This window comes from Sabethes cyaneus, chromosome 2, assembly GCF_943734655.1.
Source record: "Sabethes cyaneus chromosome 2, idSabCyanKW18_F2, whole genome shotgun sequence".
NCBI classification, from domain to species: Eukaryota; Metazoa; Arthropoda; class Insecta; order Diptera; family Culicidae; genus Sabethes; species Sabethes cyaneus.
This window is the reverse complement of record NC_071354.1, coordinates 101710710-101841071: the sequence shown is the minus strand read 5'-3', so window position 1 is coordinate 101841071 and position 130362 is coordinate 101710710. Positions and strand designations below refer to the sequence as shown.

Here is a 130362-nt window from a genome sequence, read left to right as displayed (position 1 = left end):
GGAATACGTCAATAAGTTATTGTTTCCGAATTTTGATTTCTTTTGTATTCTGTAGTTCTATGCTTGGTTTTGTTTGTACACGAATTTAAATTTTTAAAATCAAATGCAAAACATGATTTTGATCGCATAAACTGTGGCGTATTCGGGAACTGTTGTTCGGCAAACGAAGTTATTCTTAAAATAATATGTGCAGGCAACAGTGGTGCAGAGTGTACAAAGAATATTCAATCGGGATGGCGGTCATAATGAAAAGAAGAGTAAGAAGCCAGATGACACGTCCTGTCCTACTGTGTTACCTGACTCATAACGAACCCCTATTTCTGAAATTCTAAAATCTCTCATGCTTTAATTTTTGGAGTAAACATGTAATTTCTTATGTTATATAGTTGATATTTGTATGCACTACTCGAACTTATGATCAATTAAACGAAAATCCACAAATTTTGTGAGTTACGAGACCCTCCCCCGTATATACGTTATGAGTCAGGTAACACAGTAGGTTCGACTGAGTATCTTTACAGAGTTTTATTTATCGGCTTTACAGTCAAATTGCTGTTAAAAACGAACGTTTTTCTTCTTGTTATATACCAGAGCAACGATGAAAAGGATCGGCTGTATGCTATATATAGTACTGCTGACCCGACAAACTTCGTATTGCCACAAATTAACCTGTGTTGTACATATATCATGAATCTCGGATGATCTTTGTCACAATCTCGAGTTTTGCAAGCCCCCCAGTGGGCGGCGCTTCCGACGGCGGGTCATCGGCAACACTCGCGACCGTCTCGTCCTGAATGATCTAGTGTTACTATAGATAGTTTTTGTGGTCTTGTATTGACTAATGTTTTATGGAAGAGTCTCGAATTTCTCGAGTTCGATTAGTTTTTGAGTTTCGCAAAAATTTCTGTTTTATTTGTATGAGAGTCCATATCCCCCTACCACAGGGGTGAGAGGTCTCTAACTATCGTAAAATAAATTCAAGACTCCAAAATCTCCCACATGCCAAATTTGGTTCCATTTGATTGATTAGTTCTCGAGATAAGAGGAAATTTGCATTTCATTTGTATGGAAGCCCACCCTCTTAAAGAGGAGATGGGCCATAACTCGCTTTCTAAAGAAGAGAGGGGTCTCAATTCACCATAGAAAAAAATCTTGCGTCCAAAACCACTTACATGTCAAATTTGGTTCCATTTGCTTGATTAGTTCTCGAGTTATGAGGAAATTTGTTTTTCATTTGTATAGGAGCCCCCCCCCCCTCTTAAAGTGGGGAAATCCATAGAAAATATACCATAGAAAATATTCTTGCCTACAAAAACACCCACATGATAAATTTGGTTCCATTTGCTTGATTAGTTCTCGAGTTATGAGGAAATTTGTATTTCGTTTGTATAGGAGCCCCCCTCTTAAAGTGGGGAGGGGTCCTTATTCACCATAGAAAATATTCTTGCCCTCAAAAACTTTCACATGCCAAATTTTGTTCCATTTGCTTGATTAGTTCTTCAGTTATGAGGAAATTTGTATTTCATTTGTATAGGATCCCCCCCTCCTAAAACGGGGAGGGGTCCCAATTCATCACAAAAAAAATTTTTGTCTCCAAAAACACCCACATGCCAAATTTGGTTCCATTTGCTTAATTACTTCTCGAGTTATGAGGAAAATTGTGTTTCTTTGGTACAGAAGCCCCCCCTCTTAAAGTGAGGAGGGGTCCTAATGTACTATAGACAATATTCTTGCCCTAGAAAACTTTTACCTGCCAAATTTGGTTTCATTTGCTTGATTAGTTCTCGAGTTATGAGGAAATTTGTATGGAAGCCCCCCCTTTTAAAGAGGAGAGGAATTATAATTCCCCTTATAAAGAGGGGAGGGGTCTCAATTTACCATAGAATAAATTCTTGTCACCGAAAACACCCACATGTCAAATTTGGTTCTATTTGCTTGATTAGTTGTCGAGTTATACAGTAATTTGTGTTTCATTTGTATGGGAGCCCCCCCTCTTAGTGGGGGGAGGGGTTTCTAACCATCACTAAAACCTTTCCTGGCCCCAAAAAACCTCTACATGGATATTTTCATGCCGATTGGTTCAGTAGTTTTCGATTCTATAAGGAACATACAGACAGACAGACAGACAGAAATCCTTCTTTATAGGTATAGATTCTCAGAGTTTTGTTTATCGGCTTTGCAGTCAAATTGCTGATAAAACCGAACGTTTTTAGAAGAAGAAAAACGTTCGTTTTTACCAACAATTTGACTGTAAAGCCGATAAACAAAACTCTGAGATGTAGCATACAGCCGATCCTTTTCATCGTTGCTCTGGTATATAACAAGAAGCAAGTCGATGAACGGAGAACTTAAAAGTCATTCCACCATAAGATGAAAGGTTACAATACATTCCAAAACCAAAATACCCATTTTTACAGAAAATGAACAACGATATAATGTCCCAGCTCATCAACCTTTTTCGAACCAGTTTCGCTTTGGGACATATCCGGGAGAATTAGCAGAAAGTCGTGTTCATACCGTGGTTCATACCTAAGAAAGATAAAAAAGAGAAAACCATGCATAAGACTTTCACACGAATAAATCTGACCTATGTCTGTAACTGTAACAAGTTTTTTAAAGAGCTCTCCGTTGCATGGAAATCAACATACATACCAGAACGGCCAATCTACGGAAATCGCACGTTAATCGCCAATCTACGGAAAGTGACGCTAATTGAGAAACCACTCAAATATCAGGGGACGGGACTTTATGCTTTCCCTGATATTGAAGAAGCTGCCGATTACACGTCCTTCGTTTCAGGCTCATTATGGCTCTCTTTCAAAACAGAATCGACCACACTACAAGCAATGCTTTTGCGCAGAGAAATCATAGCAAAAAAGCAAACAGTTATCGAAACTTGACCTTCTGTTTTTATACGACCAACCAACTGTTAGAGTACAGGAAAATTGCAAGGCCAGTGCAACGATCCTGTTGACTCTAATTGCCTCTCCCAGCTGGAATTCGAACATACAACGACTGGTTTACTAGACCCGCATCGTACCTCGAGGCCAGCTGGGAGGCACACCGGGATCACCATTTGGAAATACAGCGGATTTCGGTGATCAAAGGATATCCACAAAAAGTTCTGCTCCCCTTGCTTTGGACACTGGTGGCCGACTGGAGGTCCTTCACAAGATACCACAGTTTGGTTATTAGACTATTGCTTAGGCCGTCGATGTAGAACTTATGATGCGCCAAATGTTGACAATCTCATACCCCTGAACAGCTCGGAAGTTGAGCAGACGATAATGACTCTGCTTTTCTCTTTATGTCATTTCAATAGTCTTAAGAAGGCGGGGCTACGTAAACGTCGTAAGTTTCTTTTTCTTGAAGCAGCAGCAGTCATACGCTTGATGCATGAAACAGTCAACCGTGTCTGGCAAGCAGGACTATCACGCGGTCACACGGAAAGTGTTTTATTAACCCTAGTAGAACAGTTGTTACAAATCAGTGGCAACCGATTTATGACTAATTTCAGTCATAAATAAGTTTAAGCAACCATAAGTGCGAAAAGTGTGCTGCTTGGGAAGTATATTTTGTAAATTGAAACCATCAAGTTGGTTTTTACTTTGCATGAAACATGATTAAACTGATTAAAACTTCGCTCAACTGCACACCATTTGGGAGCTCCGGCTAAAATTACCTTTGTCAACATCCAAAGTTCAGGATCTTCAAATCTCTTACAATGCTGATTGCACTCACCATCGATGACAGTCCAACTTTACATTGATCAAATATTTGTTCTTCTTCTTCTAACAGCATAGAGCTGGACCTCTTGTCGTATCATTAATTTCTGTCTACTGAGGCTCCATAGTCCTATGGGCTACTTGTCGCCAATTCGTTGAGCGTCTCGACACAAGCAAGTCGCAACTGGAATCGTGCAATATAGCACGTTGGGCCCTTCTATTGCTGATACCAGTGGGCAGTGGGGTGCCTGAACTCTCCGCTTTCCGTTTGTTTTCCACGAAAAATGATCCGCAACACCTTTTGTTCATATACGGCAAGTGCACCTATCGATAAACGCGGCAATTCGCAGCTGCGGGGTAATTATTGCAACAACGCTATCTCGGTAGAATTTATTGTATTTAATGATCCGTTACTTCAACGTTTGGCTGGTACCGTCGGTGCCTTACGCACCTGTAGCCATAAAATAGACCCTACAGTGATTCACAGCTTATTCAGCTACTCCTATCCCTACCTCCTCGTGGTACCAGTCGAGAACGAGCAACCTTGGCGGAAATCGATTAACCATACCCGGTGCTGGCAGGAAAGTAGGGCTCTTTCGAGCTTCGTTAGTCCATCAGGGAAACAGGCTTTGCAAACCGCCACCATAAAAAACTGTTATGCAATGAACAAAGAACAAGGAAATTCGAACTGGAACAATCGGAATAGGCCCACATGACGTAAAAAAAGACTATGAATTAGAAAGTCGGGGAGTGCAACTGCCGATCTCTTAACTTCCAAGGGAGCACTCGAGTGTTCTCCGACGTATTGAATAGCCGCAAGTTCGAAGTCGCACGCTATGTCTGAAGGGTGCGATTATGCAACTTTAATGTACATAAAATTTTCTTTCACAACGTGTTAGTACACGTCTTCACGATTCAGAATATGCTAATTTTAAAAAAATCCATCGGGAAAAAATTGAAAAAAGTCAATTTGAATATTTTAGCAGTGATCAACCGGGTACAGGTGTACGGACTTAGTAATTCCATAATAAAAGGTGCTCCGATTTTGCTCAAACTTTGTAAATTTGTTCTTTTTATGAAAATTTTAGACCCGTATTTTTAATTTGGCGCTTAGGGTACCCCCTCTTGAATTGGGTTGGTCCCAAAAATCAGCATCATAGTCTTGACACCTTCTTTTGAATACTTAACTTTTGAATGCCACTACTGCCACGAAATCTTTAAATATCTAAATTTTTGTGCTTGATGAATGAAAATTGTTAAATATGGAGAATTTCACTTAAAATAACTCGAAACAGTGGACCCCTCGTTCGCCAAGTGACCAGAACAGTATTAAAAAGAGTTGATTTTTGGCTAACTTCAACATTTTTATCGTGTGATATTCCCTAAATTTGCTATATAAACAAATAACAAATGACATGGTTTTGTAAAAAGAAAGGATGAGGCTTTCAAATTAGGTGGAAAAATTTTTGTAGCGACAATTCCAAGTGTCCCCATATTAGATTATGACAAGAAATCTACTTTTTGCCACATCACTCGGTTTTGTTTAAGATCTAAGATGGCCGCAACATAATTTGTAAGCACTATCTTTCTTCTTTACAAAACTATTTTTTGGGAATGGTTAGGAAAGAGTGGAAAGGTAAGGGGGAGGGGGGTAATTGGTAGCTACGTATAACAAGTTGTCGTTGTGACTCCTACCTTTTGTCCAAAGCTGGAAGGTGAATGGCCCAGCTAGCATTTTCATATGTATAAAAAAGGTAAAAATCAGCATTACCTGCAGATATACATGCTAAATAAATCGTATTTCATGCGCAAAATTGGCATATCCGTACTATTTTGGAGGCGATATACGTAATGTAATGTATTCAGCTGTGCGATTCAAAAGTTTTTGGGTGGTTTTGACGTAGGACTACGTCTTACGGCAAGTTTTGAGATAGGGTGTCATTCCAAAAAATCGAAAAATGCGAGCGTCACGAAAAATGAAAGGTTTTGAGCGCTAATAGGTTTTCCGATCGATTTTCAATATTCTTACACCAATCGATCGGAAAATCTTTTAAGAATTAACCCAAATAAAGAGAAGTATGGATGCTTGATGTTGAACTATTGAAAAATTGAAAATAATGAACCTATGTTTTACCAGAATTCTCGCTTCGTGATTGGTTGGAAGACTCTTTGCGATGATCTGAACCTATACCAATTTGATATCTGTGCTTGGGAAGTAAGCCAAAACAAGTGACAGTCCTCTCATTTCAACAATATTTCTTAACACCGCGGTTAAACCTAGACCATTTTGATGTCCTTGCTTGGGAAGTACGCCAGAAAGAGTGACAAAGCCCCCTCATGCCGACTGATTTCTTACGAACGCGATTAAACTTAGTCCAATTTGATGTCTGTGTTAGGGAAGTATGCCAGAAAAAATACACAAGTTCGTTGTCCCAACAGATCGCAAATTCTTTACTGTGAGACGATTAAACCTCGGTGAATTTGATATCTGTGTTGGAAAAATGTGCTACAGCTGTAGTGTTCGGTTATAATACGACTCTGCATGAATACGCATGCTTGCCGTTTCATTAGAAGTGTAGTGAAAAGATGTGCTGTTGATAAAATAGGATTGAATTGGTAAAATCCCTTCAACGTGGGAAACCATGGATAATAAAAACAATCTTTAATTTCAGTAAGGTAGCAGGAAAGCAATAGTTTGTGTTCTTGATTTTGTTAAATTGTTTTCAAATGCACAATCTTTTGAGAATTGAACATATGCAATGTTACTACTTTGATAAATGTTACATACAACGCATGTAGCATGTATATATGTTGTATGTAGCATGTATACATGAAGAATCAAATGATTACAAGTATGAATACATGCTACTATCACTACAAAGAGACTTACGTAGTCCTGCGTCACATATATATGCGGTCGTGTCTTGTACACAACCCCTCTGATTTTTTTCATTTCGACGTATCTGACAATGAGAGATTTTCTTCGTGTCTCCTCTCTTCCGTTTTATACGGCGAAATTAAAGCATTGAAAAGAAAATGTTCAAAACATTTAGTTAGCCAGTGATTCCGGCAACCGATTCGTGCAAAGCGGATGCTAAAATGCATTAGTATCGCCGTAAAAAGCGGAAGAGAGGGGACACGAAGAAAATCTCTCATTGTCAGATTCGTTGAAATGAAAAAGTATCCGAGAGTTAAGTATTTAAGAGAAGAGACACAGATGATGATTTTAGCATCACCCTAAGTGGTCTAAAATTTTCATAAAAAGAACAAATCCACAAAGTTTGAGCAAAATCGGAGCACCTTTTATTATGGAATTACTAGTGCGTACACCTGTACCCGGTTGATTACAGCTAAAATATTCAAATTGACTTTTTTCAATTTTTTCCCGACGGATTTTTTTAAAATTAGCATATTCTGAATCGTGGAAACCTGTACTAACACGTTGTGAAAGAAAATTTTATGTACATCAAAGTTGCATAATCGCACTCTTCAGACATAGCGTGAGTCGTAGCGCTGTAGGCGATGTGCTGAAAGATTTCAACGGTACGCACGTTCAGAGATGGATATACCATCTACCAAAGCTGCGGCAATTTACACGAGCTGAGTACAGCTTTAATAGTGATGAGCGAGATGCGGAAACGTGTGATCGAGTGGTGGCCAATCAATTTTCGAATATGCAGGTTGAGAACCAAGGGCCGGTTCTTCAACATAAGCATCATCAACGTGCACAGCCTTCACCTCAGAAGTACCGATGACGACAAAGATGAATTCTACGCGCAATTAGAAAGTGAATATCACCGCTGCCCAAAACATGATATCAAGATCGTCATCGGGGATTTCAATGCTCAGTTCGGCCAGGAGGACGAACACAACCCGGTCGTGATTGGAGGGTAATGGACGAGCAGAACGCTGTGCGAGTGGCCAAGATGCGCAGTGCCACACGTCAAAACGTGGAAAGACACAAACAGAAGATGCAGCGAAACCAAATCTTCCGGGACAAAAGCGATACCTGGAAGAGCAGGAAAATGCAAAGTTTGAGCGGCTGCATCGTTTTCAGGAAACGTGAAAGTTCTACCAGAAACTCCCGCAAAGGCTTTGTACCGCGAACCGAAAAGCGTCGAGATAAAAATGGCAGTATTTTGAAGGACGATCGTGAGGTGACCCATAGGTGAAAGCAGCACTTCGATGAACACCTGAATGGCGTCCAGGCAGAGCATCATTGGCGGGGAAAGCGATATCCACGGTACAGCAAACGAAGAAGCGGTGCCAACCCCAACGATAGACGAAGTTAAGGAGGGCATCATATGCAGCTAAAGAACAATATTAAAATGAGACCAGAAAAGCTGGTCGCTGGTATGCACCGGCTACTACTTGTTAAAATTTGGAAAACAACAGCTACCGGAGGAGTGGAAAGATGGGGTTATCTTCCCGATCTATCTAAAAGCGACAAATTGGACTATGAGAACTATCGAGCGATCACTGTTCTCAATGCCGCGTACAAAGTGCTGTCCCAAACCAATTTCTGCCAACTATCATAAATCAAGCTGGTTTCGTCGAATGTCGATCTATAACGTATCAAATATTTACACTGCGGCATTGGTCGTGAATACAGAGTTCCCACGCACCATTTGTTCGTTAACTTCAAAGCTGCATATGATACCATCGACCGGAAAGAACTATGGAAAATCATGGACGAGAACAGCTTCCCCAAGAACCTGTGCTGTGTTCGCGAACCAAACCGTTGACACGTTTTTTAGAACGACTAGCCCTCCGCTGGAAAGTCGATAACGCTTGAATGCTGCGGCCGGTTTCTATCCTCTCTTGTCTAATCAGCTTTTTCCAATTCTAGTGTAAAACAACAAATTCTTGATTTATCTTATAAAACATGCTCAAGTCTGTAATACTCAAAGACTATAATATCCAGATTGATCAGGAAGAGGAATCCAAACCGCGGCACTGATGGTTCAGTGCACACTAGCAAACGAACGAAAATTGCCCAACACTTGTAGATGGGGGTGCTAATAATACCCAGTAATAGTTAAAATATACACCAAAAAATACAGCCTGTTGAAGCAAAGCCATGGGTATAAACGTTCTTCAGAACTTGAACCCTTCTTTATCGACAGACTTCGCAGCCGGTTGTTAGAGTACGGGAAAACTACGGGGCTAATGCAAAGATCCTGTTAACTCTGTAGCGGCACCACCCAGTCAAGATTCGAACATACGACGACTGGCTTGTTAGGGCAACATCGTACCCCGGTGCTAGCTGGTTGGGCCAACCTATTGAAAACGAATGCAAATCTAACTTTTTCTGGAGAAGAAGCGAAGCCAGGAGAAGAAGTGCAAAGCCGAGCAGCCGTACTGTCTTCATGACACACGGAAACTATCAATAGCAGAACGTATCTCGGCTGTAGGCCGTGAGTCGAAATGTACAGAGATCAGAGGAGGGTGATATTTTGACAGACTGACTGTTAGTGTTCACTTGAATGGCGTGCTGTCATTTGACAAACGACCATTTGGCATAATTCCTCAAACATCATTTTATGACCATATAGTTGTTTTTCTAGGTGATTCCGGGTTGAGATGGCCGCAAGCTGCAAGTATTTGCCGGTTAGCCGCCGTCGGCAACGCTGTTCACGCCGCAGAAATCACCTCTGGCTAGTTTTACCGACTACAAGTTAGTTTTCCTTAGTCCTCACGTGGATTAGTCTCTGGTAAATAACAATGCACATAAACCACAAAATCTGACTGAATTATCAATTTGCCAAAAAGTCGTTATGTCAAATGGCCGTTATGCCAAATAACCATTGGGTACACGGTACACGGGTGGCCCCGTGGACCAATATAGACCAAAGGAAGCGACTGAAAAATATTTTTGTCTTTTGTTTTATACTGAGCAGCAATTCGGGCAATGAGTTAGGATAGGTACGATAGTAAATCGTCTGAATCTGGAGATAACCGCGCGATTGATCGAATTCTTTGTACTCTTTAAACATCACTTATTTAGTCGAATAGTCTTCGAAAGCCATCGTAAAAGTTGATTTGGATTCTCTGGTAACGGTAATCATCCAAACGATTATTTATTATCTCTCTCATTCACCTTTCTCATATTTCATTTTGATTTTAATTCACCCAGACGGCGCGTGTTTTACGAATTTCAAAACATACAGTTCTGGTGTTTGCTGCTCACTGCCTTGTAGGACATTTTTCTAAATGTCATCTTCATAAAAAGGAACTGCCAAAAACCAACATTTCAATTTTAATTATTTTATATTTTATTCACTTAATGCTTAGTTTTGCATATCGTGTTAATATATACTTTTTTAGAAAAATAAGGATAATAATTACAAACTAAAAAGAGGCTTAACACAAAGTTTTACATAATATTAATCATTGATTCTCTCTCTTTCTCTTATGCCATAAGACGCCCTAATTTTTTCTGTCTACCTAACTAAATTTATATGTTCAGTAATCAATTAATCGTTAGTTTTCCTCCTTCATTCTTCTTTTAAGTTGTAACTTAGAAATTGAGAACTATCTTTAATGAACTTGACAATAATATAATTACATGCATGTTTTTCTTTTTGTAGAGAACATAAATCGATAAACCACCTTTTCATTTTTTTTAATTTTTTTTATTTCTAACCTTTTTTGTTGCTTGCTACACTATGCGATTTTATCTCTTCTCTTGCTCGGTGTTATGCTTATACAGCGCGCAGTAATCTCAGCAGTTTGGACTTATTAACGGGTCATATACATTATTCCACTTGTTAGCTTACTTTCTTCTTTACACAAGTTCTTCTGCACAGTTGTTCTGCACTACAATAAACATACTTGTAGTTTCGTTACTTTTTAGTAACTGCAATATATTTTCTCTTTGCATTTGAAACCGAACGTAACAAACGCAAAATTCGAACACGAAAACTGAAGTTCCCGTTTTTTTTCTCTAATTGTGAAACAGGACAGACTTAGGCGATGCGCTTTTAAGTTTCCCCTGGTTTTCTCTCAGAACGGTTGGCATGGTTGCACTAAAGTTGTTGGTTTTGTATATTTTATCTTAAGTTATTTCTGTTTCTGAGAAGCTTGACAAGCTCGAATAATTCTTTCTTAAATCTCTGCCTTGCTTCATTATTGATTAAGCAGCTATTTTCTTTTACGTTATACCTAACGCACTAGTTGCTCCTGTCATCCGAATGTGGGCCATTAAACAAATTAAAAGTGTTCTTTGAAGTTTTCCTTCTCGTATGATCCAAACACACACGCACACACATCTGTATTCGCACAGGATTAACAATTCTAAACAACAACACCATTTTCATTCCTGTGCCTTGCCTCTGTCTCTTTCACTAAGTCTAGTTTTCATTTTCTCACGAGACCGGTACTCTAAACCACCTATGTTTTTGCCTCCTATCGAACGCAGCCCATATGCTGCATGCATGTGGTTAAATGTGCTTCTCTCTAGCCGGGAATAATTCTTAGAAGGGTTAAGCGCAATAACTGTTTTTTTTTTGTTTCTTTCGACGTCTGAATAAGTTTATTCTGCTGATGATTTTACAGGATAGATTTTATTTTCTTGTTTTCTGCTGTAGTAGTAGTAGTCGATAGGGTTTTGCTTTCCTCTGCTTTTATGTTTTTTTAATAATAATTCTCGTTGTATATCTCTAGCGGTTTCTGCATTTTATCAGATTTCAAAGTGTTCTAGTTTTTTTCATTTGAATACATTTTTCGCATAGATAATTATTCTTCATATTTTTTTAGTATTTACCATCATACTTCTGCGTTATAATGAATATTTATATTTAATTACATTTCTGCGTGAGATAGCTTCCATACTGAATGTATCTTACGTGTATGTGTCTGTTGTGTGTTTAATTCAGTCCACATCCTCGACGACGAAAGCAAAAGACAGCGATCAGTGTAATTCTGGCTGTCTTTAGTCCTCATCGCTAAGTGCCTCGTACTGAGACGAAAGCAGTGGCTTTGGCTCAATCGTTGCGGACGAGGACGAGGACTGACGGTCGTCATTCATTGTCATTCCGCTTCCTCCACCTAGCGTCGGTACAATTAGAGTTGTTTTCGGCGGAGGAACTGGAGGTCCGAGTCCTCCGACAACCGGGCCACCGGAAACTGTCAACGCACTGTACGGGTAGTAGGTCTGGGGTGCAAAGGTTGTTACAGGAGGTGGACCAGGCTGGCTACCCATGTAAGGAGACGAATGGATTGAATTGTGCATTCCACCTTGCTGCGATTGCGAATGCGGCGGCAACTGCTGTTGAGAAGAGGAAGGCGGTCGATGGGGATTGCCCACGGATGCGGGTCGCCCAGTTTCTTCATCGATCATCATATCAGCGGGAGTCGAGCTGCGATCGTGATCTTTGTTGTGGTGTGCTGGTGGAGGAGGTCCATGTTGTGCGGGTGAAGGATTTCGGGGAGATTGTAAATCCCGTCCATCATCAATACGTTTATCGTCTTCGGTCCGCATTGCTTCCACTATTCGGTTTTTCACGTAACAATCAAGTGCAAAATCGCGAGGTCCTCTACTGAGCGGTGCTCCAGGATGGAAGAAGTGCGAATCGGGGGACACAGAATCGTGAAATTTGTTCCTGGGACCTGGCGATTGAGCCATACGAATAATGTGCCTGTCATCAGGTGTCGAACGTCCCGGTCCTTTACTTGACTGCTGCTGTGGGTGCACGTACTGGGGATGCCCGGGTATTCCTTGCTGTTGTACTTGCATTTGCACTTGTTGTTGCTGTTGCGGTAGAGGCTGACCGTGGGATAGTTGTTCCTCCTTCCCGGAAGGTATCCGACGATACTTCCAGGCATCCGAAGCGCTCATTATCGAACTTTCCAGTGACATTGGTATCATTGAGGTACGCATCTGCAGAAATGGGTTCGGATTAGGTGAATAATCCTTAGCAATGATACTCTCCGCCAGCTCGCCGATGGTAATGTTTTTCGTCCGAACCGGTTCCGAATCAACGTCTATATTTATCACATTGGGCGAGTGAGATTTTCCGTTGTTTTCACTAATCGGTGAGGGACGATGATCTCGAGATGGGAACTGGAAATTAATTGAATGAATGAGAACATATGACAACGAAAAAATTCATAGGTTAAGCTAAAAAATACTCACGTATGGAGGACGGTGCATATCACGGTTTGGCGGCAACGGTGGTTCCGAAGCGGTCTGATTAATTTGATGCGTTATGATCGCATCAATTAGATTCGCTGCGGTCAACGAGCCGTCCGAGGATTGACGCATTCCAAGCGTTTCCATTGGTCTGCAAAAATATCATTCAAAACGGGGTTAGAAAAAAGTCGTCACTTTCGCGAGTGTCAGCTTTTAAAGTCACCTGTCTATCCTTTCACTGGTTATATCGTAGTGTTTTCTTCTACGCTCCTCTTCCTCGTGATGAGCTATCCGTTCCCGGTCTCGTTCTCGCTGTTGTCGCTCGCGCTGCTCACGCTGTTCGCGTTGTTCTCGTTCACGTTCGCGCTCACGTTCTCGTTCCCTTTCCCGCTCGGCCAGATTGCGTTCACGCTCGATTCGTTCCCGATAGTTTATCTCACGATCACGCTCCATTTGCTGTTGCTCCCGATAGGCCACTACGGACGGATGCTGCAACGAAGGATGCAACTGCGTTTGTTGCCGTCGTTGAAGATCCATCTGTTCGAAAATAGTAAATGGCTTTATGAAGCGAAGAGATATTCAAAGTAATTATTACTAACCTGTTGTTGTCTTTGGAAAGCCTGTTGCTGATGTTGGGCAGCAGCTGCTGCGGCTGCATGCTGCTGCTGTACTGCAACGGCCGCTGCATGTTGTTGCTGTTGCTGTTGCTGATGCTGCGCCACTGCGGCCGCAGCAGCCGCTGCTGCAGCCTGTTGCTGTTGTTGTTGCTGCTGATGGTGAATCTGAATCATCGTTGCCTGATGATAGCGGATATCGTGAGAAGTCGGCGGTGGAGGCGGCCCTTGCTGCTGCTCGATAAGCGACTGCCGTTTATCGTCTTTGTGGGGAACCGTCATCGGTTGTTGCTGAACCGCTAAGTCCACCAGCGACGTAAAAGCGTCGTGCCCTGAGATTACAAACAAAGATTGTCATTTCATTTCTTAATTTTTCATAACGTTTGCATGTTTACCTTGCATGTAATGATGCGGTGGTGGTACCGGATGCAACCGATTGGGCGCAGGACTTGGAGGTTTCGATCCTGCATTCCCCGTATTGCTACCACTTGCTCCGCTAGTGTTGTGTCGTTGTATTACTCCTTGACGTTGCGGCGGTGGAGGCGTTCGATGCGGACTGGGAGTACTGAAAACGGGTGAACCCCTAGAAGAAATTTTTCAGTTTAATACGATCAAAATACAATTATAGTTTTATAGAACAATACCTATTAACGTGATCAGCAGGAGACGCTCGGCTCATGTATTCTGGCCTGGAGTTACGTTCACGTTCAGCAGCGTACAGGAGAGCCGCCGGCGAATTCGCTATGTTGGGGACGTTTCGTGGCGAGGGAGATTCCTTTTCCGGACGGCTTACAGCACCGCCGGCTGTGTTTCGTCCTTGCGATTGACCGTGCATTTGCTGGGATGTTATGTAGTCGTTCATGATAATTTGACGCGAACTCAGCTGCTGTGATTCGAACGTGAAGGTAGGTGCTGTTCTTGTGTAGGTGAATTGAGGAGCCTGTGGACTTCCTTGCGTCGGCGGTTGGGAAACCTGTGCTGGGCTTTGCCGATTATTGTAGGATTTGTACTCGTAAGCTGCACGTTTATCTGGCAGTGCGTGAGCGGACATATGAACAGGTGTTCCTTGAGTAATGGAGCCATGTTTGTCGTTGGATGACGGCGGCGTTTGACGAAGTATGTTGTCATATCGCGGGCTTAGTGTCGTTTGACCTGGTATGATAATTTGTTGGCCAGCAGAGTTCACTGGTGTGCCGTGGGTAATCGAACCTTTGGGTCCGAGTGACTGCGGCGGTGGTTGCTGCATGGCCGATTGCACTTGATGCTGCATTTTAGGGCTAAGTTTCGGAACATTTTGCTGCTTCTTGATAGGAGGAGGAGTAAGTGAAATTGTTTGCTGTGGCATCTGACCACCACGACCAACTACCGAAGGTGGCTGACTCGGCGGACCTCCCGGACCTTGGTTGAGAGAAATTGGTGGCCCTCCCGGGGCAGTTGTTATATATCCCGATGGTGACTTTGTCGGTCGTCCCATCGAATCATGGTAGCTCAACCCGTAAGGCGCGCCGTGCGATGGAATGTTTTGCTGTTGATGACTGGGCGGTGGAAAGTTATCCGAACGATAAACCGTTACCGTGCTGCTACTGCTGGCAGAGTGCGGCGGTGGTGGAACTGACTGAGTGGGTGCATTGCTAGGCAGCTTGCTATTGTGCGCGGGAGGTGGAAAGTTATCTCGCTGATGCTTCTTGATGCTGAGATCTAAAGTCTGCGGTTCTTCACGTAAATAAACGACAGAAATATCCTTATCGTGCCCACTAGAACTAATTGGTTGCTGCTGCTGCTGCTGCTGTTGCTGTTGCTGTTGCGGGGGTTGTTGGTGTTGTTGCGGCTGCTGTTGTGACGGATGTACCCCTTGTGATTGCGATTGCATCGATTGTTGTTGCTGCTGCATCGATGATTGCATTTGCTGACTTTGTGCCATGGGTTGTGGTGGTTGCTGCGGAACAGGCGTAATGGTTGCCTGTATCTGTGAGCCTATCGGATGAGGGTGATGAGAAATTATGGGGGACTGAGCATGGCCATGAGAATTAACCACCGATAGTGTTGCCATCCCTTCCGACGGTGGTCGCTGAAAGGAGGCACCTTTAGACATGTCTCGATAATCTCGAGGGCCAAAAGACAAATCGTTCATGGACTTCATCGGCGGTGGTTTTGTAGAACTTGGCATCATACTAGATTTTAGAGATCGTTCTATCACATTCAGTACCACATCCCGAACATTTTGCGGCGAACTGACATCGTTACCACGGGGGCCATTCTGCAGCGATGTGTGGTGTACAGAAATGACGGGATTCACACTGCCTAGCGGCGGATAGTGAACTTTCGGACTTTGCCTATTTGCTGGAGATGTTTCATTTTCTTCATCTGCGGTTTCTGTGGCCGAACTGTCATACTCCTCCGTCAATCTCTGCTTACGCGGTGGTTGACCAGGCGGTAATAACCGATCATCCTCGAAATTTTTCGTTAACGGAGGAGGTGCTAACGTTTCAGGAACGGTAATAATTTCCTCCTTCGCAGCGTTACATGGTACAGAGTTGTTGGGACTTTCAGCGGATGCGGTAGTGTCACTGCTTCCATCTCGTTCATCCGAAGATGAGGTGCTCATATCCGATTCATCACCGTCCGTCATCGCTGGTCGCCTATCCTCACCTGGGTGCTGCTTGTAGTATTCCGTTACAGCCAAATCAAAACCATATTTCTTTTTGTAGTGGAAATAGAAACTTTTAAGTGCGACAGGAGTCTTGTTCAATGCTTCGGAGAGGTGATTCCATTTCGGACCAACATCCTGCAGAAGTTTCTTCATTCGTGTGATTTCCTCCTCGGTGAGGTTCGTTGCTAGCAAATGCGGACCCATTTTACGGCGAATACGAGTAAGACATGCCGAACAACACTTCGTCACGTTCGGTGGAATCTGCAGCTCCTGAATAATAGGATCGCGGATATCCACCGACAGCTCGAACAAGCGTGGTGGTAAATTTCGGAATCGTTTTACCCTATCTTTCGGATTGGGACAGGTCGGTAGAGGACAATGCGTGTATCTAAAATGGACGGATTGATCGTTCAGAATTAAACCCTGCGGTGTAGCGGAAGGTGAATAGTATTGCGAGTCGTACCTCGATTTCACCGATTTGCACTGGCACGTATTGCAAACACGTGCCCCCGGCGGTATCGCCTCTTCCGGTATGCCGTACTGTGCCCCTCGTCCACGCTCCAGTGGTCGCGTACGGGGACACATCTCCGCCTTGCACACGAAGCACGAATGTAATGTGCTGCCTTTGTCTGTAACGAAAGAGAAGATGAAATGTTGTTAATTATTTTGTTTTATGTTTCTGGCGGTAATCTGCAGATTTTGTCACAAAATAACAGCTTTCAATTATTGCCACCGAGAGACCCACGGTCGGATGTTCCAATTTTCATTTGATAGACCTCAAAAATCACCCGCTTTAGTGTCTTCGTGCAATGGGATCGAAAGACATGCAAATAAAGCAGGCAGCCAAATTATGATATTTAACGAGAAATTTGTGAATGCCAACGAAGAAGTTTGACTTGCCAGGAAGTTTGCCGCACTCATTTAATTACATCACTCAATTTAATTAGCACGCGATAAACTGACGTCGGACGTCGATGACGTGTGAGGGAAACCCGCCGTCTTCGGTAAATGCTGTGTGAAAAGATACGGTTTATCTTTTGCTAAGGTCTCAGCGGCTAAATGCTGATAGTCAGTTTTCCCGAATCACAGCCAGCCAGTGCAATGCGGCTATATCAGGATGGCACATTTAGCATCGACAGTGTGCTCAATGTCAATAAATTATGATTATTAAATGTGTATGGCTGCTCGCATTCATAATTTAATTTGCATATCGTAATAACGCACAACAAGAAGTTGAGCATTACGATTGGTTGAGTTTTTCATTTTTGATTAAACAAATCGCCCTCGTGGGGTAGAAGTCGGCACCTGTGCACGTTCGAATGTTCCCAGCGACATCCCGTTCGAGCAGGCCCACCCTGGTAACATTTTGCCAGAATGTTAACGGTTGGTTTGGCTCTGTTTGATTTTCGATTTCAGTCTAAATTAACTCTGTTTGTCTTTTGCGCTGTTTAATTCTTACTTCGTAGCAATCGAGCACATCTACTAACAGAACATATTACGGTAAGAGGAAACATTTTGGATACGCCGAAAGTACGGAAAGTGCGGATGCTCCGGTCGTCTTTCGGAATCTTGTGGGCATCGACAGCAGGACGGTGAAATTATGTTGAGCTAGACACTTTCCCATACGGAATAACATGGAGAATATATAAATCTTTTTTTTTATAGATTTGACCAATTGATTTGATTGGACACAATAGTTGCAAGCGACCGTGTTTACATAGTGCCAAAGGTACGTACAACGAGTTTCAGTTTCATAACGCACTAATTTGTTTGCATTGAACGTAAAGTTTAATGCTGTATATGCACTCAGTTTGACTCGGACGTCCCTGATGCAACTGTTACGTTGATGGCTAGCATAATAAAACCATCGTTTTATGTATAAACTAGTAATCAGCAGAAAAGTTGGATTACGTTTATATACCAATGAAAAGTACATTCGAAATTGTTTGAAAAGTAATTGATTAGGAGAAATAGCTATATGCAAAAGAAAAAGATTTTATTTATATACATTGGGTACGAGACTCCTGCTTAACTATAGTTTCATAAAAAAAATCGGCGAAGTAAAGTCTCAAAAAATAATTCATTCAACATATGAAATGCACAGAACATAACAATTAAATTTAATTATAAGTTGTTGATTCACTGGTTATACACTGCATTAATTTTAAGTTCCAAAATCACTAACGACAGGAAAATTAAAGACTTCCCGTTTCTTTTTGTGATAAAAAGAAGAAACGACGCGTTTCTCTACGCTATGGATCATCCAGTTGACTTCACACCACTCGGCAAATCGATACAGACGGGGTTAAAGATGCGGGTGTAACAGTCAGCAAGATTTTCCAGGACTAAATTACAAAATCATCGGCGTAAGCCAGTTTACATTTACCGTTGTATAAATTCGCTGCATCGGCGAAGAAGCATAAGCATAAGCATAAGCATAGGATACCGCCCGTGTGCTGCTACTCCGTTATTGACCAGAACCGATGAAAATTGCAAAATGATGGCTGGAAAGAGCATACTTGGGACAGCACGCTATTCCTCATTGTGCAACCTTATCAGGTCCCTGCATGCTGATCAATACCGACGCCGGCCACGTCCGAATGCGGGTCCTGGAGGGATGGGAAGGAATGTTAGTCCAATACTTGTTGCTACTAAAGACCAGGGAATCCTCTGCATCTTCACAAGTATTTCGGGAAAGGAATTGTTGTTAGTAGATGGGGGAGTTATATGAGACTAACCTGACTATTCAAAAATTTTCTGGTAAAGCCAGTAATTAAGAAAATTAAGATACCTTTAAAAAATACCTTTTAATAAATTTAATATAATGCCATTGGTGCTCATATACAACCATAATTTGATAATTTATATCTAAAAATATTATGCACATGCGAGATTTAAAGTGACTCGAAAACCTCGTGACAAATTTGAATTTATTATACCTGAAAACAAAAATCAGGCATAATGAAACAAGCCCATATAGTTCCTAAGTTGATAAGCATTTCCTCCTATCAACGCTAATATGCAGAGATATAGCGCCCTACACGCTTGCCACAGATGTACTGCATAAACTGAGCATAAATTCAGTGACGTATTTGACATGTTTGGACACGTATTTGTAAAGATAAAGACATCAAATATTTGAACGAGCTCGAAAAAACTCGAACTCGAGAAAAACTCGAATAACTCAGCTCTGGCACGGATTTTTGAAGCGAAATTTTCACAGGATGATAGCCACAGATACGCTGCACAAACTGAGCATAAATTCAGTGACGTATTTGACATGTTTGGACACGTATTTGTAAAGATAAAGACATCAAATATTTGAACGAGATCGATTTTTTTAGAAAAACTCGAATAACTCAGCTCTGGCACGGGTTTTTGAAGCGAAATTTTCGCAGGATGATGGCCACAGATGTGCTGCACAAACTGAGCATAACTTCAGTGACGTATTTGACATGTTTGGACACGTAATTGTAAAGATAAAGACATCAAATATTTGAATTCGCTGCTTCGGCGAAGAACAGGAAAAACAAAATAGGCCCAAGGTTACTGCATTTTGGAACTCCACAGCAGTTGAACAATTCTGTTTTTAAGATTCCAATCGTGCACAAAGCTGGCAGAAAAAAATTAAATGAAGGTTCCTAATAACAATGTCGTGATCAATGCGACCGAACGCTACTTTTAAGCCCGTGTAGATCGCATTTACCTGAGGACCGGTACCGATCCCAAGTAAAGCAATGAGTAGTTAACACCAAAGTTTTTATTCACTGAACGATTGGGCGTGAATCCATGTACTGTTCGCCATAGAACAGTGCGGGTTCATGGTTCATCCTCCGCTTCCATACTTCCCCACCGAAGATCGCTTTTACTGCTGGTCTTTCAAAAACTCCGTTTACTGGCATGACCTTCTCGAGCATTGTCCACGTTTCGTGCCCGTAGAGAACTCCCGATCTAATAAGCGTCTAGTACAGAGCACACTTTGTACGAGGGCTTAATCTGTTCGACCGCAATTGCTTGTGAAGCCCATAGTAAGCACGACTTTCGCTGACAATACGCCTCCAACTCTCACGGCTGGTGTCACTGTCCGCCGTTACCAGTGAGCCAAGATAGACAAATTCGCACTAGCTCAACTTCATCAGAAGCAGGAAACACTCTGACGAAACCCTCTGTATGATTTGAATAAACTCGACAATTCACCCGAAAACCGAACATAGCATAGCGTTACGTTCATCGTAGTTTGAATCAGTTTAGTCAACTTCGTGGGGAAGCCGTTCTCGTCCTTGATTTCCATAGCTCTTTTCGGTCGATGGTTTCATATGCAACTTTGAAGCCAACGAACAAATGGTGTCGTATCCGAAACTAAAACACGTCTTTCGCTCTCAAAATAAGCACACAAAATGACGTTTCTGACTTCTCTATCATTACTCGACCTTACGGGATACGTTGCTCACACGCAAAAGAATTATATACTCGGTTGCCAGACTTCATTAGCGCCCGAGCAATGCTAACATTTAAAAGCGTCATTTTTATTTTATGTTTATAAACGTTATTGACTTGTCCACATTCTATATTTCCAATGCTATGCACTACAATATTTTTGATTTGTAAATATTTGATCGGTTGTTGATCGTCGTTGAACGAAGCTGGGTTGATAAATTTCCATTAATCTGTTCGCAATTGGTGATAGTCGGTCGAAAATGATTTGAGACAGCACTTTATACGCGCCACTAAGAACTGTGGTCACTGGTGCAGATACCAGTGTTTCTGGTCTTAAAGCTTGCTTCATTTATAATTGAAACAAACTTTTGCTCATATTGTGGTTCTTTTGGTGGGCGGATTTGGAAGTTCTTAGCGCCCACGTGTCGGAAATTTTGTTAGCTTCACCTATTTATTTTTGACTTTCTGAAACACGACTGTATTTTACAAACAAACAATATGGAAGCCGAAAGAAGGGAAAAATGTGCACAATTATTTGGAAAATCCATTGTGGTCTGCATCTAGGCTAGCTAAACAGCTGAAATTGCCGAGAAATACCGTATGGCGCGTTATCAAACGGTATAAGGAAACATTGACGACGATTCGGAAGCCTCAAGCTAATCATCGGAGTGGAACTGTCGACCGCAAACTGCGTGATAAGATGTTGAAGACCATCAAGAGCAATCCCAATTTGTCGGACCGTGATTTGGCCAGAAAATTCGGTTCGGCAAACAGTCAAACTGAACCATAAAACAGAATAGTGTGGCCCAAATCCGTGCTTGAAAGCTATACGACCGGGTGCTAACCAAGTTCGACGGGTGTCTTCTGAAGGACGGTGAAACCTATGTCAAGGCTGACTTCGGGCAAATGCCAGGTCAAAAATGTTACTTGACAGCGGCCTGGGTGGATGTTCCAAGCAAATTTAAATTTGTTTTTGCAGACAAATTTGCAAGAAAATTTATGATTGGGCAGGGCATTTGCAGCTGTAGCAGAAAAACGAAAGTTTTCGGTACAAATAGGACAATGACGTCGGAACTGTACCAAAAGGAGTGTCTCGAAAAACGAATTTTGCCGTTCATTCGATCCCACCACCATCCCGTGATATTTTGGCCAGATTTGGCAAGCTGTCATTACAGCGAAGTCGCTCAACAATGGTATGCAGAGAAAGGGGTCCAGTTTGTTCCGAAAGACCTTAACCCACCCAATTGCCCTCAGTTCCGCCCTATTGAGAAATACTGGGCAATCATGAAGAGGAGACTCAAGGCAAAGGGAAAAGTTGTCAAAGATATCAATCAGATGAAGACCTGGTGGAATAAGATAGCCAAAACGACGGACGAAGAAAATGTGCGCCGCCTAATGAGCCATATTACAGGAAAAGTTCGAGAATTCCTTCGCAACCGTCACGAATAATTTTATCCGTATTTTTTCTTAAAAGTATGTAGAAAATGCTACAATTGTGTAAGAAAAGATCTTGAATTCAATATAACTGGAATACACGCAATTGTTTTTGTTCCAATACTATCTGAAGCAAGCTTTATTTTAATAAACTCCGCCAACTTTTCCAACCTTTTCATTAGCTGCATGATGGCCTCCTAAATTTCTCCTATCGTTGGGGATGGCATCTCTTCTCCGTTTGACGCAGAGTCGAAATAGCTCTCCCCCGCCGCCATTGTACTCCGCATGGGCGCCATTCAGGTATTCATCGAAGTGTTGCTTCCACCCCTTTCGGTCACCTGACGATCGTCTGTCAAATACTGCCATTTTTATCCCGACACCTTTCGGCTCGCAACACAATGTCTTTGCAGGTTCTTTTCAGTTTCTAGTCGATTTTTCGTTTTTCTGCAACCGCTCCAACTCCGCATACCCTTGCTTTTTCAGACAAACTGATACGTTAGTTCTCCTAACTCCTCCTGTGTTTGGACGATTTGTACGTATACATCGATACTGAACTCCAAACCAGGATTATATTCGTCAACTGGAACTAGAGAATCAATGGCACGAGATAGGCCAAAATAGTTTGCTAATTCAGTGATGAATACGAGGTCGAGATAAAGCCATTAATCTATAACAGGTTGCATCTTGCTACACCATTAAGTAGCATTTCGTCCTCTGGAAAGATTATTAGCACCATCAACATACATATAATAGCCATGCTGCGAAAATCTCCGCGTCAAATTGGGCTACTTATTGCCACCGGCTAGAATTATTGTATCATTTACATTTGAAATTTGGCGAAACTTTTCGGCACAATTCGTATATGGAGTCCAGAAGCAGGCTGGGAGCCCTCTACCCCACTCTTGATTGCAAAACAAGAATGACTCGGCTGGCGAAGGCTGGACTTTAGTGGCGACAGTACGTTATCGATTCTACGTCGTACGAATTATGGTCTTCCAGTACTGTCGGTCCTGGGTTGCTGTTCACAAATCCACACAAACTTCAGCTGAACGTGCATTGTTCTAGGCAGCACACATCCATCGGCGGCTTCTGCCTGGTTCTCTGCTGAAAAAAGTTTTGGCTACTCTTTCGTCGGCCGTGGGCCCAGCCCATCGCCGTAACTTACGATTAGATGCAAAAGCGTACAATAATTCCAATTCCGCGAAAGATACGTCCCGCGTAAATCAAAACCGCTTAAATTCCGAAAATCGCGTAAAAAACCGCGTAAATTCCGAAGATCGCGTAAATTCCAAAATTCGCGTAAAAAAACCGCGTAAATTCCGAAATTTGCGTAAAAATAGTCGCGTAAAAAAACGCGTAAAAACCGCGCAAAAAGCGACTTCAGTGTAGTTGAATATTGAATTTAAATAAATAAAGCTTAAATCGTTTAGAAATGGGGTAATTTATTTTGGTGATTGTAAATGTTGTTTGTAAACAGTTCTGCTTGGTTTATATTTTTGGTAGTCTAAAACTAATGTGCTTTCGAAATATTTATCATCCAAGAGGATAAAATAAAAATGATTTACACAGTCAACTACAAAATCAATCATCGTCAACTCGGGAGCAGACAAAACTGTTGGAATATCCCGAGGATAATGTGGCGTAAGTTATCAAAAAATGCAAGAAAATTCTCACAACTGCTCGTGCACAAAGTGCAAACCAAGCGCCGGAGTGAAACCCTTGATCGATAACTTCGGAGGCTAATCCCAATATCTCAGATTTATTTGGAGAAAAAACTGAATGTTGACTGGTATACTGAGCTTACCGAGCAAATAACCAAAATTCGTGCATGTAAGTTGTACGACCAGGTGCTGACAAAGCGCGATGGATGCGAATTTCGATTACAAACAGGAAACAAGTTTTTTTAGCAGATTTAGTTGCATGATTTGGCAACGGATCGGTTCCTGTGGCAAGAAAACCAACATTTTACAGTTCAGTAAGACCCATCATGGTCCAAATACATTTTGGCAAGAACTGCATAGCTTGTTGCCATTGCAATAAAGATGTACTACAAATACGTAAACCCAAGCAGAGGTCTAAAAATTAGCGCTGGATAGGAATTCGGCAACAGAGGTTAGGCCAGGAGCTCGTGGGTGACAGATTCAAATCTTAGTACGATAAAGATCATTTGATGTGAAGTGACTTGGTATGGTTTAATTCTTAGGTTCCTCATCATTCACAATTTTTGATTATCCCGATGATGCCTCTTAGCAGTGTAAGTCACCCTTATAGTTAATAGCTGTCTCGAGGAACGTAATGAGGACTCACCAGGACCAACTATAATTAGAGATGACTGAGTTTAAGAAGGATAATCCTATGGCACGCAAAAGTAAAGCAACGCCCAGATGCTATATTCGAACTTCACCTTCTGTTTTCTTATACGATATCCTATCGTATCGTACATCGAGCCCAACTGGCCGTACGCCAAAAATTACAGCAAAATAGAATTTTCAGATGATAGATTCAAATTACATAAGCATTTATGTTGAGACGATATCCAAACAAGGTGGGACAACTAAAACAGAAAGCTTTTCAACCGAAAATTAACTATATCAGGGATAAAAATCAAACATTATGGAGCAAAATCACCATTTGAATCTTTGCCGAAAACTCTTCGAGCCCAATTTCTAATCTTCAATATCCAGAATTAGTAATATCGGCGTTAGCGCAATTGCTCCACCTCAACAAAGAGTACACACCGGAAAAATTTACCAGTGCCAAGTGCTACACAAATCCGGACGCGAGGTGCATCCGGACGTGTTCAGAATATTTACAACTACAATAGGATGCAGACGTCGAACCGAATGGTATGAAACCGAATATATGCTGCTGCCAGAGCCGTTGCTGTACTGTTGCTGATGTCAATGACGATGTTGCCGATTCGCTTTCCCTCACTCAATAAACAAAATTGAAACCACCACCGTTTTTCGGAGCCGAAAATTGCATTATCATCAATTGTTCGAGGTTTCCGACCGGACGTTGCATTGTTGCACATCCGTATTCTGCGCATTAGAATGAGCAGCCTCCTCCTCGTCGTCGCTATATCCCGTACGGATTTGCACAATTTGTTTGTGTTGATTTCGAAACCGCACTGATAATGATGATAACTCAATAAAACTCGAGGCTAACACATTCATTATTTATTTTCATTTCAATGCATTTTACATCGATGATGCTGCAGGAAAAGTTTTGCCCAAAATCAACCCGTAGCCAATCGATCTATATCAGAAGCTTATTTTCAAAAAGTGAATTTATGTTTAGTACCAACATTGTTTTGATGAAGAAAGAAGTTTCCGTTTCAGAGCGCAAACAAGCGGAATTATTTGAAGCAACTTTGTTGAAAGAGTTTGTAAAAGAAAAGAAAAGCTCTACAATTTTTTGGTCTGAAATGATTGAGATGATTGTCCAATATGTTTTAATCTGTTGATTCGTTGTGCCTGAAAGGTTTATGTTTTTAGTTTTACGATTTCCAAATTTATCAAAGCTGAATTTTTAGACATTATATACAATTATAGAAACTGAACAGTTTCAACAATAGTCAAAGTATTTCTTCTGACGCAAAACGACGATGCAGAATGGTAAATTTTAATGTATTATTTAAATATAATCATAATAATTCCGAGCGATCGTCAAACAATAAATAATAAATGAAGATTGGCTTTTCCGAATGTACAGTATGAACGTGGTACGGCCAAGCGCCTACCTTGGCGTGAACTTTTATCGAATTTGAATCACTCTAAATTGTTTTGGTACTCCATAATTGTATCTCAAATCCCGAGGTGCTTTTTTTACATTTTTTTTGTTCAGTAGCGCAAGTTAAAAAAGTTGAATTTGTTAACCGTTTCATAACCAATCATTCAGAAAATTGCACAAAAATCGTTCTCAGACGCAGCGCCTGCGTTAGACTGCTATCATTTCCACATAATTACCGCAAGAGGCACAGGAACGTAGGTATGGAAGGAAGGCTATGAAATACGGAATGCAAAGGACTCACGGTTTTTCACGGAGAGTCCGTAGAAACTTAGTTGAACTATAATGAAATTAAACGACCGGCTTCCTGCACCTGCCTGCCGAAAGAATTCATGTGCATGAACATTAAGTAATTATAATTTTCATTGTTGCTCACAGACAACAGCAGGCAGCGTCGTTGTGAATTAATTAGCCTGGTTTGCGCCCACCTGACAATAACTACGTAAAATTACTGATTCCGATTGCGATACGATGGAAATTGTAATTTGATTAGATGTGGCTGCTTCATGTCAAGATAGGAATCCCCGTTTCGATATGATGATTTCATACGTTATAATACCATTTAAAAACGAAGTGGACTAAGCCCTAATTTTCTAAAATCATATTACAGAAAAAATCCAATTTACAATCATGTTAAAAATCACATTTTTCCTAATAAATTTGATCCAGCACACACATCGGATAGTATTTAACGAAACTTTTAATTGAATTCCTTGATTGGCGCCATTTACGAACCGACAAAATGGTTCGACGTACCAATTTCAATCACGATAGAAATGTGTTACCTCAACAACACAAATCGTTTGTCCTCTTCCTCTATGGCCAATCAAAATACTGGGCTCTGTCTGAAATCTCGCTTTTGATCTTCCGCTATGTCGAACCGTGCCGTACCCGTTGTTACACAATCCACATCGTTTATCTCCCCAGAGTGGCTTTGCGAATTGGATTGCACGGCTGGCGAAATCGAGCGTGTCAAAATCTCTGAGGATCTTCCTTTCGGTCCGGCAACTGGAAGCATTTTTACAATCACCGTTCGAGCTTAAGGATTATTACAACGAGGGGCCAATCAAGGAGCGACAGCGAGAGAGACGGTGCGGTGGAACGAGCAGAGCAAAAAGTAAATCAAAAACATCGTCCGCACGGTCACCGGGGATACAAATGCGACAAGTCTGCCGAGAGAGGCGAGCCGGTTCGCGCACAGTTGTCTTCCCTTGGTCGCTGAATTTACCCGAGTTCCCGAACTCAACCAAAAAAACGAAACCTTGTATGCAACACCAACCGAGAGCAGCCCCACCAGGCAGGCAAGACAAACTCTGCGCAGTTTTCTCTGATATTTGAATATATGAAAATTTAATGCAATTACACTAATTTGTAGATTTTACTTGTACGCAGAAAAAAGGTTAAAATGGATTTGTGTGATTGAATTGCACGTAAATTTAATGGATACAATGAAGCCAAAGTGGAACGAGGCGAGGTCGCGGAGTCATATTTTCCGGTCATTCCGAATTCGCTGCCCAGAAAAAGCGCGCAAGGGAAAAAGCATACGGTGCATATTATACTTTTTAGTGTGTACAATGCACACGCTGCTGCTGCTGCTGCTGGTGCTGGTACTGCACGCATGGGGAATGTGGAAAGATGCCGAAAATTGCATACACTGCAGTGAACCATTTCGTCGTACCGATCAGATAAACTTTGTCCCAGGCACAAAAGTCAATTTCCTGTAAAATATTCATCATATTCTCTCTCGGCAAACAATTCCCGTTGCGAAGGCAGGCGGGGACACTCGTATGTTAACCAAGCACGAGGGCAGGAGTCTGATCAGGCCAATTGATGTACTTCGTGATGTACCTACCATCCATAGGTACGTGTTAATCAATTTGTCCAGTTCAGTGACAGGTGGCACATTGATTTGTTTGCAATGTGATATTTTATGATTCAATTTGTGGATTGCCTTCCTTGTCCCGAAAGCAGCCAGAGCGAAGCACTGATTTATTTGGGGTAAACAACATTTCAACGCAAGTGTCAGTCACATTTTCAGTGATGAAGGTTGGAATGGGCTACAGGAGAAAGGTAATATGTATCCTTATTAAATGACACGACATCACGATACCGATTTAGATCGACCGGCTCAGAGCTGTCCTTGTAACGCAATTGTAGACCATAGCCACTAATAATGTACCTACAACAAAACAAACCAGTGGAAAATATGTTCCATTTCAATTGGATTTATTTACAGTGAACCCGGAGGCAAACAAAGCATATAAAAAGGATAACACGCGCTCGTTCATAGAGCATCAAGGGGTTGAAAAATCACTACAAACGCAGCGCGCGGGTTTTCCCTTAATAAATAAAAATTGAATTTTAATTAAAAGCAAACATTAATTACTCAACGAAATAAATTTGGACCATGTCGATCGTGCTCAAAGACTTGACATATGTACATGATTAAAAACGTTCGGTTTTATCGCAAAAATCCAAAACATAAAATGTTAATAGTTTTGTCTGCACATATATGTTACTTAAAACAGAAAACATAGCTAGTTCTTACAACCTTTCGGTAAGCAGCTTAATCGGAGATAACAGTTTCCCTATGGGAAGACAGGAAAAGAGTCAGAACAACCATCAAATATTTGTGCACAGCCGTATATCTTGAAAGACTCTTTTCCGACTGTCGTCAGCTCTTTTTGTCTCGCTCAATTTTCCATATTTTTCCCGCTTTCAGCTCGCCTTTTGTTTGCAAACCATTAAACGAATCTGCGCAAATTTCTCCACGGATTTTGATTTATTTCCCAGGTGCTGCTGCCAGTGCTGCTTACGGGTACATAAAGTAGAACGGGAGCAGTGAGGGAGTGGGTAGAATGACATAGCAAATTTTATGATGCTGGAAATTCAGTACGTTGCCCACATCATCAAAAACGACAAACATTGATTCAAATTGCAAAACCATTTTGCATTATTGCACTCTCAACAGTTAAATCACAATCTGTTTGTATTGGAAAAATTACAAGCTTTTATGTTTTTGTAACCATTCTCAATTTTATAACTGTATGAATCAGTTAACATTGGCTGTTTGTTTACGAGTGCCATCTTCACATTAGAAAACGAACTGAATTTGCGGTTTACAGCAGACAGCAAAAAGAGAATTCTGTACTTTTCGTATACACCATACCCAGCAATCCACGGGAAAAAATGATGAATTAAATTGCAAAACAAATACTTTCAACGTAATTCGATTTTTTCGGTGCTCCCTTGACGGTCCCCCCTGGTTTTGCCGATTTCGGCAGAGCTCTCTTTTTCTGTGTTTATCTAAATCACAGAACACAAATGTACACAACTGAACATTCAATCGAAAGCCCGCCTCGCGGTTTTGGTTAACGATGGAGAGAGCCTGCAACAGATCTTGAACCATTTTCGACCGAGCACGATTTGCCGCGGTCTAACTTTCCCCCGCGGTGCATGTACCAGCTTCTTCAGACGGTACCACCGGTGAGAGTAGGGTTTTTCCTCTATTTCCTACCTCTGTTTGTTTGCCTCCGCTTTGTTCGGCTGCAGCCAGTGTCGTACTTTTTTCTTCACGAAAACAGCGACGGATACGAAGGGTGTTACTAAGTTTGGACTAAAAAAATGCCACAAATATTAAAACAAACTTTTCAAAACAAGGGGCACGAATAAGTTTTTTTTTAATTTAGTAGTCTGTAAGTATGTTGGTTCAAAATGATAAAAAAAAATATGAAAAAGTCAATTTTCTACGCAGGAAGTGTTGCTGATCAAAGTCCGCCGTCGGAATGTTAGCATAACATAAGCATAACATTAAAAAAATCATGTTATTTATACTAATTATTGCTCTTGTAAGAGTTACAGGAAACCCTCATCTAACTTTCCGCTTGCCTCCCCTGAGGTACTATAAAAACCTTTGTTTCATTATTCTCTCCTATTGTCCTTTCCAGCGATTGTAAAAAACTAACGTTATAAAAAATTAATTATATGCCTCACATTATTGAAGGTTAAGCCAAAACAGGAAGTTGATCTACTAAATATCAATTCAAATATCAAACCAAACAACAATATAATTAGTAGGGACTTGCAGACTCATCATTTGTTTGTGGATTTTAAGCTGGCGTTAGATTCAGTCAAACGAAATGCGCTGTGGCAGATAATGGTGAAAAATAGTTTTCCGACGAAACTAGTTAATCTGATTCGTGCAACGCTAGAGATGGATCAAAATTCGTGACGTTGGATGCAAGCAAGGGGATGCACTCTCTAACCTGCTATTCAACGTTGCCTTGGAGGCTGAAATACGAAGTCATAGAGCAAACGTGGAAAGAAACGGGAATATCATCACATCTATATTAAGAACTGTCTGTTCGACATAGTCGAAGACCAGCATGTAAATAAATAAATATTTTAACAAGCTTACAAGCAGTGGAAGAGACCTTTGATTCTTTTAATTGGGAAGAGGCGAGATATGGATTAACCATTAACACCGCCAAAACAAAGTCATGGTTGCCAGCAGGGATGGTTTGATTACTTTGACTCAATTTTGATTCATTTGACAGTACCGTCTCAGACGAGCCAAATATGACAATGTTATGTATGGAAAATGTGTAGAACTAGTTCTAATCTACAATTTTTCTGAATATGACAAAGTTATATATGGGACATTTGTAGAACAGGTTTTTATCTACAATTTTGCTGAATGAAATTTTGCTATATCTTTTGTAGTTACGGTGCTACAACGCTAGTAACTCATCAGTGACTAAATGAACGTTCATTTAGTCACTAATAAGATACTAGCATTGTAGCGCCGTAACTACAAAAGATATAGCAAAATTTCATTCAGCAAAATTGTAGATAAAAACCTGTTCTACAAATGTCCCATATATAACTTTGTCATATTCGGCCCCGTTAAGACGGTACTGTCAAATGAATCAAAATTGAGTCAAAGTGATCGAACCATCCCTGGTTGCCAGCAGGGAACTTGGGAGTCCAAATGGTGTGTACCGAGGTGGAGCTGGATGGAGAACGATATGAAGTAGTGTATAAAACGACGATTGCAGTAGTGAATCGGGCTTTCTTTCTTTCGGGTAAATTCGCACAAAACTGGCGCTCCTCCCGGTGGTCATTTACGAACATGAATTATAGACGCGTAAGGAAGCTGATCGACGAATGCTTGGGGTTTTGACCATAAAGGTGTTAGATGCTTCGATTCTTGAAGGCGGATGGAGCAGGATACGCTCGACCGTCAATGAGGCCTAGGTGAACAAACCTCGAACGCACGAAATGATTGGGTTGACGGAGAACACCGGGGGAAAGCGATAGAGAGGAATAAGGAGTTTGGAAAAACTATCTAAGCATTGCCACGAGGGAGAATTTGGCCAAGTATCGATGAGTGCGGAATCACATGACTACGATCCTGAGGAGGAAAAAGCGCCAGAAGGAGGATAGAGATGGTGAAGAGCTAGAACAACTATTCCGGGCATTAGCCGGTAAGTTATAAAAGAAGGTGAACCAATCTGGTAAAGGATACACTCCAAAACTTGATACGTTTAGGGACGAGGGAAGCCTGGTCGCAAACGAACGCAAGGTGGTCGATAAGTGGAAGCAGTTCTTCGATGCGCATCTCAATGATGATATAACAGAAGTAGACGGAACGGAAGTTAATCTAGGAATGCCTACAAACGATAACAGCATGCTCGAACAGATTCGACAAGAAATCGATCAGTTGAAGAATAATAGTCGGAAAAAACCAACTTTCTGTCGAACCCTACACAAATTGCCGTAATTACCGCGGTATTACACAGATCAACGCCACCTACAAGATTCTTTCCCAGATTTTGTAACGTTGCATTGTTATATTTTCGTGGATTTTAAGGCAGCACACGATACAGTCGAGCGCGAACAACTTTGGCGTACACGAGTACGGGTTTCCGGACAAAATGACGCGACTGGAGCGAATAATGTGTTACATGCGGGTTTCGGGGGCACTCTCAAGTTCTTGCGAAACACGCAGAGGGTTGTGGCCAGCGGATGGACTGTCCTATAGGTTATTCAACATCGCAATTGAATGGGTGATCCGACGAGTGTGCATCGAAAAGAAAGTAATGATCCTCAGCAAGAGTAGCCAACTTCTTGTTTTCGCAGATGACCTCGACATCATTACTAGAAACCTTGGAACAGCGAAGGCAATCTACACCAGGGTAAAAAAGGAGGCTAGAAGGATTGGGTTACAAATCAATGCATCGAAAGTTAAATATATTGTAAGAAACAGTTTCGCAGATCACGAATTGCAGCCACTACTTGGAGATTGCCATAGTATACCAATACCTGGTGAAAGTTGGGAAACTACGGTGGGCCGGCCATGTCGCAAGGATGCCGAACGACTATGCAGTAAACTCCGTGCTCTTTAAACCAGGAATAATGGATTTCAGGTTGAAGCCGACTTGCGTGTGTCGAGACGCTCAACGTATTGGCGACGAATAGCTCAAGTCCGAGTACGGTGGAGAGGAATTCTTGATACAGCAAGAGCCAACCCAGCTGTATGCTGTTAGAAGAAGCGCCAAATATCAGTTTTTTTCTGCAGTGTAATTTAACGATTGCAGCATCGAAAGAAAGTAGATTAAACTTTCAGAAGCCGCCAATCCATCAGCGTTGTGGAAATGCAGTTTATGGACAGTATTCAGTATTCAATTTAATAAAGAGATTAAAATGAATAACCTTTCAAAAGGTTTATCTGCAGCAATCTTTAAATTGATTTATACAAAAGTAAGAACTGCTCTAATTCGATTTAAAAAAATATGTTTGTGACAATCTATGAAAATCACACTAAAAATACATATATGAATGTAGTTAAATATTTCCTTTTTTTTCGGGTTATCCAACTGGTCGCTTAATAGCGTATAAAACTCTGCGCTGAGCCCTTTTGTGTTGTCAACAAAGTGTCAGGGAGACCTCAAACATCAGTTCTACCTGACGAGACAGGCACTGGCGCCCACTAAAACACAGGTAGAGCCCCAAGCATAGCCGTCACGCCTATACCCACAGGCGGAGGCGTTTCGGCCCTGCGCGGACTCCACGAACTGACTCTAAGATCTCTCTGCCAAAGGCCGCAATGTCATATTTTGAATATAATGATGATGATGACGATGATGATGATAATGATGATGATGAGAAGAAAAATAATAGATCGAATTTGTAAATGTGCTTTGGACTTTTTGTACCACTCGAGTTGCAATATGTGGTATAGTGAAGAAGTGGAGAATTCGTCAGCCCCGCCTGACACCGGTCTTCAATCGCGCGCCCGCTTTCAGTTTTCCAACACAAACAACCACAAATGAACCAATAGGTAAAACAAATTTCGGAGCATTAGTGGTTATCAACTTATCAGGGCAAATTTAATCTTTCATCCCCTTAGTATTCACAGTGCATTCCCACGATACAAAGTAAATTGAGCGCAGCACAAGCTGGACGTTCGCGGTAGTCGACAGAAGCTTCAAAATATAGATACTCGCCCGCCTTCCAACCCTCGAGACCAAAGCGCTGTAAAGCTCTGGGCTTAAACGTCTCTTTAAGACTCGACCCCTTCCCATCGACAGAGCCAGCGGACGGCCATCAGAGCTCAGGACAGCCACGGGGCCAGTGCAGAAATCCTACTCTATCTAGCAGCACCGCCTAGCCGAAACTCGAACACGCGACACGAATTGACCTAATTTTCCCATCTGCTACCTAAGAAGTGCTATTACCCGTAATCATTACAGAGTGGTCCTTCGGCATCCAATCGGATCTGGTATCCCGCTTACATCCCCCTACTAACCCTAAGCCCCCGACCAACTCAATCAATCCGACATTTTTCGGAGATATTTGTGACAGTTGTGATAAATAAGGATGAATCCCAGAAAACTTCATCCATTGTCAGAGATCCCCATACTGGCCTTATTCTTAAACGGAATAAAAGCACTTTCTGAACAACGCAACAATCACATTTGGTAAATTTTTACCCCGAGTCCCACTTGAAATCACAAAAGTATTTTGATATATACCCACATTCAGAAGTAAACGTGACCGCTGTTCATTTACTGATTAGTTAAAAAGCCCTACACCACGACAAGGTTCAGTTTTATCGTAGGGACATATATGAATGTAGTTAAATATATATTAATAATTTTAACCGACGATAAATCATAGAACGCAGCCTAACAGGAACCCCTTACTATCGGTGGAAGGATTTCCTTTACCCTGCCAAAGGCGATTTAGACCGGATCATCCGTCTGTTTGCGATTAATTAAGGCTAATTGTATTAATTTTGATTTATCCTTTTTTCCAACATTTCTAATTATTTACTTTTCTACAAAATCGTGATAATGTAATTTGAACCGAAATAAGCTTTTATTCGATCAGCTCAAATAAACGCATACATTCTCTTGCAAATATCCTCTCGTTTAAAAAGCCGCATAATCAAATCTGCTCTTTCTTTGCTGCACGTTAATTATCCCCGATTGCATCAAATCTCTCGGCCATCTCTCCATTCGCAAATTACCTTTCAATACCGTTGCGGTCGTACCATTCATCACAGACTTGAATCAATCAACGATTCAATTGATTCCATTTTTGAAAGCGAGAATAAATCCAAACCGCCAACCACTCGCACAGTAGCAGCAAAAAAGATAAACAAGCGAAACATAAGTGCTTTCTCCGGTGAGCGAGCTCTCGAGAGCAGTTTGAGGAAGCCTCTCTTTGAATAAAAAAGGATACGAGCTCTGTCTGTAGGGACTACTGCAGCGCGGGAAAACGGGACGGATCGTAACGACAGTCGTCGTTTTTCCCCACGCGCGCGTGCCGCCTGGAAAACTCTGCAGAAATGCGAACCAACTAACCAGTGAGATATGAAATATGATCTCGTTCATTTGCGTAGATGTCGTTACACGATTCACACGGTTTCGGTCAACTGCTGCTGATATCGAAGTATTTAACTACATAGCGGACTGTCGGTGCTCAGGTGGTTCGGGAATGTCATAATTAAAAAGCAGATTTAGAACATCGAGAATTATAGTTTAACTATTCCTGGATCCTAGTATATGGACCGGTCAAAACCTAATCGGATTAGTGTCAAATAATTAGATTATGATGGATAATAGATAAGTCATCATTTACAGCACCTGACAGGTCGTACAGTGGAATGGATTTTAAACGGATTAATTTTCATCGATGGAAAACTAGTTGCAATTGATTGAAAAGTAGCATTATACTGCACCATTGTGTATTAGTTTTGAGTAGTGCAAAAAATAAAACATAAACGTTATTGATTGGTCAGTGAGAAATAGGCAGTGGATGGAACCAGTGCAGTGAGGCAATGAAATTTAATTCAATTAAGCTGCCCAACCAGCAAACAATTGTGGCTCGGTTTCGATTTTGGTGGCCTCGGGGAATTCAAACAAGCAAAAAACCAAATCGCGGTATTCATGGTTTATATTTGCAAACCGAAATTTTGTTACCATGAACAATTGGCCGTGTCGCACATATGGTCATGCAAGTGTAATGCTTGTCCCTGGATGGCAGTGTAGCTCTGCAGGAAAAAAACACTGGGATAAAATCAAATTAGCAATATAAATAGAAAAAAAAGTCGCAAAAGTTGGATTATTCAACAATAAAGAACATCACCTGTGCAGGGATTTGTGAAGGTGTACACTAGTAAAAATTTACTAAAACCGTCAAGCGAACGTAAAAAATGTTCACCAATTGGTTAGCGCCACCACCGACAACAACCCTGCCGCCGGATACAATCATAGAGGTCGGTCCACCTCCTTTCACCCGCTATGCCGCTCACAGTGCACTAGTTTCTGCTCACAGTGGTTACTTGCGAGCCGCTCTTCGTTCCGACAGGTCATCGGCGACCGGCACTGACACTATTCCAATATACGTTCCCAATGTGACAACAGATCAGTTCACCCCGCTTCTCACCTACATGTACACTGGATTTCTAGATTTGAACATAGAAAATATTTTCGGCGTTTTGCTTGCTACGCACATTTTGCATATGCCTCGAGCGTTGGAACTGTGTCGTGCTTTTCTCTCCGCTACTCAACAAACGGAAAACTATTTCGGCGCATTGGGCAGTATGTCCGGCAGTGCCGGAACTAACAGCCACAGTCTATCAAAAGTTAAACCGGAATCGGAAACCTGCAGCAGTGGCAGTAAGGTGGTACGGCCTATCGCTAGCAAGGCAACCGGAATTGGGCTTAATTTTATAGCACCACCAACGTCTCACATATCACTACCGAGTACTCATACGCCATTCAAAAGCTTGCTAACAGTCAGTCAGCCAACAGCAGCAATAGTTGAAAATGTTGAAAATTCGACGCCTCCTCCGGGGAATACGCTAGCTCCGTCATCATCGGAAACAACAGTTACAACTAACAACGAAAAACCCCTACTGCGTTCCGAGACAGAGGAATCGAAAAGTAATTCAAAAGAATCAAATCAAAAACGACAATCAAAATCAGTAAAACGTAATTCATCCAAATCTGAATCCGTAGTAACGACAGTAGTAAAGGACGCTAATGGCACCGATAAAGGTGTAATCATTGACATCGCCAGCTGCGACGGTCCGGTCCGTTTCCGTCGGGTTCTCAACGACAGTTATGGTACTAACAGTACGAACAACATTGTCTGCATATCGGATGAACCGAAAGGACATTCGCGCTACATGAGTTCATCTTTTCATCAACAGGTAAGATCACCCAATGCAAGCAGCAGAAAGTTTCAATCCTGATCTGTTTTTCTTGATTTCCAATAGATGGTGCGGAACATCAACGAGCGGAAGCAGCATCAAACAGCGAATGAAAGCTATAGTTGCGGCAGTAGCAAGGACGAAAACAGCCAGGACAACAACCAATCCCAGGGAGCAATTAGCGGCGTTGGTGCTACTGGTGTGACAGCATCCGGTGGTGAAATGTACAACTGCGTGTATTGCAAGCACACATTCAAATCGCAATACTGCTATCAAAAGCATGCAAAGCGTCATCTGATTCCACTTAGCATGGAACCAGGCGGTAGTGGCAACAGTAGCAGCAACAGCATATTGGCACCGCCGGATGATGGTATCAGTGATAAGGGAGCTCACCCGACAAGACACCGAAAACCAATGCTGCACTGTGGCAGCGGCAACGCTAAACGTGAAGTTAAACCACTGGATATGAACGTTCAGTACTATCCGTGCAAAACATGCGGGAGCAAATTCCCCAGTTATTACTTTGTACACAAGCATAGAAAAATGTGCCATATCGACGAGGAAATGCTTTAAACTGTACTCAACAGTAGCCACTGGCTGGGAGAAACATTCCACAAGAACAGGGTAATGCGTTGAATCAAAATTTTATCACATATTGTTGTATCGACTACATATCAAAACTAAATAAAACTCTAGCTCCGGTTCTGCACTATCTGGTGTTCTTGTTCTTGAATTCATCCTCCGAATGACTAAACTAAACGCAAAATACGCTAGTAAGAAATAACGTGAATTATCAGCATGAATAAAATAAACATTAAACTGCATAAAAATAGAGGAACAGTTAGTAAGAATGAATAATAGAGGCAATTTTGTTTTCTATATACCATTTTTTTAATCTATCTAGTTTGCTCCGCTGTACGTCTTTTACAAATCAGTTTGATCCGACCAGACCAGAGATCAGACGAACGACAAACTATAGTACGGGAGTGAGCCTTTGTCGACGTAGCAAAAACAGTCATTCTTGGCAATATAAAATAACTTGCTTGCGCTATACCTATTAGCTTTTTTTACGCTATACCTATTAGCTGTTGTACATGGGTTGAAGTTGAGTACCACGCGACAACAAGATCGTCATCAGGAATATGAACACCCACGTCGACATGGAAGTGATGTATATACCCGAGATAGGGCCCATTAGCCTGCATTCCGACACGAACGATAACAGCTATCGATGGTGGTATAAACTTCACAACTTCCAATACCTTTGTTCCTCCCAAAGATCACAAAGTTACCTGGAAATCAATAGACCAACGTTCAATGGCACCACATTTACCATTTACCACATTCTCATAGATGGCCAATGTTTCTCGAACATCACCAACATTCGCTTGCTATGGGGTGCGGACAATGATCAGACACCCTGCAATCCGCCGAGAATTACGCGCGAATACTGAAGAGTCACTTTCTTCCGTTGAATCATCGCTCGAAGGTGGTGGGGGCCGGAAAACGATCGGCCTTTTTTGAGAGGCCACCGGTTAGAAAACTCCGCAGTGTACGAAATGATTGGTTTATTCATTTGTTTATACTAACAGACATAACGTTGTGCTAATGGTAATTTAGTCTAACGTCCGAAAAATTACGAGTTAGGTGAGACCCAGCTGACACTTGGCTAAAAACTCGTTGTAAGCCGATGATGGCCCCGTATGCTGCATCCTTCGAAACGGTACTTGGAGGAACATTCTGCTACGAAGAGGTCGTGGTTCAGCCCGTAGACTAATAAGCCATGGACAATCGGCCCTCACCATCAGGATATCAGCTTCAAGTATTGCGAGCGGCTTGTTCCATGGCAGAGGGCGACGGAGGGCGAATCGAATGAATTTGCATTGTATTTTCTTTAACCGATCAACGCCGTTGAGATAATGAAGATTCCAGACTGCCGAGCAATATTCCAGCGTCAAACGGACAAGCGTGTAGTACAAATTCTTCAAGCAATGAAGCTTTTCGCAGCTCTCATGATTACGCCAAGACTGCGGGATGCCTTAGCAACGATGTAGTTGATGTGATGCTTGTAGGTGAGCTGTGAGTCAAGGAGGACTCCCAGGTCTATGATGCAGTACTCTCGTGTAATCAGCTCACCGCCTAGAACCTAGATGATAGTTGAAAAGGATTGGCCGTTTTTCCTGGAGAATGACACAACTGAACACTTGCTGATGTTGAGCACCATTCTATTTTCGTTACACCATTTAGAAAACGAATTCTAGGACTCTTTTCTGCTAGAGTTCGTTGACTTCGAAAAGGCGTTCAGCAGTCTCAACCACGAAAATATCTGGGGCGCACTTTGGCGTAGAGGACTGTCAAATAAGCTAGTCCATCTCATCAAGCTTCAGTACGAGGCGTTCTCGTGCAAGATTTTACACAACGGCGTCTTGTCCGACCCTATAAGGGTTACTGCTGGCGTGAGATAAGGCTGCATTTTATCGCCGCTTCTGTTTCTCATCGTTATGGCTGAGATATTAGTTGAAGCAATTGACAGTCAACCAAATCGATGATTGCCCTGGAATCCTCTAACGATGGATCAGCTAAATGAGCTCGACCTAGCCGACGACATTAGGCCGAATGAATAAAAAAGTTGTAGCAAACGCTCTCATAAGAATTCCACGGGAAAAGCAAAGCAAACCGTTTTATTCATACGGCCTATTGTCTTGCTCGCGTAACTCCGAAACGATATGCAGAGCAAGTTAGATGACCTCTCCGAGAGCTCTCAGGCAGCAGGTCTGCCAATCAATGTAGCAAAAACTAAGTCTATGGTAGTGAACACTGATGAAATCCCACCGACTTTACAGTAGCGGGACAACAAGTTGTGCAAGTAGACGCCTTTCAATATTTTGGTAGCCAGACTACGCCCGATGGTGGTACCAAGACTGATATAGCCACACGAATCAGGAAGGCCAGGGATGCCTTTGCAGGTCTGCGAAACATTTGGCGCTCAAAACAGATCACTCTACATACGAAAACCTGACTTTTCAATTCAAACGTTAAATCCGTACTGCTGTATGCCTGTATGATGCATCTCCGCGAAGACAACGCTAAAGCTGCAGGTATTTATTAACCGGTGCCTGCGATATATCATCCGTGCCTGGTGGCCTGACAACTGGATATCCGCTGAGGAACTCCATCGTCGATGTCATCAACGACCGATAACAGCAGAAATTCGTGAACGTAGGTGGAAGTGGATCGGTCACACCTTAAGGAAAAGAGCGAACGAGATCTGCAGAGAAGCACTCGACTGGAATCCGCAAGGACAGCGTAGAAGTGGCAGACCCCGAAGCTCATGGCGACGCAGCTTAGTCAACGGCATCCAGGCTGTAGACAAGAACCTGTCCTGGCGCCAGGTAAAAGCCATAACGGGTAACCGTCAACAGTGGAAATCTTTGATTTTATTCCTTTGTTTTGCCGGACCGGCGGACATGGACACATAAGAAAGTAAATTTGGAAAAGCTCTCCAATTGCTGTTGCAGGAAAATGGCGTCTTCTACTTTTTTAGCTTCGAGATAGATCTTAAGATCATTAGCAAAGGAAAGCCTGGGTCCACGTAGCTAAGAGTTTACATTGTTAAAGTCTTGTGGAATATCGCAATTTCATGATTTAACTCATCAAAAGCAGCAGGGCGGTCGGTATATATATATTGTATCCGTTTGGCAACGTCTCGACATGGTCTTCGTAACATAAGTAGTAAATAAAAGAAGATTTGTCGTGGTTGATCGACGTGGCATGAATGCATGTTGAGAATCGTCGATGAATTGCTTACAATGTTAGAACATTGGTCCCAAAATTACTTTTTCGAATAGCTTGGATGTTGCACACAAAGCGGCGATACCTCAATAATTATCAATGTCCTTTTTATCACTTTTCTTATGAACCGGAAATGCAAATGCCGTTTGCCATAACGTCGGAAAAATGCCGATTGTACAGATGACAAAACAAAAGCAAGCAAACTTGTGGTACATTTCTTGAGAAGATTAGCGGATAGCGCATCCGCTCCAACGATGGATCATGGCATTACTCACATTGATAACATTCAACGAAAGCCCAAAAAAAGAACATTATTTGCAACCAAGGAGATTTGATCAGCTGATAACGAAAAGCTCACACGAAAATACACTGGAAAACTGCTCGTAGAAAAGCTTACAATTTTCATCTGCATTTGTTCCTGTTTTGTCTCTGAACTTCACTGCTGAAGGTAGACCGAATTCTTTCCTTTGCTCGTTGCAGTATCTTTAAAACGAGTGTGGCGCTGTTTTCAGTTTATTATGTATATTACGCAAGTAATCCGCGTAACAGCGTTGGCTCGTACGCTTGTGCGCATTTTTTATCTGCTGTGTATTGCAGCAATAGACCACCTTTTTTGAGAGTCTTCTAAGTGCTGCTCTTTTCGATGTCTTCAAGCGACGCAACTCTGTTGTCTGCCAAGGTGCATGTTTGACAGATGAAAGTGTGCGTTTAGGAACATGTCGAATAATTGCGTAATAGCCAATCAATAGCATCAATAGCATCAATATCATTGCCAAATGTCAACGAGCACGGAACCTGCTGATCATGCTGATCAGCTCATCATGATCCTGGGGAGGAAAAGCGCCAGAAGGAGGACAGGATCCTAAAGAACTAGAATAACTACGATTAAGAACAACAGGAAGCTGACAGAGTCTCAACACCTGGGCTCCAAGCGATTAAACGAGAAAGCAGATTACTAAACACTAACAAAAACGCTTTTATTAAGGACCGGTTTTGCTAGCCGCTAGCAGAGATTTACACACACAGTCGAGAAACGCTGACAACGGTTCTACATTGGGTTATTTCCAATATCAGGGAAGAGCAAAAACTATAGGAGGAGTGTGTGGAAGGAGTTGCTTGTCTCCTTATCTACAAAAAGGGTGACCGGCTGAACTACTGCAGCTTTCGTGATATAACGCTGAAAACACTATTAAGCGCCGCCTAATAAGTACCCTTCCGGTTCCACTTACGCCGGCTGCCACCGATAACACAATGTTGAAGAGGGAATTAACCATTTTCACCATCTTGCAAAAATGTCGAGAATACAACGTGCCCATGCATAACATGATGGTTGATTTTAAAGTAGCATATGATACAGTTGATCGAGACAGCAATGGCAGGTAATGGACGAAAACAGACTTCCGGACAAACTGACGCCACTGATAAGAGCAACACTCTTGATTTAGATCCAAATGATCCAGAGAGCTCTTGATCCAGATTTATAGAATCGAAACAAGATCCACCATTTTCATTATTAATAGCCAGCCTGCAGGATTTGCAAATAACTTTGATATTATAGCCAGAAACTTTACGATGGTGGAGGTAATCTACGGTAAATTGAAAGCAGGAGCTAGAAGGGCTACAAATCAATGCTTCAAAGACCAAATACGTGAAAGATAGATGCTTAAACAAAATGAACGCACGCATCCCACGGACGGTAATTGTTGACGGCGACGAACTAGAGGCAGATGAGTTAGTATATTTGGGATCGCTGGTGACCACGGATAAAGACATAGGTAACGAGCTTGAGTGGCGTATTCAAGTAAGGAATCGAGCCTATATTGCTCGTCGCAAAAAAACTACGTTCAAGAAGCATATGACGATATATGAAGCTGCCAATGTACAATACTCTTGACGATGTGACGCATTATAAATAAACAAAATCCGCTCTGGCCGATTGTCCACGGATGGCTTACAGCTTTTGATCAGTTTTAAAAGGTTTATTTATTCTACTTGCTCAATGGGGTTTTCTATAAAATTACCATCAGAACCATTGGTACTTTCTGGATGAAAAACATTTTTTAGAATGTTTATCCCATTATGTCCTAGTGTATGAAATTTAATACGTAATTTCAATGGAGACCGGGTCATAATGGGTTAAGGACGACCATTGGGCTGTTTACTGAATATCAAAGAGAAACCTAACTTTTCCATTTAATGGTCTGCAGACAAAGTTTAATTCAAGGGCAATAAATAAATATTTACCTTTACCATCCTGGGCGACTCCGTCATCTTTGACTCCATCCATTTCTATTCGTCGCTTCTTCGATTCACTGTAAATAGAAAATAGATAGATCTTATGTAATAACTGTCCAGCAATCAACTCCACCCGCCAAAAAAGTTACCTTGGCTCCAAATCTTCCTTGAGCAAGTTATCCTTCACACCCAATTTGCTATTAACCACACTGGCCACGACCGAACCCAACGTGATGTCCTTGATGATAATGTCCATGGACGATGCCCCGGTCATATTCGGCAGGGCGGTTGTGCCTTTAAACATGACAGCATTCGGATGCGCTTGCAGTGGTTGTAAATGCACTTGCGGCTGGTAGCTGGGAGACATCGCTGTGGAAAGGTTTATTTTACCCGGTGCAGCCGCCGCAAGCGTCACTGGTACCGATCCACTGTGAGTCATAGCCATTCCACTACTGACTGACACGGAACTAGCCATCGAAGAATTTACACTATTTACACTGGCATTGACGACGTTGTTACTAGTACAGTAGCTGTTGTTCAGTGATGTAACCGTCGTTGTTACCGTTGCCGTAGTCGAATTCAGTACTTCCGTTTTCACACCATTCAACGGAATCGTAGAAATACTAGAACTAATATTAGGTACAAAGGACGTTTCCACAGTAGTCACTCCCGACAAGATACCGTTGTTGTTATTGTTGTTACTGCTGCTGTTACTGTTTATAACACTACCGATGCTGTTGCTGCTAGATACGGAAACACCGACTCCCGTGGCTAAGGTACTGCTACTGCTGATGATACTGGATGAAAGTGACAATGGTGTTGCGGCGTTCGATGACGTAGACAGTGTTGTCTGTGCAGTGCTACAACTTAGCGGCACTGTTGATGCGCTGGTTGCTGCTGATGGTGCTGGTGAAGACGACGACGTGACAGATGCCGTTAACACAGATGAGGGCGTAGAACTTCGCGGTGAACATACAGTTGCTAGAGGCGAATTTGTGGACGCAGTGGCAGTCGTCGGAGTAGTTGTCAACATAGTAGTACTATCATCCGACGTTGGACTAGTAGTAGTCGCAGTAGTAGTAGAAGTATTAGCAGAAGCTGACAGTGACGTTGCAGGGGAGTCAGAACTAGGCAGCTGTTTTTCTTTGCAGGTCTCATCCTTGACAACATTTTCTGGCGTCTCGCCGCTCGGTGCCGCGGGACTGCTATTGGCAACACTGCTGTTTGCATTGGTGATACTACTGCTTGTACTACTGCTGTTGCTAATAACAGTGCTGGTACTACTACTAATGCTAGTCGCAGTTGTTGACGTAGTCGTTACAGGCGGAGGAGATGCCGTACTGGATACTGGTGCAGTCGCTACAGAGTTTGCGGTAGCTATCGTCGTTGACGTTGATGCTGCACTAGATATAGACGTACTCGCGCTAATACTACTTGCACTACTGCTACTATTATTACTGCTACTGTTATTGTTAATAGTATTATTTGAAGATGAATTTGTTGTGACATTAGATGCCGAACTATTTCCTATTGAACTATTTGTTGAATTCGCGGCACGATCACGGCCTACAGTCTTTTGTTGTTGTTCACGTTGTAGTCTGGAAGAGAATTTGGAAACAAAAAACCTACATAAGTTGAATGAAATTATAATATATTTTTCTAGCCATACCTTGTTGTAACACCAGTTGTTAATGCATCTACTATGCACTGTGTCTGATTTTGATTGGATTTCTGTATATTTCTCGAACTTCTCGTCCGCTGCCTAGACTTTCGTAACAACTGTTTATAGTTTTCCGCCTTTTTACTGAGGTAGTAATATCGCACACAGTCCTGAATTTTAAAACAAAAATGGACGAATACAGATTATTATTGGATTGTTGAATGGACATTTTCTGAACACATACCTGCGCACTTTTTCGATCTAAACTGGCTGCAATCATGCCGAAATTTTTCGGATGCTGCAAGAATTTTTCTCGAAAAATCTCTTTTTCGCCAGCAGTCCACACATTCAAATTTAATCGTTCCTGAAATTAGAAAACAGTTCGTTGCATTTACGCCATATTTTGGAAAGTTTGCAAATTTTATGAAAAATGACTTCATCGAAGAAAACTCGCCCGTGTAGCACGTGTATAATTCAACATTCAGTCGTCGCATGAATCTTATGCAATCGAACTTTTCATTAGCTTCGAAATACACTTATGATTTCATGTTAACCTTACTTACTTCATCAAACTTGCTGCTTGCAGACTGTAAATCCTGTGCATTTTATATATAACTCAGCTTGATGCATATCGAAACCTTTGGAGAATACAAATGAGCTATACAGAAGCGAAGTGAAACTGCAGGATGCCCGAATTAGCAATTCAGCTACTGTAGACAGTAACAATATTTTTTTTTTTGTTAATGAGCTAGTCGGCATTATTCAAACTTTGAAAACACTAGTTTGTTTTATGCCTATTCCTCAGTTGCATCCCGTTACAGGCCATTCTGCTTGTTTAAGTATGCAACATGGGTTACAACATGCCAATCAACTTGTATGACCCATTCTGGTATACAAATACCTTCGCTGATTAGCAGCTGTAATCAGTACAAGTTAAAAAAGAACCTGTTTCTATTTTCACTACGCAGTGTATATACGTCTTTAAGCTTATCATCAGTTTTTTATATTATCAGCTACGTAACGGAAAAAACAGCAATTCTACAATATTTCATTCAAACATGCCGATTACAACGTGAATAACCAACGTTACATATTTTAAGCATTCGTTTGTTTATACAATTGGGACTTCGGCATTTTTTCAAAATAATCATACAGGTTTGAGTCGACATTTTGTACGACATTTTATACACGTGCATAGTTTATGGACTTTTAAAATTTCGACGCCAAAAATTTTTGAATGAAAATGTAAGCCAATTTTCTCAGCAAATTGATACAAATATTGTTTGGTAAAAGCTACTCATGAAGTTTTCCACAGTGGCGGCAAATTTTAAAGAAAAGCCGGAACTCCAATTTATGAAAAATGTTTAAAATATTTTTGCAGCAAAGCAAAACCTAGGTGCTATATTTCGTTTTCAACTCTTAAGTTTCTGTTTTTGCTCAGCAGATTTTGCAGCCAGCAATTAGAGTACAGAACAATTGCGGGGCTAGTGCTACGACCCCACTGACTCTAACAGACTCTAACAGCCTCTCCCAGCCAAGATTCGAAAAAACGACAGGTTTAACATGCTGATAAATCGCCTTTAACTTTGGTGTCAACTTTTAAAAGTAATTTCCAGGGAGTTGCAACAATGCAAGAAAAAATAATTTAATAAAACAAAAGGTTGATCGACCAATTTCCATTCGAGTACATTCAATAACCGATATAACTGGTTATATGTAAAACAACCACAAAAGTATATTACTCAAAAGCAAAACTATTTGTGAGAACCAGCTCTTTGAAACTACTTGAGTGATGATGTTCTGTCTGCACCAAATAACCTAAATTAGATTTACTACTAGGCTCAATTTACCTTGAATTCTGTTTCCATATCTATTAGCGCTCCATTTTCATTATTAAACACTAGCCTTCTTTGTCTGGAGTCTAACATTAAAGGTGGAATCACAGCATATGAACGCATTTTTTTATCCTCCATCGCCTGAAATTTAGATAAAGTTAAAACATGTTTTTTTTTCTTGTCGAATCAGCAATCGATATTACGCACCTGCTCCTGAAGACCATCCATGATCTCTTCAAGATCGGCTTCGGATTTTATCCTAGAACCTACACGATTAAATCGCTCTTTATCCTCCCTCTGCTTTCGAAGCTCGGGGAACACCTTCTCGAAAAACTCGCGGTTTTTCGCATCCTTCGCTTTCCGCTTTGCACTAGCTTCCATCTTATCTACACGTTTAGACCAGTCTTGCGATAACTGCGCATATCTTTCAGTCAGTTCGATCTGTTTAGCCGCCCGTTCGGATTTGATCCTCTTGAAATGCAGCAGCAAATGCTGTTTGAACGTTTTGTGGCGTTCCTGAATTTCTCGACAGATTTCCGCATCGGACGGCTGATTGTACAGTGGCAGATCGGTGGCAGTGCCAAGTGCGCTTAACACAGCATGTGTCGTTGCCGCTCGTTTTCGATTATCGGCATAGATCTGTTGTGCCAAGTTACGGTGCTTGGGCTGCGTCTCGGCGGCACTCTCCTCGACGGCTGGTTTCGCTGAAGCCTCTTCGAGCGTTTCCTGCTTTTTCTTCAGCATAGCGATAGTCTTCTCCGCCTTGTCGATCTCTATGTCCACCTTAGCTATCTGCTGCAGCAGATCATCCTTGGTGGCCCGCAGCTCCTCAGTCGGATCACTTGGCAGCGTTGGTGAGATCGCCTCCACCTGGGGATGATACGCACCGGACGACGCCGGTGGATCACGTGTATCAACATTCAGGAGGGATTGCGCAGGCTGACTGTTTTCGTTTAAGCGAATTTTTTTAAATGCAGGCGGGCCGGTGTCCGATTGTTGCTGCTGCTGCATAGATCGCTGCTGCAGATAATCGGGATTGTGGGGTAACAGGGATATTCGGGGTCGGGTTGATTGTTGTTGTACTGGCTCCATGGAATTTGCTATACTAATGGGTGCAGGTATACTACTAGATACCGAAACAACCGGTACCTGCCGATGGTATTCTGGCATCTGTGGTACCTAAAACAAATGTGAAAATAAATACAATTAGATTGTTTAATGATTGATGTATGTTGTGTTATAATCGAGTCCTACTTGCGATACACGGGTATAGGGATTTTCCCGATAGTACGAGTTGTTTTGCACATATCTGAGCGGTGCTTCACGCGCCGGTGCCCCTGCGAACGGTGGGTAGTTCGCCGCACCTGCTCCTGGTCCAGGTCTTGGAGGTGAAAGAGGACTAGCTGCCGATCGGGAAGCAGTTTGGGACTGCGGAGGGCCTCCCTTGTTATAAACTTGCACCGTATCAACAGATCTGTAAATACAATAAAATAAAATGTACAAATTAGTAAACATTAAGTAACTGTTCATACGGATTGTTGTATTTTTTTCTCATCCATTCTTTAAATCCCAATAAAAATAATAGCGATATTTTTATTTCTGTTCGTTCTCGATAAAAGGGTTTCCAATTTTATAACCGATAAAACAATCTCTGCTGTGAATGATTGACTTGCATAATAATTTATCTAATTTTGATTGAATTTTAACCGTAAATGCTCAATAATGAATAAGCAGTAAAAAACCCGTGACAAAACAAAATTCCACACGATGTACATTGCCAATTATAGATTACAGATATATAAAAAAACATGATGCATCACCTGCGAAAACAAATGAAACAGACGGATGGAAGATTGAAACGATGAGTCACATGAGTCGCGTATATTTCACGTTGAATATTGACATTGACTTTTATCATGCGCGCCCAACGATCATTTACTGAACGTGGTGTGGTAGTTAGTAGTAGTAGTAGTAGGCAGTTAGAGGACAGAAAAAAACTGCCATGGGAATAAAACGAAACAATAATTGAATTAAAATAGTTACGGGGTATTATTTACAAACAACAACCGGGTCGAATGGAGCATACAATTACACGAACCGGGCGGAAACGGCCGTGGAAGTCGTCAAAAGGTGGCTCCATGTATATATTTTCCATAAATTTACGTCACTCGCTCGTCGTGAACGATAAGGAGAAAATATTTACAACAAACCAGCTGCAACCAGCGAGTTATGTATATAAAGTTGGAAGTCGTCGGAAGGCATGTCATGAAACTGTTTTCCACTAACGATTTCACCTCCCACCCTCATTTGTCATGAGGTTTTAAAAGTGTCGCGAATCACCTGAATGAGCGTGGTGGGGTGGCGACTATTTGCATTTCCATAGTCACACAAAGTGGCGGCATAAGTATTGTTTTTTTTTCTAGCGTATTTGCAACGGTATTTCGATAATTTATGAACTACCAAGAGCACAATTCTAAGGGGCAGCGATTTGTATAATTGAAGGTTACGCAAATTTGACAAAAAAATACTAATAGGTGTTGTAAATAATGATTATTATGCGTGTGTTCTACCAAAACATTTTGGGTTTCACGCATTACAATTTGCTTGCCAATCACAACTATTTAGCTATATTTAAATCATTCGTAAATTTTGTGATATCCCATTTGTTTCGTCGAATACAATTTATTTCTTATTAACCTTCCGTTGACATTTCTAGCAATCAGATTTGATCAGTAGTTGATCATTTATGGTATAATAGCTTTAGAAACCAGTTATAAATAAATTCCAGTTTTTTTTAAATTGGTCTAATAGTGTAACTACAACGGCCTAGATAGTGTTATTTCTGTAGTAAAAATCGCACATCCACGTGGCAATAACTGACGTCTACTACAGGTTTTGATCATGAATAAAACTTCTGTGTTCGTTGCACTCTCCCGTAAACGATGCCAAATGTTGCTACTGACTGTATAAAGGTGGAAAAAATGATTGCCACAATGGTTCTCTGACCTCATTATTAGTCTATCGACATAAAAATTTTATATGTGCTGGTGTAATATATAAAAATGTTCAAAGATAATTTTTATTATCAAGACAGCACTATCTCGGATGCTCGCAGAGTATTACAAAATCTCTATAGCGATAAAAGATACCTGATTAAACCGAAGAACAGCTGTTCTCAACGTTCACCGAAATTGAATGAAAAAATGAAAATTATAATTTTGACCACTCGAAAAAAATTACAGGTCCCATTTTCTTTTGGATCTTACGGTGAGGCTTTTTAATAAACAAAATTTAATGGAGTAATTCCAAAGACAAACAATATACATGGTTGTGTTTTACAACTTGCAACATGTTCTCAATAAAGTGAACAAAAGCAAACGTCAAAATGTTTTAAAGCCATAATTTTCTTGTTGAGAAATTTGCTTCACCTTCGATTTTGTTGACTAGTGTTATCTACCATACCTATCTAGTAATACGTTGGACGTCGAGAAGCATGAGATCACCGCTATTATTTTCATATGACAAACAGCTGATATTAACTGTCTTAATGCACCCAACAGTAAATACAAGTTCTCCTCACATAACCCCGTATTATATCATAACAAAATTATTAGGCAGGGTTACAGTTTCTTTCATCATAGCTAAAAACAATCGGTACTTTATGTCCAGTTTTTCGCGGAAGTTTTCAAGTTTTTAACGCGAGATGAATTCTTCTTATCTGTCATTTAGACAGATATCGGGACCTACATATTATAGTGCAACAAACGTTGCCTCATGAACATGAACAAGATTTTTTCGTCTATTAAGAATAAAGTTAATTACTAAAATCTGTGACGTATTATCCAAACTATCCAGTTTTCACCAAAAAGTAAAGTAAAGTAATAGTTTGAAGCACTGGAAAACCAAGATATTTTTTCGAAAAAATAGCGAAAATAGTGGTTTTGGATGATAAATATTGATTGGATAAAGATTGATGGCTCAGCAATTTTCTAGAGTTTTATGCATGCTCAGAATGTTGTTATGGTAGTGCCAAAATGTTTAACAAACGATTCTAGAGATACATTCGATTAAAAAATATCATATGAACACCATATGAAGACGGCCCTACCTATTAGAGCAACGTTCTTCAGATATAGGTGTATTACGCACCAAATCAGATTTTTTAATTAAAGCCGCAGGCCACAGTTATTTTTGCTCATTTTACTGCGCATAATAAAATAACGATTTAACGATTATTTCCGATTCACTGCATCATTTTAATTAGAAAATCTTCAGTTTTATAATATGCATAAGGTTTCACAATTAAAAAAACTTAGCTTATAGTTTTTGAATGTGAAGAATTTTTCTATCTATGTTTCTTCAATAGGACACCACCGTTGCTTTTCAAGATATGGTGCTTTTCTGGTGTCAGTAAAATAAAAATTTCTCGCTTATCTATGTTTACCTATCTAAAAAACAATCACTAAATACATTTAGTGGTACAGTTACTATTAAATTATTACTGTTTAATTTTCGTAACATCCGCCTAATTTTGATAAAAAAACAAACTTTTCCTATACCTCTCCATAGCATCTTACTACCATTCTTGCGTGAGCCCGGGAAAGTGATTTTGATACCGTACGAGAGCCGGGAGCTGAATATGTTCGCGACATTTCAATTGGAAGAAATTAAATTTCGCGACTCGAACGCGATAAAGAAAAACAATGTTTACCAATTATTTATTGGTTCAGGTGTCAAACGTTCTATTGCAATTAGCGATAAATACAAAAGAAACTGAGTGCATGAGAGAGTACTGTTGCTGCGCTGAGTAAATTTATTATCGCGCAAAATTGGGCTGTTCCCAATATATACAATATGCGTTACAAAGTAACGACATCTGTTGTATTCAACACTGTACTCTCACGCATGGCGCATGATGAAACACTAGCGCCAACTTCTGTTTTTCTTTGTTGTTGTTGCAGTTGAAAACCGTAATAATCGACGTGCGACATTCGGTTTTATTCTTGTTCTGCGTGTCGCAACTACGTCGCACGTGGTGCGCTCTGTTCGCACATTGATGCGCTATACAGCGCACCACCTGCGACGTAGTTGCGACACACAGAACAAGAATAAAACCGAATGTTGCACGTCGATTATTACGGTTTTCAACTGCACCAGCAATATTATCAGAAACTAGAGACGGTGTCCTATTACAGTATCACAAACGTGCACTGACCGCACGATGGTAGATCTAACGATGAGATGCAAGCGTTCTGCGCGAGGCTGGAGGCTACGTACGACAGCTGCTCGCCACGAAACATCAAGATCGTCATCGGGGCTATGAACGTCCAAGTCGGTAGGGAAGAAATGTCCAGATCGGTGATAGGATTCTATAGCCTGCACACCGACACAAACGATAACGGCAAACGATGTATAAACTTCGCAGCTTCCCGAAACCTGGTGATCCGAAGCACCTTTTCCTACGCAAAGATATCCACAGTCACCCGGTGATGACCTGATAAACGTACAATGAACCACCTTCTTATATTGACCAAACTCGTGACTTTAGTCATGACCTTGAAATGCGGTCAGGCATATATTAATATTTTTTTTTTTTTTGAAACGATGATTCTACAATTGATGAAGGGACGGTAAGGGAAAGTAATGAAGAAGGATTTTTTCGGGAATGAAGGGGGCGGGTGGAAAGGAAGGGGGGGGGGTAATAGGTAGGTCAACTTGTTAACCATAGCTACCTATTACCCCCCCCCCCTTCCTTTCCACCCGTCCCCTTCATTCCCGAAAAAATCCTTCTTCATTACTTTCCCTTACCGTCCCTTCATCAATTGTAGAATCATCGTTTCAAAAAAAAAAAAAATATCACCTTCTTATAGATGGACGGTTCTTCTCTAACATCACGAATACACGTTCCCCCCTACCATCACCTAGTAGCAGTATATGTGCGCTCAAAACTTTCTTTTGCTCCGCTGGACATCATGTAGCTGAAATCATCGTACGCTGAACATAACCCGCGATCTGCCGAAAGCTAATCGCGAATGTTGAATGAGGCGCTGCCTTCTTCCGAGAAGTTATGTGATTCGAAGACGGTTGGCGCTCGGCGGGAGGTACTAGGTGAAGATCCCCGCAGTATACAAAATGATTGGTTTGATTGGGAATGCCAACAAGAGGCGGAAGGAAAAAAATGCTTGAAAAAATTATCTGAGCATTGCCACAAAGGATAACATGGCTAAATACCGACGAGTAAGGAACCAGTCGACCACGATCCTGAGGAGTAAAAAGGGCCAAAAGGATGACAGAGATCGTGAAGATTTAGAACAGCTATTCCGAACTAAGGAGACGCGCAAGTTTTACGAGAAGATGTACCAAATACCGAAATCTGCCTTGTATAGGAACGAGGGAGGGATTCTAATCACAAACGAGAACGAAGTAATTGACAGGTGGAAGCAGTTCTTCGATGAACACGTCAATGGCGAAGTTGCAGAAGGGGGCGGAACTGAACTGAACCGAAGTGCCCATGGAAGATAGAAATATCCCAACCAAAGCCCGACAACGTCACCTTCAATTGCATAGCGTCACTCAACAAAGAAGCAGTGAAGCTTCGGTTTCAACAGAAGGAGTACCGCTTCAGTTTCAAACTGGCTTCAGTCAGCTTCAACGAAACGGGTTTCACTTCATCATGACTATCGGTTTCAACTTTTCATTTGTACTTTTCTATCAAATATTCAGAATCAATTTGAGTAACATTTCCTACAATGCAACGCATATTAAAGTTAACCTAGTCAATGTCAACGAATCGTGCCTGACTTGTTGCCGTCGTCAATTGAAACAGCCACCAACTTCAACTGAAGCTTGCTTGAAACGTTCTGTTCACTAAATGAAGCAAGTCACTTCATGTCTGAAGCGAAGGTAAGAGAAAGTCAGTTTCATTTATTTGTTTCGACGATGCCGGGCCCTGGTCCCAACACCTGACCTTCAAGAAGTCAAACGAGAAATCGGGTTGCTGACGACCAACAAAGCCGCTGATAAGGACCGCCTACCGTCTGAGCTTTATAAACATAGCAGAGAAACCGCTGCCAACGGCTCTACACTGGGTTATTTCCAAGATTTGGGAGGAGGAGAAGCTACTGGAGGAATAAATTAAAGAAGTGGTTTTTGTCCCGTCTACAACAAGGATGATCGACTCGACTGCTGCAACTATCAAGGAATAATACCGGTAAACGCCGCCCCAAGGTACTCTCCCAGATCATGTTACGCCGCCTGTCGCCGATAGCACAGGGTTTCGTAGGAAATTAACAGGCAGGGTATTCTTGAGGGCTCGCACAGCTACGGACCAGATTTTTACCATCCGACAGAACTTGCAGAAATGTCGGGAGCACAACGTCCCTATGCATCACATCTTTATATATTTCAAAGCAGCATACGATACAGTCGATCGAGATAAGCTATGGCAGATAATGCACACACACGGTTTTCCGAATGAATTGATGCAACTGATCAGAGCTAACCAGCGAAGGGAGCGATGTGTTACGTGCGCATCTCGGGGACCCTTTCGAGTGCCTTCGATACGCGGCGAGCATTGAGAAAACGAGACGGCTTGTTTTCAATTGTGGACTAATTACTGCGACCAGTATAGTTGATCTATTGTGATATCGCCCGAGTGTTTGCTGTATAATCTGCACCTGCACTTTCTTTTTACTATAATCGCTATTGAGTGAGCGATATGCTTATTAAATTTTATGCGTACTTGTGTGTAATGAAGTTTATTACCCTTCCTTCAAGGCTTGCACTACTTTACCCGCTCGTTCCTCGCTGCCAATACTACCCCATATTACAGTCGCTACAGGCGAGGACTCGTTGCATTCCTCTGTCCAGTACACTTAGCTATAAGAGCGATTTTTGTACTGTCATGAGGTTTAGTGTAAATGAGGGGCCTGAGAATAAACCCATGTTAAAGTCACTTAACCTATATTGTATTAAGATTCGAGTCCACGACCATTCGCTAGTCAAAGCAGACTCGGTAACCTTGCGGCTACGGAGCCCCCCTATGGCTGATCCTGCTTGCTGTTCAATATCGCTCTTGAGGATTTACGATTTACATTACGGGTAGCAAACTCCTAGGACTTTCAGATGACTTTCATATCATAGCCAGGAATTTTGCAACGGCGGAGACAAATACCAAATTTTACCAATATATGCTTTTATTGAACCCCAATTTAATTTGGTTGTTTTTAATCTAGCTGTATTGATGTCCAGCATGAAGGACATGGAACCGCTTTGATTCCGCTTAGATTACATCCCACAACCATTCACTCGTTAAGCGGAACCTGTAATCTTGTAGTCCCTATAAAAAAAATGTCTGAACTATTGATTTCAAAGTAATTTAGAGCAATTTGTTAGCGTTGTTCAGTCGATAAATTTCTAGAAGATCAAAGAGTAAACATTGCTAAACAAAAATATGAAAGCGATTCATACAATTGAATGGCTTAGAATGACATATTGTATCCCTATTGAATGATGTGACGGAATACGCTTCAAGCTTTGAATCCGTGAAATTTTTCTGGACTTTAAATTTATTGCCTCGTAAAAGATAATCTGATAGTTCTAAGTACATTTACGTGTCAGCAGATTAGCAACGAAAGCAACGTGTTTTGTTCGTCTTAAATAAAGCTAGAGAACCGATAGCTGCGCTTAAAATGACTGAATCCGCAAATATACGGACAAACCATTGAGCGTTACTCAATATCACATCCACTGTTTTAATAAATCCATATTAATCGGTCAAATGTTTTCATAATGTGATGAAACAATAGCTCTTGACGATAGCCTCTTTGATTGACAATAGTCAGGTATTTTGATACCGGGTAAACCCCACACAAGAGCTAGTTCGAGGTCCTCTATTCGTAGTCTAGACATAATGCTCTATGCATTTTAGTTAATGCTGAGAAAATCGGATTGAATTAATAAGGAAGACAGACATACAAATACATAATTGTTAAATTTTGCAAACTGACTCGAATGATGATAGGCGACCCAATTCTACGAACGCTAAAAAGGGGTCTTAATTTTGAGATAATTTTGTAGCCTTTCCTCGTCGAGGGAGTTAAAAACACAAAATTCGCAACGCACGGCTGCGGAAATCGAATTATACCGCAGCCTGAAAAAGTTCCATTTTTACGTTTGGCTGATAATGATGATTTTATGCGTTTGACCGAACGGCTGGCGCGTGTGTATGTGTGTCTGTCTGTCTATACTTGTAACGTGTTTTTTTGCTCACAGCCGAACGGTACGTGTCAATGGGTTTCGTTTCTGTATGACATTTGGCCGGTTTGAATGTTCGCCGTTCCCCAACGAACGTTGCATGATAACGGTGCTATTTTTAGTGTCTACTTCATTGCCGCGAAAGAAATGGAACCAGACAACCGCAACAGAGAAAAAAGAACCGTTACAATTTCACTAACAGTGCGGTTCTCTGACACGAGCGGGAACAGTGCCGGCTTCACCACATTATTCAATCGAATCTGATCGGTAAAGACATAACAGAGGAACAGCCGATAAGCCATATAAGCGATAAGTAGGACGACTGCGAGACGCAATTAATACGCGTGAAATTCAACAACAACAACAACAACAGCCCAACGAATAAACTTCTGCAACGTGATATTTTGCCGGCAATAAGCCGTTTTATTATCGGGACGGATCATCTTACTAGAAAACGTGACACCATGGTTCTTCATTTAGCACGGCTCGCAAGGCAGTATTGCTGGCTTGTGCGGATGCCACAACCACCGATTAGAAGACTATTTCGATAAATGCATTGTAGAGAACGGTTTTGCAACTTTCTACTGCGAACAGTATAAGACATTACATTAGGTCGTATATTTAATAAACGAAACGTATTGCAAATGGCAAGGTTCTAATTTGGATCTCGAAAAATTTCGTTTTCGAAACACAAATACAATTTTGCAGTTTTATTTTTTTAAGATTAGAGGATGTACTTTAGTCTTGGACCAAGTTGATAGGAAGCTTAGTAGGAGGCTCACGAATACGAAACAGGGTCTCTAATATAAATAAATACAATAAAAAGCATATCAAATGAACCTTATAGTTCTAAAAGTTCATGAATAGAACCTACAGTTAATATATACTATTGACAGACATACCATGCCTAACGTAGGTTGCCAAATAAAATGCTTTTTAAGGGATCGATTTTATCAATCTTTTATGCGATTACCTTGCCACCTGGTGGTGAATCCAATCGTAGCAACCCTCTTGTGTACAGAAAAAAATTGACGTCATCGGTTGATTTGCAGCAGCCATTGCAAAAACAGTCAAGCAACTACGCTCGATGCTTTGTGCATACTGCCAGCTCCCCCGGCGCGAAGAAGTTGAGCATCTTGAAGAAGTTCGTGTCCGTCGAATATAGCTGATCCGACATTCATAGTATCCTCTTCCTTCTGGAGAAAGGCGAAAGCGTCAAACGAAAGCCCAGTTCCGGCCGCACTAAAGTGCCGGGTGACCGTAAAATGCAGCGAAAGTCATCGTTCCGCGCTTTGGAGCGGAAGGTAGGAATCGGCCAAACTCTGAAACTCGGTCACTCTGATAATGGATGACGAAACCTTTTTGACGCTGGACGGCAACGACTGTTAGGGGACCGAGTACTTTACTTTAGTGATGACGTCAAATATATCTTCAACACCAAGTTCCCTAAAAAGGTCTTTCTTTGGCTGCCGATCAGCGAGAAAGGAATATCTTTCCTTTGGGATTTACGTCGCGGGGAGATATACACAGTACGAAGTGCCTGCCGAAAATTGCCGACTTCATCAAGCATTTGCACGCTCAGGACGATGTGGTCTTTTGGACGAACCTGGCCTTGGCCTGTTAAACCAAGAGATCACTGGAGGAGTCAGAAGATAAACGTTGTACTGAAGATCACCAAACCTCCAACGTCGGACGGACGTTTCAAATTACCTTCGGAATCCTCCATACATTTCTATAGCAGAAATGAACCAGGTAAATCTGTTCTAGGTTCCAGGATATTGTGGCGTAGGAGAAAATGAAGCAGCTGATGCATTAGCAAGAAAAGGGTCCTCTAATAACTTCAACAACAAGTACCCGGCTTCAGAGTGGAAAAACAGCACTATAGAGAAAAATTGGCTTACCGCAGCTGGACTACGGCAAGCAAAAAAAATTGTTTTAGCTAGTGGTTTGTTTTAGCCCGGAACTTCCTAGCTTAAATAAAAAAGAACTATGCATGATGATAGCTGTAGACACATTCTATAAAATTTTATTAGAAGTAATGATACAGAACATACCGTTAAAGAAAAGAAGACGTCACAAAAATACAAAAAGTCCAGTCTGGTATAACAGTAAGATTAAGAACTTGAAAAATCGCAAACAAAAGGCCCATAAAAATTATAAAAAACATGCCAGTACTGAAAATTTAGCAAGATATTTGGACGTATGCAACCAGCTAAATTTTGCAATCAGCAATGCGTTTGAAGAGTACAATTCAAAAATTGAACTTGAAATAAAGTCCAGTCCTAAAAACTTCTTTAATTACGTGAAAACTAAACTAAAATCTGACAATTTTCCATCCATAATGCATCTTGATGAAAATGTTGGGGATAGCCCGGAAAATATTTGTAAGCTTTTTGTAAAATTTTTTCAAGAAATCTATACAACATTTTCTGAAGAAGATCGCGATCGCGACTATTTTGCATTTTTTCCGGATTCTTCAATGGATATTGGCGTTAACCAACTTCAGGCTCAGGATATTTTGCAGGCTTTGAAAAATGTGGATGCCTCAAAAGGTCCTGGGCCTGACGGAATCCCTCCAGTATTCATAAAAAATCTTGCAATAGAGCTCACTGCTCCTCTGTTTTGGCTTTTTAACTTATCACTAAAATCCGGAATCTTTCCAAAAATATGGAAAAGCTCATTTCTGCTGCCTATCTTTAAATCGGGCCGGAAATCTGACGTACGTAATTATCGTGGTATTGCCATTATCTCTTGCATTCCAAAACTTTTCGAAGCTATTATCAATGAAAAACTATTCCTTCAAATTAAAAACAGAATTACAGAAATGCAACACGGTTTCTTCAAAGGACGTTCGACTACGACAAATTTACTGGAATTCATAGACCACTCACTGAATGCAATGGATAATGGAAACCATGTAGAAGCACTCTATACGGACTTTAGCAAGGCATTTGATCGCATTGACATACCAATGCTGCTTTTCAAATTGCAAAAAATTGGGATTGAGCCAGGGCTCCTGAAATGGCTTGAATCGTATTTAACTAATCGCCAACAAATAATTAAATTTAACGGAAAGACCTCGAATCCAATTCAAGTCACTTCTGGTGTTCCTCAAGGCTCTCATTTGGGACCTCTTCTTTTTATCTTGTATGTAAACGACATTTCCTTCATTCTCAAGGAACTTAAAGTGCTAATATATGCCGACGATATGAAGCTCTTTTTGGAAATAAGAAATGAAGAAGACATCAATGTATTCCAGAACGAAATACACATATTCTACATATGGTGTAAAAAAAGCTTATTAGAACTTAATGTAAAAAAGTGCAACCTTATATCATTTAGCAGAAAAAGAATTATACCGGAAATATCAATCATATTAGGAAATCAAATAGTAGAAAAATGTGAAAAAGTTAGGGATTTAGGAATTATCTTAGACTCCAAACTAACTTTCATCGACCATTATAACACAATAATACACAGAGCAAACAACATGCTAGGTTTTATTAAACGCTTTAGCTATAATTTTTCAGATCCATACACCATCAAAACACTATATATTGCTTATGTGAGGTCAATACTGGATACTGCAGTATTGTATGGTCTCCTTTTTCAATAACGCACGAAGAAAGAATAGAATCAGTACAAAAACAATTTCTCTTATATGCTCTTCGTAAATTAGGTTGGACAGCATTTCCTCTTCCATCATACGAAGCACGCTGCATGCTTATAAATATACAATCATTAAAAGAGCGTCGTATTTATGCAATGGTCTCATTTGTAAACGATATCGTTTCGCACCGTATTGACTCAGCAACACTTTTATCAAAACTGAACTTTTATACACCTACCCGGCAACTTCGTAATCGAAATCTATTTGCCATAAGCCATTATCGTACTAATTATGCAAAATTTGATCCACTAAATCGTATGATGGCAGCGTACAATCAATACTGCGAAACCATTGACTTTACAATGTCTCGGCATAGACTTAAACATCACTTTAATTCAATACGTAATCATAACGCGTAGATAACGAAACAAAGGAATAAGAACTCTTTTTAATCACCATCTGATTATAAGACTTCTATATAAGAAACTATATATGCATTATACTAGTCTACATCGGTTGACGAAATAAATAAATAAATAGATAGCATTATTTATCGGATACTGTCCAAACAAATATCATTTCATGAAGATGGGTATGCTCACTAACAAGACGTGCCGATTCTACGAACATGGTTTTCAAGCATCAGTGTTTCATAAGAAGTGCTGTGCCTAATGTGAAAAATTCGGCATACTGAGCACTAACAACCACTCGAATTAGGTTAAGGATGGACCATACAACAATAGATCTAAATATTGGTCGCAAAGGTTTCGCTTTATATAAACAAAAAAGATATAACACAGAAATTGAGGATGACGAACAAGGTATGGAGTCACCAACGTTGTACGTGGTCAAATAATAAAAAAAGCTGTGAAAAGGCTCAATGGGTGGAAAGGATGGTATATCAACCAAGTTTCTAAGAACCTGGAGTGAACAGCTGAGAGGAATTCTTATAGCCTATTATCGAGAAAGATCACCGTTTCAACTCTACTATTATTATCAAGGCATAAATCTCCTCAGCTTTGCATGTTATATTCTTTCCCGCGATCAATTTCACACGCTGAGACTACTACTGCGGTAATATTGTTCATGCATTCAGTTGATATCGAAGTTATCGAAGTTGGTAAGAGCGAGCTAACCCGAAAGGATTTTGGTCAGCCCGTCAACGCATTACTGAACGCGTAAATAAAGGGACACTCTACAATGGACCAAACGGTTAATTTGCAACAAATCTTCAATACATATCGAGAAATGAACTTGTAAACGCACTAACTGGTTATAGACTTCAAGACAGCGTGTGAATCTGTCAATCGAAATGAGTAATGACAGATTATGGTCGACTATGATCTTTCAACAGGACCATCTTTAACAAATTTCATATCTAAAAATAAAAAATAAGAAAACTTATCCAATTTAATTCTACAGACACTTGGAGTTCGAAAACAGACACTGAGGAAGCCTGCAAGTCGTAGGTGAAATACGTATCTTTCGTGAATAAAATACACATAGTAGAATTAAATTGGATAAGTTTTCTTATTTTTTATTTTTAGGTTTCGTATTCTACTAAAACGCTCCAAAACTTCAGTTAAATTTCATATATAATGTCAGCGTGGCGGATACATGCTCCGTTTATGATTTTTAATTGTTTGAACCAAAATAACAGCTATCATCTACGCATTATGTTTAACATCGCATCGAACGATGCTTTACAATGGTCGTTAGCAGTAAAACAGTGACCGATACCTTGAGACCTCTCAAGAGCAGTTAGATTTTGGCTCATCATATTTATACGAGAAGGTGACAGAGACCTCCAGAGGCTTTTTTCCTGGGTTTCCAATTTTGGTAGATGAACCGTGGAATAAACGCATGACCCGTTAAGCTTATTAAAGCAAAGCCTAGGTGCTACATTCCGTTATCAAAACTTGACCTTCTGTTTTTATACGACAGACTTCGCAGCCAGCTATTAGAATACAGGACAATTGCAGGGCCAGTTACTACGATCTTATTGATTTCAACAGCCTCTCCCAGCCGAGATTCGAACATACGACGACTGACTTATTAGGTCAGTATCATACCTCGCGGCCAACTGGGAGGCATTAAGCTTATCAGGGGTACAAATTTGCAGATCCAGTCTGGTGAATATAACACGGTAGGCTGGATATGTAGCAAGAATGCCAAATTCAAAGGATATATTTTGCAGAAACCCATATAGAAGTCGTCCACAATGAGGAGTCCATGTACCCGTTCGATGTGTACTGTTGGTGTGGATGTTAGCATCGCGAGTATTAGAGGTGACAAACTCGGACACTTCATTAGAAACGGGTACCGTACGAGATATTCCTCAACGGGATGTAGCTTGTCGATAGGCAGTAGCTTAATGTCAATACGACAGAAAGAAATGGAACGGAAAGCAACTTAGGAATACCTCAAATAAAAAGCAAAGTCTTCGCGCTACATTCCGATGGAATTTGGTCATTTGTTGTTTCACGGATTTCACAGAAAAATGTTAGTATATGGCAGACTCTCAGCATTTTTTGCTTCGTGAACCCCCTGGCAGAATCCCGTATACTAGGAAACGCTGGTATATGGGACAATTTCGGGGTTATTGCTACGATTATACTGAGACTATTAGATTTCGTGCAATCGAAATTTATTTATTTGTTTAATAAAAATTCAGCTGACTCACAGTCTTAAATGAAATGAAATGGGCACCCCACGCCACAAGGGAATTGGTTTCGAGGATTGGTCTGACAGGGGCAATTTTTAGCATCACGAAACTCATCAGCGATTTTGAAAATAAATCCTAATTGGTTAGCGCAGGATATGATGCTGTCATTTATTTATTTATTCTACATTCCTAAATGTCAATTCGTTATCCAATAAAACTCCAAGATCTTTGACTCATTGGACACAGACAGGGCTGTTGTCGGAAATAGTTTCGTTACACTAAATTGGCACACGCTGTCGACAGAATGAAATTATGTTGCACTTGTCAATACTTAACGTTAAGCAGTATGCGGCACACCAGAAGTATTCAAGTATTCCTGTAGGTTCACACAATCGCTTTCGAATCGTCAGCATTAAACAGTCGACGACAGCCAAGCAGTAACAAAAGCAAAACATCGTTAATAAACATAGAAAAAAGAAACGGGCCCAGATTGCTGCCTTGCAGGAATCCAGATCGATAAGACAAGCAGTCGATTAGTCAAGTATGATCTAAACCAGAAGGCGTCCGTCGAAACACCTAGTCGCTCCTTTTGGCTAACAGTATTCCGTGGTCTACAAGATTAAACGCAGCTTTCAGGTCTAAATAGAAATTCCTACATATGTTAGATCAGCATCGTACCTCGAGGCCAACTGGGAGCTTAGGAGTATCTACAGACCCTACTGGCCAATAGTAGAGTTTCAATAGCCAGCCGAATTCTAATATGGTCAAGCACCTGGTAAAGCAACGCTGCACTTGGTTATTATCTTTGGTAAAGAGAGTTTATCCCGGTTCCAGAAAGAGTGATCAGTTTGACTTCTGCAGCTATCGTGTCATAACGCAGACTGACAAGGTATTCTTCCAAATCTTGTTCCATCGGTATAGCTGATTCTTATAAATTCATCGGAACTGTCAACGATACCTTTGTACAGTATTATTGTTGGTTTGTGTGCATTAAATTGTACAGTCGATCAAGACCAGCTACGGCAGGCAATGAACGAGAACGTATTTCCGATTGAGTTGGTTGATCACAGTTACAGTGGAAAGAATGATATGCATTTCAAGCACACCGACGAGCCAGGAGGAGTTAGTTTCAGGAGTTAAGATAGAAGAATGGAACGGTGAAGGCTGTCTGCATCGGACTAAGAACTCGAATCAAGAGGATTGGAATAATAAATAAAAGTCATGCTACGAAGACCAAATGTGTGAAAAATAAAACCTCAAAAAATACTATGTCATTGTTGGCAACAAACTCGAAGTGATATACGAGTTCAAATACCTATTTCCTATTATCTATACCTGACAACAACTCAAGTAACAAAATTCAACGATGCATCTAAGCTGAAAGTCAGATCCACTGTGCTATTTGGGTAGATGTTTACACCACAGCCCGACACTGACGAAGAACAGGCATGTGAACCACGAGCCGTGAATATTTGCGAATTACTCTGCACAATTGTTATTTCGGTTATGTACGGCTCTCATTTGTACCTGCATTACGATGTCTTATCACGAACCTAAATTATTTTAATTTAAAATATTTAACTAGCAGCGTTTCAATAAAAAAACGAACATACACATGCCTAGCCTAGTCAACCATTCACAAGTTGGAATTGGAAAAAGCTATGCCTTGAACAACATTTTATCATTTTGATATCGACTTATGCTGGACAAGTTATTTTATACTTTTTATGAGGAAGTATATGTGTCTTTTTTGTGAAAAATGAACATTAGAAGAACTGGGAAAAATGATATGCATGCATGATATGAAGTCTGCATGTTTAAGTCTAGGTGCTACATTCCATTTTCGAAACATTTTGAAACTTTTTTGTTTTTCTTCAACACATTTCGCAGTCAGCCGTTACAGTACAGGAAAATTGCGGGGCTAATACTACGATTCTATTGACTTTAGTAGCATCTCCCAGCCGAGATTTGATCATACGACGAGTGGCTTGTTAGACCAGCCTCGTACCTCAAAGCCAACTGGGAGGCCAGGTTCGTATTCTACAATCGGGCGCAACAAAAATTGATGAGTTCAGTGCCATCACATTTATACCTTTTATTAACGCAAACGATTATTGTGTTTATTTAGCAACTTATTCAATGTATTTTTCCATGTTGTATTTGTCATGCTGTGTTCCCATATTTTCCCACTTCAAGTGGCTGCGCCATGCAAGCAAGCGAGCGACAATCGTAGATGTCAGCGATTTAAGTCACTATAAGAAATGATAAGTACCTAGTTGCCCTCAAAGAAAAGATTAGGTAATAAAATTCATCTGGAACAACAAAGAACATCGTTGCTAAAGCTGTTAGCAACCCATGTAGCGCAACCCAATACAATCGAAAAATTTATGATTTCAACATCATCCGGTGTATAGCTGAGAACAAACAATATCAAGTAAAACAAAAAATTGTGAACAAAAAAAACCTGCAGTTGAATGAATACTCCTAGTCATTATTCTGCGGTTCATATTATACGCCGTCGGTTTCCATAAGTTCATCAGTTGACCTTGACCGGCATTCATAATGAAACCTAATTCAAAACGTTATTACCGATAAGAAATTGTCGTTTCGAAATGGATGAGAATGGCACAATTATGAATGTTATCAAGAGTTTTTTCCTATTGCATCTTTTTCTTCTTTATTTTTTTATACTATCGTGGTTTCGAAGAAAATAACAATATTACAATATAACCAATTTAGTTTTGGACATTTTGTAAATGCATTAAAAAAGACTAATATGTCGAAATAACGGCTACTTAGACATATTCAAAATAATTATAGTTTAGCCAAAATAATCACACTAACGATGAATTCATTCTACACGTCTGGAGCTATAAAAACCGAATCAATAAGATAGATTTATATCTGCTCACAACGTTTACAATCTGCCATCTCATATCAATTGACAATGTATGTCAGTAAATAGAGCACCTTACATATTTTAAGTGATCAGATATAAATAAAATCAAACAAATGAATGGAATGATAGCGTAAAACCAGACAGGTCATGATGTGCGGAATAGTTACCATAAAGACGTAAATAAATTCGTTCAAACGGGTCTCGCATATTACATGATCCGCTAACGACAGCGTTGGCAGTTGGCACAGACGCTGTGATTTTACTTTATTTCAACAATGTAAATATCAAATCCGCCAATGACTTTATACTTGAATAATTAGCATACTTTGTACGTTCGTACTGCACAAATAAATCATTGCCGCTCTCATCGGATCTCCGAGCAGCGTTTTGCACGTATCGTAGTAGTAACTATCACCGAGACTGATGAACAGTGCCGAGCAATTAAAATGCGCAGATACAAGTGCAAGGTAATGACAGAAACAGGGAAAAAAACTACACACTTGAGTCTACAGACGAACATACATACTGGCACGTTCAAGTGCAGTCAAGTATTTCGAGCTGAAAAAGTGAATTGCTGTTTCGGATAAGCACAATGGGATTACTATTAAAAGCTTTAAAGGGCCGGCCGGTCAGACTCGAGTAAACCGGCAGCCGGAATTGAAACAAATTGTGAACGAACAACAACTGACGCATTAAGTGCTTCCCGACATCAATTTAGATAATAAATTAATGCAGATGCTATTCGCTCATATTCCAAATATAGTACCGTCGACTATAGCTGTTACGCGTAAATAAATATTTGGTAACGTGGAATTGTAAAGAAGAGCTTCTGTTACAGATTAACATATAGACATATAAGATTGCAGACTTACGTGTACAATAATTGTATTTTTATGATAATCATATATTGAAATTATGGTAATTTAACCTTCTTCTCCATTCGGTTCAAAAACACATATCCTTAGAATGACTTATGAGATCACAATGTGAATAACTAACAGTTCAGTCGTTTGGAAAATAATAATGAACACAAAAAATATTAAACGAAATTTTAAACTTAACTTACATGAAATTTTTTAACATTTGAAAACTAACAATTTTTTTTTCCTTTTTAAGGGTTATCCAGCTGGTCGGTTAGTAGCGTATAAAACTCCATGCCGGTCCCTTTTGTGTTGTTACCATCAGAGTATCAGGGTACTATTTGATTGTGTAAAATGTAGGTAATATTGTGAAGAAGTGGAGATCTCAGCATCCCCGTCTAACTCCGGTAGTCCCCAACCGTGCATGCACCCATCAGTAGTTGTGAACTTATAAGGGCTCGACCCATGGAACAAATTTCATCTTTCATCCTCTGGCATTTATACATTGTGCTAAGACAGGTCTGTAATAATTGAGCACAGCATGACCGCGGTAGTCGACAGAAGCTTTAAACCATAGAGTCGCACCCGCATCTCAACTCGCGAGACCATAGAGCTAGTGCGCAGTATTTATAACGGGAATCCGTCACCAAACTCCAAAACCGATCGCTAGAAATATTAGTATTGTGGATTATATGTAATATAGTATAAAAGTTGACTTAATTTTCGCATCTGCTACCTTAGCAACTCTATCATTGCCCATAATGATTGTAGACAGGCTTGGCATGCACTTTTCGCTTCGATTTTGCTCTTTTGATTACTGCACCTCAGCCAAGCAAAATTTGAAAAAGTGGTGTATGGGATATTTGTAGCATAAGTAATTGTCTACAATATTGCTGAAGAAAGTGATGGTTTAGCTTTTGTATTTACGGCGCTGTGGGGCTGCAATGGCGTTGGTAGCAAAAAGAGCGCTCTTTATGCTACCAACAGGATAGCAGCCTTATAGCAAGCACCGTAAATACAAAAGATAAACCATAATAACTAATTCTACAAATGCCTCATATACCACTTTTACAAACTCTGCTTGGTTTAAGTGCAGTATTCAAAAGAGCAAAATCGAAGTGAAAAGAGCGTGCCAAGCCTGATTGTAGAATGCTCCTTCGGCATCCAAACCGGGTCTGGTATCCCGCTTACATACCCTTACTAACCCTAAGCCCCCGGGTGACATATACTTACATTCAGAAGTAAATGTGACTGCTATTCATTTACTAATTAATTGAAAAGCTCTACACCACGTCAAGGTTCTGTTTTATCGTGATGCTTAACATCAGGCTTGCCATTTGCTCACTCATTGTGCAAAAAGTGCACCTTTTTTCATTCAACACAATGAGCAGAACTGCTCCCACAAATGAGAAATACATCAACGCAATGAGAAACAGGCAAAAAATAAAGAGAAATATAAACAAACTTTAGATTCTCAATGTGCGAAAAATGAGAAATTTTCGAAATCGCTCGTACTGCAGTAAGCAACGGCACGGGAATTATATTGTTGCCATATCTATCATCCACCATCATCATATGCCAATGTGATATATACAGGTGTGGCAAAGTTAGTTAAGTGGTGTTAGTGCAATGGAGAAATTTCATCATGGTGTGGGTGGAATCGTAAATCGACCAATCACGATGAAGCGTGACGTCAAACTCCAAAAACAAACCCCATTGTCTGACACGGTTTGTTTTTGTAGTTTGACGTCGTTTGCTTGATTTTTCGCTACTAATACCATCACATGTCTTCGTCTGCCACACCTTTTTAAACCACATTGATCATATGCAACATTTTTTGCACTGTTGCCGCTGCGAGAAGTCTAAACAGTTTTTTTGTGCCATATCATGGGCAACCAAAATGTGTATTAGCACTTTGTTGCTCAGTTTATTCCTCAATGAGAAGAACAATGAGCAGGTTGCTGAACAATCGCGATCAGTAAAAAAGAGAAAAGTTCAAGCAAAACGGAGCAACATAAATCGCGACTGAGTAAAGTGTAAATTTTTCTCTTTTCTTTTTTTATTCTGAGGAGGAATCATCCCTGCTTAACATTTGAAAACTAAAAACTAAGCATTTATCAGTGGATAGTGAAAGTTTGTAGTGGAAGCTTTCACCATAGCCTTGACTACGGCTGATTATCCCGTTTCCCTGCTTACTACGGATCAACTGCAGACTGTCCGCGCCATCCTTCTGGATCACATAGTTGACCAGGAGACTTCAAACATTAGACCCAAGTTCAGGAGCTGTCAATTCAAGAATAATTACTTGACACTGGCCTGCTCTGACCAGAACACGACATCCACTCTCGCTCCGCAGGAAAGGGCACAACTACTTGCCTATGATACGAAAAACCTGCCGAAGGTTTATACCTACATACATGCCTCCCAGTTGGCTTCGAGGTATGGCGCTGGCCTAATAAGCCAATCGTCGTATGTTCGAATCTCGGCTGGAAGAGGCTGTTAGAGTCAATAGGATCGTAGCAACTGGCCCTGCAATTGTCCTGCACTCTAACAGCTGGCTGCGAAGTCTGACGTATAAAAACAGAAGGTCAAGTTTCAATAACGGAATGTAGCAGGCTTTGCTCTGCTTTAGAGGGTACTTCCAGAACAGTGTAGGCACCACGAACGGGAGAATTTTGAGATTTTTCTAGAATCAAAACGGAGGCTTTTCAACATAACCATGATGGATACGTCATCGCAATATGCTTGGAAAGACCGTTGAACTGCTGATGGAGGTTGACCAAAAATCGGCTAGTTAGATCACTGAGCAACGTCTCATGCTAATGTATGTTTGGAAAAGTACGTGTGCGTCAGGCCCCTGGGGCAGATGTGCAATCCAGATAGGCGCAACAAATTCTGCTGCAAAGTCGAGGACGATACAAGTGGAACTTCCTTCTGCGAGTGCCCCGTAATTTTGCAGTGTTAAAGACGGAATGTGAGAAACTTCCCTCCGTGGGGTACTCCCGTCTTTAACACTGCAAAATGACGGGGCACTCCCAGAAGGAAGTTCCACTCGTACCCTCCCTCCGTACCATGCCGTCTAGAAACTCGCAAGAGACGTACGCAGTAACCACCTGGCCAACCTCAGAGGTTCGATCTGCCATTGAATGCGGGTCGAACATCTGAGAACCAGAGGTTGGAAAATTCGCAAAATGAATATATCTATAAAGCGAGCACCAGCAAACGGTTTTATCATGAGAGAGTAGCGAATGGTTTAATTTGCCTAACTAATGAGCCACATATATTTTTGCTTCTTTCATCGTTGAATATACGAATATGCAACGAGAAAGTGCGAAATAACACCCTCTGTTGTTTCTAAAGCAACTAATACTACTTTAAACTATTCTCTTTTCATGGTGATATTATTTTGAATACTTTCCGGTGTCCCCGAGGCATCCTAAACCCGCTAAATCGGCAAAACTCAATGTTCAATATTCAATTTTTGAACAAATTCCAATGTTCACGATGAGGTTCTGTTCGTAATACAATTCAAATCTGATGGGTGGATTATCGGCGAGGTAGGCGAATAGTTTATGTTTATGAAGGATGTTCATCGATTCAAATAATCATTTTTTCGCGAATTCTCCAACCATTATTTTCGCTGTATCCAGAAGAACCTCCACCAGGCCAAGGGCGTGTTAGTGTCCTATGCCGGAGGTTCACCAAAGAGCAGCTGAACGCTGCTCTGATCTAGGACCCTCGAATCAACGATACCTAGATCCTCGATTTATTCAACGCCAACGGTAAGCTGAATTATTGTAGTATCATAGTCCAACAAGCCTAGGACCAGAGCTGCCAAAAGTACAGATATTTGTGCATGCAGAAATTTTGGGCCCACCAATTATTTGAGTTGCTGTGATTTCTGGCTCTACTAATGTTCCTAAATTTTAAAGTACTCCATAAACTATTTATGTTATTTAAAAAATTAGACCTAGAAAATAAAATACTCCGGAGAAAACGGCAGGGTCCCAAATTTATGCATGCGCAAATATCTGTATTTGCAACTACTCTTCCTAGGACTGCTATTCTGTTAAATAACAAAATAACAATTTTCCAATTACAGAATTCATCCAACACGGTGTCTCTCAAGAACCAAGTTTATCTTTATCAAACCATAGACATACCATTTTTGACATCGCGGCTAATTTTTTAAAGAGAGCACAATTCAGGAATCCCAGGAAGACCAATTGGAGTTCTTTTAGAGAACATCTGATTGCCTCACGTAATTCCTGCCACAATAGTTTACGGATTCCATTTTAACTGGGTGTCACACCTGTAATGTAAGATCACTGATGCATATAACACAAACTGTCCAGCAAACACGTGAACAGTTAATTGTAATGTGCCCTGGTGGAATGAGATGCTTAGCAATCTCCGCCGGAAGCTTAGGCGTCTGTTCAGTAGGGCCAACATCACATCTAACTCGGAAGACTACAGAGCTTTCCTCATGCTTTTTGAGATAATTCAGAGTACCGTCAAACGAAGTAACTTGCAACTAGACACTAGATCGTAACTAGACACTATCATATTGGTGGTCAATTTCTCTCAGTGAGGACAATTTCTTTTAGGCCTCTTCAATGACCATTTTCAGTAAATCCTGAATAAAATTGGCATTCCAACTTACCGAAAGCATCTTACACTCTTCAGCTGTACTTTTAGTATTGCTTGAAGCAAAATTAAATGATAACTTGCCTCGTGAAGTTAACGGAACACAGCTTTTTATATCTACCAGCTGTTGCAAGTTACCCCGTTTAAGTACTTATTTTACAAATAATGTGGTAGTAAGCAGGATAAACAAAACCAGTCATCATAAATAATTTATTTTGCTTCCTTATTATTCACTTTACTATAAAAATGTATGTTTTATTTTAAATGCTTGTGGGCGGAACAAACGTTTTACGAACAAAAAAAATGACGATAAATTTGACACCATGTTGTGAGATTTTTAAAAAATCACCAAAACAACATAAAATCAACATAACAGTATCTAAGGCTTCTTTGACCTGTTATCAACAAGATCCGGTGATTGATATAGATTGAAAGTTGAAGTAATAGTTCAAAAATACAATAAATTCGACCGATATAGCGTTGTTGCATGTTACCCCGTTGTTGCAAGTTACTCCGTTTGACGGTATGCATTCATTTTAGAAAAATTGTAGTATTTTATATCCCCATTAGACCGGTGCTATCTGAAAGTGGTGCCTGGTACTAAGTTCGAATCAGGTGCGCCGCAGCACGAAGTTGACTCTGCACAAAACACTTATGTTTTCTGTTAAATATTCTTTTCCAATAGCCGCGCCAGAAACAAATCATCACAGCATACACTATGGCTTGGACCAGCTCGTAATGACTTGTAAATTATGAGACGATGACGTACCACAAAAGCTATGTCGCCTCCAACCTGCTAGCTAAAAGAAGTAATACTAAGTGGTAATTCTTTTTCTTCTGGCCACAAATAAGGCAGTTTGAAAATTTTTGTAGAATGTATCATGTTCTGAAAATATCAATAACAATTAACATTATACAGCTACCCCCTTTGATTTTGATACATTTATTATTGCCATTGGTTAAATATCACATGGGCCTACGTGAAATATTTTTAACGAAAACGTCGATAAACATCAATAAATAACCCTTCCAATAAAAATCACCGTCCGTGGTTCAAGGTCACGTCACAGTGGCGCTGCGTCGACATCTCCTATAAACACTAATTTCAAGACCCAACGGAGCGAAAAAGATTTACTGCATTTCAAATTCTTCTTTCAGCATATCGTCTTTAAAACTTTATTATTATATATTCCGGACACGTACCTCGTCTCCGGCGCAGCCACCCGCGCACACATTGACAACAACAAAACTTCATATTATATTTCACGTGCTGGATATAATTTATGTATGAAAACAGAGCGCAGTATGTACAGCTAACCCCATACCAAAATGTTATGCTCCGGGGAATTTCTGGTACATAAGACCGTTTGCTACTGCATTGCAAGACCCAGAGAATTTGCGTATGTCTGGGTGACTGTTTTATATATGGGCATTATTCAGCTCCGGTGCGAGCATTGTGACGTTTCTTTTTCAGGCACAAGCATGGATGGATACCGAGCTTGAACGTGTGGTATGGGCAAGTGTGATTCTGACTGGGATGATTCGTTCTGGTACCAGACTAACCACCTAAGAGATTTCCGCACTACAGACAAGCCAGTCCATTAACTAGATAGATTATTGAAGGCACAACATCGCAACAGAGCCGCTTTTGAAAAAAAAGGAGATATCACGCTATGCTATGTTTGCCATTCAATTTAATTTATGCTACATTTAGGCTCTACTCCCACTGTTGAAATCTCGATTTAGATGTTTCTAAAGTGTGAGTTCTCGTGTGAGTTTATTACGGATTTTGCCAGCCAGAAACATTGGCGTACTCCATTACAAAAATTGCTTTGATTTAAATTAATTTAGCCGCTTTTTAACTTGCTATCGTGTTTTATAAAGATCTAACTGATAGTTCAAAGAAATTAGTTTGTTACTGAATTCTTTAAGTATTAATTGACTCCTAATCCTAATCGAGCCATCAAAAACAAGTTTATACTAGCAAATATCAGATTTCCTTAAAGAAATGACTCAGCTGGTTTTTTTTTACCGTTATACCCTTCTAGACTGCTTTATCGGTTTTGATTAACGTTTATAATCTTCTAGCGATATGTTTAAAACAAAAGTTCGTGGAGCCAGCAATATATCTTTACTAAGCCTTTATCAAGAGACTCCGAGATGCTTAATCAAAAGTGGCAAAGTGATCGTAAAAGCAAAGCAAAACTTAGGTGTCGAGTTCCCTCTTAGAAACTTGACCTTCTAATTTGTTCAACAGACTTCGCCGCTAGCTGTTAGTGCACAGAAAGATATTGTGAGGCTAGTGCAACGATCTTATTGACTCTAACTAAGTGACCAAACCTCTAAAAAAAATTACTACTGGCTTGACGCACTGGAAGACGCACAGCGATGAAAGGGTATCACCGGAGGTTTTCCCACGAGTGAAAAAGTCCCTCCCGAGAACCCAGAGTACTATTTAAGGAGAGTGTCCGGCAAATATTGCGGATTACGCTGGACAACATCGCTTACAAGTTGCCTTTTCAGATCTTGTTACGTCATCTATCTCCAAAAGCAAAAAATGCCAGAGAACACCAATGCCAGCCCGGCTTTCAAATTTGCACACTCCGACAAATCATTCAGAAATGTTCGGCACAACGTTGGTACGCATAATATACTCGTAGATTGTAAAGCAGCATATGATGCAGTCAAACACGAATAGCTTTGGCAGATAAAGTTTCCGAATAAACTAACGCGGTTGATCATCGGCTACCCTGGAGCGAAATTCGGGGCACTCTAGTGTCCTTTCGAATCACACCATAATTTGGCGCAAAGATATAGAATGTCCTGTAAGTGTTTAGTGTAAGTGAGAGGTGCGATTTTTAGCTAGAGTAGCCTTTCCTAAACTTCGTGGACGATTCCGACTTTATCATTTGCAGTTCCCCCACAATTATGGACCGTTTAAGCAGAAGTATTATTTTAAATCAATCAATTGTAACGCATACTATTGTTTAAAAGCAGTTTATAGATGTTTTTAGTTACAGAAATATGTAATCTTTCAGTTGATTCAGTTATTAAACCCATTTAGTGCAAGTTTTCCACGAAAATTAAGCTTATATTATGACTGATCAAATACACAATTATGGATCACTTTTGGAAGCGGTCACAATTATGAAACAATTTTCATCATATTATGGATCAAAATAAAAATACACTTTTTGCAGCGAATTCTCTCAATGAACTTTATTCAAATCATGTAATAACATAAAAATAACATATTTCAAATCGTATGAAAGGCCTTGTGTGGCTTTTGGTCTGTCTTTAGATGCCTGCCGTCCTTCTTCGTAGGCACCTACCGATCAGCCTTTGGGAATGCTTTTCGCGATTTCACGACTGATTTTTTGTCCTGGAAAAAAAGTCTGGCTCACCAGCGTGGGCTCCGAAAAGACTAGTATAGGATGAAGTTTTCTTTTTTCCGAATTGTTATTAACGAAGTAGGTACAGTGGATCTCGGAAAAGTTAATCGAAGCAAGAGTTTAATTTAATCACTGCTATGATGCGACTCTGTATGAAGCAGTGGAAAGGTGACAATAAACCGAAAAAATGATAAATAAACATAGAAGGAAATCGCGCGTATTTGACCGAAAGCTCGAAGAACCAGTAAATTCAAACTCTAAAAAGTTAAGGAAAAAATTAACGTTTTAGATTGTTGCATGAGAGCTAACATTCGCTTAACTTTTGCGATGAACCGTTGCATATGAACCATCATAGCGTTTTACTGCCTTACGTACCTTTCCTGTACTGCGTAGTTCAGAAACAGCATTTTACAAAAACTCAGCTCTGTGCAGCTTTCGATTCTGCTTAAAAAATGTTTGTAATAGGTGCTAAACTGTTTGAATTTGTAAAAATTACATTGGAATCAAAGTGATCCATAATTGTGAAAAATTACTTTGTTTTGGTCCCTATTATGGATCACTTGGAAAATTACCTATTTTTACAGGAACATCATTGGCAACCACCAATATTTCGCTGAATCGAAAATAACTTAGCTTGGTCTTTATGCACGAGTCATTTTTTGCTCGAAAATTGGTGATTGTGTCACATAGCAACCTTATGAATGAGGAACGTACTGCTTATGCTGATTAAAAAAACGACAGACATTTTGATAGATCCTCATTGACGAAGGCTAGGAGGATTGGGCTAAGAATCAATGTGTCGAAAACCAAATATATGATAAGTAAAGGATCAAGAAAGAACAACGTTCACCTCCCATGGACAATGTCATCGCCCAATATTGATGGCGACCACCCATCACCCGGATAATCGAGTCCGACCTGTATATAGAATCACTTATTGAAGAGCGAGGATTGTCAACGAACAACACAGTAGGGCGAGTTGTTCCCATAACAGATAGTCAAATCCGTTTCCCACGCCGACATCTCAGGTCTTTTCGGTAAGGTGTCGGTTTATGACGAAGACACCAAGTATCTACATCATCAAATTTTCGAGATAATTGGCTTAAAATCAGCTTAGTACAAAAGGTTGTACTAAAAATCAACTGTGTTAACATATTTTAAAAGATGTCTATCGTTTATGACCTATGAGACAACTTTATGAGAGGCATAAATATTTTATATTGTTAAATTTGCTTTATAAAAAGCAGCAGCTCAAACGGGCCTTCTCTATCAACGGACTTTGCAGCCTCGAACAGCCGGTGGTGCAATGATCCAACTGACTCTACCAGCACCGCTCAATAGAAATTCGAATCTACCACGACTGCACAGAACAGAAGTGGAAGTCCGAACGATTCGGCGATCAAAACTGGTAACAGAGTCATTTTTGTTTTTATTTTTCTTTGGGAAGGTTTTCGCATAGAAGCGAATAACAGCAATATAGGCAGAACGCTCGCTGCCAATCGCATAGCAGCTTTCACTTGCTTTCGTGTGGAAAACGACAATCCTCGATGCAACGAATCATCAAGTACATTTTAAGATCATCAGCATATACCAGTCTGCAACCAGTTCCTAGAGCAGAGGCAGCTTCGTTAAAGAATACAGGGATACCTCGAAATTGTCTTATAATTTATAATTTCTAAAAGTTGTCTTATATCGAAATTGTCTTACATCGAAACATGGTTTTTTCAAAAAAAAATTTGCATTAGCGGTCGCCAATTTTGCTCTGTGTTATGTGTTTACGGTTTTTGAACTATTTATTATTGTTTGAACTATTAGTTTTTTACTATTTTTGGGGTTATATTGAAATAATCAACATCTTCATGGCACCGATTTCAGAATGGAAAATCAGCTCTCAGCTCGTTATCAGCTTTGTAAAAGGGATTTGTTTCGATATAAGACAGAATTGTCTTATATCGAATTGTCTTATATCGAGGTTGTTTTATAACGAGGCTGTCTTATATCGAGGTATACCTGTAATATAAACAAAAGTGGACCCAAGTAACTGCCTTGAGGTACACCAGATTTATTTGTGAACGGCAACGATAACTTAGACTCAAGTTTCACTTGCAGGGTTTTTCCACACAAATACGAGCGAAGCCATGTGATAAACTGTTGCGAAGCACCCAGATGTGATATTTTGTCATGCAGTATTTGATGATTGATGCGGTCGAAGACCGCTTTTAAATCAGTATATACCTTTTACATCCACTTGTGCCTTACGTTTCATTTCGGTAATACAATTAGAAGTAAAGTCTCGAAGATTTGTAGTCACGGAGCGACCAGCCATGAAACCGTGGTGGCCCGAGGAAATGTATTGTCTGGTGCGTTGAATTAATGCGGCACTCACAATTATTTCGAACAATTTCGAGGCAGCAACCGAATTGTAATACCACGGTAGTTTCTGAATCTTCGGCGATCCCCACTTTTAAAGACCGGAAACCTTTAAGAATGCTTCAGGAATCTCAGGAAATTTCCCTTGCGCAAAAGATATGTCTAAAATACATTCTTTATCAATAGTTTACCGTCAAAACGAAAAAGTTTATTTTAGTATGTTGTTTAGCTTCCAAGCAAAAGGTTCGAAAAAATATTTGAGTAAAGTTCGAAAAATATGATTTTACAAAAATTAAACGGTGTCTGATTACATCAAGAATGATTTACATGCCACTGGAATACTTAAGCACATTTTTTTATCGACTTCCCCCAGTCAGATCGTTATAAAATAAGTATAGAAGAAATAAGTAACCGACTTCTCGATGGCCACGTATCCTTAAACTTTTCAGAATAGACAAGATAAACAAACAGAAACATAATAAAAGCACTCGCCCGAGACTGTTACAATAAAGAGAATATCGCTGCCAAAATTCCATAAAACACGCATTTTTATTGTTGCTTAGTGCTACTCGAAATGCATATATCATACCTATTCCTATTATATCATGCATATTCTAAACTATCGCACAAAATGAAATCCATGAAATTTACCACACCACAGGCAAAATGGATTAAAAATCCAAGGTCTGCTATTTTCCCAGAAAACTCTAACAACGCTTAATTCAAAAGTTTATAACTCTTGAAGCATTTGGTTTTTGGTATGAAAATGTGAATAAATTTTCTCAGCAAGAATATCAACTGGAAAAAGTTTTACATAACGTTTAATTTTCCGCTGTGATGTGGTGGAAAACTCAAAAGAAAAGTCGCAAAAGCTATGTTCTAATTCTCAGAAAAATTTAATTTTTTTTTCTTGGTCGTATTTTATATTCTCTCGGTATTCTTTCAGTATTTTTTCTTATTAAAAATTTCTTAATAGCGTATTTGTTGTTCTTGAGTTATAGATAGCTGAACAACTAACAACCGATCATGCGCACTTTAAGAAATATCTATTTTCCTCAACATTTACTTGTTTTAAAATCTCATGTCTCGTGAACCAAATATCATAGAACCAACATCTTTGATTGGAAATATATCAAAACTTGCTTAGCTATCCATGCATGAAAACATTTCTATAGTTTTTTGGGAAAGTAGAAGACCTTAAATTCTTTAACAAGGATGTTTCAATTCACTTTGACTCAATTTTGACTCATTTGACAATACCGTATCAGTCAAGTAAAAGTTGAAAAAGTTATATAAGGGACATTTGTAAAACTATTTATTAGCCCGTATGAATAAAACGTAACGAAGTAAAGCATACTCTTTTATTCATACAATCTACAATTTTGTTGAGGCTGTATATAAAACTTGCCTGACCTGCAGAAATTTTGCAGAATAACATTTGCCATGCCGTCCTACACAAATACATGCGCGTTAGCTTCGTAAACATTGTTGTGATTTTTAGTTCGGACGATGAAAAATTTTGATGGACGGATTTTAAAACGGTACGACGAATTTAAGAAATAAAGTCAATTGCGTAATTTCAATAATATGCTTTAATAATCGCTTTCAGTGATTTCAAAGTTCACAGATCGGAAGGTAAGTGTGTTTTAGTCAAATCAGCACAAGAACTTTTGGAGTATTCATCCATCCATCCAACAAATGATGAAAATGAGAACGGCTTTACTTACTGCGACGGAAATTAGAAATAAACCCTCCCACTTTGCCAATTCATATTTCAGGAACCAAGTGTGCAGTAGAGCAAATATTTTTAAATGAAAATGCAAGTAAATATTGTTTCTTAGACCTTTGCAACGAAGGTTTTCTTTTTTCCAAAATTGGTCTTTAAAAAAGTACTGCTAAATTTGCACTGCTAACAAAATTAACGGTTGGCGGTTATCGAAGCTAACGCTTTGAATTAGCGGTTTAGCTGTTAGCGAAGCTTAAATTTCGGTTAGCGGTGCCCACCTCTGTCATCAAGCATACTTGTATCAAAATTTCATGAAATTCTGGGACCTTAAGGCCAAAACGTTCACAATTATTATGAAGAATGCATGTTTATTAATACGAAACAAAGCGTAAAACATTAAATAGCATTGGAGATAAATTTAAAGCGCGCTGTGTATTTTTTTAAACATTTTGAATCAATATTGCGTCCCGAAAATTCAAATAAAGTTTAAATCTACAAATATTACGCATATATTTATATCCACTGCTTCAAAACACACGTTAACATACGGACACCATCAGCTCATTCTGAAATTCCGGAGCCAATCAGCCTGACACGCCCGACGAGTAAGCGCAGTGCTGTGTGGAGAAGTTCCGGAGCCGCCATGTTTATGGAAACCGCCAGCCCGAGAAAAACTTCCCTATAGCAATTTAAAGATCCAATTTCATTATCTTCAATTTTCTATATCAGACTGTTTGGGAAGAAATACTGCGCATGTCACTATTATCACAGAGTTCACAGCTTCACACAACATATATACAGCACACTGTCCTGTCCTGACTGTGTTTCCCAGCTACCATTTATTATCACTGATTCGTCATTTTAGATCACCTTAAAGTTGCTTCGATTTTCGCGTGCCCGGAATTTACCGCTCGGAATTCAAACATCTAGAACAATTTCACTTTTTCGTCGAACAACGCTTGAAATGTAAACCAAAAATAAAATGCTCCAATCTGCCACAGATAAAAGTAAACACAATATGGCTGACAAAAATAAAAATCACTGCTAATATTCGAGGCACTGGTATTAAAGAACACACATCGAAATCCCCTAATTCACTTGTAAAATTTTATTCACTGCCGATTATTCTTCGTGTTATACCGTAAGGACATTTTTTCACTTGTTTACACCTGATTTTAGCTGTCTGAGTTGCTTTTCAGTGGATAGTTTTTCACTGGTAACCTGGAGTCTTACCTGTAAAAATGCAAAAAAAAAGAATAAATCAGATATATCATACTAAAAATGCAATACCAACACCAATCAATTAAAAAAAAAGAGTAATTTATTAATGATGATTGTGTAACTGTAAATCGTCACAAGCCTAATCCTAGTTTAGAAATCAAAAAGAACAAAAACTAACGCGACTTACAGTCGATTAGAATTTAAAACAGCAAAATTTGTCGTAATTCAACAAACACAGAATCGTAGAGCAAAATAAAGTTTTCATATAATGAAATTTCTTGCGGATCACTATTTTGCACCATTGTAGTAGAAGTTTGACTCGTAAATTATGTTGATGTGAATATGTTTAACAATTAGGTTTTACTGAAAATACACAGTTGTGCTTATTGCACATTTCAACCAATTGCACATTAAATCGATTTCGAAAACACAATGAAACTTTCGCAATCCAATAAAATAAAGAAGGATACTTGCAAAGACTTTTGCTAACAACGTACATTCCAAATCCAGAGTAATCGAAACCAGCACCAGCTGTTATCAGTAAAGCTCCAACGGCAGGAAAAATATTTACAATACATTTTCCAAGCCAACGTAGTCGTACATAGCTCGAACCTGGATTACACGAACATGCACTATTATAGGATGATATCATCGCAAATTACATATGCGTTATGGTATTTTAAATTATTTTCGCTATTAGCTTTGTCAAATTAACAGAGCTGCAGAACAGTAGATTCCAAGGATTTTGCATAAATATAAATGGAAGTTTCTAGATATTATTTATTAATCCATTCCCGTTCTGCTGAATGAGATTATCTCTTCCAGAAAGTCTAATGTAAGCCATAATAGCTACAATATAGTCAAAGCATTTCAATCTTTCGAGATTTTTGATGTTCTCGGATAACTGACCAGTAAAACCTCTTATTTCAAAGATTTCCCAGACGCATATTAATGTAGCATTAAACATGGTTTGTGAGATCAGCATTTTATTTTTTACTACCAAACCAGAGAGTAGTACCTTTTTGTGAAATATTGTCTGATATAAGATTCCAATAACCGCTCTGAATACACACGTTGTTAAATCTCAAATGTCCTGTTGTGTGATCGAAACCACAAGACCTCAACTATTCATGGGATTCAACCGCAAGGCCTGCAGGAGAGGAAGACGTTTCGGGACATTGGTTAAGCAAAGTTGCTGTAAAACCAGAACAACAACTCACCATCGCATAATAACGACGTTTCTTCTGTACGGCCTCTGAATAGAGAGCGGCTCGTTAGTATGAAAAACTCATAAAACATAAATTTTCATTTCTGCTATAAATGGAAAAATCGATACATCTCTCTTACTGGCAGAACCGAGCGACAGACCAAGGCACTTGTATGTTTCTGTCTCTCTTCGCAGCAGTGTGAGCCTGACTCTCTCGCTCTATGTACTTGCCGATGTCGACCAGTTTTTATGTAGACACCAGCAGCAGAAACAGCAAAAACGGGATATCGTGTTGCCGGACCTGGAAAGAACTTGTTTTCCACCCAGAAAAGAGAAGTCGGAGTGGTATATAAACCCACGTTTATATACGGATTCCCGCAGCAGCTCAGTATAACGCAATGAGCCGCAGAAGCATACATGACGACAACGAGCTATTTACCCATAGAACCTGTTATAACAAGAATCAGCTTTATCGGCATCGTTTGACCACAATGCAGGAGACAGCAAGGAAAGAAAGGACAGGGGGGATCAGTAGCGTGTGGTATCTGGCATTGGGACGAGACTGCGAATGCTACTAGGAAACCATTCCGAAATTTTACCTTTCCAACTTTGTATTTATGTATATTCGGGATTGAAATTAAAGCACAGTTCCGTCGAGCAGGAAATACCAGCGTGCAGAATTAATGAAAGAATTTCCTAACGAACAATAAAATAAAATCAGGAAAAAGTGACATTGAAAATTTGCTTTATTCGAACTAATTAATGCATGAAAGTAGGCTGGCCCACTCATTTAAATTCGATTCAGCTCATTCAACTGTACCACTCCAGACAGACAAGCAAAATCCTTGAGTAGAACACTTGTACAGCTCAATCTCATCTGCAAAATTGCTGAATTGAGTACTAGTCTGTTTTATAAATTTACAACGCTATAAGCGGTACTTCATTCAACGATATTGTAAATTATAATCAGCCATAACACAAAACTTGTTTGACGTAGGACTGCGCTTGACTTTATTGAGGGGATATAAACGACTAAAAGTTTTGAAGTTTTGAAATCACTAATTTTTTATTTCGAAGTTTTCTACTTATTTTGATACTGGTTTAGTAATGTTTCAACCATGGGAACCGGATGAAAAACGATTATACACATAGGTTTTCCAATGCGTCAAGTACAACCTCGACGGAATAAAACTTCGCTCTTGTAAAAACTCGGTTTTCAAACTATATGTACCTTTTCCCAGACTCTAGTCAATGTATTGCAACAATTTTTTTTTGCTTTGTTGGTAGAAATTTGGAGATTTTTATAACTTTTGGGCTCTGCATACAAAATATTAATTTTTTTTCTTTCATCGCGCTACTACGGATTAGATGTTTTACTCTTCGACAAATCCGTCAGGAATGTCAGGAGTACAACGTACCCTCCCATTTGGTCGATGTTAAATCAGTCCGGACCAAGTCGCAAAATAAAAAAAAACGAGTTGATGACAGCAAACGATCAAGAACTTTCGAAGTTACATTTTACTCTAATCGGACATGATTGATTTCGAACGATTGATAGCTCTAAAACAACACAAAGCAGCAAACTTTGAACGTATTTTTCTCAACACAGACATACACAATCTGGAAATTGAATGATCAGTTGGATATGTCTGCATTAGAAGCCAGTTCGTTATTTGCTTTTGCACCTGGCTACATTGTTATTATATAAATATCTTAATAGATAAATCGTCTCGCTCAAACCGTTGTAGGGGTATGAGGTGGGACCATCATCATCATCATCATCATCATCATCATCATCATCATCATCATCATCATCATCATCATCATCAAAATCAGAGTTTTATCACTTGGTTCGGTCTGACTTAACACCTACCATTTCATCTCATCGATTTTAAGGCAGTATACGATATAGTCGTACGCGTAGAGCTATGACAGGCAATGCACGGATTCCCGATGATAGAAGTTACCCTGGAACGGGCGGTGTGCTACGTGCTCGTTTTGTGGACCTTACGAGCCCCTTCCTATCACGCCGTGGGATGTGGCAATGAGATGGACTATTCTGTATGTTACTTCGCTATTCAAGGTGTGATTCGGCAAGTAGCCATCGAAACGAGAGACAAGATTTTCAACAAAAAAACGACTTCTAGGCTTTGCAGACGACCTTGACATTATCACTAGAAACTTTGCGACGGAGAAGACAACTTACGCCAAGAGGCTAGGAGGATTCTGCTGAGAATCAGCACGTTGAAAACCAAATATATATGAATTGAGGACTCAAGAAAAGATTCGCTTACGCTTTCCACTCACCGTGTACCTGTTGACGGCGATGAACTTGAAATGGTTGATGAGTTCATAAATTTGTGGGCTCTAGTTACCACCGACAGTCGCACGGATGTGGAAGTTCAACGACGCATAAAAACCGGATTTTGGATCTTCTTTGCCCTCTGCAAGATATTTTCGATTAAGGGGGGTGTATGTATAAAATGATAATTAGACCGGAGGTTGTTTACCAATTTGAAACTGTAGTTTGGCTTACGGTAGACATATGTTTACTTGCCATATTCGATTCGGTAGTTTAGCGAATTACAAAGGAAAAGCGAAGTAGCGCAAGCGCAAGAACCACAAGCTGCAGGAACTCCTTGCAAAGATTCCCATTGTTCATGTGGTGAAAGTCGGGCAGTTACGGTGGGCCAGCCAGGTCGCGAGAGTGACAGACGGCTATACCCCACCAGGAATATTGACAGAATTGACATACCATTACTATGCTTCAAGTTAGCAAAAATTGGAATAGAACCGAAACTCTTGAAATGGCTTCAGTCATATTTAACGGAACGCAAACAAATTGTTCACTTTCAAAATGCCCTTCCTTTCGGCCCCTATTCAAGTCACCTCTGAGGTTCCACAAGGTTCCCACTTAGGGCCACTTCTTTTCATTTTACGCGTTAATGACATTTCCTTTATACTTAACCGCTCAAAAGTACTTGTATATGCAGAGCAGGTAAGCAGCTTGAGTTGTGTGAAACGTAAATATTTAACACTTCGAAAATCATCGCCAAAAATTATAAATAAGATATGTAACCTTTCAGAATATTTGCAATTCTCGAAATCTGGTTTCTGATGCCAAAAAATTTCACAATGCGTAAAACATTAAAATATGTTGATAAATTACAAAATAAATTTTCGTTTCATGAAACCTTTAAGCTTTTCGTAATTGTAAAACACTAAGTTTAGTTTTTTTCACAGCAGAAACCATTAGCTGGCTTTCACTTCTCTCGTTCTTTGATACCTTTGCGGCACCACTAAATTATGTCCGGCTACCGCGAACATTGTATTTTTTCGTCTTGTTGAAACACGATTTCGTTTTTTTTTTGTCGTTCGGTTATCAAACTAACAGAATTTCCCAAACCAGCCAAAAACAAAAAGTTCAGAAACGAAGGTGGTAATTTACGGACACGGACTAAGAAGCTGCGCAAACGATTATCTTCCAGAATTTCAGCCACTCACTCGACTGATATTCACAAGGACGTGGCAAAAAGGCAAATTTAAAAACAAACTCGTGGCAACGCAAATTAACCGGCGGCGTTCCTTGACGTTGATAAGAACCACTTTTAGTGGCAGGAAAAAACCAGAATAATGGCCAGCAGAGAAAATTCCTCCCTTTACGGTAATTTTTTGGTATACTGACGATCACGGAGCAAAGAGCAAATAAAGATGCAACGAGACTCTAAGTCTTGCCTTCAAAGTTTGTTGACAATTAAAAGTGGTATAGCATGCGCAAAAGTTACGCATACTCAAATTAATTGAACAAAACGCCGAGATGATTCGTAAATGTTCAATATACAACATAATAGGCGCAAAGAAACTCTATATTCACTATATCACTATATATAATCAAATCACTATGTATTAGAGCCATATAGCCCTAACTGTGCTAGCGGCCGGCCAAAAGGAACTATGTATTAGATTCGTGTAAATCTTTTTTTATATAAAAATGAATTTATATCTGTATGTACCTTACAGACTCGAAAACTACTGAATCGATCGGCTTGAAAATTTGTATACAGGGCTTTTTGGGGCCAGGGAAGGTTCTTATGATGGTTAAAGACCCCTCCTCTCAGAAGGGAGGGCTTCCATACAAATGAAACACAAATTTCTGCATAACTCCAGAAATAATCAAGCAATTGGAACCAAATTTGGTTTTCTGTGGTGAATTAGGACCGCTTCCCCCTTAAGGAGGATGGGCTCCCAAACAAAAGAAATACAAATCTCAAGAACCAAGCAAGCAAATGGAACCAAGTATGGCATGTGGGGCTCTCTATGGTAAATTAGGACCCTCCCCTCTTTAGGGGGAGGGGGGTGTGCTTCCATACAAATGAAGCACAAATTTCTGTATAACTCGAGAACTAATCAAGCAAATGATACCAAATTTGGCATGTGAGGGTTTCTGGAGGCAGGATTTTTTTCTATGATAGTTTGAGACCCCTCCCTTCTCTGGAAGGGAGGCTCTCATACAAATAAAACATAAATTTTTGCATAACTCAAAGACTAATCGAACTCTAGAAATTCTAGGTAGGTCAATAACAATATCACTAACAACTACCTATAGTAACACTTGATGATTCAGGGCGAGACTTTTCGCACGCTCTTTTCGCTCGACTTTGCTCTTTTGATTACTGCACCTCAGCCAAGCAGAAACTAAAAAAGTGGTGTATGGGGCATTTGCAGGATAAGTTATTATCTGCAATATTGCTGTAGTAAGCATTACTATGTCTTTTGTATATATTGTGCTATAAGGCTGCTACTCCGTTGCTAGTCAAACGAGCACTCTTTTTGCTACCAACAGCTTTGCATCCCTATGATGCCGTAAATAGAAAAGATAACTTTACTTTTTTCAACAGTATTGAAGATAATCATTAGCTCTACAAATGCCCCATATACCACTTCTTCAAATTCTGCATGGTTGAGGTGCAGTAATCAAAAAAGCAAAATCGAGGCGAACAGAACATGCCAAGCCTGCCTAGGTCTACTGACCTCTATTACTTTCCTTCAGTTGAACGAGTTGGAACGAGCGACAGCGAATAAGGAGGAGATCACATCCGCGAAATGGTACTTTCCGTAAAAAGGTTCTCCGTGAAATGGTACTTCCCAGTAAAAGTATTTTCGCGAAATGGTATTCCGCAAAACATTATATTACGCGTTATGGTCAACCGAGAATTGGTTTTCCGCGAAATGGTATTCGGCGAAATGTTATACAATCCTTTCTTTAAGAGTGTAAACATTAACAGTACAAACAGTTTTCATTTTGGTTTTACTGTTTATTCATTCATCTGATTTTTTTTTGCAATTCTGTTACTGTCGCAATTTGCTTGAAGTGAATCCTGACCAATATCCTACCTCATTCCAATTCCGTAGTATTTATGAGAATCGCTAAATCGGAGGCCTCCTATAAATACAGCATCAACATTTGCTAAACAACAGTGAAGACGGACGTGCACAGCAATAATGACTCTCAGGCAATATTCCAACTTTAACTGGACTAGTGTTATTCTTAAACATTGTTTCTTAAGCAGTAAGGCAGGAATTGAAGGTTTTACTTACTGCACCAGCCGAGAGCCGGGGTGGCTCCTGCCGTATCAAGAATTCCTCTCCATTGTACTCGGTCCTGGGCTACTCGTCGTCAATTCGTTGCGCGCCTCGACTCACGCAAGTCCGCCGGCTTCAACCTGGTCGAGCTATCTAGCACTTTGGGCCCCCCTATTCCTGGTACCGGTGGGATTCTTGAAGAGAACGGATTTCACTACGCAGTCGTCCGGCATCCTTGCGACGTGGTCGGCCTACCGCAGTCTCCCAACTTTCGCCAGGTGTACGATGGGAATTTCTCCAAGCAGTGCCTGTAGCTCGTGATTCAAACGCCTCCGCCACTCTCCGCTTTCCGTTTGTACTCCGATAGAAATAGTTCGCAACACCTTTCGTTCAAATACGCCAAGTGCAAGTATGTCTTCCTTAAGCAAAGTTACTGTCTCAAATCTGTAGAGGACTACCGGTTTGATTAGCGTTTTGTACATCGTAAGCTTTGTGCGGCGGCGTATGCTCCCTGATCGAAGCATCTTGCGGAGGGAAGGGTAGGCTCGATTTCCAGCTAGAATGTGTCGTTGGATCTCCTTACTCGTATTATTGTCGAAGATGACCAGAGATCCCAAATATACGAACTCATCAACCACTTCCAGTTCGTCGCCGTCAATAGTCACTGTCCGTGGGAGGCAAACATTGCTTTCTCTGGAGCCTCTTCCTACCATATATCTGGTTTTCGACGCATTGATTTATATCCTCGCCTCTGTTTTTAGCCTGGCGATGGCGTAGATGCTGGCCTAACAAGCCAGTCGTCGTATGCTCGAATCTCGACTGGGCGGTGGCGCTATAGAGTTAATAGGACCTTTGTTCTAGCCCCGTAATTTTCCTGTACTTTAATAACCAGCTGCGAATTCTGTCTATAAAGAAGGGTCAAGTTCTGAAGGACGTTTATACCCATGGCTTTATTTTTATATTGTCTCCGCCGTAAAAAGTTTTCTAGTAATGATATCGTATCGCCTGCGAAGGCTAGGAGTTGGTTACGTTTGCTGATCGTTCCTCTCGTTTCGATGCCCGCTCGCCGGATCACAACTTCAATAGCGATATTGAATAACATACAGGACAGTCCATCCCCTTGCCGCAGCCCTCTGCGTGATTAGAAAGGACTCGAGAGTGTCCTCGAAACACCCACGTAGCACATCACTCGCTCCAGAGTAGCTTTGATCAGCCGCGTCAGCTTATCCGGAAAACCGTACTCGTGCATTATCTGCTATAGCTGTTCGCGTTCAACTGTATTATATCCACGGAAATATTAAGCGTGGGCACGTTGTACTCTCGACAATTTCTAGAGGATTTGTCAGAGTGTAAAAATTTGACCCGTAGTAGCACGGGCCCCCATAAAGTCCGCCTGATAATGCCCTACGAATTCTCTTGCTATTGGGGATAGACGACGCAACAAAATCTGGGAGAGCACCTTGCAGGCAGCGTTGACCAACGTGATTCCGCGGTAATTGTAGATTCCCTTTTTGTAGATGGGACAGACTACACCTTCCATCTACTCCCCCGGTAGTTTCTCCTCCTCTCAAATGCTAGAAATTATCCAATGAAGTGCCGTTGTTAGTGGTTTTGGCATTTTCGTAGACCTCTGTCGGGAGTGGGTCCTTTCTGGTGGCTCTACTATTCTTCAACTGACGAACTTCTGGCCGGATCTCTTCGAGATCGCGACACACGCTATTGTCGTCTGAAGGCACCCCAAGGTTAACTTCCGTAGAGGATCTGCTATCTACGAAATATACCGTGCCTATGCTATGATTCTGAAATTGGGTATATCAGAAAGGGAAATCCTCAACAATCTTATATTTTGATGTAGGACTACGTCTTTGAATTCTTTACTGGGGTGCACTTTACAAAAATAAAAGGGAACATGTAACGAAAAGCAGTTATAGTTTGCACGCTTATAACTCAGTCATCTCTCAATAGATTCTAGAGATATTGGTATCAATCGATTGGAAATTTTTCTAAGAATCCATTACACGTTTCTCTAACAAACTTTTAAATAATTGGAAAATGTTAGGCATTATCTAACTAAAAATCCACGCTCTGTGATTGGTCGGAATAAGCAGTGCTGATTTGGCTTAGCGATAATTATGTTTCCTTCATTCCACAAGCAGGAAGGTTGTATAGCTACTCCCAATTTGGGACACAGTCCGCTGAAAATTGCTAAGAAATCCTGCATGGTATTAAACCTTAGGAGTGATGCAAAAATTACGATTTTATGGTGCTTTAAAAATGCGTAGATTCAGCTTTATTTTATTTAAAAAAAATGTTATCTGCAATAGCTTTTACCACAAATTTAATATAAATTATTTTGTTTATACTTGAACGACACTTAAAGGACTAAGTTAATACGGAAATATGGAAATAATATCGAAATATGGAAATAGGGCAGTCTTTTAACACTAGAATCAAACGTGGGAGTGAGTAAATTAACCTGGGCAAGTTTCCATGGAATTAGCTAGAGAAAAGCTTCTCTGAAATGAGAGATTATCCTATAGCAACACAACAGCGCTTATAACAATACATACAGTGAATGGAATATAATTGACGTCTTTAACAGGCCAAGGGCAACCGCCAACTTCCAAATAAGATTATGCGTCAGAACCAGTAAGAAAATGAAATGTATTAACATATTTAGTTTATATTCGACGAACATTGCAAAACAAATTTTGCGTAAAATCAGTTGAAATTAAACATTGATTAGTGGAATAAGTTAGATTAAACAAACAATATAAACACTGAAACATATCGCATAATCAGTATTGCTGCAAATTGTGGATCTTCATGTGTTGATGTACGGTCGGTTTTGCTCTATCTCGGTGGCGAGAGTATCGAGGCGGTTCAGGGCATTGTGGAATTTTGTTTATTGATTTAGTTTAGTAGATTGATTTACACATCATTTCTCGCTTTGATTTTCAGAAGATCGCATAATGCATGCAAAAGGGTTTAGATTTAGCAGATTTAGCATAGATATGTAACTGTTTTTAGCATTTACTGAGCAATAAAGACTCCAAAAAATAACCTGATCGGTCTACAGTCATAGAGAAATATAAACGGACAACCGGCACACCCATGGCACAACCCTCATCGTTCTCAAATGTTGATTTTTGATCAGTTCAACAATAAAAACAAACGAAAATTCGATGGATTCGATAGGTTTCAAGTATATCTTTCTCAAATCAAAATGCTCTTACTAATCAATTGACCAATCTAAGGCATTAAAGATATGCTTGATGATTGATTCCAACCAGTAACAGTAATTTTTTTATGTTTCCGAATTTACAAAGCGAAAAATGTTAATTTACAAGACGAAAAATACCACTGCATTATTTCCAATTGATTTTACTGAAAACCATTAGACATTCTTTTATTTCCAAAGCTTATGCCATCTCATTACAAAGATGATGCCTCGAAATGGGATGAAACATTACTAAAAGTATGTGTAGAATTTGTTTTTTTTCTTTCATAACTCAATATGCCCTGGAAATTTGCAATGACGATGCGATGAAAATAAAAAAAGAGCATCTTACAAAGGCAATACATGAATGCCTCCTACTGTGTATATTATCATTAGATAACGAAAGCCAAGAGCGCGGAGCGAAGTGGAGTGAAGTTGCCTGTGTACTGTTACCGACCCACCGACCGTCACGAACCCCTTTGAACCACTCACTCTTCCTACCCGCCACCGTCCGTAGACCATGTGTATACCTACTGCGTGCAAAGCGGACTGAACTAAAGTTGAATTGAGCTGATCTTCCTCACACAGTAAGCGGCCTCGCCAACTCGGCAACAGCGCATTTTTCACTTTTACCTGCCTTACCCCATCCCATGCCATGCCTCCTGGTTGTCTTCCTGAGTGCGCTCAGCCGCAGATATTATTTATAGCGAACGTTGCTGAATATGTATGTCGATATACAGCCTTAGTTCATTCAAAAGCAAATTTATACGTGTTACGGATGGAACATCGCAGACGTTGCTTGTCGCCAAGTTTTTTTTTCGCTGGCAACGCTGTTGTGTTGCTACTCTGTTATTTTACTGCTGATGCTGTCAGAAACTTGAGAAATGAAATTTGTCCTTTCGTTTCACTACCGCACGCTGCCGCCGCTCTTTCGGGATTCAGTTCATGCTAAAAGCAAAATTGTGTCGTAATACCGTTACAGGAAAACACGAAAAAGGCGGAATTACTGTGAAAATTGCAATATTCACTTTCCGACAGCATAATGGATGAGAACTCTAGCGGTGCATTTAGTTAGCGCGGGTTGGATTTCCCCGTACTGTCTGAGTAATATTCATGTAGGACAATTCTGCATAATTGACAACTGAACTTTGGAAATGGTTGCCGACAGCAGAGCTAAGTAAAGCTTAAATATAGATTCTATCGATGATGCAGATGAACTTTTCAAAAGACATGGAAATTACCTCTGATAGTTATATGACTAACACTAAAACTTGTCATAATGTTTGATATAGGGCATGGCATGGTATTTTTGGCAGCCTCTAATTATTCGGCATTTTCTGCTTTTGTGTATTCCGAACCACCAGAAACAATTTATAATCACGAAATGGATGTTTCATTTATTCATTTATTTATTTATTGATTAACTAATTGTAGGCTTCGCCCGTTATCATCATTCAAACTAATTAATTATCACATAAAATTTACATAAAACAATCTAAAACTACACTTAATTGTGTGGCAAGAAATAGTGATGTTATTATTATTATTTCCCAAGAATATGGCCCAGAAGTTCTTCTTCTACCTCTTCAGCATAGAGCCAGGGTGGCTCGTGCTGTTTCAAGCACTCGTCTCCATTCAACTCGATCTTGGGCCACTCGTCGTCAATTTCCTAGTCGTTTCAGAAGTCGCAAATCGCTTTCGACCTGGTCGAGCCATCGTGCACGTTGTGTCCCCCTGTTCCTGGTGCCGGTGGGGTTGTTGAAGAGAACTATTTTTGTCGCACTGTTGTCCGGCACCCTTACGACGTGTCCGGCCCATCGTAGCCTGCTAACTTTCACTAGATGTACGATGGCAGTCTCCCTAAGCAGTGGCTGTAGCTCGTGATTCATACGCCTCCGCTACTCCCCGCTTTCAGTTTGTACTCCGCCAAATATCGTCCGCAGTACTTTCCGCTCGAACACGGCAAGGGCGCGTATGTCCTCCGTGAGCAGCGTCACGGCTTCAAGTCTATAAAGAACTACCGCTCTAGTAAGGGTGTTGTACATTGTTAGCTTCGTGCGCCGGCGTACGCTTCCTGTTCGTAGCGTTTTACGAAGGGCAAAGTTGGCCCGATTTCCCGCTTGGATGCGCCGCTGGATCTCCTTACTAGTGTTGTTGTCCGCGGTCACCAGTGATTCCAAATACACGAACTCCTCTACCACTTTTAGTTCGTCGCCGTCAACGGTTACTGTCCGTGGGAGACGCGTGTTTGTTTCCTTTGAGCCTCTTCTGGGCCCAGAAGTTGCCCAGAAGAAATAGAAGTGGCCCGGATAATCTGGTTCGGTTTTCTACCAACTACATTGAATTTATTTTTCCCAAAACTAGTAAGCAAAGCCTAGGTGCTACATTCCGTTTTCAAAACTTGTCATTCAGTTATTTATTTGACAGACTTCACAATCAGCTGTTAAAGTACAGAACAATTGCGGGGCTGGTGCTACGATCCTATTGACTCTAACAATTTTAGCCAGCTGACGTTCGCACATCCAGGATCTTCGTTTGGACCTCTAGACTACGTAGACTAGGCCTTCTTTCTTCACCATCCTGGATTCTCCATGTTACTTGGTTCGCTGGTTTAAAGAAGGGACGAAATTCTTAATCCTACACTTTCTGCATCAACTCCTGCGAACGTTAGTACGCATCCCACAGAGTCTCTGTCTGATGCAGTACAGGCGAGATCATCTGTGCCTCGGTCACATGCGAGAACCCGCGCATGAAAAGCTGCGGGTTAAGAGCTTGAATTTATAATATCTTCCGCCCCAGTCACCGACGTGAAGCCTTTCGTGTGTTAGCCGCTTCAGGCCAATAAGCGTATTGAACGCCTCCTCAACCAACCTGACTAACCGCTCCCAAGCTCCGCCTATATGAAGGATGGTTGGTGGATTGAAAATCCATCTCATACGCGGAACGGTCAACTTTTCCGCCCAATCGCTGTTGATGTCGTTGATACGATTCGTCAGTTCCTTGCTTGATCCTTTCAATTGGCTTTCAAATGTATGAAACGATGAATAGCCATCAGACAAGGATGTGTAGTCGGATTCTCCATCTTTTCCATCTGGCTGTGAAATCTGTCGTATAAAAAATAGAGGGTCAAGTTTCGAAAACCGAATGTAGCACCTAGGGTATACTTCACATGCCGAATTTGGTTCAATTTGCTTGATTAGTACTCGAGTTATGAGGAAATTTGTATTTCATTTGTATGGGAGCCCCTCCTAAAGGAGGGAGGGGTCATAATTCCCCGCCTAAAGAGGGGAGGCTTGATTAGTTCTCGAGTTATGCAGAAATTTGCATTTCATTTGTATGGGTTTGTATGGAGGGCCTCTTAGTGGGGAGAATGGATCATCATAAGAACCTTTCCCGGCCCCAAAAACTCCTACATGCAAATTTTAACGCCGATCGGTTCAGTAGTTTTCGATTCAACAAGGAACACAAGGGCAGACAGACAGAAATCCATTCTTATAGGTATAGATTTGTGTGGGAACTCTTATTGGGTGAGGGGTCTCTAACCATCATAAGAACCTTCCCTGGCCCCAAAAACGCCTACATGCAAATTTTCACGCCGATCGGTTCAGTAGTTTTCGTTTCTACAAGGAACATACGGACCTTGCAGCAACTATATTGATACCTGATTCTCTACTTAGCAAAAATTGTGCGACTAGAATTAATTGCATGTTAGTTTTTAGTGGAGAAAATTTCACAGTTAATGTATTTTTTAATCTTCAGTTATGGCCGAAAACCTAATTAAGGTACATGAGCGGTCGTTAGATTTTCATCCGTAAACCAGAAACAAAACAGCGCAATGCTATCGTAAAAAACTTACCACTGAAAGATTGAAAATCGGCGAAAAAGAAATTATTGTAAAAAATCCATGAGGTAGAAGCAGAAGATTTTATTACCCATACAAAAATGTTAGGATAGAGAAAACGGTTCTTTAAAATGGCACAGGACCAGTCGTCAGTGATTCGGCTATTAAAAATATTCCGAAAAGTTCGGAAAACTTTTTTATTTTAGAAGAATTGGAAGATTTATTTAAAAAAAACTGCTTAAATTTATGACTACTGATCAGTGGTGTTGACTTTTTCGTCGCCCTCGTATTGTTTTACATGTAAAAACATATAAATTTTTACGTGATAAAGAGGAATGTAATCGACACATAAACACATATCCCGTGCATCTGAAAAAAATTCTCTTTGGGGCCAGTATAATTTGTTGACAAAATTTCGATATTTTGATGAGAAAGTTTCAGCGTAAGAATTCCGCGGTCAAATTAAGAAATATCACTGCCGGTAGAGCTAGTTAATTGAAATCGTTAACCACTGAGCCACGGATGCCAAACAAGCTTAGTTACAATGCTTAGTTAAACTGCATACCAAATATAGAATAACAAATCATGGAACATACTCTGCCCCTTTCGATCAAGTGTAGAAGATAAATTTTGAAAGAAAAGCAACACAAATAATACGCAGGCAATAAACCGGTCTCAGATTGCGGAAAACATCAATATGCATTACTCGTACCAGCCCAAACTGGTTTCAAGATAATCAAGATGAGATAAATATAAAAAAAAAATAGTAAAAGGAAACAGTAAAAATCGAGCGCAACACAGCAACACAGAAAAAAAGAAGAAACAGACTGACTGTTCAGACAGACGCATCCACGCCTGCGGAGCTACAACTAACTGATCATACTGTGTTGGTTATTATTGAACTACTCAGGGGAACTGTGGCCTGCCAAGTTTGTCGTTGAAGACAACGCTTCAATTGAATACAGAACTTCGCTCTGGCATGATTTTTTGGTTGACCGGAGTTCGTTGTATAATTGTAGCTTATTTAGTCTTGCAAAATTAAATGCATTAAAATGGTTCATGAAACAATTGATGATAAAAATAAAACAAGGAATTGAAATTCGCGCACTATAGCTGCTGGAAAGTTCCAATGAGTTATTTTCGAGATATTTTGCAACACACGCTGATGCGACAAAAAGTAGCCAAGCGTTGCAAGTCACATTGCCAATAAATATATGTTGCAGACTGTTGTTGAATCACAACAAGAAATTCTAAAACAGATAAAAATACCTCTGCTTCTTTTTGTTATTTATGCTTAATAGAACATAAATCTGTTCAGCCATTGTATTACTTTCAGAAACTTGAAAAAGCATGTATTTATCATACTCGTTACGAACGGTGACTTGCCGTTATACATCTAGTCAATAATTTGTGAACATCACGATGACTTTATTCACATTACTGACACCGTTCCGCAGCTATAACCGCTGCTAAGTCGGACAACAACCAAAATAATTACCATAGATATGAGAATTTGAAGCAGACAAAACCATACTACACGTGATGTGCACTGATTTTGGACCATTCGACCATTCTGCTATTCTTTGGAATACAAACAACATATTACAGAATCACGGTTGTGATCTAGTGTCACATAAGAATAGTCAGGTGTTTAAATAATTCTTGAATATAAAAGAAACTTTGAATCATCCAGTTTTTTTTTTGAGAATTAGTACAAATTATTGGAAGTTTATACTCAGAGCTTTCAGATATGTAATTTTCAAAAATTTATAATACGAAATCTGTGAATGGAGCGTCAATTAGACTCTATATTTTTCGAAAACTTAATAAAGGCATTGCAAATTATTTTTAAAGTTTTTGTGCCCCCCCTTCAAAATTGACTTTAAAAATTGGGGGCCGAAAAAAAATGGATGAACTTGAGTAAATTTTTTTTGGGTAATATCAATTATCTGTTGGTTTTATATCGAAAAATGAGTGTACGGTGTGTTAACGCTTCTAAAACGAAGCAGTTTAAGAAATGTACTTTCCGAAAAATCAGCCAAAATTTTTTTTCTTCAGATTTTGACTTTATTTTGGTAGGTTTTTGCATGAAAAATAATAACGTAGGGTATGTTGCTGCTTCGTCGTAATTGCCTATTCCCATCCTATCCAACACAAATTATCAAAAATATCAGCATTTTTATCACACACACTAGTTATTCCCTAATATTTTAGTTTGTTGTCTATCATACGCGGTCAATCAAAGTGAGCTGAGATCTATTTAAATGCTTTTCATCATTAAAGAAGTCCTACCAGCCAAATTTCCTACGTTTTTTTCGTGCGACGAAAAAGAAAATGTCGACTAATCGTTTTAATTTCCGTCATTCATAAATGAAAATACCTCATGCAAGGCATTGTCGTTATTCTACAGCTAGGAAAACTTGCCCGACCTGCAGAAATTGTGCAGAATAACATTTGTCATGCCGTCCTAATACATGCGCGTTAGCTTTGTAAACATTGTTGTGATTTTTAGTTCGGACGATGAAAAATTTTGATGGACGGAATTTAAAACGGTACGACGAATTTTAGAAATAAAGTCAGTTGCGTAATTTCAAAAATATGCTTTAATAATCGCCTTTCAGTGATTTTAAAGTGCATGGATCGGAAGGTTAGTGTGTTTTAGTCAAATCAGCACAAGAACTTTTGGAGTATTCATTAAATCCATCCAATAAATGATGAAAATTAGAATGTTTTTACTTACTACGACGGGAATTAGAAATAAACCCTATATATGAAAAACAAGAATAAAGTCTGTTTTCACGATTAAACTTTAAGTAAAAATGGATAAAAATCTTAATTTTTTTGTGCAATTAAAAAATCTCATTGTACCCCTCCCCCTCCATCAGTTTTCCTACATAGGAAGGACAAATACTTATTTGTGATGGCCTAATAAAACTTAATATTTGAATTTTAGTTATTTCCGCTGTAGCACTCCAAGAAGAAGCAAGGAGAGCTATCAAACATTCCGCAGATTGATCTTGTATCATAAATAGCCAACATGCAGGTGGAAAGAAAAGAAAAAAAAAATGAAGTCATTTGGGATGGATTTTGCAAATGCGAGTAAGATAGCCAAAATACGGAAAAACTACAGGAACACCGCATGGCATGTTAAGCTAGTACAAGGACACATTAACGATAGCTCGAAACGTTGAAGCCAAACGTCGGAGCGGAATCGTCCACCGAAAACAGTGTAAAAAAACTCCTCTCTTGCGCTTATCACGGCGGCATAAAGGCAATTGAATGCGTCTATTAGGCATAAATCGGTTGCTGGCGTTATTGGCTAGCTAATCTTTAAGAGAAATTGGGTTGAAATGGCTTCATGCTGTCGTAATAAAGGGTGTCCCACATCAAATTGCACCACGGAAGAAACGCTGTAGAAAATTACCCATTGGATATTTTCTCTTGAATATTCTATGAATATTTTGAGTAGAAGTAGTTTAGAGTGTATAGTGTATTTTTATCGCGGTCAGTTTCCCGAAAAATGGAAAAAATGGCGTCACCCGAAAAGGAACGTCGCGAATTTATTTTGCGCAAGCACCTGGAAAATCGTCAACTCACTCATCATGAATTATGAGACTTACGTCAAGGTGGAGCGGCAGCTTCCGGGGCTACTGTTTGAAGTTTGATGTTCTGGAGGAAGTAAGGATGCAGAAACTTTCATAGTTTGCCAAAAAATATATGATTTGGGAAAGAAATACATCATGTGGCAAACAGAGTGCGCCGTTCGTGACTACCGGGACTGTAAACGGGCAAATCTACCCCAAGGAGTGTCCACAGAAGCATCTGCTTCCTCTGTCGAAGCAACACGAGGGCCTTCTGGCCGGATCTACCGTCGTGACAATATTCAAAGGATGTATTGAAGTGATACGAAGCCAACGAAGTCACTTTCGTACCCCAGGACATGAACGCCTGCACTAAGGCCCGTCGAAAAATACTAGGCTATTAATAAGTAGGCACTACGGAAGCAACCCAAGGAGGTCAAGTCTGAGGAAGACATGAAGAAAAAGTGGATTTCCGTACAGATGAAGCTGCAGCTAGGTTGTACAAAACTTTTTGAGTGGAGTTATGCGTAAGGTGCGAGCGTACGGTTGTGGTATTGAAGTTGAATGAAACAAATATGCCAAAAAATTACTTTACTAATGAGTTATATTTTGTTGTCCGAAAGTTTGAAAAGCATCGGTCAATTAGGTAGTTTTTATAGCGTTTCTTCCGTGGTGCAATTTGATGTGGGACAACCTTTAAGCATAAAAAAAGATACACTCAAAAAAAATCGACACGTCGCATCCACGTGAAAAATCATGTAAAATTCTGTACAGCAACTTACGTGAACTTCATGTACTAGTTAATGAGAAAATTGATAAAATTTACCGGGATTGCTCTAAACTGATTAGTATGAGTGCGAGTTACCAACAATTCACGTGAATGTTACATGAAAAGTGTGACGGATAAGAATTACCTATGTTTTCACGTAAACTTGACGTGCTGATTTTTTTGAGTGTACGCAAAAAGAATTTCTCATTTGCACATTGGACATGTTGTCATGTTGGTCGAGAAATGTTCATCCAGTCCATCTCAAGTCCAATTTTAAGTACAATTCCAAGTCCAATTTAAGTCCATTTTCAAATCTTATTTGAAGTTCAAATTCGAGTCTAATTTTAAGCCCTAATTCTCCCACAACCTCAATCCCAATATTATGTTTAATTTTAATTTAAATTCAATTCCTAATACGATTTTAAGGGTGGCAACTCAATTTATGATCAATTTCCTGGTTATTTCCAAATCGTTTTTTGAAAAATTTCCGGTTTTCCACTTAAATAATGACTGGGTTTGTTTTTGCAATATCTAAATTATATCAAATGTTTTTGCTACACGGGAACATCAATTGAAGTATTATAGCTCAATGAGGCATTTACAAGTCATTCTTTGTAGCTTCAAAGCTGATTCAGGAATTTCTTTGGTATAGTACAAAAATGTAATAAAAAATTATTAATAGCATATTGAGGTATCACATTTCATGGGGATATTCATAAGTTATTCTTCATAAAAATGTTATATCTAAATGAATATCAAATTTAGATATGATAACTGAATTTGTTATTCATTAGGTATGGATGAGGTATTGGCTCCTGCTCGGGTAGCAGACTATTAATGCAAAACTCTCCTAGCGACAAGTGAAAGCCATGGCAGATGACCATCGCCGTCCACAGTTGAGAAATCAGGCTTCACTCCATTTTTCTGCCGAACCGCCGGACATTGAGAAATAAGACATTCATCAGCAAGCAGCTATAAAAAAAATCCAGGGTTTGCATAAAAATTCCTGCTTTTTCTCCAGTTTTTCCTGGTGAAAAAAATTCCAAGTTTTTCTTGGTTTTCCCGGTTTTTCTGGTTGAGTTGCAACTCTGGATTTGAAGTGAAGTCAGGCAAAGTAAATTTATTCAAATTCGAGTCCAATTTGCTCAATTTTATGTCAATTTCAAGTACAAATTTAATTCACAAGTCTTTTTTCAACTCCAATTTCAAATCTAATATTCAAAGAACAATTTCAGGTTCAATTCAAGTCCAATTTCAGTTTTTTTACCGCCCAGTTAGTTTCGAGGCACGATGATGGTGTAACAAGCCAGTTGTTGTATGTTCGAATCTCGGTTGGGCGGTGCTGCTAGATAGAGTCAGTAGGATTTTTGCACTAGTCTCGTAACTCTTCTGTACTCTAACAGCCGGCCGCGAAGTCTGCCGATGAAGAAGGATCAAGTCGAAAATGCAAAAAAATAAAATTTGATTTTTCCGACTTTCCAGAGTAGGGGATCCTCCCTTAAGTCCCATTGTATGTTTAGTTGCAAATTTAATTTCAAGGCCATTGGCTGGTTGGCTCAGACTAGAGCACGTCATGGACAAAACTGGCTTCAGTAAGCGTCTATCGGTTTCCACTTTTCATTTGTACTTTTCTATCAAATATTCAGAAGAAGGCCAGCAACTATGAATGCAAATGAATTGAATTTGAGTAACATTTCCTACAATGCAACACATACAGTGGGGAAAATTCGTTTAAACGCATGGTCAATTTTGGCTGATATGATTCAACAACCAAAAAAGAATATGTCAATACAACTTTATGCGACTGGTAATTGAGAGTAGATTTTGTGTATATATTGATTTGGTTTGAATGCTACTCATGACTCCGATAAACCAACATATTTAATAATGGTTTAGGAAATTCGTTTAAGCGCATACTAACAAAAACCGCTTTTGGTCGTTCCTGAGAGGACAAATCCTTAGCTAGCTGTCATTTTAGTATACTATGATTGCATAGGTAAGCAAAACATAGACTGGTACTTTCATGTTGTTGGTCAGAAGGCAAAATAGTGAAAGGAAAGTATTTAAGTGACTCAGAGCAAAAGTGGCCCGTAAATTGAAGGATGTTGAATCAAGCAACCGTGAAATAGCAAGCAGAATAAACCGATTCGAAATAATAATACGAAATCTAGTCAAGAAAGGTGAAAAATATTGGTATAAAGAAGTATACCAAGAGGAACGCCCAAATAAAAAACTATCCGTCATCGAATAGTGCAGCTGGGCGAAACAGGATGGTATTCTTCTGCAGAAATAGAGGAGGCACTTAGGCTCTCGATCACAAAGAAGCGAATTGCACAAATATTGCGAGAATGTGGACACTTAAAGTACACATAAAAGTCCAAAAAACCTAATCTTACTCCATCTCATATCCAAGCTAGGATGGAATTCGCCCAAAAGCACATGTTGTGGAAAAAAGAATGGAGCAGTGTAAATTTTTCGGTCGAGAAGAAATTCAATCTCGCTTGCCCCGACTACTGGGCTTATTACTGGAGTGATTTGAGGAAGGAACCAGAAGTCAAACTGAACAGAAACTTTGATGGCGGAATGCTTGTGGTTTGAGCTGCATTTCGCGTAACTGAATAACACCTAGTGTGACGATTTCAACCACGATGGAGTCCGAAAAGTACGTAGAATTGTTGCAAGAGGTCTTGGCTCCCTTTACCGAGAATATTATGGCAGAAGATTTCATTTTCCAGTAAGATAACGCAGCCTTCCACGTTAGTTAGAGAACATGGCGAGCGAGAAATCAATGTTTTGAAATGGCCTACACGTATCCCAGAGTTAAACCCAATTGAAACCCTTTGGAGTATTCTAGTGCAGCTTGTTAACCAAGATGGATGACAGTTTGGAACAGTACGGGAGCTCGAAACTGCAGTTAAAGAATCTTTGGAGATCCATTCATGTCGCAATACTGCAAAAGCTCGTCGATTAGATTGCGGACAGGATTTTCGAAACAATTCAAAATAGCGTAAAGCAAACGAAATGTTAAGTATTGTTAACTGTTAAAATATTGCTCACATCCTTGTTGGAACCAATAAAAGTTAAAATGCGTTTAAACGAATTTCCTTTATTAAAACCCATTTTTGTCCTTTTCTCAACTCTCGAAGGACTTAAAATTGAAATCGGTATTGCTGCATATTACAAATTTAGGCAACCACGATTTGATATTATTATGGTTTGTTTATAATATTTTGTTAGGTTAAAACATTAAAATATTACCATGCGTTTAAACGAATTTTCCTCACTGTATTAAAGTTAACCTTGTCAATGTCGACAAATCGTGCCTGACTTTCTGCCGTCGTCAACTGAAACAGACACCAACTTCAACTGAAGCTTGCTTGAAACGTTCTGTTCAACAAATGAAGCAAGTCACTTCATGTATGAAGCAAAGGTAAGATAAAGTCAGTTTCATTTATTTGTTTCGGCGATGCCGGGCCCTGATGCTAACATTCCGAATTGTGATTTATAGAAAAGGTTCGATGTTGTCCGCAGTTAGAGATGCCAATACCGGGGGGTATTTCGAAAACCGGTTTTTCGGTATTGATAAATGCAATACCGGTAAAACCGGTAAAAAACCGGTAAAAGTTAATACTTAAAAACAACATTTACAAATTATATGATTCGAAGAAAATCTCTCTATATTCAATGGTACTCAATTTTTTTTGACATAACTAATTGATTAGTTCATTAAAAAAATAATAGTTAAGAACGCGAAGAGAATTTACAGTGTCATCTTAAATTTTAAGGAAAAAACTTCCGGAGGTAGAGAATTCGGTGTCCACAGAAAAAGGAAGTGCAATTCCTAGCGGTAAATTTGACATGTGACGTAGGAAAACCCTTGTTCAAGAACTTTCTATAAGCGGCTTTGATACTGACACTTATGATAAATTAATACTGACAGTCCAGGCATCGCTTAAGTAAAGCGTATGCTTGTTTCTTAGATCGGACAGAGACGTTCGAAGCGATGATTAGAGCCCGTATAATTGGCTTAGCCCTGTCAACAGACTATTCTAACTAAGCAAATTTTAATTCTTATTTATATTTTTTGTACTAGCAACCGTACAAATTCTTCTTCCGTGGTGTCTGACATTTTCACTAATTTTCACTGAAGATTTTCTGAACAGCTTCACTGTATATCGCACATTTCTCGTATTCCGCAATATTCTTAATTAATTGGCGCATTCAAGCATGAAATCGGACCTACTTTGCCCTAACGCTACGATCAAGAAGCATACGCCGCCGTTCTAAGTTGACAATGTACAAAACCCTTATTTAACCCGTAGTTCTTTACGGAGTTGAAGCTGTGATGTCGCTCACAGTAGAAATATGCGCCCTTGTCATGTTTGACCAGAAGATATTTGGCTGCGGATGATATTTGGCGGAGTACAAACTGAAAGCGAAGAGTGGCGGAAAAGTTTTATGAATCCCGAGCTACATACACTTCTTGGAGAGATTGCTATCGTAAGCTGGCTAAAGTTAATAGGCTACGGTGGGTCGGACATATCGTAAAGATGCCGAATGACAGTGCGACAAAAGCGGTTCTCAACAAGCCCTCCGGCACCCGGTGGGATCGACGTGCAAGATGGCTCGACCAGATCAAAAGCGACTTGTGACTTCTTAGACGTCTGGGAAATTGGCGACGAGTGGCCCATGGAGTGGACCGAGTTGAATGGAGACGATTGCTTAAAAAGCGCAAGGCACTCCGGCTCTATGCTGATGCTGATAGCGGTGGGTATTTTGGAGCTTTCCCTTTGGAAGAATTACATAATTGAGTTAAAATTTGTAGAACCTTCCATCATGAAATTTAGTTCGCCCTATAATTTAAAAGTTTTACCAGCGATTCAAGTTTCTTGAGTTGTTATTTGATCATACAAAAAATACCGAAAATACCGGTTTTCGATCGTGGGAAAACCGGTAATTCGGTATTGGAAAATAGGCCGGTAATACCGGTAAAACCGGTTTCGGTAAAACCGGTAAAGCATCCCTATCCGCAGTACAGTAGGATTAATTTGCCTTTGGAAGGGTTTAAAGTCTTACCAAGCTAGTAAGGACAGGAACCAAAGTGCTACTTTTTTCTGTATGGACGTTATCACTTCGACCAGTATTTTGATCGACCAGGCATTTTTTTTCTATATTCTACACTTCGTTCTTTCTGGTAGTATCGCTAGAGTGAGCGAGTGCTTGAGCGTCGGTGTTTACACCCTTGTTTTGCTTTCATGCTCTTACTACTTTTCAACCAATCTCGCTGCCTAGAGCAAGGAAGTGCGGAGACTAGTTATAATTGACCCTTGGACAAGAGGCTTCATTTCGCACCTCGAGCCAGTACTACTCTTATAACTTGTCCTGGCAAGAAGCTTCATTTTTGGTAAATGCACAATTCAGTAAGAAGGAAGAATATGGAGAGGCCTGAGAGTACACCCATGACCCACGCTAAAGTCACTGAACAACGAATAGCCGGATTCTACTAAGATTCAAACCCAAGACCTCTTACCGAACTCGGTAACCCTGCCCTGCGTTTATAGCTTCAGGGGTTACTGAGAAAATTAACTAACTTTTTCACTAAAAAATATTTCCTCTAGGATGCTTGTTTCCCGAGATATAAATTTTTGAATAAGTAGGCGTTCAGGAAAAGTGACTTTTTCGGTTATAACTCGAGAATTACAAAAAACTATAGTTAAATGTTTATCACTAAAAGACTAACGAACAAGAAAAACATATTTTGAAAACTTTTCATGCGGTAGAACATAGTTTTTCTAATTCTTCTTTGAAGGTTCCCACTGCCGTGGAAAATTCTGCAAAAGTTTTTTCGATAACACTTTTACTATATTGCTGAGATAACTTGCTTACATTTTCTTAAAAAAAATTGTTTTACAATGTTTGGTTCAAAAATGCAAAATAATTTCTACTAAACATATGATGAGATTTTCCTTATTTTATGCATTATACATGTAGAAGGTGAGTTATTTTATCGAGCAGTGCCTAGTAGGCACGACACTACTAGGCACTCCTCGATAAAATAATTCACCTTCTAGACTCAATACTTCGAAACTGTAACTATCAATTCAGCGATCATTCAGCTAGAATAGGCAACGCCATTTTTCTTCCTGCAGAAAACAAATCAATATTAACCCTTACCTATGAATTTGCGCAGCACCTGGTGGCACACGCTGCTGAAATGACATCGTTGGAGGAGGCTGCGGCGAAGGGCCAGTGTCGGCCCTCTGGCCTGGTGGCCCAACCTGCTGCACTGAACGTATAGCCGCTTCCATCTCATTCCGAAGTCAGCATATTTTTCCGTAGTTGTTTACACACAGTTGATTGCTTGAAATGATTCACTTTGCTGGAAAATCACTTCACTCGCTTAAAGCTTGCCTGCCAAACTTACAACACTGGCAAGTGCTTCACATCTTCATTTTCTGCGACAATTTTTCACTTTATTCTCGGTTTTAAGCTTGCCTTGCGATGATATCACTGTGCCAGAAATTTCACTTTTCATCACCGACGAAGCAAGCAGATTTTTTTCGTTTCTTCATTAAGACTGACTTATTTTCTCGTATATTTACAGCAACAAATAACTCAGGTAGATTATTTCAGTAGTACGTTATAGCTATGTTTAGAAATAATCACTATATTTCACTTTTTCCACTTTTGGCTTATCGGCTACTATGCACAGCTATTTACACTTACTATACTTGCACAATCATTACACTATCACTCCATCAGTTGAATATGAGGGCCTCTTCATTCCAATTGAAACGCGCAGCCGGTTCGGTGGACGACGTAATCAAATGAAAACGAAGAAAACTGCTAGAAATCACCTTCTGCACCTGCAAGTAAAGAAATTCACAATTAGAGTCACATCATTCGAAACGCCACAAAAACACATATACTAGGACAACGGCGCAAAGTGTGATTTTTATGAGCCAGTGGACAATAATTCCTAAAGACACACTGGGAAAGAAGATAACCAGTTAACAAAATTAAACTCAGCTCGTACATAAAAATAGTTCTAGACTGTCCTAAATTCCGTTTCCAAAAAGCCTAGGATTAAAATTAGCTTTCCCGGTTTTAATCCTGCTGGAGTTCAGCAAAATGTTTTGCAAAATATCTTTCAAAGGATTACTTTGGATTTATTTGTAATCTTGGCAACGCTGCGTTATACTGTCGCGACTTCTTTTTCCTCTTGATCGTCAGCTCATATTACAACAGCCTTATTGCTTGCTCTTTTCGGGGTCAATCGCGGTGGGACTTAATAATCATGCACCTTCTGTGGGTCTGAACCTGATCCAAGTGTTCACGTTTACCCCTCTTGTATTATTCTTTCTTGGCCTTATTTTTGCTCTTCGCCGTCTTTCCCAGAAGCACCTACTCTTCATTCGTTCTGCTGTTCGTCTGCGTTGGTGCGTTTGATTACCACCGGTGTTTCGTCATTCCATTGCGAGCACGGTGAGCCCAACCCAGTCAATATCCAGCAGCTAGATTCTATTGCCATGCCATGCCGTGTCCTCTTCGAATCCGACACAGAGGTAGGTACACACACATACACGGTGAAATGGCAAGAAGTGATTCTTCTAGAAGAACCGGAATGTCTGAGCTAAAGGGACAAACATAATACTATACAAAGTATGCCTCTGTGAACGTAAAGATGGAAATTAAAGATGCCAGAAGAAGAAATAAAGAAATTTCTGGGTATATTATAATATGTCATTAAGGATTATAGCATAAATAGTAGGTGAACGCCGAAAATTTAAGCAAGAATTTATCATATGGATCTAACGATAGTTTACAATTTCATCTTAAACAAGAAAATTCATGTGAAAGCCATTATATTCTTTCAATCGTGAAGGAAATGTAAACGAATAACCCATTAGATAATAAACTTGAACAGCATATAACATAAAACAACGCTTCCTCAAACTAATCATCACCGGATGACCGCCGTTTCTATCCCTATGGTTTCTTGCCGTTTTTTCCGCTGTGAACATTTCTTTATGACCCGTATCGGAAGCTTGGGCAGAGCCCCGTTACTTCGTCCTAAATGCAGTGTGTCGACAAAAACAACGAACATCATTTCATTTTCATCATTTATTGCTTCAATTTGCTCAAGTCCCTCGCCCTCTTGCTATCTTCTCTGCTGAAATAAACATAGGAGATTGCAAACCACGATCGAGCCAGCAGATACGGAAGGAAAGGGAGATATGCAATGAGGTGTTGGGCAGAGGCATCGCAAGAAAACCCCAACTGCTGCTGAAAAAGAAAAACAACCTTCAGCACTGGCAAACATGCGAGAAGCATATATGCTGTGTGGAATTTTCCTTCGCGAGACTTGTTTGTAAGCATCGACTAGCCAACAACATTCGCCAAAAGCAGCTCGCACATTCGCACACAACACAGGCGGCAGCTGAAATGTGAACGAGAAACCAAGAGCGAGGTAATGTTATTGGTTATACTCATAGGTCGGCCATTTTGTTAAAATTTTCAAGAAAACGGCAATGTGATGATGGCGATGAGGTTGGTGTTTAGTAACCTTTTATATTTTATTTATTTTAAATATCAATTGTACACGTGCGTTCGTAGTGCTGAGACATCTTTTAAACATGCGGAAATTCCATTCTATGAATCGTATGCAACGTATGTCTAACGAAGAATGAGACTATCATACAACCAAAGGGTACTCCAGTAAACCAAACGAATATGTATGTGATAACACTAATAAAAAAATAAACCCCCGCGGCTCACTGCCTCATTATTGACTTTTCAAGGCAGCTGACGGCGATGATGATGGCGATGGCTTAGACCAACATTAAACCACTGCCAAATGTGTCGGTTACCCATGTGGCTGAGTAGCAATGCGGCAAGCTGGGGTAGCAGGGCAACGTGCCAAAATATCGGCGCACGAAAAAAAACGCAATCAACTGCCATGAGTCAGGTTTTTTTCTGTCGTATTTCCAAACCTGTTTGAACCGAAAGTTGAACCGGCAGAATAGTATGAATGTGAGGATAAGCCAGTCAGATTAGTAACTAGAATAGACCAGTTAGCTCATTAGAATTGAGCTGATCCGAAATCTTATTCAACCATCTAGCACCAGGTCATTACTATGATTTTTTGTTTTTCCGTATTCATAGGTTTTGTAAATTCCAACTTAAAATTTTTACTACCCACAGCCTTGATTTTACCACAAAATGACAGTTGAGAGAAAAAAAACTATTCAAAATTGTCGGTATTATTAGCACATTATCAGGTTTGAAAAATCTAACGCATGTACGCATTATTAACAACTTGTTCATTATTCAAGAAATATTTAGAACCTTTCAAAACAAAATTTAATCATCAAGAGGACAAGCGGGTTCCGAAATTTTAACATAGAAGCTTTTGAATTTGGCAAATTTCTTTTGTAAACGTGATAAACAAGGAAATCATCAGTTTTCTATTTCATCGGAATTAGGTCGCGCAGGATAAGCTACAACTGCTTTCGCTCTGATAACCTTTGCAATAATGCTTTGCGAACGTGGATGTCTCAGTTAATGGAGCACTGAAATATATTTGCAATTTTTTTACAATTTTTTTACGAGAAGCATATGCAACCTTTACCGAAGAAGACTGCGATCGGGAATATTTCTCATTTATCCATGAACAGACGCGTCAGGGTTAACGCGTCTAATTGAAAAAAAAAATATTCCAAAATTTTTTAACGACAATCTTTCAATTATCAGAACGAGACGTATTAGAAGCACTCAAAGGTTTCAATACGTCAAAAGGACCAGGACCTGACGGAATAACACCCATATGTCTCAAATATCTGGCCGAAGAACTTGCTGCAGCATTACAACGCCTATTTAACATGTCTCTGAAAAATGGAAATCTCCCGGAAATATGGATATCTTTGTATTCAGTCCCTATTTTCAAATCCGAAACAAAATCAGACATCCGCAACTACCGTAAATTTGCTATTAACTCTTGCATATTATTTGGATCAATTTTAAATGAAAAACTCTGAGCCTATTCAAGTTACCACTGTGGGGTTCCGCAGGGTTCTCACTTAAGGCCACTTCTTTTCATTTTATAAATGATATTTTGTTCATACTTAAGCACTCTGTCCAGAAACAATTCCTACTACACGCCCTTTGAAAACTAAACTGGACAGTACCTCCATACGGCCCAATAACCTTTCGGTGTGCTGGTGGCCGACCAAATAAAACAAAAAAAAGTATCTCCATTACCATCTTACGAAGCACGTCGCATGCCTACTCAACAATCCAGCCGCGAACATGCAACGTTTTACTTTATCAATGACATTATTTCTCAACACATCCAGTCTGCAGAATTGCTTTCTAAATTAAACTTTGATGCGCGGAGTCGTATTCTTAAAATATTTTTGGAAAATTCACACAGAACAAATTCCGCGAAAAAGCGACTTAGCCGTAGGATACATTATAGTATAGTAGTATAGTACTTATACGTTATAGTATAAAAGCATATATTGTAACATCAATACTATTGTATGTAGTCCACTTATAAGTAGATAATAACTGCTTGATGAATGAATAAATAAATAACTTGTGGTTGTAAATTCAAAGATTTCAAATGGCACAAGAGAATATTATATTAATAAATGCGCCATCCTTGATATTGAGGCTAACTACAACACTGTGAATTTCGAGGCAAACATTTCGATAGATTGTAAAAATTAGCTGATTCCTTTTTATAACTAGAAATTCCCGGCGAGCTCCAGGTTAAAAAACTCCTTGAGGACACCCGGTTTTTTTAGGCAAAAGACACCCTGCGATTGTTCTTAAATATAAATGGAGAAGAATAAATAAATAGAATAGAATAAATAAAATGGAAATAAAATAAAAATAGAAGAAATGAAATTGTTAAATGGAGGAAAAATAAATCCCAGAAATTCCCTGGAGATAACGTTAAAATTCCTCCAGTAGAAGTTGCTGGGCTGATTCAACATTGTAAATTGAGGAACAAACAGCTCATCATAGGGTGTGACGCAAATGCCCACCACGCGCTTTGGGTCAGCAGTAACATCAACTATCAGAGGAATCAGCTTGTTTGAATATCTAATAGCGCATAATATTAACATATGAAATCAAGGAAATGATCCCACATTAACCAGAAAATTCTTGATCTACCTACTTGAGCTTTGCTTATCAGATACGTGAGCTTTAAATTATATCAGATACGTGAGCTTTAAATTATCAGATATGATTAAGAATTGACATGTGTCGAACGAGTCCGATCATAAACATATAATGTTTGATTACAATGCTGGAGATCTCTTAATCGAGGGTTTTTTACGAAGATTTCATACCGACGAATATAACTTCCATTGAGCAGCTTGAAGCAGTCTCGTCAACATTTACCACTATCATAACCATAGCTTTTGAAGAAAGCTGCCCATTAAAGCGGAAAATTTCAAATAAACACGCGTCATGGTCCAACCGACAGCTTAAAAGACTGTTGACAGTTAACAAGAAAACTTTTCAATAAAACCAAGGCTACTTCTAATTGGACTAGGTGTAAGGAATGTCTAGTAGAGTACAATCAAGAGATTAGTAAATCTAAAAGAAGAAATTGGAGGATTACTAGCGGGTATGTTGACAACTTGCATGTTGTAGCAAAACTCCACAGTACCCTTTCAAGAGATCACACTAACGACCACATTACAACTGGTTCTCAGGAATTGCTTAGTATTGATTAGTATCATGATAGACACTCACTTTCCAGAATCAATTCAAACGTCTTCCGGTGAGGCAAATGATTTCAATGCGGGAGTTCAAGCAAGTGCTTTTTTGAGTGGGCAGTGGATTCTATAAGACCTTTCAAGTCTCCAGGATCAGATGGAATTTATCCGGTGCTATTACAATAACAATTCCAATTCCAATATTCATTCCAATTCCAACAACACTGACAATTCCACCAACTTCACAGTATCAGGACAACAAGCTGAGCAGGTAGACGCCTTTCAATAGCTTGGTAGCCAAACAACGCCCGATGGTGGTACCAAGACTGATATAGCCACACGGATCAGGAAGGCCAGGTGTGCCTTTGCAGGTCTGCGAAACATTTGGCGCTCAAACCAGATCACTCTACGTACGAAAACCCGAATCTTTAATTCAAACGTTAAATCCGTACTGCTGCATGCCTGCGAAACGTGGTGCGTTTCAGCGGAGACAACGCAAAAACTGCAGGTATTCATTAACCGGTGCCTGCGACACATTATTCGTGCCTGGTGGCCTGATAATTGGATATCCAATGAGGAACTCCATCGTCGGTGTCATCAACGGCCGATAGCCACAGAAATTCGTGAACGTAGGTGGAAGTGGATCGGACACACCTTGAGGAAAGGAGCAAACGAGGTTTGCAGAGCAGCACTCGACTGGACCATAAGGACAGCGTAGAAGAGGCAGACCCAGAGGCTCATGGCGACGAAGCTTAGCCAACGACATCCGGGCTGTAGACGAGAACCTGTCCTGGCGACAGGTAAAAACCATGGCGGGTAACCGTCAGCAGTGGAGATCTCTGATTTCGTCCCTTTGATCTGCCGGACCGGCGGACATGGACACATAAGTAATAAGCATTACAATAAAGCAAGGATATCACGGTTTCTTTTCTGACAAACAAGTTTAGGGTCATTTTGATACTAGGATACATTCCTAAGAAATGGTAAGAGTTCGGGTCATCTTCATTTCGAAAACTGAAAAATGTGACAGGGCAAGTCCCAAAGCATACAGACCAATTAGCCTCGCATCTGTGATTTTAAGGTGAAATTAGTCGTCATCGATTCTGCCAATTTCAAAAGCAGTTTTTTTGTTTGAAACAAAAATTCTGTTAATGAAAATATATTCGCTGTGTTCAGATTGGCAAGAAGAATGCAGTATTTACATTTTTATGAACAGAATCCCGCTTTTGAACCCAAAAACTGCTTCCGAAATTACGCTTTCCGACGAAAAGTTAATGACTGCTAGTTTCCTGTTAAAAATGATGGAAAAAATCATTGATCTTCATATCAAACTACTATACAATGACCTTTGAACAAATTTCAGTTAGCATATCAAGCTGAAAAATTAAATGAAACAGCACCTCATACGCACAGAAATAGCACCTGTAACTTTTCTTGATATTAATGGATCATTTGACCACGCCTCACAATACAATAAATAAAGCCAAGGAAAACGGGACTTTGACAGCTGCATTTTCAATTGCCTACATGCTAGCTATCCAATCGGATAACAGCAAGAGTGGGAGGATCTACTTTAACGACAAAACCAACTACAGGTTACCCTCAAGCGTGAGTTTTATCTCCTAAGATGTTGTCTCTCGTAGTCGATAAACTTCTGAATAACTTGACTGACAAAGGCCATGAAGTAGTCACAGGATTCACTGATGACATATCAATTCTAGTGAATACAATGCAACTTGGGCAGTGACCATCCGCACAAATGAAGACAGTTGCGTAAATGGTCATAACTATATCGCTATTATAATCTTTATATTCAAAATACGATCAAAGGTTACAGTACATTCTGAAAGTAGAAATTTCAATAGCGTCTACTATTTACATTATGGTTCAACCATTATCATTAGGTTCATTATATCCTACGCTTCAAATATGTATGGAAAATCACTCGTTTTCGTATGGTAAACATTCTCAACGACCCATTGTTTTTAGGGTTACTTGACGAATAACTGTAACTAATATAATTGATATTATACGAGGCAACAGTTTGGATACAGTACCCAACCATTTCACACATGGTTCTAGATTGGAAGATAGATGATAATATTTATGGTTAAAGTATAGTTCCAATTAATGGGGCAAACAGATCAGTAATTACCCGAATGTCATTTTTTACTGGTTAATAATAAAATGCTGGCTTTTGCTGCAATGAGACCAAATTTATGAAATTTTTGCTTGTCTACATGTATCCGTGGCGCTCCAGTTTGATTGTACCATGGACGTTTCCCTAGTGCTTATTTCGGTCCACAGAGCTCACTCGAGGACTCCACAAAATGATTCCGGACCAATCAAGTGTGATGCGGAACCTTCTCTTGCTCGGTTGTTGGCTGCTTCATTTTCTTCAATACTATAACGGCCGGGCACCTAGTATAGTTGCTTCATTCCTAGTGCCCAATTGTCCAAGAGAAAAACTTGAACTGTCGGGTTGTGTTCAAATTGCTAAAGCTTCAATGGTCCAGGACCAAAACCCTCGCTCCAATATTTTCGCCCAACTTTGACCCACCGGTATAGAAATTTAATGTTTCGTCAAATCACCATCTAAAATTTTGTTATAACCTTCGAATTTCCGGAAATTTTTGTAGTCTGCTGCTTTACAAAATTTGTGCAACGGTAAGATGTTGAGAAAAACATTTAAAGCAGCTGATGATGTTTTTATTGCCCCAGCCTCTGTAGTTTACTCAGCTTTACATGAGCTGTTATCTCGTTAAGCTTTAGCCACCATGCAAGTGAAGCGTATGTAATTTTCGGACAAACTATTGCCAAATAAATCCAATGGACAGTTTTGGTCGGAGTCCCCATGTTTTCCCCACGGCTTTACTACAATCCAATAGAGCAAATCGTAACTTTAGTGATAACCTTGTCTAGATGAGGGTTCCAATTCAATTTTTTATCCAAAGTTAACAGGTAGATATCTTGTAAACTTCTTCCGCAACCTGAATTTGAACTCCATATAGAATTTAGGCCGTGTCTAAATTTAACACGACCTTGAACCTTTTAGTAAAAGGCACTATAACAGTTTTAAAGGAATTGACATTTATACCCTCTATTCTACACTATTCTATTTCGATGGACTATAACGGCTGCATTGTCTGCGTAACCACATTTGTTCTTCTAGCCTTTCAAAGAGTTTGCTACTAATGACCACAACAAAGGTGATAGAACTTCTCCTTGGGGACAACCCTTTATTGGTCTAATAGTTAGCTGCGCACTTCCAAGATCAGCAGAAATTTCTCGATCTTTTAGCATCGTCAATATCCATTCGACATTACAGTTATCCAGGCCCCTCGCTTCCATCGCGGAACGCATTGAGCTATAGCCTATACCATGCTTTATCGAATGCTTCTTCAATATCGAGAAAAGCAGCCAAAACAATTTCTTTGGCTTGAAGCGACTTTTCGATCTTACAACTAGTGATTGTAGAGCCGTTAGATTTACGTGATTGGTAGATAAATTGATTTTTGCTTAACCCATTATGACCCGGGTATACCTAAATTTGGACCAAATGAAGTGAAACTCTGTAATCTATTATATTATGGCTCGAATGTGTCGGGAAACGCAAAATCGTCATTTGGAATGCTTTCAAGGCCAAAATATCGCAGGTTAAATATTTTATAGGCTCAGTTTCAAACATACAAATTACAAAGTTTTTTACAGATTTCTTATCGAATTTTGTGATAGACTTTACATAAAAATACTAATTTACATGTCAGGTAATGTTTCGTCACTAAATGTAGACTTTTTCATGCGTTTTGGAGACAAAACTTTTTTTCCGCCATTTGTCACAACTTTGCACTGTTGAAAATACAGATGAAATGACAAAAACTGACAAATTATATCACACACACATCAGATTGATGTCTTATCTCTCTTGTAGTGATATATTAACAATGCTAACTATTGAAATTCAGCAGTAAACAGGTTTTGAAGACGAGGTATGATATATCATACGCTGGGTCATAATGGGTTAAGGGAAATCTCGCTAAGACTGTTGACTGAACAAAAAACAAAAAAAGGCGTCCACAATTTTTATCGTTGCATGAGAGGAAAGACTGGTGGTTTCAAAGGATTTAGAAGTCGTTTTAGGTATGACTTTTTCCCACTTTTCTGACTAACACAATGGGAATGCTGCTTTAAGCATCTCGAGTCTTTATTTCTCAGCAAATATAATTCCTTCACAGAGTTATAAGTTTCTGGGGGATTCCAAAGATTAAATTTTCATTCATGAATCCTAGTTCCGTAAGCTGGACTGTCTGTTCTATGAATCTTTTGCAGAATTTCTCACGAACGGCGCACACGATTCCTCCAGAGAATCTGTGCGATTCTTTTTTCTTTGCTTGGGTTGCTTGATCACCATTTCCACTGAAGCATCTTACAATAAACGATTTAAACTTAGTCAAATTTAGTATTCATTGCGGTTCAGATTTATTCACGATGATCCAGCATCTAACTGTCAATTATATTTGAAATTTTTATTCAATAATTACTCCAGCCGAAAAATGTACAGAATATTTTTGTCAAACAACCCAGATTAATTCAATTTAACTCTCTGAATTTAATAAAGCCAATTTCGGAAAATAAAATTGGTTTATCAATCAACAGATCCATGAATAATTTAAAAAATTTGTAATAAATTTTATTACTGGGCATGAGCGTCGAACCTGATATCTTTGGACCCTTAATAACGCCCTTAATGATGGTCGAATGGTGTTGCAAGGAAAAATAGAATAACAACCATAATTGCACAACTAGGTAATTTAAATAATTGCATTGAATTTCACGAAATACAGTCCTGCAGACATAAAAAGGATTTTTTTTAAACGTCAGTTGCATCCAAACTTCCGGTATATTTAATTGCGCAATTGAGGAGTTGAATCCCTTTGCTATAGCAGCACAATCCACGAATGTATCCGAGAGACAATTTGACGTATAAAAACATAAAAAATAAGAAAAATGTCGCAGCGGCAGCAGCAGCAGTAGTTGAAGAAAATAGAGCTTCCAACCCTCGCCAGTCCCGTAATCGCAGTGCGAATATTACGTTGGAATGGCAATAATTTTCGTCATTTAAAATGTTTTATGTAGGACACACCCAGACATACTTTTGCTTCCCTGCTGAGCTCTACCACCACATTCATTTTTGCTGCTACTGCGTGCAACCGTGGAACCGAGCCAAAAAGCGACGAACAAACCCGGAGCCAGCGAGTGTGTGTCTGCCGGGATATGTCATCGAGCAAAACGGGTGGGTGGGTGGTTGGACGGTTGGAGATGGGCGCGACGATAGCGCAAAGGATATAGTAAATAAAATGTAATAAATTTAGGCTGCCGTGGGTCGAGTCTGCTTTTCCGGATATTAAATCGGAACTCGATTGTGTTCATCTCACGAAAATATCCCGTACCACAGGCGATAAGGCATTTAATCAACACTAATAAAATTTCTATTTTCCTAACAGCTTCCAGGAAATAAAAATTTCTCTAAAAATGCCTTAACCGAAAAATTATAGGTAATTCTCACTTCACGTAATTAATGGAGAATATCGCACTGTTATTAATTTTAATAAAACTGTGATTATTTTAGAGGCAGACGTATTCACTGCGAGAATCTAAGCACATATAAAAGTTGAATTTTAAAAATTTAACAACGTTGTAGTTAAATTCTCAAAAAAATCGGCTTCGATTTATATTGTTGAAAAAATAATGAAATTATCATGAAAGTCCACAGTTTTTTTGACATCGATGGACAAATATTTAGAATTATCCCATTATTTAGTTGTGAAATTCACTATTTATGCAATACATTTTCAATACAAATGCAATTCGCACGAAAGAAATTCATTCAACTACGCATTACAGTTCAAAAGTTTAAAAAAAGACAACTAATTCTAATCAGCATGAGCTATGGCATCAAGCGTAGGTATATTCATTTCAATCTGGAGGAAACTATGCATTATTCAATTTGGTTTATTAAAAAAACTATATTGTGCAAAGATTGAATATCTACTACTGTATTTCAAAACAATTTAAACATGGTTAAAATTGCTTTTAATTTGAACACAAAAAAATATGAGTTTCCTAAATTTTCCACTGTCGGGGCACAGTAAGGCAAGTATTTGTCAGGTTTAGCGCGGCTCTGTACCAATGTAATATTTGTTTCTATAAATTTATGACTAACAAATGGAATTTTGAAAACATTCTTCCTACAACCTTCATTTAGCTTTATAGGTCAACTGACCGAAAATTAGACAAAATTCGAGAACCTGGTATCAATATAACTTTTCGTTTTAATTTATGCAATATTAAAAAATACCCAGGATCTGGAGGCCAGGATCAAAAAAATGGTCCGAGACAGAAACTTGCATGTACCGGTTGATCGATTGAGGGTTAATGAAAAAAAGCATTCATTCAAGCATATTAGAAATTCGAAAACTTCACTAGTCCAGTTTTTTTACGTCTCACAAAAACGAAGCAGGCAACACATGCCAGGAAACGCAAAGCCACGGGTCACATGTTGAAATTGCGTTCCGATCTACTCCCTTCACGTTGTCCTACTTAACAGCTGCTGTTGGATTTTGAGCCATGTGATACCGTCTAATCTGCCGTAGAGTTGCTTTGGCCAATAAATCGTCCAGGCTCAATAAAACCATGCATTCGTACGGCAAAAAAACTTCCACGTTGGCCTAGCCTTCACTTTTCAAGTCCGACTCAGTTAGGAACAGTGGAAAAATTCAAATCACACTTCTCACACAGCACAAAACTTTGCTTAAACCATACCAACTGGAACTGGGTTTTTGACCAGTTTATACACTGCACTTTAGAATTTGATCAGAGCATTTAGAAACTATTATTTGGACAATATTTTGGCAACAAACGGTCACAGAATTTGCCCGGTTCCCAAGCCCATCACTCACTTCATCCTCGCGATCGCAAAATAGACCCAGAAATTCGCCTTTCTTCTTTTGCTTGATACTGGTGCTGCTGTTGCTGCTACTATTGTTGTTGCTGCCGTTGTTGCGTTACTCTTCTTTTTTTCTTCTTCTATTGCTCCACACCACACTTTACTTTGAATCCCGTTCCGTTTTCCAAACCGCACTCAAAATCAACTCACATTCGTAACTCGCGGATGAAACAAAAAAAAATCGAACGCATGTGGCCAAAGCACTGGAAAATATGAAATTCTACTCATACGAAACTTCATTTGGTCTGGCGGAATATCGGCAGCGCACTCTTCTGCGCTTCGAGCCCATCCAGTTAGGAGGAAGAGGAACCGAACGAGCAAGCAAGGAAAAACGAAGAACCGATTATTCCGGATACGGTTGAGAGTACACTTTTTTCTTACTTTTTCCCGGGAGATCCACGGTTTATTTTTGTCCGCCACACGGGATCTGCTGCTGCTACTGCTGCCCTGGAAGTCCGGAACACACGCGAAAAATCACAGCAGAAACCGAATTCTTGCGCCACGTTCGTGTCGATGAACCGCGCTTAGAAGGTGAAAAATTACGTGAAAAACAAAACGTCTATGCCAAGAGCGCCTTCAAAGTGCTGATGTACACACACGCGACGGCGGCCATTTTCTTTTCTCGACCATCAAATCACATTCGGGTTTCTCGCTGGTCGTTTTACTCTCTCGTAAAAGCCCACTCTCGCGCTCTGTGCTATTACGGTGCCGTTTGCCAGCTCACATCCCACTAGACGGTCTCCTTCGTTCCTTGCTGTTTCTACTGCTTTCCACTCTCTGTGCGTTCGAACGATACCGTAAAAAAACATACACCAGCGAATACGAATGGAGAGAATAACGAAAACCTGTAACAAATACTGGCAGTGCCGCCGATTGACTCGGCTAATTTTATATTAACAAGCCGTCCAAACGAGTATATGGATTTCTTATGAATCGTGATAGAACTTACGAGGAATACTAAAGCGCGAATTATTACAAATTTATAAAACTTCATAGAAAACTGGATACTGAAGAACGATAATGAAATTAAAATGAACAACGGCAACCCTGCTTCGGAGTAGGCCAGCTAGAATGAGCGAACAAGTTCACCGTTTCTCCGCTAGACTGTGTGCATAAGAAGTGAAAACGGTTACGCTGTACCCATGTCCGATAGTTTATTGAAATAACAAAAAAATATTCATATATGATAACCATTATTTAAACATACTTACAGCTCTCCAATTCCAGCACAACAGTTTTGAGTAACATTCGTAAGATAATTAACAAAACAACTGCACTTATTGCGTTCACGTCAATCGCTGAACATTTTGCAGCGTAGCCGTCTTCAATGCGAAATGGCTGACATTTTATTCCACAATGGGAAACGCGAAATCGCACACCATCAGCCCGGGACGGGTAAGCAGCGGATGCAATTGTGTTGGTGAATCTTTTCGTCTGCCTGTCGTATGTCTGGCTCTCCGTCTGTCTAACGGTGTCCGATGCTTTTGCTCGCTCACTCTTGAGCACGATGGTCTCTTGCGTATGCACTGTTTTCTTGATACCCTTCGCACCCTTCACCCAACCCAATTCTTCTTTGACCATTCAAAAACTAGTAATATTCTATTTTTTTATTCCAATAGAGAGGAGACGGCTACGTCTTTCATATTGGAAAAAGAGAAGAATGAAAAATGAATTGGCATGCATTCACTCATCAGGGAATAACATACCTTTTCCAATAAGCATACAGGCATGACAGATCTTTCTTTTTGCCTGCTATTACGCATTTTGTGTACTTGTCTAATCCACAAGCAAATGCCTGATATACGCAGAACTAACGAAACTTGACTTTACTATTAAAATAATGTTTGCTATTAGTTCATTTTAACACAAAATATTAAAATTAAGTGGGCAAGCTTTACTGAAATGTGCCCGAAATTTGAACTAGGCTAAGCCAGAAAAGGCATAAATCCATAAATAGTACTTTCTACACCCTCCTCTGTCGATGCAAACGGAATATGCAGGTAACAAATTTTACATTGACATTTCGATTATGTCAACTAGAAAAGGCCAGTTCGATTTACCTGGCCTTTCTCCCCAAACTGCCAAGTTGCATGCATATGGAGCACTTGCCACTTGCATAGTGATGTTCGAAATTTTAAATTATTCGATTACCGACTAATCGGTTAGCGTTGTATGCACTGATCGATTAGTTCAGTATTCGTGCTAGTAGTATTTGACTATAAATATTCGAATATTTCGTTTAATTATTTCTTTTAATCGTACGATTATGAACGAATAATGGGGATTATTCGCATTTTTTATCACCTTTGAAGTTTGAATTATTCGATTAATGCATTACTCGTGCCGGTAGTATTCGATTACAAATTATTCGATTATTTCATGTTCTAATCGATTACTCGATTAATCGAGCGATTACCGGACATCACAACACTTGCGGATTGCATCGGAACTGATTTTACAGAGCTAATTTTGAGGTTATGTTTAGTGATACATAATTACTACAATATGCTTATTTTTGCTTTTCTCTTCAAGAAAAAAATATAATTTTAAAGAAAGATTAAACACTAGTTCTTAACCCCGTAGAAAGTAAGGTAAACATGTAATAAGTACATATTTAAAAACATTTTGAAATCACACAAAACTGCAAAAAAACTTGAATATACGCTTCAAGAGGCCGCCTCTTGTTTTAAACAAGAGGGTAAACTCAAACAATTTTCAAATGAAAGAACCTATGAAACTTTTGGAAGGAAATTTAAACAAATCGAAATTTAACAAATCGGCAACTCAACATAGCTTCTCAGTTCTAGTTGCAGTAGGGTAGATGATCCATTAGTTGCGCCACTAAGCACAATATAACTTCATTTTGCTTGTTTATTGAGGTATATGCTTCAATTAATGCTTGTGGGATATAAATTTATCAAATACAAGGTATTTGTCACAAGGCAAGACAATTGCTTTCATTGTACGAGAAGCTTTATAAAGAAAAAATGAATTTTCCGATTCAATTATATTGTACCAACAGTTGCGCTAATATTTCCTTAAATAAGTTTGATGTTCCTTTAATTGTGTTATTCCATATATATTCCTATTTTTAATTTTAGGAGACTGCCAAACAACGTTTGATAACAATAAAAATAATTTAGGAATGCAAAAATATTCAATAAGTTTGATTAACCCTCTAACGGATTAGGTTTGTTCTGTAGACGGCCTCCGTTTTGACTGTCTCTGAAGCACATGCGAAATTTGTTTTAAATAGACAACATGAACATGAAGCATGCGTTCAGTAGTTATCATCCTTCAAGAACAAGAATTTAGTTAAATTGTTTGAAATTCTTTTTGCGAATTTTGGTATTTTTTGCTCTTAAAGAAAGAGGACTTCTAGCCATTAGATTGATGGCGTCGTCAACATGTTGCCCTGATAAAAATATTTCTTCGACTAATTTTGGGTTATTTCAAATTTGTAATGAAAAATGTAAGAAAACAATATTGACGCGGTCTATAAAATTCACTGCAGAGCTTTTTGACGTTTTATTCAATTTGGAATAGGTAGGTATTAAAAATCTAGCAGTTTTTATTCACATAGCGTATGAAGAGAATTACCCTAAAGAAGTTTAACAGCTGTGATAAATTTGGGGTTTCAAATGCACTGCAACGTAAATGAGCTGCCTAAATTACTAGTCTAGCACTTAACGGCAAATTAGCAGTCATTAACTTTTCGTCGGAGACCCCGGAATTCCGGAAGCAGTTTTTGGGGCCAACAGCGGGGTTCTGTTTATAGAGATGTATTCACTGTATTCTTCTTGCCAATCTAAACACAACGAATATATTTTCGATATTTTCATGAACAGAATTTTCGTTTCAAATAAAAAAAACTGCTTCTGCAATTTGCAGAATCGATGACCCACTAATTTCACCTTTAAGGGGAAACTTAATTATAAAGGGGACTTCCATCCTCACCTCACCTTTCGCCTCTGATTTCGGAAGGAGTTTCTGGGCCCAAAACAGGGATTCTGTTTATTAAAAAGTATTCACTGCATTTTTCTTACCAATTTGAACACAGAGAATATATTTTCATGAACAGAACTTTTGTTTCATACGAAAAATCTGCTTTTGAAATTTACAAAATCAATGACGACTTATTTTTTCTCAATAATTGCACAAATCTGAGCTTGGTACCAGCAACAATGCATTGTTGAACAAAACAATCAATTAATGTTCATTATCAGCAACATGGAAACTAAATTTAATTTTTTTTTATCAAACTTGCTTAAATTTACTGAGTTTCTCAAATTTAATATTTAATATTTTATTTGATAAATTTCTTAAATTTAACCCTTAAGTGCACACGCTGAAAAAATCATTTAAAAAAAACTTACTTATCTAAAGGCGATAAACATAATTTCCTTTGGGGATGTTTTTCACTATGTTGTTTTAAAGCAACATTGCGCATTTAAGGGTTTATACTAACTACCAACTAATGACACATTAAGCTCCAGATGTCTGACTTAAGGAATATTTAAGAAACCATAGTCCTAATACGCTGGAGGATTTTAGATACCGACAGACATTAAATTTACTCGAACCCTTAACAAATTTCTATCAGAGTCATTAAAGTTGGCCATCTTTACTCGGTAAGGCTGGTATATTGTACTATTTCTGTTTACTAACTCTTAGCCCTACCTCGTTGATTTTCATATCAAGTAGCTATAACCAAGAGATTAACGTCCCTCCCACTCCAAAGATGCGTATGGGGTGGAGGCAATGACCAAATAAGTTCAGGGGCCATCACAAGATAAAAAAAGAAAAATCATCATACTTATAAATAAGACCTTAAAACAAATACCAGTTTGTCTATCAAGCTGGAAAACCAAATAAAACAGTGCCTCATACAAAAAAAATAGAGAAGTCTTTTGACAACAAAAAAATCTCACTTGCAGCTTTTCTTGATATTGAGGAAGCGTTTTAGTACGCCTCCCACAATTCAATAAAGTATATATAAAGCCATACAGAAACGGGATTTTGACAGGTGCATTTTCAATTGGATACACGCTATGCTAACAACCGTACAATAACAGCAAAACCGGGAGAATCTACTTTTCCGACAAAACCAACTAAAAGCTGCCCTCAAGGGGGAGTCTTATCTCTTCTACTGTGGTCTCTCGTAGTCGATGATCTTCTAAAGAAATTGGCTGACAAAGGGTATGAAGTCATAATATTCGCTGACGATATAACAATTTTAGTGAGTACCATTTCTAATGGAATGTAATCTGCCCTAAACAAGATACTCAAATGGGGTTACTTGGAAGGACTAAGTATTAACCCTTCTAAAACAGCTATAATACCATTTACATAAAAAAGAAACACAATATTACAACCCCACAGCCGAAAGGAATCCAATTAGAGCTAACCAGACATACTAAATAGCTGAGAGTTATGCTCGACCATACGCTCGATGGAACGATGATCTAAGAAGGTATGCAACCTCAAAAACAAACAATGCTCTTTGAGTCTGCAGCAATTCGCCAGATTCACTAGCCGAGAATGGTCAGAACCAGATTAACAAACGCTTCACTAGTGTGGTGGTCTAAATCTACACAGATATACAGACAGATAACGGGAGCAATGACCCTCTAAAGCTCTAGAGACTCTTTTATATTTTCCACAGTTGCACCAATTTGTACAACTTGAAGCAGAAAAAAGTTTTCTTAGGCTTCGGTGAGGCCAACATTTTTAAGATGCAGTTATAAATGGACACCTACGAATGCTCCGAGATTTTTTACTAAACACTCTGGTAACCATGAATGAAGACTAGGTGGAATCTAGGACAAACTTCGGTATACCCTACAAAGAATCCGAAACCGATCGCAGCACATGGAAAGAAGGTGATCCTAAAACTCGTCCGGGATCACTCTTGTTTTACACCGATGGTTCTTCAATTGGCAAATCTTCAGAAGCTGGGGTTACTGGACCAGGAATTGACAGTGGCACACAGTCTTCCAAGAGGAAATACTTACTATTTTAACTTGTACAAGCATTTGTTTGACTAGAAAATATAGACATGCCAATATATGTATTTTCTCCGACAGTCAAGCAGCTTTAAATGCCATAGAGGTACATATGTCAGTCAAAGCTGGTTTGGGAATGCATCCTCTTCCTAAAACAATTAGCTTTAACTAACAATGTTGATTTATACTGGCTACATAGTCATACCGATATAGAAAAAACTACAAGGTATACAGCCCTAAGGGTTGTACGAGAGGGTGTCGTATAGTCCTACGACTAGATCATTAGATCAAAGACTAATGTAAACTGCATTTGTGGTATATGTATGTTTATACGAATCTGTGAGTGACATTGTTTAAGTGAATGTTTAAAAGAGAAGAGCGAAATTTTTAGATTCAATTCTTCATTGAATACAATGGAGGCTTTGAAAATACGTGGACGGGGGTTCATAAGTACAACGCCTGCAACCATTGAGACCTAGAGATTTCTTTTAAAAATCACTAGTGTGCATCATAAAGGTTGAAATAGTAATATGAATGACCAGCCCACAGGTTATTGTATGAAATATGATTATGCGTAGCTTGACATGTTTCAATAATCTTACTTTAACTCGCTTGTGGCCTTTAAAAGGGTCATTGGTTACAAATGACATTAAAGCCAAAGCACGTTCATCGCAAATATAACGTGCCATTCGAATGTCCTTCTCAATTGATATGAATGGCAACAGGCACGTAAGTTAACGGTGTCGATTCACTGTCTCTTTCTCCGAGAAGGTTTTACTAATTTACTTTCACAGTTTACCGCTTGTTACATAGCAGAAAATATAGCAAATTCTGTTTTATTTGTATGCGAGTCCTTATCCTCCTACCACAGGGGTGAAGGGTATCAAACCATAGAAAAAATACCTGCCTCCAAAAACCCCCACATGCCAAATATGGTTCCATTTGATTAATTAGTTCTCGAGTTATGAGAAAATTTGTATTTCATTTGTATAGGAGCCCCCCCCCCTCCTGAAGCGGGGAGAGGTTTCAATTCACCATAGAAAACATTCTTGTCTCCAAAAACACCCACATGTCATATTTTGTTTCATTTGCTTGTTTAGTTCTCGAGTTATAGGGAAATTTATATTTCATTTGTATGGGAGCCCCCTCCCCCCCTCCTAAAAAAGTAAGGGGTCCTAATTCATCATAGAAAAATTTCATGCCTCCAAAAACACCCACATGCCAAATATGGTTCCATTTGATTAATTAATTCTCGAGTTATGAGGAAATTTATATTTCATTTGTATAGGAGCCCCCCTCCTAATGTAGGGAGAGATTTCAATTCACCATAGAAAAATTCTTGTCTCCAAAAACACCCCCACATGTCAAAATTGGTTCCATTTGCTTGATTAGTTCTCGAGTTATGAGGAAATTTGTGTTTTATTTGTATGGGAGCCCCCCCCCCCTCTTAGTGGGAGGAGGGGTCTCTAACCATCATAAGAACCTTCCCTGGCCCCAAAAACCCCTATATGCAAATTTTCACGCCGATCGGTTCAGTAGCTTTCGATTCTATAAGGAACATAAAGCAGACAGAAATCCATTTTTTAGGCATAGATTTGTATGGGAGCCCCCCCCCCCTCTTAGTGGGGAGAGGGGACTTTTGCCATCGAGAGAACCTTCCGTAGCCCCATGTAGGGGTTCATGCAAATTTTCACTCCGATCGGTTCAGTAGTTTTCGATTCTATAAGGAACATAGGGACAGACAGACAGACAGAAATCCATTTTTATAGATATAGATCTTAACCTTTAGGCATTGTAAAAAAGTAAATGTCTTCATTCCTTTCAAAACATAAGGAGACATACATTTTACTACAATGCCTAAAGGTTGAGATATAGCAACTTTTACCTGGGGGGGGGGCGAAAGATTGGGGAGAGGGCGAAGGTGAATGCATCTACCCTACTGTGCCAATGCAGCGCACTAATTTAGCGAAGACTGCGGACTCTCGGAAAGGGCGTTCTTACGCTTGCTGAACCGAAAAAGGTAATATAGTTCATTAAAGAATTGAGGTCATTCCTTCTTGGGGACCAACACTCTTACTCATTGTGATGGAATTGGTTATGCCGTCTATCCCTAAAAGCAAGAGAGTTCGTAGGGCAGTATCAGGTGGGCTTTATGGGGGCCCGTGCTATTACGGATCAAAGTTTTACTCTCCGATAAATCCTTTAGAAATGTCAGGAGTACAACGTGGTCACGCATCATATTTTTGTGGATTTCAGGGCCCAATACGATAAAGTTGAACGCGAACAACTATGGCAGATAATGCACAAGTATGACTTTCCAGACAAACTGACGCGGCTGAGCTACCCTAAAGCAAATGATGTGCTGCGTGCGCATTTCGGTGTCCCTCTCGAGTCCTTTCGAATCGAACATAGGGTTTCGGCAAGGGGATGAACTGTCCTGTATAGCGATATTGCTATTGAAGGTGTGATCGGGCATTGAAACGAGAGGAACGTTCTTCAGCAAAAGTAGCCAACTCCTAGCCTTCGTCGACAACCTCGACATCATTACTAAAAACCTTGGGATGGGACGCCGAAGGCACTCTACGCCAGAGTAGAAACAGAGGATAGGGTTACAAATCAATGCGTCGAAAACCAAATATATAGTAAGAAGAGGCTCCAGAGGAAGCAATGTTTTCCTCCCATGGACAGTGACTATTGATGGTGATTAACTGGAAGCGATTGATGAGTTCGTATATTTGGGATCTCTGGTCACCACCGACAATAATACTACTAAGGAGTTTCAACGACGAACTTAAGCTGGAAATCGAGCCTACTTTTCCTTCCGCAAGAATGCAAGATGTTTCGATCAAGGAGGTTGAAGACGACTTGCGTGTGTCGAGACGCGCAACGAATCGGCGACGGGTAGCCCAGGACCGAGTACAATGAAGAGGAATTCTTGATTCGGCAAGAGCCACCCCGGCCCTTGGCAGCGAAAGTAAAATAAGTAAGTTATATAAAATGTGATATAAAAGTGTTGATATGTAAAGTGAACAAACATTCACTATTAGATGAATTATCTTCATTTGATTTTGAATAATATTATCAGCAAACTCGAAAAGAAATTGAATATATTTTTAATGCTAAAATGTTTCACATTAAGAAGGATAAGCACAGATTTATGAAGTATAGGAATAGCTTTAGTTGCTAAATTTTTAGTTTCCATAAATTGCACATCCCGTCTATTATAAGAATAGATAAGTTTAACAATCATCTTGTCAATGTCATCTAATGGATCACAGCTATCACGAATCATGCCACCATCCCAAAAGCAATCTGAATCGAGAATTCTGAACTCAAGTTAAAAACATAAAAATAAAATTTTCTCTGTCAGCAACAGCATTCTTGCTAAATTCCTAATGGAGGGTATTTCATACATGTTGGAAAAGAAATCCTGGGACAGTGAAAATAAAAATAAATGTTGCCGCATATACCAATATATATATACGCCAGAAAGGGACCAAACGTCGGCACCGGACCATAGGAAAAGGGAAAAGGAAACAACATAAATCATTATATAATGTACTAATGTCCTTGGAAATCCGATGGCAGCCCCGGGTGTGCACAGCAGAGAACAGCAATAATAATAATAATATCATCATCATCATCATCATCATCATCGTCATCATAATCATCATCATCATAAAAAGCATAGCCAGCCAGTAAGCAGGAATAGCGCATCATGCAGTTTAGCGTTTGATATTTTATTCGTTGCACCTGTTCCGCAGCCTCAACCCAGGACAACTATTTATCAATGCTCACACAGTTTCCGGTCGCTGATTGAAAAAAATGAAATAAGTTCCGTCCTTCAACGGTTTTTATAATGGTTCCAATGTCTGTAATCTAGTTCCGCATAGCTGTCAATAACTCTTTTTTTATATATAAAACATCGCCAAAGGGATGGTCCTATAAATTCAATTCCACGAGGAAACGGGAAAAGGGAACGAATTGATTTTATATGTAGGTACGGTCCTTGATAAGCAGACAATATAAGCGGAAGTGATACACTATATCATCAGGAAGCGAGGATCGGGATAATGGCATACCATCGAGGTAAGGATAGTTTGACTAAAAACCTTCTCATCGTTCGGTATAGGGCAACTATTGCGCAATAGGTATTTATACTGCTATGTATGTAGCAGCCGTAGACTAAATGGGAGCATCGTAAGCAGCCCTTTTTGTGGATAGTGTATAGTTTTAGTCCCAGTTTGAGCCGCTCCGTTCTCGAGCATGTCCTGGTTGCATTTTGAGGGTAATGCACCTATATGGTACTTCAGGAGGAAATGCTGTTGGTTTCTCAAATAGTTATACTCATAGTAATGCACACAAGAGGCTATACAATGTGTTCTTATAATTTATAGAGTTATTTTTTTGTTTTAACTTGTAACAAAAACTAAATTAAAATTCGTGGAAGAATATAATATAGAGTAAGGAGGGGTAAAAGTGCGATTCAATGATTTATCGGTGCAGATTCCGAGTAAGTTGACTACATTGGCATGGATGGGTGATTACTTTGACAGCTTGAATCTAACGTAAACTTTGGTTGCTTACGAAACATAGTTGCTGAGTTATGTGCAAATGTTATTTTAGGGTGGTTTTGATGTAATTTTTCGTTATACGGCAAATACGATATCAACAGGAGAAGATTACTTGTTGAAAATTTGTAGCAGCGTTTTGCATCACTCACATATCTGTTTTGAAAATACGGTGAAAAGAATTTATAAAATATATATTGCTTTTCTGTAATTTAATCTAGCCCCGTCAAGCGCCTAGCGGGGTAAAAGTTCGATTCACGGACGGGTCAAAAGTGCGATTCATGGACGAAGCAAAAGTGTATAGCTAATTATATACAGCTTTAGGCACTAAATTACAGATACTAGAAATGGAAGATCTGCAGAAAACTATTCGCTCTACAGATGTTGGCCGAAGGAAAACAATGTTTTTTCCGCTGATGAAACAAAAAACAAACGTTTGGAAAAGTTTCGATCTAACGGACGCTGCAATACACCAGCGCAAAATAGGAAAGGTGCAAATTGAGAATATTCCTTACCGAAACATAACGCAGATTAAAGATAATATGGTTTTGTTAGCTACTGTTGTGCTAATTTCATGGATTCGAGCTTCGGACTTTTGCCCCGTGGTATTCGTACTTTTGCCCCGCTGCGCTAGCGGGGTAAAAGTGCGAATCGGCAGTGGATCAGAAGAAAGAAGAATTTATTTTGCAAAACACTATTACCGCAGATGATTTATAGTTGAATGTGAAGACATTGAGTTACTGCATCACTATAAAATATATTATGTGGTTGTCTTTCTTTCTATCTCACGAGAATAGATGACAACTTCAAACATCGCACTTATGCCCCGCCCTACTCTATTTAAACCATAACTGTAACAGCCTTTAAGGCCTTAAATTTGAATAAGAACATTGCTAGAACTGGCGTACCCAGGAGGGTATGAAATGGGGAAGGCAAACGAGAAAGCGACCAACATAGCTTTTGCCAGCCCAGGCTCCTACCTAGCGCCTCCACGTGGCCATTTTTTTCCATGTTGGGTATTTTTATCTCTGCGACCATTTGTTTGATCTATTGTGATATATCCCCCATTTTACTATAGCTATGTTGTCAAGATGACGCACCACTATTAGAAGCGACCGTCATTGTTTGACTAATAGCATTTGTCCAGTCCGGTGATACATTTCAGATAAAGTGCACTACCGTACTGGGAATTGTTCTCCAAATATCAAAGGGTTCTAACAGCCCTCTGTCGAAGAACCTTAATCTTTTATTAAAAACTAGCTGACCCGACAAACTTCGTATTGCCACAAATTAACCTGTGTTGTACATAAATCATGAATCTTGGATGATCTTTGCACAATCTCGAGTTTTGCAAACCCCCCAGTGGGCGGCGCTTCCGACGGCGGGTCACCGGCAACACTCGCGACCGTCTCGTCCTGAATGATCTAGTGTTACTATAGATAGTTTTTGTGATCTTGTATTGACTAATGTTTTATGGAAGAGTCTCGAATTTCTCGAGTTCGATTAGTTTTTGAGTTTCGCAAAAATTTCTGTTTTATTTGTATGAGAGTCCATATCCCCCTACCACAGGGGTGAGAGGTCTCTAACTATCGTAAAATGAATTCAAGACTCCAAAATCTCCCACATGCCAAATTTGCTTGATTAGTTCTCAAGTTATAAGGAAATTTGAATTTCATTTGTATGGGAGCTCCCCTCTTAAAAGGGGAAGGGGTTGTAATTCACCATAGAAAAAATTTCTGCCATCTAAAACTCCCACATGCCAAATTTGGTTCCATTTGATTGATTAGTTCTCGAATTATGAGGAAATTTGTATTTTAATTGTGTAGAAGCACCTCCTCTTAAAGTTGGGAGGGGTCCTAATTCACCATAGAAAATATTTTTGCTTCCAGAAACCTCCACATGCCAAATTTGGTTCCATTTGCTTGATTAGTTCTCGAGTTATGAGAAAATTTGAATTTCATTTGTATAGGAGCCCCCCCTCCTAAAGTGGGTAGGGGTCCCAATTCATCATAGAAAAAAATTTTGTCTCCAAAAACACCCACGTGCCAAATTTTGTTCCATTTGCTTGATTAGTTCTCGAGTTATGAGGAAATTTGTATTTCGTTTGTATAGGAGCCCCCCCTCTTAAAGTTGGGAGGGGTCCTAATTCACCATAGAAAATATTCTTGCCCTCGAAAACTTTCACATGTCAAATTTGGTTTCATTTGCTTGATTAGCTCTCGAGTTATGAGGAAATTTGTATTTCATTTGTATAGGAGCCCCCCCTCCTAAAGTGAGGAGGGGTCCCAGTTCATCATAGAAAAAATTTTTGTCTCCAAAAACACCCACGTGTCAAATTTGGTTCCATTTGCTTGATTAGTTCTCGAGTTATGAGGAAAATTGTGTTTCTTTGGTACAGGAGCCCCCCCTCTTAAAGTGGGGAGGGGTCCTAATTTACTATAGAAAATATTCTTGCCCTCGAAAACCTTCACATGCCAAATTTGGTTCCATTTGCTTGATTAGTTCTCGAGTTATGAGGAAATTTGAATGGAAGCCCCCCCTTTTAAAGAGGAGAGGAGTTATAATTCCCCTTATAAAGAGGGGAGGGGTCTCAATTTACCATAGAATAAATTCTTGTCACCGGAAACACCCACATGCCAAATTTTGTTCTATTTGCTTGATTAGTTGTCGAGTTATGCAGAAATTTGTGTTTCATTTGTATGGGAGCCCCCCTCTTAGTGGGGGGAGGGGTTTCTTACCATCACTAAAACCTTTCCTGGCCCCAAAAAACCTCTACATGCATATTTTCATGCCGATTGGTTCAGTAGTTTTCGATTCTATAAGGAACATACGGACAGACAGACAGACAGACAGACAGAAATCCTTCTTTATAGGTATAGATTGCCGGACATCGGCATAACAGGTGTTCCGAGTCTTCCTTTTCTATGCCACAGAAGCGACATATATCATCTTGAAGTTTTCCCATTTGCTTCAGATGATAGCGGCTCGGACAATGTCCTGTTATTAGACCAGTATAGATGCTTAGATCTTTCTTCGAAAGCTCCAGTATTTTGCGAGTCATAGAAATGTTTGGAGAGATAAATCGTTTCGACTGCCTAGCATTGAAGGTGTTATTCCAATTTGATTCCACTTTCCTACATTCCCATGCCTTCAGCTCCATTTTTAAAACAGAAGCAGATAGGCCGCAAAAGGGCTCAGGTCCTATAAATTGATGAGAAGATCCGAATCTTGCAAGCGCATCAGCCCTTTCATTTCCATCAATTCCACAGTGACCTGGGACCCAATATAAGTTGACTTGGTTACGGCAAGATAATTTTTGGAGTGATTGAATACATTCCCAGACGTGTTTTGATGTGCATGTCGCCGACTTTAAAGCATTTAGAGCTGCTTGACTATCGGACATGATGCATATATTTGAAAGTCTATAGTTTCTGCGCAAGCACACAGTAGAACACTCTAGAATTGCTTGAATTTCAGCTTGGAACACTGTTGGCCATCTACCCATAGAAATTGACATGTCTATTCCTGGGCCAGTTACTCCTGCTCCCACTTGGTTGTCCATTTTTGAACCATCTGTGTAAAAAACCGTCGAGCCTTGGCGAAGATCGGGACCACCGTCTTCCCAGGAATCACGCCTAGGCTCAAATACACGAAAAATTCGGTCAAAGTTGTATTTTTTCGCCATCCAGTCTTCATTATTGATTACCAGAGGATTAATACTAATAGTCTTTAGAATACTGAGATGACCTGTAAGATCACCATCAAAGAGGTTCATAGATCTTTTGATCCTCAGAGCACTCTTTTCAGCTTCTAATTGTATGAACTGATGCAGTGGAAGCATATAAAGTAAAGCATCCAATGCCTTCGACGGTGTACTTCTCATTGCACCTGTTATTGAGAGAGTGGCTAGCCTTTGAAGTCTTTCTAGCTTTTTCTGAGAAGCTTTCTCTTTTGTTTTTGGCCACCAGACCAACGAGGCATAGGTAATCCTGGGTTTCACAATAGCCGAATAGATCCACTGGATCATCTTCGGTTTCAGTCCCCATTGCTTACCAAAAGTTCTTTTACATATCCATAGAGCATTTGTAGCTTTGTTTACAGCTTGCTCTAGATGTGTATTCCAATTGAGTTGTCTGTCAAGAAATACTCCAAGGTATTTGACAGTGTCTGAAAGT

At 39.7% G+C, this 130362-nt stretch overlaps 2 protein-coding genes across 5 annotated transcripts; one reads left to right on the top strand and one right to left on the bottom strand.

Moving 5' to 3' along the window:
* Window positions 1-10035: 10035 nt before the first annotated feature.
* Window positions 10036-116283, bottom strand: LOC128738148 (uncharacterized). 4 transcript variants are annotated; one of them, XM_053833040.1, is made up of 16 exons: window positions 115565-116283; window positions 103048-103739; window positions 47282-47501; window positions 46235-47206; window positions 46043-46168; window positions 44437-44556; window positions 44202-44362; window positions 42682-44130; window positions 42542-42609; window positions 16586-16751; window positions 14117-16510; window positions 13868-14055; window positions 13458-13804; window positions 13082-13395; window positions 12862-13009; window positions 10036-12789 (listed from the first exon to the last, which is right to left on the bottom strand). In XM_053833040.1, exons 2-16 carry the CDS (start codon window positions 103179-103181, stop codon window positions 11659-11661), a joined length of 7938 nt encoding a protein of 2645 aa, XP_053689015.1. In that variant the 5' UTR covers window positions 103182-103739; window positions 115565-116283; the 3' UTR covers window positions 10036-11658. The 4 variants fall into 4 exon arrangements, with proteins under 4 accessions (XP_053689015.1, XP_053689013.1, XP_053689014.1 ...); XM_053833038.1 differs by having other exon boundaries at window positions 14117-16751; XM_053833039.1 differs by having other exon boundaries at window positions 14117-16751; window positions 115993-116283.
* LOC128738150 (uncharacterized) lies at window positions 35504-37078 on the top strand. The gene is made up of 2 exons (XM_053833042.1): window positions 35504-36505; window positions 36572-37078. Exons 1-2 carry the CDS (start codon window positions 35504-35506, stop codon window positions 37076-37078), a joined length of 1509 nt encoding a protein of 502 aa, XP_053689017.1.
* Window positions 116284-130362: the final 14079 nt, after the last annotated feature.

What these genes read in the sequence shown, in the direction of transcription:
- LOC128738150 (XM_053833042.1), top strand. Translation starts at nt 35,504, where the DNA reads ATGTTCACCAATTGGTTAGCGCCACCACCGACAACAACCCTGCCGCCG. An exon ending in GTTCATCTTTTCATCAACAG is followed by an intron (nt 36,506 to 36,571) that starts GTAAGATCACCC and finishes GATTTCCAATAG; the next exon opens with ATGGTGCGGAACATCAACGA.
- LOC128738148 (XM_053833038.1), bottom strand. Translation starts at nt 103,181, where the DNA reads ATGGAAGCGGCTATACGTTCAGTGCAGCAGGTTGGGCCACCAGGCCAG. An exon ending in TAGATCGAAAAAGTGCGCAG is followed by an intron (nt 44,363 to 44,436) that starts GTATGTGTTCAG and finishes TTTAAAATTCAG; the next exon opens with GACTGTGTGCGATATTACTA. An exon ending in AGTCGCCCAGGATGGTAAAG is followed by an intron (nt 16,752 to 42,541) that starts GTAAATATTTAT and finishes CTTTCGTTACAG; the next exon opens with ACAAAGGCAGCACATTACAT.